The sequence below is a fragment of the Macrotis lagotis genome, chromosome 2, assembly GCF_037893015.1.
Source record: "Macrotis lagotis isolate mMagLag1 chromosome 2, bilby.v1.9.chrom.fasta, whole genome shotgun sequence".
In the NCBI taxonomy this organism is placed as follows: Eukaryota; Metazoa; Chordata; class Mammalia; order Peramelemorphia; family Peramelidae; genus Macrotis; species Macrotis lagotis.
Genome location: NC_133659.1, coordinates 260,000,345 through 260,144,523, shown reverse-complemented (window position 1 = coordinate 260,144,523; position 144,179 = coordinate 260,000,345). Strand labels below are relative to the sequence as shown.

Genomic DNA, 144,179 nt, shown 5'->3' with positions numbered 1-144,179 from the left:
TTGAGGCTCATTTTCAGACTTTTATCACCCAGTGGAGATTCTGGTGACTCTTTTTTTTTTTAGGGTTTTTTTTTTTTTGCCAGGCAAACAGGGTTTAAGTGGCTTGCCCAAGGCCACACAGCTAGGTCATTATTAAGTGTCAGGTACTCCTGACTCCAGGGCCAGTGCTTTAGCCACTATGCCACCTAGCCGCCCCTATTCTGGTGACTCTTGTCTATCATCCATATTTCCAGGCTCCAAGTCTTTCCTTCCTCATCTTCTGCCTCCATAAATATTGATATTCCCTTAAACACCCTAACCTCACAATTCCTCAGTTTATTCATTCCCATTAACCTAATCATTCTACTTCTACATTCAAAAATGATCATACCCTTAATCTTGGGTATCAAGAGTTTAATTTCTGTGTTCATTCATTCTGAAATGCACTTACCCGATTAGTCTGTTGTTCCAAATTTCCTCTGATGTCGATTCATAAGCCTATTCTTCATCCTCACTGTGAATTTCATCCCTCAGATTCCTCTACCCTTCAATTCTTTCCCAAGTCATGATCTCTAAACCGGCTTCTCTCTTACACTGGCTATTTGTAAAGATCAAACAGAAATATAATTAAAGGGGGCAGTTAGGTAGCTCAGTAGAGTACTGGCACTGGAGTCAGGAGGACCTGAGTTCAAATTCAATCCCAGACACAATAATTGTCTAGCTGTGTGACTTTGAGCAAGACACAACCCCATTGCCTTAAATAAATAAAAAAAATTAAATATAATTAAAGCATTTTCCCCTTTAATTGCTAATATAAATTCAGCAAAAAAAATCATGAAATATCACAACCTCTGAAAAATAAAAGTTGTGGATCATGCAAAAGGCAGTGCAGAGATATATGATGGAAAAAGATGTCATCAAAAAAAATTTATAAAGAGACAAGGAGATGGATTACTCTAACAGCTGAACAGCCTAAGGTACCCATAGCATGTTAAAAAAAAAAAAAAGCCAAGAGGAGGGCACATTAGATCCCATGAAAGATTTATGGGAAAATATGGAGAGGATCCAAACAGTTTGAAAGGACGTGGAAAGGTTACAATCTGCATGATGGAGGGAGTGCCCACATTGATAATAACATGGACAAAATTTGTCCCTTTACAACCTGGCCCCTTTGTATCTTCACAACCTTCTTATACATTGCTTCCCCTCATGAACACTATAGTGTGAAAGCCAAATTGCCCTTCTTTCTGTTCCTTACTGGTCAATAGCATTCCACTTCCATGGAACTGTCACCTATACTAGAAATAAACTCCTTCCTTACCTCCAGATCGTAAAATCCTTAGTTTCCTTCAAGACTCAGCTCAAACTCTACCTTTTACATCATAAGGTTTGAAATTACCTCACTCCATTTCAGGTCTGAGGAAAATACATTTCAATCAATCAATCAATCACTTTAACTAAATGTGAAAATCCATTGAAAATCACTGGATGAAGTGTTGTTTGTTTTGTTCTTGAAGAGGACCATGACTTAAGGGAGGTGCTGCCTTAACATGCGAGGGACTTGGCTGAAATGAATGAAGTATAATAATTCCAAAAAGGAAGTCTAATCCAATAGACTGGGAAAATAATCTTGCCTCAGGAACTGTATATAAATTATAGAGTTGAGAACACAGAAAAATTCCAGAAACTGGAACATGTGACTTTTCCCAGCACACCTCTGATGAGCAAAGGTAGGAGGAGAGCAGGATATCTAAACAGGGGGAAGTTCCAAGAAAAAGTGTTCTTTCAACAAAATTCCTCCCCAATTCTTTTCTACCCATGAAACAATCTCCTGTTTCATTACTCAAAAGTCTTCAATAAGCTGCTTTTTTGCCTCAAACACGAAGAAATCAGAGGTGAACTAGAGATAGATATAAATAAAATTTTATACAGCGCTTCCAACCTCTGCTCAAATGTTGAGAATTTTTCAAAATGGTCCTTGGAAGGGTTGTAACTAAATTCATAAATTTTCCTCTAAAACTGAGAACAAAGGGATCATTATATTGCTTCCTGGGCCTTGAAGGAGGTTAAGATTGTAAAAGTGTGTTACAGTATAAAGATGTTCTGTATCCCTCCCCCCCCATCCAATTATCTTGTATTTAATTTGTATATACCTATATTTTCAGGGAAGCATCAGAGGTGAGTGATGGTACTTATCCATATGTACTCCAGGAGCCATGAGGCTGTAACTGTAACTGAAAAGGCAGTCTTTTTCCTCCATCCATCCATCCATCCATCCATCCTAGAAACCCAGGAGAGGAAAGAAGTTTGGTGGAGGTAGGCAGTGATCCCAGAACATGCTGCAAGAAAACAAGAAAACCATCAACTTTAACAGTGTATGAAGGCAATAGATTGACCCTAAGACTAAGCATATCATTGATGTTACTGCTATTGCCATAACCCAGAAGTGAAATGTGAAATTCTCAGAACCACTGGAGAAAATATTGCAGCTATCCTCATTTGAAAGGAATTACAAATGGTAGTGATGCAGAGAATCATGAATGTAGAAAAATTATAATCAGAAACAAATTCTGTAATCTTTTAATGCTGTTAAGATCTGGGAATCTTGTTAAGGGTGTGAAAGGTTCTTTGCTATTGAGATATAAATTGACTCTTATTGTTTCATTGTTTAATGTAAAATTTGTAGCCTGTCTCCTCATTTTCAACACTCAGCCTTCAACCCTCTACTTGGTTTTGGCCATGTAAGGGGGAGGGATTTCCCCTTTTGCCCTCAATGTACAGATAAGGGACAAGGCTATAAAACCTGGGCTGGACCTCCATCCAGGGCAGTCTTCTCTCTCGGTCTCTGTCTCTGTCTACCAAACAACCTTGCCTAGCCTTTTGTTATTCACCCTATCCTAAAGTGGGAGGAAAAGTTTTTTTAATCAGTTTATTTTACTATATTTTATAGTAAAATCCTGAACAATTTTAAAATCTCAGAGTACATGAATGCATTCATCTTTCAGTGACCCTCGTTTCTCAGTTACCCCCCAAAAAAATTCCAGGGACTACAAGGGACTCCCCTTCTCCTTTCCATCTCCTGGGGAGGAGAGGGTATATGAATCGACAAACTCTTCAAGTTTATATTTTAAATTTCTGTTCACATTTTCTCTAAAATTGACATTAATATAAGATTAATCCAATACATTGATGGTCTAAGTGAATTTCATTTGCTCAGGACAGTTAACAGTGAAGTTATGGGTTAACTAACCACACAGAATGACAGAAAGAAACTAAGTTGCTAGAAGTTTATTTGATAGGCTCTTGGAATAAAACCAAAGAAATGTTTTTAAAGTGTTATTTCAATTCCCCAAAGCAGGGGAAAGGATTAAACCACAAGACTCTAAATTGCCATGGATTCCCCTGTACACAAATGAATTAACAATTATAGAGGAAGAACCTTGGTAAACTGAAGAAGATTTGGAAGGGCCTTGGGCAATTTTCCTTTCCTATTAGTTTCCATTCAAATAACAAGTTTAAGAAATATCTCGAAGTCTTGCTTCACTTTGGCAGAAGGCTAGATTGAGAGGCATGACTGAAGGGAAAAGTTGTAGGGGGAGGGAGTGTGGTAAAGTGGCCCTATTTACAGGTCAGATAGAAGGTCAGATAGAAGGAGTTAGTTCTCCTTAATCTTACAGCTTCCAGTATGTTTCTACCTCATCCCAGTCCCCATATTCATAAGTAATGGTTTGTTTTGAGTTCTTTTTTCTATTTTTAACTTTTAATTTTTTTCTCTGCTGGATCATTTAAATGTTTTATTAATTCTTTCCACTTGCTTCTTTTAAATAAAATTCTCTGACAAGCATTGGAGATACCTGTCCTATGAACATTTTATTTTTGAACATTTTTACTGTTCATTTTCATTATCATTTCATTTTTCCTTTGATGCTTTGAAATAGAGTTTAATTTAGTTCCTAGGTTTGGCTGTTATTGGGAAAAGTCTGTTATATTTCATAATTTTGACATGCAATTCTGTTCCTCTTGTATATTCTTTTTTTGTGATATTTTATATTCTATTTCACTAAAGTTTTTAGCTTGATTTTTTGAACCCTATTTCTGTTGTTTTGTTTTTATTCTTTTTGTACCTTCTTGTTTTTCTGAATGTTATATATACAATATGTCTATTTTTTAATGATCCTAAACTGCAACATTTAGTGTTATGCAGTTGCATGTCAACTTAGAAATAGAATGCTATTAATGTCATTTCTGCTTATTTATATATTTGTTCTCTTATTTGCTGCATCTCAATTGACAGATAATATGGACTGGTGAATAGAGTATCAATCCTACCTGAGACATTTACTAGACTCATCTGTAAAATGAGGAGATTGGATTAAATGGCTTCTAAGGTCTTTTTCAGGTGTAAATCTATTCTTAGATGAATTCCACAGAACACTGCTTTCTAGCATCACTTGAGGCAGAAGACTGTATGGCCAATTAACTTTCATATTGTCATTATAGAGCAATATTTTTTTAAAATATGAATGTTAGATGTGAGTTATCCTGTTTTTAATCCCTGATCAGCCTGATAACTTTCTTTGAGAAGATCATAGAAGTACCTGAAGAGAGCCTGATTAAAATGCTAGGTAAATTATATAGTTTCAAACAAACCTTTTGTCCTATGCTTAGAGGACTTGGAAAAATCTTGTACCAATAGGCTGATCAAGTCACTAGAAAACAATGACCCTTGTCAACACACCTTAAGAAAAAGCAAAACTTGTTATCTCATACATCACACATTTAAAGATAGAGTTGGCCAAATGGGAAGGATATACATAAGATAACTGAAGAAAATAAAAATTTTAAAAATAAGAATTGGGCAGGTAGAAACTAATAACCATCAAGAATCGATCAAACAAAATCAAGAGAAAAAATTGAAGAAAAATAAAATAATAGGGAAAATGACCAACATGGAAAATAGATACAGGAAAAATAATTTGAGAATAATTGGTCTAAAAGCTATGTTGTTAAAAAAAAAAAAGAGCCTAGATAATATATCTCAGGAGCTTATAAAGGAAAACTAACCTGCGCTAGTATCTTAGAGCAAAAGGGTAAAATAGTCCTTGAAAGAATCTGCCAAAAACCTCCTGAAAGATTCCAAAATAAAAACCCCCAGGAATATTCTAATCAAATTTCAGAATTTTCACAAAGGAAAAAAATATGGCAAATAGCCAAAAAGAAACAATTCAATACCAAGGAGCCACAGTTAGGCTTATGTAAGACTTAGCAACTTAAATATTAAGCGATCAGAGAGCTTGGAATATGATATTTCAGAGGGCAAAGGAGCTTAGATTACAGCCAAGATTCAACTACCCAGCAAAATTCAGTATATTCTTCCAGGGGAAATGATAGAAATTCAATGAAATAGGGGACTTTCAAATTTATTTGTTAAAAAAGTCAGAACTGAACAGAAAATTTGATGATCAAATACAAGTAAAAAAGGTAAATGAAAAAAAATTAGTCAATAAGACTAAACTGTTTACACCCCCACATAGAAAGACAATACTTGTAACTTTTGATGATTGTATTTCTATTAGGACAGTTAAAAAGGACACTCTAATACTTAGAATATGTGGGTATGAATTGATTATGTTGCGATGACACATAACTCTTGAGAATTGTATTTTAGGACAATTGAAAGGACAGAAGGTATGGATATAAGTTGTTTATAATGTGATAATTTTTTTTAAATTAAGACATTAAAAAAAGAATTATATATGGGAGAAGGAGAGGCAGAAGAGGAAAATCATATCACATTAAGAGGCACAAAGGACCTTTTATAGTAGAAAGAAGGAAGGGTATGAGCGCTGATTGAATCTTATTACAGATGTATCTCAAAGAGGGAATAACACACACTCCCAAATGAGTTTAGAAATTTATCTTACCCTACAGGGAAATAGAAGGGGAAAGAGGAAGGAGAAAGGAGAAAGTATTAGAGGGCATAATAGAGGGCAGATTGAAGGAGGTGGTGGCCAAAAGCAAAATACTGCTGAAGGGGAAATAGGATGAAAGGAGAGGAAAAAATATAAATGGAAAAAAATGGGATGGAGGGAAATAGAGAGTAAATCATATTGGTAAATGTGAATAGGATGATAAAGCATAAGTGGATAGCAGAGAAAACCAGTGTTCTACAATAGGTTGTTTAAGAAACACACTTAAAAAAGAGAGATACACAAAGAGTAAAAGTAAAAAGCTGGAGCACAATATATTTTGCTTCATCTGAAGTTAAAAAAAATTCAAGTGCAACAATTGTGATTTCAGACAAAGCAAAAACAAAAATAGATCTAACTAAAAGAGAAAAGGAAAGAAACTACATCTTGCTAAAAGATAGCATAGATAATGAAGTGATATTGATAAATATATATATGTATATGTATACACACACACAAAATGATATAGTATTCAAATTCTTTTTTAACTGAAATTTTATTTTATTTTCCCAATTACATGCAGTGCTTGTTTTTCAACATTTATGCACTTGCAAATTTACGAATTTCGTATTTTTCTACCATTCTTTCTTCTCTTCCTCCTCCCCATGATAGCAAGAAGTCTGGTAAAAGTTATACTTGTATATTCATGTTTAACATATATATTTACATATTAGCATATTGTGGAAGAGGAATTAGAACTAAGGGGAAAGAAAAAATCATGAGAAAGGAAGAAAAACATGAAATAAAGCTTTTAAGAAGTGAACATAGGGGCAGCTAGGGGGTGCAGTGGATAGAGCACCGGCCCTGGAGTCAGGAGTACCTGGGTTCAAATCTGCCCTCAGACACTTAATAATTACCTAGCTGTGTGGCCTTGAGCAAGCCCTTAACCCCATTGCCTTGCAAAACTAAAACATAAAAAAAAAAGTGAACATAGGATGCATTCACATTCTGTTTTCTTCCTTCTGAAGGTGGATGACATTGTCCTTGATTTTTGAGATGCTGAAAGGAACTGCCTCCATCATAGTTGATCATCTCACAATGTTGTTGCTAATGTGTACAATGTTCTCTTGGTTCTACTCGTTTTGCTCAGCATCATTTCATGTAATTCTTTCCATTCTTCTCTAAAGTCCAACCATTTATGATTTCTTATAGAAAACTAATACTCCATAACATCCATATACCATAACTTGTTCAGTCATTCCCCAAATGATGGGCATCCCCTCAATTTCCAATTCTTTGCCACTACAAAAAAAGAGCTGCTACTAATATTTTTGAACATGTGAGACTTTTCCTTTTTTTTTCTGATTCCTTTTGATATAGATCTTGCATTGTTATTGCTGGGTCAAAGGTATAATCATTTTATTGCTCTGTGGGCATAGTTCCAGATTGCTTTCCAGAATGACTGAAGGAGTCAGATTCTTAGAGAAAAAGCAAAGTGACTTACAGGAAGAAATAGGCAGTAAAATTATACTAACAGGGATCCTCAACTTTCTTCTCTTAGAATTAGACAAATCTAACCAAAAAATAAACATGAAAGAAGTTAAGAAGGTTAATAGAATCTTAAAAAGTTAAATATGATAGATCTCTGGAGAAAAACCATACAAATAGAAAGGAATGTACCTTTTTCCTCAGTGGTATAAAGCACCTACCCCCAAAAATGGCCATATTTTTAGGTCAATTAGGGCATAAAATCCTCAAATCAAATGTAGAAAGGCAGAAATATTAAATGCATCTTTCTCTGATCATGATTTAGTAAAAATTACATCTAACAATTGGTTATGGAAAGACAGACTAAAAATTCATTAGAAACCAAATAACCTAATCCTAAAGCATGAGAGTGTCAGACAACATTATGGAAACAATAATTTCATTCAAGAGAATGACAATAATGAGTCAATATACCAAAACTTATGGGATACAGCCAAAGCAGTCCTTAGGGGAAATTTCACATCTCTAAATACATATATGAATAAAATAGAAAAAGGAGAGTTGGGCATGCAACTAAAAAAAAATGCTAAAAAAGAATTAAATAATTAAATTAAAAATCCTGAAAATCGGGCACCTAGGTGGTGCAGTGACCAGAGCACCAACCCTATAGTCAGGAGGACCTGAGTTCAAATGCTGTCTCAGGCATTTAATAATTACCTAGCTATGTGACCTTAGGCAAATCACTTAACCCAGATTTTTAACACCAGATTTGAGACTATATTACAGATGATAATCATAAAAACAATCTGGGATGGTTAAAAGGTAGAGTGATAGAATGGGAAATGTACATTATACAAAGTAACAGCAATGTTGCAGGATGATCAGTTGTGAATGACCTAATTTTTCTTAGCAATAGTGTGGCCCAAGAGAACTCTGAAGGGTTTAAGATGAAAAGTTCTATCTAGGGGGCAGCTAGGTGGCATAGCGGCTAGAGCACCACACTGGCCCTGGAGTCAGGAGGACTTGAGTTCAAATGCAGCTTCAGATGTTTAATAATGGTCTAGCTGTGTGATCTTAGGCAAGTCACTTAACCCAATTGCCTTAAATAAATAAAAAATAAAATAAGTTCTATCTATCCCAAAGACAGATGGTGTCTGAATCCAGACTGAAACATACTTTTTTTCTTACTTTATTTTTTCTTGAGGTTTCTCTTTTTTTTTATGGGGAGGGGGGTATGTTTACTTTTACAACATGACTATTGTAGTAATATTTTTCATGGCTACACATTTTTAAGCTACCCCAAATAACTTGCTTTCTCAATGAGAGGGTGAGAGGAAGGGAGAGAATTTGGAACTCAAGGTTTTGGAAGTAAATGTTGAAACTTGTTTTTGCATATAGCTTGGGTGGGGGGGATTTAAAAATTAAAAAAAAAGGTGAGTGGTAGATCAGAGGAATAAATTAGATACACAATAAACAGTGGTAAATGACCATAGTATTCATGTGTTTGATAAACCCAATGATATGAACTTTGGGGGCAAAAACTCACTATTTGACAAAAATTGCTGAGTAAACTAGAAAGCAGTTTGTCAGAAACTAGGCACAGACCAACATTTCACACTCAATACTAATATAAGGTCAAAATGGGGGCATGATTTAGGCTTAAAGAGTGATATATAAGTAAATTAGGGAAGTGGGAATAATGTACTGTGGATAAGAGAATAATTTATGATCACATAAGAGACAGAAAGTATCATGGGAAGTAAAATGAATAATTTTTATTAAAATAAAAAGGGTATGCAAAAGCCACACAGTCAAAACTAGAAGGAAAATAGGAAACTAGGGAAAAAATCTGACAGCAAGTTTCTCTGATAAAAGCATCATTTCTTAAATATATAGGGAACCGAGTCAAATTTATAAAAATAAAAACCATTCCCACTTGATAAAGGGTGAAAAAATAACAACAGGATATTTTCAGAAGAAGAAATCAAGGCTATCAATATGCACTTGAATAGGCAACAGCCTATTTCTTCCTGTAAGTCCCTTTACTTTTTCTCTAAGAATCTTAGGGGCAGCTTAGTGGCGCAGTAGATAAGAACACTGGCCCAGGAGTCAGGAGGATCTGAGTTCCAATATGACCTGATACTTAATAATTACCTAGCTGTTTAATCTTGGGCAAATCACTTAACCCCATTGCCTTGCAAAAGCTTTAAAAAAACCCTAAAAAAATGTTCTAAGTCACTATTGATTAGAGAAATGCAAATTTAAACTCTGAGGAACCTCATGCCTATCAGATTGGCTAACATGACAGAAAAGGAAAATAGATGCTGAAAATGGAAAAATTGGAACACTAATGCACCATTGGTGAAGTTGTGAACTGATTCAACCATTCTAGAGAACAATTTAGAACTGTGCCTGAGTAGCTCTTTGACTTAGACTGTTACTATGTCTATTTCTCAAAGATTTCAAAGAGGAAGGAAAAGGATCCTAGCAGCTATTTTTTATAGTGGCTGGGAATTGGAAATTGAAGACATGCTCATCAATTGGGGAATGTTTGAACATGTTGTGTTATGTGATTGTAATGAAGTTATTTTGTGCTATAAAAAAATGAAAAGGGGGATTGGTTTAGAAAACATTATATATATATATATATATGTGTATATATATATATATATATATATATATATATATATATATGGATTAATGCAAAGTGAAATGAGCAGAACCAGGAGAACATTGTGTAAGAAATAATTCATTTAAATTCCTATTCTTTTCCAATCAGTATTAATCAGTTTGATATTCTATATAAATCATGTTGGGATAGATAATTATAGTGTGCCTTTAATTTTAATGTAGTGTTCACTACTTTTTTACCAAGTTATGAAGTTCACTTGTACAACCACAAGAATGCTGACAAAAATATTTCCATCCTGTTTTGCTCAGATTCCATGTCCAAACCTAGCATGGGTGGGATGCCTTGATGCTTTGGAAACTTCCCTAATCAACTTTGCCCAAAGCACTATAAAACTATTCATGCCCTTTGACCTAGCAGAATCACTGCTAGGTCTGTATCCCAAAGAGATTGCAAGAAAAAAAAGGAAGGGTACATATACATATAAAAATATTTGTAGCAGCTCTTTTCTGGTGATAAGGAATTGAAAATTAAAGGTATACCCATCAATTTAGGAATAGCTGAACAAATTGTGTTATATGATTGTGATAAAATACTATTTTGTTTTGGAAAATGATCAGCAGGATGCTCTCAAGAGAGACCTGGAAGAACTGACATAAGCTGATTTAAAGTGAAATATGCTGTGTAAAAAGTAATAACAGCAATATTGTAAGAAGATTAGTTGTAAATGACTAGTTCTCTGAAGTACAATGACCCAAGACACCTCAGAAGAAATTATGATGAAAAATGTTCATCCCCAAAGAAAGTAATGATGGTGCCTGAATACAGATTGAAGCATACTTTTTTACTTTCTTTTTCTTTTTTTTGAAGTGTTATATGTTTTTTTCACAACATGACTATTTTAGAAATGTTTTGCATGATTATACATGTATAGCCTATATCAGATTACTTGCTTCAGTGAGGGGGGAGGGGGTGAGGAGGGAGAAGGGAGAAGAATTTGAAACTCAAAAATTGTTTTTAACATGGAACTGGGGAAAAACAAAATACTAAACAAATATAAATAAAATTTTAAAAGAAAAAAAAAAGAAAACCCTCCAATTTGTTTTTGTACTTCCCTACTTCTTTTCTTTCACTTAGTTGGTGGAGCTGCCCTATACTTCATCCAATCTGTGGCCTTGATAACAAACTAACTTTGCTTATTTTAGCTCATGCGTCAGTGGAATTCACTGTATTTTGTATAGCCATTTTGGAATGTCTGGGTAACAGATATGTTATGAAATTCTGAAAAAAAAAGTACTGGAAGAATGGAATAGTTCATATTATGAGAAAGATCTGAGGTCTACCTTATTAGAGGAGACCATGGATCCTTTAATAAAGTGCCATTGGCTCAGAGCTCTGCCTCAATCTCTTTCAACAATTTTAATCCTCACAACTGTACATAGATGCTCTAATCAATACAATGATCCAAGAAAATTCCATCTCTAGAGAAAGAACTAATGAACTCTGAGTGCAGATTGAAAACATACTATATATTCACTTTATTTTTCTTGCCTTTTTTTGCAGCATAACTAACATAGAAATGTTTTTCATGACTTCACATGTATAATTGGTATTTTGTTTACCTTTTGATTAGGTGAGGAGGGTTGGAGAGACAAAGAATTTGAAATTCAAAATTTTTTTAAATGAATGTTACAAATAAGTAAATAATTTTTAAGAGATAAAATTGCAGTTAACACATGATTGATGAGTATGGATTTCATTTGCTCTAGTTAAGAGGAGGAATATGTTTGGCTATTTGGAGAGAAATAAGAAAATTCTCTTTCCAATTTATTTAGGAATGTCCTGCTAGGGTCTCTAAAAGAATCAGGGACTTAACTAATAAATATTGTTTTAATTTCCAAAGCAGGGAAAAGATGAAGTCACATGAATCTAGTCTGACATAGATTCCCCGGGGTACAAGTGAGTTAATTTTGTTAGGAAGGAGTGAATTTGATAAGGATTTTTCTTCAAAGCTCATATGAGGAAGTAGACTTGGGCAACTTTCCTTTCCTATTATTGTTCCATTCACAGAGCAGGCTCAAGGAAATTCCTCCTAGTTCTCTTCCTCACCACTCCTTCACCCCACCCCCAAATGAGGTTGGTGACTAGTACAAAAGTTGGGTAATAGTAGCTCCATACACAAAGGAGTCAACTTCAGATAAAGAGCTAGTTCTCCTTTTCAGTCACACAACTATCCACTGTTACATACGCTTATGTTGCCTTCCCTAGTTAGACTGAAGTTCTTTGAAGAACTACTTTATTTTTGTCTTTTGTATCATCAACACCTAGCACAATGCCTGCCATATAGTAGGTGTGTGATAAATACTTGCTGATTGATAGACTGTGGTTGAGGTTTTCCTAATAGGGGGAAATATTTGGGAAATATTTCCTCAGGACATACCATCTTTCCCAGGGATCTATGCAGTCCTTCAGACTCCGTGCTACCCTAAAGTTAAGGATCCTCTGACATGTAATTTTACCTCTGGGGTTATTAAAGTATCAAATTGCTTTTCCCCAGTTCACATACCTCCTTTCATTAGTGAAGGACAATGTCTACTGTATTAATCTGCTTTTTATGCTTCTACTGCCAACTCATTGAATACTAACTACTCAGGAAAGTCACAGTGACTTTCATAGTGATACATGCCTATCATCCCTGTTGCTGGGATGGGGGTGGGAGGTAGCTTTGGTAAATGAATTGCTTGAATTCTGAGTTGTAGGAGGGCTAAAACCAACTAGATGTCTAAATTAAGTCTGGAACAAATATGATGATGCCCCTGCAACAAGGTCACCAGGCTGCCCAGGGGAGGAATCGTCCTAAGTAAAAAAAAAAAAAAAAAAAAAAAAAAAAAAAAAAGAACAGTGTTAAAGCTTCTGTGCTGATTAGTATTGGGATTGAGCTCATTAGTGGCACTGTTAAAATTTCTACCTTGGGTGAGATAGAGAAAAGAGGGAGGGAAGGGGGGGGAAGGAAGGAAGGAGGGAAGGGAAGGAGGAAGGAAGGAAGGAAGGAAGGAAGGAAGGAAGGAAGGAAGAGAAGGGGGAGGGAGGAAGGAAGCCAGAGAGAGTAAAAAGTATGCCCACCCAGATACCAAAAATGCTGCCAGAGAAACTGGGGTGGGGAGATACAGCTGTGGTTAGGGGTGACAAAATCACCAACTCTGATAAAGGGAGGTAAAAAAAAAGCTTAGACATTAATTTACAGGTAGCATAAAAGTTTATAAACTACTACAAAGTTCACAGGTTCCTACAAAAGCCTTCAAATTACTACATAAGTTCATAAGTTGGGTCCTGTGAAGAAGCAGTAGACTGAGTTTCTTAAAGGAAATAGTAGTTTCTTAAGAAAGTAACAAAATTTAGTGAATAGCAAAGGGGATAGATACAAGATAGGAAAGGAGAAGTCAAATTAAAAGAAAAAAGGGAAAAGAAAAAAGCTTAGATCAACATATATCCAGTCACATGGAGCTGGGGCCATATTGTTTTAGCAGCATGGGCTGGAGCACGTGGTTCCAGCACAGAGAAAGGAAGAGAAGAGATGAAGCAGCCTAGCAGGGAGTCAAGGAAAAAAAGGATTCCCACATGTATGGATCTTTGCTTGAATGTATATCCATGGTGGGTGGGACAAAAATGGTGCTTGAAGAGTGGTTTAGCACCTGACTCCAGGCATTCTCCCAGGTACATGCCACAGAGGTAATTCCCACAGAATGTCTAAGACAGGTTTCACTGTGTATGAGAAGCATCCCTGCCTCAAAGGATGGCCAAAAAGTCCAAGGAGGCTTAGGAAATGGAGAGAGCAAAGAAGCAAAACAAAATGAAGAATACCCAGTGATGGGATTCAACTGGTTCACACTGGTTTCATAGAACCAATACCTAATTTTACAATGAGTTCAATGATCAGGTTGTTAAAAATAGTACTTTTATCAGGGTTCTCTCTAAGTTGGGTGTCTGAGCAGCCATGCAATGGGAAAATCACAAATTTACATTTTTTTATTCTTTTTAAATGTTCATCTGTGCAACAGCATTTTCTAAGCACCTGCAGTAACATTCATTCGATCCATAAGTGAAAAAAAATTGACAGAACTATGCTTGCAATATTTATTTATTCATTTTTTAAAACCTATTATACCTTTGATGAAATAACTACATTTTAATTCCCTCATTTTTGTTACTTCAGTAAATAAACATATAATGTAAAGAGAAGTGCCAAACAACCAGGGGGTGACAAACTTTCATTTGTTTCTGCTTTGTGTTATGCCCAAAATTCCTCTGAGATATTGAGTGAGCTAGTGTTCCCTGAATGGTGAAACCAATAGGAAGCTGGGACAAAATGAATCAATAGAAATATAATTTCAAGGGTTATCTTATCACCCATTTCAGAAGCCATGGAAGTAGAAGAAAAAAGTGTTAGAGGTAGAATGAGTTTTGGTTCTACATATGTTCCATTTTGGCTGAGGTCACATGGCTGCTTTTGCTCCATAAGAATACATTTGCTTACTGTGAGTAATATGATATAATCTAGTTTTGTTTTTATTATTTATTTTTTATTATTTAAAATGGTCATTAGGACAGAGAATCAATTGTTTATTTGAATCCTATCATTGAGAACCCCCCCCACACACACAGTATGGCAAAGTCTCAAAAAGATTATATTTTCTCTGCCCAGAGTTCTCCTACTTCAGAAGGAAGGAAGGAAGAAAGAAGAAAAGAATGTTACCTTTTGACTCCAGTACCATTTCCTCTTTCTAGCTCAAAAATTCCTCCCTGGCCACTACTTCTTTGTATATGTTAGTTTTCCCTATTAGAACAGAAGTTCTCTGAGAGCAAGGATTCTTTGGTATGCTTTTACTTAAGTTCCTATTGCTTGACTGGTACATAATTCTTTTTTTTGCAAGGCAATGGGGTTAAGTGACTTGCCCAAGGTCACACAGCTAGGTAATTATTAAGTGCCTGAGCATGGATTTGAACTCAGGTCCTCCTGATTCCAGGGCCGATGCTCTATCCACTGTGCCACCTAGCTGTCCCCTACAAATTCTTTTTTTTTTTTTTAGGTTTTTGTAAGGCAAATGGGGTTAAGTGGCTTGCCCAAGGCCACACAGCTAGGTAATTATTAAGTGTTTAAGAGCAGATTTGAACCCAGGTACTCCTGACTCCAGGGTCGGTGCTTTATCCACTACGCCACCCAGCCGCCCCCCCCCCCATAAATTCTTAATAAATGTTTCATTCATTTCTTTATAACAGAGTCTTCTACAAGTTTGCTATCCAACATCAACCAGGCCTTAACCATTACACAGCAATGCTTTCATTTATCTCTGAGTCCTTAGGGCAGCTAGGTGGTGCAATGGGTAGAGCACCGACCCTGGCAAATCTAGCCTCAGACACTTATTAACTAGATTTGTGACCTTGGGCAAGTCACTTAACCCCATTGCCTAAAAATAAAACATACTCCTCCCAGCAGTTGTTTCAAATTTTTTCTCCCCAAGTCCCCAACTCAGTACTCAATTTTCTTTCTCAGAAGACAGCAACTTCTTTTTCACTAACAGCCAACTGGACATGGCTGCCAGTACAGGTATAGACAAACAAATCTGTAATGATCCTGATTATCAACCTATACCAACTACTGTTTCTGGAATGAGTTGAGAGATCAAGTAGGGACTGGTGAACTGGGCCTATTAGTCTAGTCACCAGGCTAAGTTATTGATGATACAATTACATGACTCTAAGGGATGATACTAAAGATTGCTCATGTGAAATATACCTTATATGTAATTGTATATTTACTGTCATAAATGTTAATTACATTTTTTTATTTAGCCGTCATTCTTTAGACTGTGTTCTGCTTATGCTAGTCATCTTTTTTTTTTTTTTTTTTTTTTTTTAGGTTTTTGTAAGGCAAACAGGGTTAAGTGGCTTGCCTAAAGCCACACAGCTAGGTAATTCTTAAGTGTCTGAGACCAGATTTGAACCCAGGTATTCCTGACTCCAGGGCCAGTGCTTTATCCACTACGCCACCTAGCTGCCCTTAGTTATCTCTAATCATTGTTTTACTTATATGGTACTGCTTATAGTTGTTTTTTTTATATAGGCCTATTGATAGTGTTGTTGATGCTAGCTAGCTTCTTATTCTTAGCCATACTTGTTGCTTTTGATTGATTTCTGTGTACTACAAATATTCATGCACTTTTGAAATATCTTGATTTACTTAGGCATGTTGTCACTGTAATAACCTCTCAAATGATAATCTGTATAGTGTCATATGTATTGCATAGACTGTTAATGTGTGTGCTTAAATTTTAGTTTCAAAAGAAATGAAAGACGATCTGTGACTCTCTATTGATGGAGATAAATGGCTTCAAGTGAAGCAGGTCAGGAACTGATGAAAGTTAGAGTAAAGCAAATTCCAGGTTCTCCTAGCCTTTTGGACTCTACAGTTGCTTCAGGCACTTTTTTTTTTTTAATCTTTAAAAGTTTGTTTATTCAAAATAGCAATTTGGTATTTAATGAAATTAATCATCTTCATTAATTTGATTGACTATGTTCTGAATTTAGACATAATCACTCTTTGGTATCATAGATGGTTGTATATTTTTCACGTTAGCATAATCAACTACTAATTATCCAGATGTTAATTATGATTTGCCTTTTGATTTCATCTTGGTCATTTTTACTGTTTATTTCTTCACAAAGAGAAAGTTAGGGCAGAATGAATTTATTGAATAACCTGGAAATAACAGTATACAAAAGAATGGGAAGAATGTCTAAATTACTGTTGAATGAACTTTTTTTTGTATTATATGTCGATTTTCTTTACAACTTTTCATTAAAATGAAGAAAAAATTCCAAGATAACAAATAGGAAAGGAATAAAACAAAAGTGACTAACAACATTAGAATATCTGTTAATCATATGGTGGTAAACCAAACAATTCTGGCTTAAAGTCCCCTAGTGTTTTCAGCACCATGGTTGCCTTTCTTGTAAGCTCTGGGTCTAATTGTTCATCTGGAACCATAACCACCTGCATCCCAGCTGCAATCGCTCCTTCAACTCCATTCGAAGCATCTTCAAATACAAGGCACTTTTCTGCTGGAGGAGAAGGGGAAAATCTCTTTGCACAAGTTAGAAACAAATCAGGATGTGGTTTGCCATTCTCCACCTCAGGGTCATCACCCAGAACAATATGATGAAACAAACTCAAGAATTCTTTGTGTCTCATTGTTTTCAATTCAAAAGAAGATCCAGAAGAGCTAGTAACGATTGCAAAAGGTATGTTGTGTCTATGTAGATGGTTGATGAGCTTCTCAACACCTGGCATAAGTGCAGCTGAAGGAAATATTTCTTCTTACTTCTTTCTGCTTTTTTCTTAGTTCCTCTTTGGTTATTGGAAGATCTAAGACTTCTACAATAACCTTTGCTGCATCCAATGCTTTTTTACCCATAACCATGGCTTCCACATCCCATGTATGTTTCTTTCCAAAGCAGTCACAGATTTCCTGAAAAATCACCGTATAGAGTCGTTCAGTATCCAGGAGGAGGCCGTCCATGTCAAAGAGCAGGTGGGTGACCAGCCTCGGCGGAGCTGCAGGAGCCGGCAAAGCCATGGTGCCTGGGGCCCGGGGCCCGAGCGAGGCCTGGTCTCCACTTTTGGTTTTCAGCTATTGCTAAGGCCTGTCAATTTTATCTTTGCAGTATCTCTTGAATATATTCACTTTTCTCTGATACTGCCACCACTAAGGATCCTTATCTTCTCTCACCTGGACTACTATAATAGGCTGCTGTCTCTACTCATTCTAGTCTATCCTCCACTCAACCACCAGTGATTTTCTTAAAGCACAGGTCTAACTATGCCACCTCCCACCCCTTTTCAATGAATTCCAGTGTCTCCCTATCACTTTCAGAATCAAATATAAAATCCTAATTGGTGTTCAAAGCCTTTATAACATAGCCTCCTCCATCCCACACTTTTTTTTTATACCGTGATTCACCCAATGTACATTTTTCTCTTTGCTATTCTTCAAGCAAGAAACCTGCAACTCTCAATGTATTTTCACTGACTATTCCCTATGCTTGGAATGATCTCCCTTATTTCTGCTGCCTAACTTTCCTGACTTTTTTCAAATTCCAGATAAAATTTCACCTTTTAGATATGATTTCTCTCTCATCACATTCAACTGAGATCAATGTATGGAAACAATGTAAAGACTAACAGAATGCCTTCTGTGGGGGATGGGGGAGGGAAGCAAGAACAGGGGGAAAATTGTAAAACTCAAAATCCTTCTAAAAAAATTTCACCTTCTACAGCTTTTATTCCTCAATTTCTCTTAATTTTGGTACCTTCCCTCTGTTGCTTCCTTTTCATCCTTTATATAGCTTGTTTGAACAGTTGTTTGCATATTGTCTCTTGGGAGGTTAAGGATAGGGACAAGCCTTTGCCCTTATATCCCCAGTGTTGTCTGACACACAGTAGGGACTTAAATGTTTATTGACATCGATTCTTTATTATGTGCAAGACATTATATTTAGTTCTGGGGAAAAAGGGACAAAAATGAACCAATTTCTGCTCTCAAGAAATTTACAATCTGGTCAAGGAGATAAGGACATTTATAGATGTTGAAGATACAAGATAAAGTTGATGGGAAAAGCCTAATTTAAGGGAGATCGTGTAGGTGGTACTTGAGCTAAGCTTTGAAGGAAACATGGGATTCTAAAAAAGCAGAGGTGAGAAAGGAATGCATTCCAGGAGTAGGGGACAGTCAATATGAATATATGAAGATGGGAGATACAAGAATTGGATGAGAAGTATGAAAAGAAACAATTGGATAGGTAGGTTAGAATAAAGCTGTGAAAAATGTTAAATACCAGGTTATAGTTGATTCTAAGGGTAACAGGAAGCCATTAGTTGAGTAGGGTAGTGACAGGGTCAGAAATGCACTTTGGAGAAAATAATTTTGACAGTTGAGTGGAGAATGGATGCTATTGCAAGGTGAGCAGAGTAACATAGGCCTGGACTAGGGCTGTGGTTGTGGAAGTAGAGACAGTTGTGTGAGATGCTGTGGAGGTAGAAATGACAAGATTTGGCAACTGCTTGAATATGTGAAGTGTAAGGAAGGGTGACAAGGACAGAGGTTATAAAACTGGAAAGATGATGGCACTCTTAGGGAAGGGAGTAAGGGAAATTTGGAAGAGGGATGGGTTTGGGGAAAAACGAATTGTTTTGGACATTTGGACATGAATTTGAGATAGTTATGGAATATCTAGTTTTAAATATTAAATAGACAATTGTAATAAGAAACTGAAGGTAAGGAGAAAGACTAGGCATTGATAATTGATATGGGAATCATCAGTATATATTTGAAACCAATGAGATTAACAAGAGAGTAAAGGACCAAAGAGAGTCTAATGGGGCACCAAATGTTAAAGGAATGATACAAACCAACAAAAATTTCTTGACAAGAGGTATGAAGCAACAACTGTGAGGAATGGTATGGTGAATTAAATGGGGAGGAGGAAAATGATTTTCTTATCAGGAGGGTCTTGTTGAGATATCAAATTTGATGAAACAATGTTTGGTTTCATGATTTTCTCTAGCTTCACAAAGATGTTGGAAAAAATTGAAGGGTATAGTAAGGCATAAATTACAATACAATAAGTAAAGCATTAGAGAATATAATAAAATACTGCAGAAATTTGAGTTATAGTTCACTTTTTTGATATATAAAAATAAGTTCACTTTTGTATATTTTCCAACATTTGGCATATTATCAGATAAGCATTTTTTCTTTAATTCTATTTTAAATTTTGCATTTGGAGGCAATTGAGGTTAATTGACTTGCCCAGAATCACACAGCTGTTGTTTGAGGTCCACTTAACTTCAGGACTGGTTCTTTATCCACTGTACCACCTTGCTACCCTAAATCTATTTTAAAATATACATTAAATTTTAAAATACAATGTATTATAAGACAGCATGGTTTAGTGGATTAGGGAACTCTCCTCTGAATCAGGGACCTGGGTCCTAATCCTACTTCTGACTAGAGTGAACATGGGCAAGTCACTTAAAAGTTTTAGTCAGACTACACAGAAAGTTGGTAGAGGGAATTTCTTTATTTTACAAGTTCCCTAAAGACCACAGGTCCAATCCCTATGTCTAATATATTATTTAGTGTAGTTCCAGGCAATTTTGGTTACCGTGTTTAATGTTAGAAGGGTCATTAAAGGATTCAAGCATTTTAAATTTTCTTTGGAGTTATAGTACCTTTCAGTCTGAGGAATTTTTTTAAAAGGATATTACTTCCAATTATAAACTAGAAAATTTTTCCTCTTACCCTAACCCCCTTCATAATTCACCACACAATTATCCATCAGGGTCAAGGATTCCCTCCCACCTTTTTTCTCATCTTTTATAGATTATATAGAAGTTTAAATTTTCCATGATTAATGTTAATAGACTGTAATCTCCTTGAAGAGCTGCCTATTTTTCTATCACCCCTAGAACCTGCCTAGATGTAAATACATATTTGTTGCAATGAATATTTAATGCTTTGGATTTTCAAAAGGAATTTACCCAATAATATTGTGTTTCTCTTCATACCATTCAAAGAAAAAAATGGCAAACATTGAGTCCGATTATACAGGTCATCATGTAAAAGGAAAAATATCTGTCTAGCTTTTTGTTTTGTTTTTTTGCAAGGAAAATGGAGTTAAGTAGCTTGCCCAAGGCCACACAGTTAGGTAATTATTAAGTGTCTGAGCCCGGATTTGAACCCAGGTACTCCAGACTCCAGGGCTGGTGCTTTAACCACTGAGCCACCTAGCTGCCCCCTATCTAGCTTTTAATATTAAGAAAGTGTTATTTGTACTTGTCTGAAGTTTTCTGAGGACTCATGCTGCAACTTGATGTAAATTCACTAAGAGCAATGTCAGTTCATCACCCAACTCCCAGCTTCCAGTCTTTCAGAATGAGTGGGATTTCCCTTTGTCCAATTTTTCCTGACTCTTCTCTGACCAAGAAGTGGTTAAGACTACAAAAGTCCGGGCTAAACTCTCCTCTAGACAACTCATTAGTCTAATCTTGGGCCTGTTCTTTCCTCTCTCTCTCTCTTTTCCCTCAAGCACTCTGGTCTAGACCTGTTATTCACCCTGTGAATAATAGCTTATTATCTCTGCAGGAAAAAGTTCTAATCTGTGAACTTTACAGGCTTGTGAAATAAAATTCCTGAGCTTTTCTAGCTTCAGGGCGTCTGAGTTTTTCATTTCAAAGACTCTCCCACATCAATCAATACTAATCACAAAATCTTAGGTGTACTTTATAAGGTACATTTCTGTAGAAATTACACTTTCAAGAACCTAAGACTTCACCAGTGTGGATACTCCCTCCAACTACATCTTAGCATCTGGCTTTATTAGTTGCCATGGACAAAAAAAAATTTAATGACCTAATGACCAACTTTCTTGTGATAAGTTTACTTGCTAGGTCTGAATCTAAGCCTTTCCATTTTGGCTGGTAGGAATTAGAACTGCTTTGTATTCCTTTGGCAGTCAAGAATCCAAAGTCATATCATACCATGCTAAAGTTTAAGAGTAGGGGGCGGCTATGTGGTGCAGTGGACAGAGTACCGGCCCTGGAGTCAGGAGTACCTGAGTTCAAATTTGGCCTCAGACACTTAATAATTACCTAGCTGTGTGGCCTTGGGCAAGCCACTTAATCCCATTGCCTTGCAAAAAATAAAAAAATAAAAAATAATACCAAGTGTAAAAGTACAATTTACTGGAAAATCTTACACAAGAATAAATATTCAACATATATAAAAATATAGGGCAGCTAGGATATGCAGTGGATAGAGCGCTGGGCCTGCAATCAAGAAGACTCATCTTCCTGAGTTTAAATGTGACCTCAGACACTAGCTGTGTGATCCTGAGCAAGTCACTTAACCCTGCCTGCCTGAATTTCCTCATCTGTAAAATGAGCTGAAGGAAGTGGCAAACTACTCTAGTATCTTTTCCAAGAAAATCTCAAATGAGGCCATTAAGTGTTGGACACAACTGAAACAACAACCAAACAAAAACATAAAATATGGAACTGAAATAAAGAGGAAAGTCATGTTGAGATTGTGATCTTTATCAATTAAAGACACACAAACAGCACAATCCAATTACTCTTTACCTTTAGCATTTATTGATGTGGTGGATAAATACAAATAGAGAAACATACTTGACAGCAAGTTATCAAACTGATAGCCAGACTATAAAATGTATACAAATGAAAAAAACTTTTTTTTTTTTTTTTTTTTTACAAAGAGCCCTTACGGTAATATTAGGTCATTCTTGTCCTATCATTCACATACCAGCAAAAGGGATACATGGGATAACATCCTAACTGATGCACCCCTAGGTGGGGCAAATGCAGCAGAGTATGCATATGCTATAGAAAGGGCTCTTGGGAATTATACAAAGAAAACACATAAAAGTCTTACCACAAAGTAGTACCTGAGTGACAAAGATCAGTAAAGTATTGGGGGTGGAGGCTGCTATTTTATTTTTTGGTGTTCTTTGGTCTGATATAGGGGTGTACAGTCAGGATGAATCTAGGAAGAAATGGTTTCAAATTCAAAAACTTAGTGTTAGGCTGTTGCATTCTTTAGTCTGGAACATGAAATGAGTGATCGTTTCTCCCCAAACAATTCTCACATACTCCAATCACTAACCAGTCAGTTTTATAGTTTTCCACCAAAAAGTACCCAAATATCTGGAGAAGCACATATTTGCCCTGGCATCAATTAATCAATATAGCTGTCACATGCTGTCAAGCATCCCTCTCCATGCTCAACATGGCAATATAAAACCTGAGTCTGTCATTTCTGACATTTCAGTCAACTATGGTTAACTCACTCACATAGGGGAAGGGACACTGGTTTTTTAGTAAACATTATTCTCTTATCTTTCCCTCTTTTCCCTACCCTCCCCAATTCCAAGTTTATATTAAATAGTTAAGAAACATATTAAAATGGAGGGACTCTTTCACTTTTAAAAAACCACCCTAACTCTCATTCCAAGCCTAGTTCTATACATTATGAAGAATTACAGTACAAAGCTTGTTTGAAATTCAGATTCACAAAGGATAAAATAAAAATCAATGGTGTGGTGCAACACGAATATTTTCTTAACATCAGGACCATACATTTGAAAACTTGGTGTTAAAAGCAGTTACATGACATTTCAGGAGGTATCAAAGTAACTGACAACTCAGTAGAACATTCCACTGTGGGTGTCTCTCACCACTGACAAATTGCATAGACCATAAATTCCCCCATGCCCTGAAAAAATGTGTCCCACCCTAATAAGTCTCTCTTTCCTACCATAAATAGCAAAAGTGCCAGCAAAAAGAAAGATGCATCAGTTTCTGAGAGAAAATATACTGTTGCATTTAAATCTAGTTATACAGTGATAGGAATGCCCCTTCTAATTCCATGCCCTGAAAGGTTGTTAAAGGGGTCAAGAATTTGTAATTTAAGCTAGTTAGAAAACTTAAGACACCATAAGAGATGTTTATCATGATTTTTATTTCAATATCTGCAGTCTTCAACAGAAGCTTCTACCCTTTTTCATTACTGATCAGATTTCAGCACTGGTTAAGCAGGAATATGAAAACTCAAAATGAGGTACTAAAAACTAAAACTCAGAATCCATTAAAAACAAGACTAGCTTGCCTGATAGAAAAGGAAAAGTTACATATATAATTGAAGACTGGCAGGAGTTCTCAAAAGAAAACATATTGGTGCCTAAGTGGAAAGAGTAAAATAAATCTCCAAAGTATCTTCTACACCCAAAGACCATTAAAAGCTTTTTCCCTAGGATGTTAGTCCATAAAGTAGCTTTAAGATGAATATTTCCTTGTAGCTGCTATTAGAGCAGTTCTGAGATCCGATGGAAGCAATTCTTCTCACATACTGAGGTGGAGTGCATTGAATCACTTTGAGAGTCAGAAAATTTAGTTTACCCATGGCTTCAGATCTCACTCACTGATCCTTATGATCTTTAAAAATCTCAGACAAATAAAACAAAATAAAAACATCCAAGTAAATTTTAATCTACAACTCCTCAGTCCATCATACTCTGTGAATGAAGGGACAGAGGAGGAGTTAAGGCAATGCATGGGGTGTGGTTCATGTGAGATGAACTTGGACTATTGCATAGATCTGCAAGCAAGTGCTGCAGGCAGCTCTCACTGAAGTTAGGACCCAGTAGGCATTAATACTCATAAAACTAGAGACAGCTCTAGATTGGCCTGTATGAACAGTGAGCTATTAGTATACAGCCAAGATAATACAGTTTAAGGCAGAAGGAAGGATATTATCTGTGGCCTTCCCTAGATGTTTCAGTTTAGTTCTCATCAAGGAAGTCACAATAGTATTACCATGGTGTAGTGCTAGGGGACTGGTGTGGACAGTGCCTCTAGCATGGCACTGAGCAGGGAAGTCTGAGGGAAAAACAAGGAAAAGGGACTAGAGGTCCTAGCACAAACATTCACTTGCTAAATTAATTCAGTGATGAACACCACCTACCAAAGTTGCAGATGTTGGCTAGATGGTAAATGTCCTTTTGGGAAGTTTAAGAAGGGGAGCATTCTCCCCAACTCCCACCCCCACCCCCACCCCCAAACCCTTAAAAACAAAGTCAAAAGAGAACAAAAATAAACTTCTAAATAAACAAAGTTTAAACAAATAATGGTCAAAAAAACACCTCATAAGCAACACAATCTGAATTCCAGAGATAGTATACAGTTGTGTATCTGTATATAAAACTAATAAGCTTAATTAAATTGTTGATTTAACAGAAAACACAACAAAACCAAAAAGCCACCAAGTGTCAGTCAAGTTGAGAAGCACTACCAGTTATAGGTCCTCAGAGTTCCTCATTTTACACAATGTAGAGCAAGAAAAATTTAAACAGGAATAGAGAAACAGTCCAAGAAATCCCAATTGCATTCAACACTTCAAATTGCCCATGACCTGTCACTAGGCCCAGGACTAGGCCAATAGCCTTCTCCCTACCACCCCCACCCCCCCTCCCCAACCTTTCTCCCTTTCAAGTCAATGCTGTTTTTCATCACCACAGCAAGACTCACAACCCTTCCCCAATTATATTTATATATATATGTATATATATATATATAATATATAATATAAAAAACTTAACGGATAACTTATTTTTAAATTACTTTTAAAAAGATTTTATGACGTTTAAATACTTCCTCTCTTTTGATATATTAAAACCCCAATAGTTCCACAAGGTTTTTTTTTTTTGTTTGAAAGAAAAGTTATACTTTTTAGTCCTGACAGGAAAATATGGGGGGTTGGGAAGGGGAAAATAACCACCAACAACCAATCACCCAGTTAGGAGACACAGGAGCAAAGACATAGGAAGTGTTTTCAATCCTTCACAGCTTTAAGGAATTCTCACTTCTCTAATACCAGTAAAAATGATAATAAAATAGTTATTTCTGAGGCAGTAGATATAACAACATCCTACCCTCTAGACCCTCCCTTTGTCACCCAAGGAGGGTGACAAAAATTTCATATAAGGAAAGTAATTTTCTTAGTCCAGACTCAGTAGTAGAAAAAAAGGGCTTTCCTCTCTCTTTTTTTTTTTACTTAGGAAGGGGTGGGAGTGGCGGGGGTGGTTCTGATGGTAGAGGAGGTGGTCGGGGTTTGTCTAAGTTGCCTGCTCTGGAAGGGACCCCACTAGCTCGTGGATTCAGGTATTCACCATAAGAGTGAACAAATTCATAAGCAGAAGGCTGTGTGGGTTGCATGCCTTGGGCGCTGAGCAGCGAGTGGAGCATGTTGACTGTGTCTTGGTAGTCTATGGTCTGGGCTGGGTTGTGTCCATTGGCTCCAGTGGAACCTTTGTCCGATTTCACATGAGGGGCTCGGGAGAAGGGGAGGCTACTTGTTTCTGAGCTATGCCCAGGCAACTGTGCCATGGCAGGAAGAGAGGGGAAGGAGAAAGTCACAGAGGAAGGTTTAGAGGTCTTGCCAATCTTGGCAGGGTGCTCATACATTACTCCAGACTCCTCGGGAAGGGGTCTTTTACGGGTTGCGCTAGAAGAGGATGAGGAGCTGGACAAGTTATAGGCTTTGTGGGTCAAAAGGCTAGACTGGCTGCTGTGTTTGGAGTCACCCAGCCGCTTGTTCCCAGCACCAACTGGGAGCTGGGAGTGGGAGTGTTTGTGTGAGTGATGATTGTGGTGATGGTGGTGGTGATTAGAAGCATGGACCTTGTGCTTCTCCTTGTGCTCCCGGGCCTTTGCCCCGAACTCCTCCACAGAGCTGTGTTTATCAGCTGCAGTGTGAACTTTAATGCGCATTTTTATCTCCTCTGGTTTTGCAGAAAGGGCTTTATCTCCTCCACCTACCATGGGGATTCTCATCTTGAGGGCTGCTTTGTCTGCCTTGTCCAGACTAAGTCGGTCTGAGTTTTCAGAACTTTCCATGGGAATTTTCAGAATGACTGAGGAATGGCTCTCCTGCTGAGCCAGGAGATTCTGGGCAGCATATGCATACTGTGATTTTACATTGGCCTCCATGTTCTCTAACTGTCGCTTTTGAGCAGCCAGCTCCTCAGCATGCTTAGCTCGATACTCCTTCAGAGACACCTTGGCAGCAGGTGCACTTTTACTGCTCTGCTTCTGAGAAACAAATGCAGCTGGGTCCTGTTGCAAAGAATGATCAGCTCCCATAAGTGTTAGATGCTCATTAGTCCGATGACCCTGAGTAGACTCCAGCTTGAGAGAGTGCTGGGAAGGTAGCCAGTGGTCAGCCTGCAACATCTCCATGCTGCTTAAATCACTGGGGGACTTCTCCTTGGCTGGGAGAGAAGGCACGGTGCTCGTGGGGTTAGAAGTTGACATGCTCATTAAGCCTGCAATGTTCATATCTGAAGAGCTCCTGGAGATCATGCTGAGGATTGCCTGTTCTGAAAGGGAGTCATCTTCTCCTGGGTCACCTGATTTAGATTTCTTGGCAGCTTGGCAAGCCTGAAATTAAGCAAATGATAATTACATATCCACTCCATACAAATCCATTATATGAGATTAAGGTGATTTTATGAGTTGTGGGTTCAAGTCAGACATATACTAGTTGTAGGAACCTAGGCAAAGTCACTTCTTCCATGGACCCTAAACAAGACTAATTTTCTAAGACTAAATTTGTAACTATAATCAATAAAGCAATTTGCTAGGGCCTTGCAATCCTTAACTACCTTCACTTTGTTCTGTATGTATTTATATATATGTACAGGTTATCTTCTTCAACAGGATGCAAGCTCCCCAGGTGAAAAGGACTGCTTCATTTTTTTTTTTTTTAGATTTTTGCAAGGCAAATGGGATTAAGTGGCTTGCCCAAGGCCACACAGCTAGGTAATTATTAAGTGTCTAAGACCGGATTTGAACCCAGGTACTCCTGACTCCAGAGCCGGTACTTTATCCACTGTGCCACCTAGCCACCCTGGATGGCTTCATTTTTAAAGTTTGTAACCTTAGCTGGCAGCACAAGTGCCTGGAACAACAAAGGTAATAAATGTTGCTGGGATTTCTCACAGGTAACAAACTGCATTGGTAGAGGGAATTTTTCACTCGAAGTTCCCTTTCCAAGGAGAAAGTGCTACATCTGGTCAAACAAAAGTGATTAATAATCTTAAGTGTCTAAGATCTAAGGACTCTGCTGCATACTCAGAAGATGTGACAAGGACATATGCAGAAGATTGAAACAAGTAAATCCATTTCCTATACTATCAACACTAAAATGTCTAAAAAGAGGAAAAGAGGACTCAGAAATTTGAATTCTAAATGCCTAACTGAAGTTCTCAGTTTTCTCATCTAAAAAATAGGAACTCAGCTGACAAAAAGACTAAAAAAAATATTCATAACCTCTAATTTAGAGATCCCACTATTAGGAATCAATGATAAAGGAAATGAAAATCTTATGTTAAACTTCCTACTTGACACCGAACTATAAAGATCTTTCTATCCAAATATAAGGCTCTGAAAAACCTTTCAACTAAAGTTGGAATCCACAAGAAGAAAATTCATGTTTAAAAAAAGGCATAACATAGTTTTATAGAGCACCTTTTGTAGTATCAAAGAATTGGAAACAAAGTAAATTCTCAGTTACTGATGAATGGTTAAACAAGGTGAGGAAAATGAAAGTAATGGACTATTACAATGAAAATAAATTGTACAGAAGTATGGGAAGACTTACAAAATGATGAAAATTGTATAAGGAGAATGAGGAAAACAATATACACAGGGATTTCAATAATATAAAGAACAAAAACAAAACATGAAACTGAGCACTGGGAAAATTAAAATGACTTGCCTTAAAAAGAATGAAAGCTACCCTCTGTGGTATTTTTATGAGGGTGGAAGGGACTATTGTGTGAAATTGCATATAATGTCATATTTTGTTGACACAAAATAACATAAAAGAGAATAATTGGAATTTCAATGAAAATTAAAAAACAACAAATTTAACTCAATTCAATATAAACAGCTGTCTATAAAGAGGATACCAGCAAGATATGTAAAGGGAGCAGGAGGAAATTCAAATATTAAAAAGTACATTTAAGATAAAGCCTAGTAAGTAAATATTTCTGTCCTGTTTTACTTAACACACTTTCCCCCAAATATTTGGGATGACCTAGCTATGGAATTTTTTAAGACAGAAGAATCAAGGAGATGACTGCAAGATCCCTTTTAAATCTGGGCTACTGAAAGGCAAAGCTAATGAAATTTTCAAAGATAATGAAATTAAATTTGTGTCAGTTTGAGAAATGAAGAAATTTGAAGTCAAACTTCCTACTTGAATAAGAAATAAAAAATAAACATAATCCCCCCCCCAAAGAAAAAGAAACCTCAAGAAAAATAAAGTGTGTGTGTGTGTGGGGGGGGGCGGGGCGGAATGTGCTTCAGTCTGTATTTAAGACCATCAGCTCTTTCTTTGGGGTGGATAGCATTCTTTATCATAAGTCCATCTGATAAATTGCTTTAATATTTTTTCCCCACAGTTGCTATTGCTAACTGTATTTCCCTCCTTTCCATTTTCAACCCCCCATCCCCATGTTCTATTCTCTTTCTCCTTTCACTCTGTCTCTCCTCAAAAAAACTAAAATTAAATGCTTTTTGGGGTAAGGCAATGGGATTAAAGTGACTTGCCCAAGGTCACACAACTAAGTATTAAATGTGAGGCCACATTTAAACTCAAGACTCTTCTGACACCAGGGTTGGTGCTCTATCCACTGCACCACCTAACTGCCCTTAACATCTTCTTTCAAAAGTACACAAGGAAAACAGCTAGGTGGCCCAGTGGATGGAGTATCAACCCCTGGTAGTTGGGAGGACCTGAGTTCAAATCTGACCTCGAACACTTGGTAATTGCCTAGCTGTGTGATCTTGGGCAAGTCACTTAAACCCATTGCCTTGCAAAAAAAAAAGTACACAAGGGTTCTAACAGAAAATAATCTTAGTGACTTAATATTTTCAGCACCTAATCATCATTTTGGCAATCATTATGGCACCTACTACAGGAATCTGCACACAATTAACATTCAAATCATGAATGACTACCCTACATCTCCTCCCATTACCCACTGAACCTGGCCAGAGTACAATTTATGTAGCTAGTCACAGTTATTGCCTAATTATAAAAAAAGGGAGGAATTCCAAGCTGAGAATATTCAATTTTCTATGACCTAATGCAGTCAAGAAAAAATAACTGGCTTTGGTTCATTAGGCTTATAACAACACTTACCCTCCAATTCCGAATGCGCTTGAGCCTGTTAGGAGTTTTCTCAAGGATCTGTAGGAATTCATGAGTCAGTTCTGAAAATTCAACCAAAAACATATGAAAAACAGTTAACTGAAACAAGGTGATTACAATTTTTTTTGGTAAACTCTATCTGAGTAAAAGGAATGATTAATTGTAAAAGAACAGTAAATTTGTTCTAAAATTCATGTTAGAATCCTCTCTCTCTCTCTCTCTCTCTCTCTCTCTCTCTCTCACACACACACACAAACACACAGAGAGGTACAAGTTAGGGGAAGAGAAGAAAGAGCCACAGTTCAGTTTTGTAATTTCACTGGTATGAAAACTCCATCAATGGAAGATCATCAATCCAAATGCAACTTATAGTCTAGAAAGTTACCTGAGTCACTAAGCAACTAAGGAATTTGGCCATGGTCACCCAGCTGCTATGTGTCAAGTTTATCTGTCCTCAAAGTAAGGACTCTATCCAGTGTACCGCAAGTGAGGCTTCTAAAATGATATTAATACCCATTTCTGATTATGTTATAGGACTTTTGAAATTATCAAACAAAAATTAGGTAAGACATAAAAAGGCTCTATAAACATAAATGCCAGCTACAACCAACTTCATCACCATCAGCAATAGGAAGAAAGGAACCTAGAATAAAATTTGTGGTCACTGAGTCTCAAAAGTTTGATAAGGACTAGAAACACCAAGGTATGTGAGTATATATTTCTTGGATAAGTCTCAATAACAGAACCAAGTGAAAATTAATTTTAAGGGTCCTTTTCCAAAAACTTACCATCAAGAAGTTCCAGGGTTACGGTGACATCCACATACTCCCACCAGTGTTTTCCATCACTGGAGACTGGGATCTCCCAGTTGGACCATTTACAGGCCAGGTGAATGCAGACACAAGCCACCACAGGAGGTGTGTACTGTAGGCTAAATGTGGTCAAGTGCAGGCTGATACCAATCGGAGGGAGAGAAACAGAAAGCCATGAGCTCTCAAGCCTGAACCCAAAATTTTCTGCTAAATAAACATTGGGAAAAAAAAAACAAGTAAAAATGCTCAGATTCAATAATCTTGTCACCAATTCACCTACATGCAAGATTTGAAGTCCCCCCCCTTTTTTTGCTCAAACTACATGAACCAAATAATACCTTTCTATAATTTCACAGTAGACTAAAGTCATAACATAATAAAGAGCAGTTGGCTGGATTCCTCGGAAGCATCCAGTTGTCAAAATGAGTTTTACTTAAGATGAAAATAAGTTTAGACCTTTGGGAAGGTAAATAAGACACTCCTTTTGGTTGACTTGAGCTTGTACTATATATAATAAAGTGGGTAGTCTCTTGATCAAATAGAACAGAGAGAAAAATATTTGTCAGCAAATTATCCTAAGGAACTAATAATAATGTAATAATTAACTACTTGAAATGACATGGTATCCTTAAGTTCTCATGTTCTGTGGCCTTTATCAAAATTATGAAACCTTCCATGCCAGAGCATGGCAAAAGGAAAAGGGAGTCATAAACTTTTGGCCTTTTGAAGTCAGTCAATGGGTTGGAGAAAAATGGAGACAAAAGATATTATATATGAAAATTCTAATGTCTTGAAAACAGAGGGAAAAAAATTTGAGAAACTCTGTACAAGTTGGACTGAAAACTGTTTATACAGAGAAATGGTTCTCAGTGAATCTAGACTTTATAAAGAATTCTTAGAACTATGCTTGTGGGTTTGGAGAGCCCTTATCAAAGATGGGAGGAGGGGAGCTACACTGCAGTATTTAAGTTCTGTAAAACAGAAATCACTAGGGAAATGGAAAGTGTTTTGGAAATACATATTGGTCAGCTTTCCATATCACATATTTTTTGATAAAAGTTATTCTATGACAAGATAAATATTCTTGGATCCAGGCTTCCCAAGTCTCAGAACCTGATTTTTTGTTCCATTTCTGTCCCCAGAAGGCTACTATCTCCAACCCAAAGAAAACCCATTCCCACAATATAAGAAAACAAATGAAAAATAAAAACCTGTTGGTTGCCATGAAGTAAGAGGTTTGTGCCAAGTCTTTGCTTGCTGGAAAAAAAAAAAAGAGATTGGGAAAACAGCATGTTAGTTGAAAATGTGACCCTATTTAGGATCTAGTGGAAAATGATTTATACAAGAACTGTCACAAATTTTTATTATTAGCTCATTTTACATAGTCTTCATGCTAGATAGTTTAACTAAATAGAAATCTGGACTTTTTAAAATTCAGGGAAAAATGAATCTAGGAAAAATTAAAACCAAAATGAAATATGAAAAGGGGGCTCACTATCTGCAAAACTAGCTTTTACAGAAAGCAGATACTGTTTCAGAAAGGGGAGGGTGTTAATTCAGAAAAATCAGTGAATGCATAAGGGAAATCAACTTCTAAAATATACAATCATTATTTTAATAGAGATTCAAAAACAAAATTCAACAATTTATTTGCTTTCTTCAATATAAAAAACTCAATTCTTCCTAAAGGGGAAAAAACTGGGTTAAAACCCAGATTTTGGAGTTTTCCTAGTAATTTGATTTTTTTCAATAACAGGAGCAATAAAATTTAACTAATCATTTTCTTTAAAAATATAATTAGAGAGTGAATACATGACAGATTTATAAAAGATTCAGAGAAAGACTACTAATGATCTGAAATGAGACTGTAAGGTAATAATTAAACCTGGAAGAAGAGAAAGAAGGAACATTTAGAAATTTTATACCAGACTATTGTGCACTCTCTGGAGGATGGTGATGAGAAGTAAGAACAAGCAGAGAGAAAATAGGCTTACCTAGGGTATAGCAGAGTATAAAGAAAGAAGTTTCAAAGGCAAAAAGGGTTATTATAGACATCAAATTAATATCACAAAGTGGTGAAGCTAAGAGTCCAAAGGAGATGATCAGTTTTCAGAAAAAAATGAAAATAAGAATAATTTAGGGAAAATGCTACAAATAACTGAAGAGAAATTAAATTAAAACAATATGAGGTTTCACAACTCACAATCAGAAATTTTACTTTAATTCCTGATAAATGAATGTTTCAGTAATGTGAATATAAATGTCATTCAAAAATACTACTATTTACTGCAATATAAATCAAGTTACAATCCTTAATCTTGGGATTCCTTACCTCGAACAAGTTGCGTGCACTTTACCACATGCGTGTGTGGGTGATCAATTGTTATTTCAAAGCCTGAAAAAAAAATGCAGAAGAAAGAAGATTAGTCAACAAGCAAAAGTTACTTAATATATTTTGCACCCCTTGCATCTGAGCAAGTAAAATGCCTCCTCTTCCCCTCCCCAAAATAGTTGTTCAGGGGAACAAGAGGTCCGCAGATAGAGAGAAACTCTTCTCTATTGTTGAATTATCTCCAGGGCTGATTTAATGCCTAAGTTATAAAACTGAAAGGCCATTGCTGTCTCTAGTTCTCCAAGTAATTAAGTACTTCTTCACTGTTGAAACACCACTGAAAACAAAATAATTTTTAGTCATAAACATAAGAACCTAGTTTAAGGGCCTGGGCAGCAGATGGGAGGAGGGAGAGGAAAAGGGGAAAATCCCTGATATAGTCTTTCTCAGGAAAAAAAATAACAATGTCAAGATTATTCCCTTTTCATTTCTTCATTTAAAATTTAAAATAAAGCATATTTATCTTCTGAAGATAAAACTTTAATCCAAAGAATAATTTTTGTTTTGCTCTACTATTTTGCCTTTTCTTTTATCTACTATAAATGGTATACTTACCATTTTTGCCTACACTCAAACAGAATTTAATAGAGGAAGTGTTTTTAAAATTATGGGTTTTTTGGGGGGGGCACTGGGGATCAGGGGTTAAGAGACTTGCCCAAGGTCACTCACTAATAAGTATCAATTGTCTGAGGCTGGATTTGAACTCATGTCCTCTGGCTTCAGGACTGCTGCTCTATCCACTGCACCACCTAGCTGTTCCAAAAATTGTTTTTTAAAAACTTAATTTTCAAGTTTTGTAATTATCACTAATAAAGGAAAAGTTGTATTCATAGAAACTATTCCTATGGGATCAGATTCCATGGGATGAGAACTACTGATTATGTTGGTCTTTGGAAGTCATAATCAACCATAACCTAGGTCCCTAAACAATCAGTACACAACAATCAGTATATTATACAGCTTTATATCAGCTCTGTCTTAAAAGGAAGTACTTAGATTTAAAACTAGATTGAATCTTAAGAGGTCAGAGTATCCAACCCCTTATTTTACAGGAAACGGACTGAAAGTGGCTCTGACTTGAAAAACTACTGAGCAGATGAGACAGGATTTGAATTAAAAAATCTTCCTAATTCCTAGCCCAGAGTTCCAGCCATTGTGCTACTTAGCTCATTTTACCTTTGGATAAAGCTAGAGCTAACTATTCAAACAATTAAACTTAAAAAAAAAGAAAAAATTCATACTATTTCAATAAAAATGGCATCCTTTGATAGTCCCTGTATTTTATTTTATGTATTTAAGAACATTCTAAGAAGGGGGCCATAGGTTTACAGAAGACTAACAAAGGGGCTAATGAAACAAACAAAAGGTTAAGAAATTCATATCTAGTCCTATGGCAATAACATGTCTTGTGACATTATTAGAAATATAATCTCTTTAAATGTGATTTTAATTGTTTAAAGGTAAAATTTCAATATACCTATTTTATCAGATTAATGACTAAAAAAAATTAGATTCCTAGAAAAACTCTACAATCAACTTTTCAACAACACATCTTTGTATGGTAAGATAAACCACACAGCAAATTTGCCTCATGAGAAAGAACAGGAAAAAAAACTTGATAAAAAATAGTAAATTTCTAATTCAAAGGCCTACTAAATTAGCCTTTAAGAGTCACAACACTGACGATAAACAAATATCAGTGCTATTCCAAATGCAATACCTATAAGGGAGTCTCTTGGCCTCCCATTCTGCTGTCCAGGCTGGTCACAAGACCCAGAAGAAGGGTTTTTACAATGTAAAGACAAACATCAATATTCAGAGCCCAATGGCCAAATAGAACACAAAACCTGTGGGAGAAAAGCAAACAGGTTTTGTAGACCTGGATTCATTTTTATGCTGCCATTTATCAAAAGACTAAAAATGCATATTAAACCTGAAAATCATATGAAATGCAAATATGAACCACAAAGCCTGTAAGGAATCCGTTGTTTGAGGTCTTGTTTTTTTCAGGGGCCAGGTGTATTTATCCTTCATCTGTGAAGCAGGACATAGGTTAGGTTAGGCCCTCAGCTCTGCAAACTCTTCACAGTCTGGGTGAAGCCCACAGGTGGCAGCCCGTCCGCTTTTAAAACTTACCCAGGGTCTGCAGTATTATGCTCTCTAGAATGACCAGGTCTTGGACTTGTTGCAGGTAAGCCTGGGGTTGAGAGGACAGGCAGGTTACTCACGAGGAGGCACTCTATAAAGCCTGAAGAATTATAACAATCTCTCTTGGGATAACCAGGAAAAACAGGGAGTAGAATCTTTATCCCATACAAGACCCTTAGAGGGAATTATCAAAAATTCCCCTAAAATGAGAGGGCCAAATGCTAAAATATATTATTTTGTTAAAAGATGACTACTATAAAAGTCTTATGAGGTCCAATTCGTTTTCCAGAATAGAATCTAATAATATTTTGGCATAAAAGACATTACCAAACATTAACAAATTTGCCTCAAGTCTTCTGCTGCTGGATAAAGCTTTCTCTTTTAGAGAGGGTAAGGAAAAGTGTTGTGAGGAATGAGCAATATGTTAATTAATCCTCAGAAGAATTCCATATAGCAAATGACATGGTCTAAGAGAAAGTACACCACGTTGAGAGCCAAAAGACCTGGTCTATAGACTCAACTTTACAAATTACTGTAAAATCTTAGGCAACTTTTTTTGTGTCATTTTTCCTTACAAAAAAATGAAAACATCTGCCCCTGTCCACCTACCCTTTGTGAGATTCATATGAAATAAAGATGTGAAAGTATTTGAGGGAAAGGGGGATTTTCTCCTGCTTGCTAATGACAATCCAGAAGCCTTAGACTATAAGAATATTCACAACTTCCAACTAAAGCTGTTCTGATGTAGAAACTAAAAGGAGAGGGCAAAGGAATGCAAGACAAAATCCATGACTCAAAAAAAACACTTAGGGAGATGATGCATAAACCTACCTTTCTCCACATGGTAAAGAACCTATTTTAGGTGTCTTTATCCCACACATGCCTCCCTCTGACTACTAAAGTCAGTAAAGATGTGCTCTGATTGGGGAAACCCATTGCAAGAAATTCTAAATGTTTTAAGATTCATTTAGAGATTCCTTTTAACAGCCAGTGCCCATTGTACACTTGAGAATTCAATTTACACATTTGCTATTAGAAAAATAAAGCAAGGCACAATTAAAAAACAATCTCTTACCTCACTTCTTGTGTCAGGAAGTGCATCCAGAGGATGGAGGCAGGCATGCGCTACCTTGATTACATGTTCTAGTTTTCGTGGTTGTTCCTCTACTTTAGCTGCCAGGAAAAGGGCTGCTGGAGCAACACTCTTAATGGGGGTGGAAAAGAGAGATTTGATGTTTATTTCTAACACCAAGTCCACTGGGAAAAAAAACCAAACATGTTTTGTGCTATAATCTTATATGTCTCTTTTGTAATTATTCCTACTGGCTGCATGAGACGTTACTTTTAGTTAAGCACTCACAGGCAACCTGTAGAGAAAAACGTTAGTATTTTATGTTAAAAGTTGTCCTTCATATGTACCTCATCCTTAGTCTACTTAGCCATTATCTTAAAACTCTAGGCCAAACATAAAATGTAAAGGTAAAACACAAAAAAGCCTTATGGCAATTCATACCAAACATTGAAACCAAAGTAACATCAATTAAACTATATATTAAAGACAATATTATCCAAGTTTTTTCCTCTCTGTATAGGTTACATACACAGACACCCCATATATATACACACACACACACACACACACACACAATAAAGGATCTTTTTTTCATCTAAAGAGTAATTCTAAGCACTTCAATGATCAATATCAATAGTTTGGGTTTATATTTACATATTTGGATTTCTACTGGATTTTTATTAATTCTATAGCACTATGTGAAAAAGCTATATAGCAATTGGCAAAATAAGAGATCTTATTTCTATTTTACAAATTGGCAATTCAGTAATTTTTCTCTAGCATAGCATATTTTAACGAAGCTGAAAAATCTTTTCATGTAGCCTAGATTTATTGAAACAATTTAAGTCATGAAACTTTTTATATGTGCCACTATTCTCTTTGTTCATCACCAACTTTAGGTGGCCTTGGGTACTGCATTAATCTCATTCATAAGAAGAATGAAGATTTTGAGTTGATGAAAAAAATGGGGGGGTGGGGAGATAAGAAAACTCCTTTCAAAAACAACAGACATTTATGACTTACACTGAACAAATAAATAATCTTCTACTATTATCAATCTTCTATTATCCATGATAATAAAGATATCATGGAACTATAAGGTATGTTCCTGTATAAACTGTAAGAATTAAATATTACATTTACTAAGAAGTTCACTATTCATAAGGGCATTAAGATTTCTTTAAAGTTAAAATTGGGGGGCAGCTAGGTGGCACTGGCCCTGGAGACAGGAGGACCTGAGTTCAAATCTGACCTCAGACACTGAATAATTACCTAGCTGTGTGACCTTCAGCAAGTCACTTAACCCCATTGCCTTGCAATAATAAAAAAAAAGCTAAAACCGACACATGAAGACTTTTTTTGAGTATCTAATCTCATAATTTTACTGTTTTATGACTAGGAGATGTGGCTAAACTGCAAGCTTACAAGAGGGAGAAATTAATTTAGGATTAATTTGTTATGGTTAAATCAATCCAAAAAAGAATACAAAAGGATATGAAACACAAAGGACTAACTTTGAATCTATAGCATTTGTAAAAAAATAATTAAAAAAACCAGGTCCCTATTTCATGCCATACCACAAAGATAATTTTTTAATGAGTTACACTCAGGATTAAAAACTTCCATTCAAGACCTGTAGTTTCAAACTTGTATCACATTATGAAATCCCATCAAATCATTTTTTTTGCATGTCACCCCATCCAACTTCTGCCTTGACACTGCCTAGACTTTTATCAATGTAATTTTCTCTGCCTCAAGTGTCCACTCTTCTTTATTAATTCCTCAGTTAACATTTCCAGAATCACTTCCTTCTGGCACTCTTCCTTCACTAAATTTCATTGTGCCATTTTGAAAAATTCAGTTCAATTGTGACAATGGTTCAATTCAATTGTATCCAAACACTGTGCTAAGTAGGCCTTGCAGATACAAAGATTAAACAAAATAATCCCATCCTTCAAGGAACATTTAAAGCATTTCACTATTTTACTGAGATACATTAAGTAAATAACTATAAGGCAGTCTGAAGACGTACAGAAAGAGAAGGTGGCTCAAAGAGGGTCCTTTTGAGAGACAGGAGAATGAAATGTCTGGTACAACAATATAGCTAATATGTTAAATTTGAGCAGGAACTGGAATGTATGAAAGTAACATGAAACAATATGAAAGACAGATTCAAACCAAATTGTGAAGGGCTTTAATTACTAAACTGAAATATTTGTATTTTATCCTAGATATCCATAAGGAGTTACTGAAGATTTTTTGAGCAGAACAATGATATGGTCTGAATGAGTGCAAGATGAAGGAGAGAGTTGTTAAGAAAAGGAGATAATCAGTTTCTAAGATCCTCTAAAGGAGATACCTTTGGATAGACTAAATGATGTTGGAACTTTCAGATGAAGGCAGTTGGCAATGTGGGTCACAGATCAGAGAGGGATTTATAGATCTGTAGCAACTCAGGGGAGCAAATGAGATTACTAAGAGAGCAAAGACAGAAAAGAGACCCCATGACAGTCTTAGAGCAGAGGTGTCAAATGCCCACACTGAACTGGATTAAAATGTAATCCAGAAATATTTAACAACAACAACAACAAAAAAAATACAACAAAGCTATGTGGCCAGAAGGATCTTCACTGACAATGAATGACTGCTTAGCCAAAGAGATTAAGGGGCAGTCAAATAAGGGGATAACCAGAAGCAAGCATTGTCACAAAAGTCAAGGGAGGATTAACAGTCAGGAGGAGGTTTTAACAGCATCAAAAGATGCAGAGAAATCAAATAGGATAAGAACAGCAAAGGCCAATATGACCAGAAAAGATAATGATCAATGTTGGAGGGGCTGTGGGAAATCTGGGACACTAATGCATTGTTGGTGGAGTTGTGAACTGATCCAACCTTTCTGAAGAGCAATTTGGAATTCTGCCCAAAGAGCAAGAAAAATGTGCATAACCTTTGATCCTGCAAAACCACTACTGGGTCTATATCCTGAAGAGATCATGAAAAGGGTTTGTAAAAGCCCCGCACATATATAAAAATAATCATAGCAATTTTGTTTGTGGTGGCAAAGAATTAGAAATCAAGGGGAAGTCCATCAATTGGGGAATACCTGAACACATTATGGTATATGTATGTGATGGAATACTATTGTTCTATTTAGAAATCAGGAGTGATGGGATTTCAGAAAAGCCTGGAAAGACTTGAATGAACTGATGCTGAGCAAGATGAGCAGAACCAGAAGAACACTGTACACACTATCAGCAATATGGAGTGATGATCAACCTTGATAGACTTGCTCATTCCATCAGTGCAATAAACAGGGACAATTTTAGGGGAACTGTGATGGAGAATATCATCTCTATCCAGAAAAAGAATATGGAGTTTAAACAAAGACCAACGATTATTATCTTCAATTTTTAAAAAGTCATCTTATCCCAAAGGGCATCAAAAATGTACATACCCTTTGATTCAACAATACCACTACTGGGTCTCATACCCTGAAGAGATGATGAAAAAGGGCAAAAACATCACTTGTACAAAAATATTCAAAGCAGCCCTGTTTGTGGTGGCAAAGAACTGGAAATCAAGCAAATGTCCTTCAAATGGGGAATGGCTTAGCAAACTGTGGTATATGTATGTCATGGAACACTTTTGTTCTACTAGAAACCAGGAGGGATGGGAATTCAGGGAAGCCTGTAACGATTTGTTTACTGATGCTGAGTGAGATGAGCAGAACCAGAAAAACATCATGCACCCTAACAGCAACAGATTTGCTCATTTAATCAGTGCAACAATCAGGGACAATTTGGAGCTCTCTGCAATGGAGAATACCATCTGTATCCAGAGAAAGAACTATGGAGTTTGAACAAAGACAAAGGACTATTACCTTTAATTTAGAAAAAAAAATAACTGATATCTTATTTTTCTGATCTTGCTCTTATACTTTATGCTTCTTCCTTAAGGATATGATTCTCTCATCACATTCAATTTGGATCAATGTATACCATGGAAACAATGTAAGGAATGGCAAATTGCCTTCTGTGGGGGGAAGGAAGTAAGATTAGGGGAAAAAATTATAAAACTCAAAATAAATAAAATCTTTAAAAAAAAAAGGCATCCTATGGGAACAGCTAGGTGGCAGAGGATAGTGCAATGGCACTGGAGTTAGGACCTGAGTCAAATCCGGTCTTAAATATGTAATAATTACCTGTGTGACCTTGGGCAAGTCACTTAACCCCACTGCCTTGCAACCTCCTGCCCCAAAGTCATCTTATATATTACATAATTTTGCTATCTCTAATATTTGCTTTCTTACTTAAGGATATGTTTTTTCTCTCAACACAATCAGTTCTGATATATGCATATCATGAAAACAAATATAAAGATTGTCAGACTAACTTCTGTTGGGGGGAGGGAGATAAAAGGGGGGAGAAATTGCAAAATATAAAATTTTATAAAATGATTCGTAGAAACCAGAATCAGAAAACAAATAAAATATTTATATTAAAGGCCAGTAGGAGGTAGTATTCATTTTTTCTTAAAATGAATATTTATTGTATATATATTTTTTCACTTTATTCTTCATACATTTGCTTTCAGAGCTGCAATAAAGCATTAGAAAAAATGCCAATGGTTCATTTGTCATCATTCATATAAAAAGCATTATTAATTGAATATTTAAATTGTACATGTCAATATATTAGGTAGCTTTCAATTTATATATTTGGGATAAATATGCTCCTGGGGCTTAATGAAATATATCTATATATTGCATATATAATACTAACAAGCAAGACTGAAAACACAGATGTTATATTTAATTTCACAATCCATTCCAAATTCACATACACACATTATTCATTCCAGTTAGAAAATATCATTTAAATGACTTTTTATTTTTTGTAAAGAGAATAATTTCAATCAAATGATGTGATTGCGAGGCTTATTCCAAAAGACTGCAAAGGAAAAAAATGAGCAAGTCAAAGCAGTGAGAAAACTATTATACCTCCTCTCACTTTAACGGAGTATTTTCCCTTTTACTTTATTGCGGGTGGGAGGAATGCAACCATTTAATATGAGCCTTTCTTATTACCTCAAGACTCATTGAAATCATCCACTATTCTTTTCTTCAGTCTCTGATAAAGGTGACTCTCTACATGATCCTAACCCTTCCAAATTAATATGGCAAAAAGCATCCTTAGTCAATTCTATTCCCCAACTCCTCACAAAATCTTCAACCTCTATCAATTGGTCCCTTCTTAATGCTGTCAAACATTCTAAATTTTCCACTAATCCTTAAAAATACAAAAAATTTTCACTAGACCCTACAACCCCTTAAACTTTCATACTCTATTTCTCTTTCTTTTCTCAAACTCTTTGAATTGCTTCCACTTTCCTCTTTAACCTCTGATAATTCAGTTTATAACTGGTCATTTAACTGAAACTGTTCCCTCTGAAGTAGCTCATGATTTCTTTAATGCCAGTCTTTTCTTAGTTCTCATCAACCTATCAGTTATATATGACACTTTATTCCTGAATACTTTTCTTTTTTTTGTAATTCTCTTCTAGTTTGCTGACATGTCTACAGCTTCTTCCCAAATTTCCTTTGCAGGCTCTTTATTCACAACATGCCCCTTCCCAAGGTTCTATCCTAGGTCCTCTATTATTCTTCATATACACAGTCTCTTACAAAGTAATCACACTGGTTCCAGTGGGTTTAATGATCACCTCTATACAGATCTAGAGGATTTTCCAAAAAGGTTAGTATAGTTAATTAATTTAAAAGACCTCTAAGATTTTGGAGACACAGTGTATACATCAAGTCCCAATTTCTTCCTTAAGAGTCCTGAATCACCAGTTCCTTACTAGGTATTTCAAACTGTATGTCCTGGAAACATTTTTAACTCCTAACTTATCTTTCCAAACTTCCCTATTTGTCTCAAAAGAACCGACATCACTTTAGTGTTTCAATTTTCTAATTCTGACGTTATCCTGAACTACTCATTTTCCCTCACCAAACACATCCAATCAGTTGTCAAATTTTGATGCTTCTACAATACATCCTTCACAAAACCTCTTGAATCCACCCTTCTCTCCACTCATCCACCTTAGTCCAAGGCACTTGTCATCTGTACACTAGAATAGTAGCAACTTACGGTTGTCTACCTGTCTCTTCTCACTTTAGTTCACCCATAACAGTTGCCAAAGAAATTTTCCTTAAAATTAGATAGATCTGACTAGGTGATCAACCAACTCCAGTGGTTTCCTACTGCTTTTAGAATATAAATCCCTTTGCTTAACTGTTTTAACCCTATACAACCTGGACTTACCCTCATTGGTCACTGATACTATAATCCATCTCCCAACTATATCTTTTTTTTTAAGGTTTTTTGCAAGGCAATGGGGTTAAGTGGTTTGCCCAGGGCCACACAGCTAGGTAATTGTCTGAGGCCAGATTTAAACTCAAGTACTCCTGACTCCAGAGCCGGTGCTCTATCCACTGAGCCACCTAGCTGCCCCCGCAACTGTATCTTTAATTCTGTTCTTAATAGTTAAAAGCATTCTTTCCAAAGCTCCAATTTCAGATAGTCCCTCTTCCTTTAAGATGCAAGCTGAGACATGAAAACATCAAGCTCTCCTAATGTTTGTTGTAACTACATTAATTACTTTGTATTTATAACTTCATACTTAATATCTATTTTTATATGGTCTGTCTCCCCCTTTATAGTGTGAAGAAAGTGTTTGACTCTTCTTGCCTGTATCCCTAGCACCTTAATACAGTGTCTAACATATAGAAGGGACTTAATACTTCATTGGGTGATAAGAAAACTGATGAGATACTCCAAGGAGTATCTTGAGAGAATAACAGACTAATGGAGACAGTCTCAAAGAAGAAAAGGATTGCTAAATGAAAGCAACAAAGAGAGGGTAGTTTATAAATGACAGAATAAGGGATACTCAGTTCTGGAGAGGGTGGCTGGGATGCAGTGTCTTCTGAAGGAAGCCAGGTTTCTCCTGAATGGAAGGAGATGGAAAGTATTTGAGAGAAAAAGATCTAAATTGCATGGAAATGATAGTGTCAAAAAAAAAAAGATTCCAGAAGGCAAAATGGAAAGGGAAAGCCTAAAGATAGCTTATTTCAAGAGGTGCACTAAAAAAATAACTGAAAAGTGAAATAGGATGAGTATAGTATGAACAATAGTGGAAAAGTAGAAGGGACACAGCAAAGTCACAGAACCAAACTATCTGGAAGAAAATGTTTGTGTTTAGATTTTATCACATAAACACAAAGTGATCACTGATGTGCTAGGGCAGATGACTTGACAAAGTTTTATTATGATGCAGGATTTGTGAATAATTAAAGATCAATCTAATAGGCAATAATACATAAGATGAACAGAGAGAGGAAGGTTAGAAAGAATAGATTAGTAACCAATCCATGCATCTTTTAAATTTAATATTTTTAATTTTGTTACACTTGACAAACCGTTTCCTCTTACTCCATCCCCACCCAACACTTGAGAAGGTCACCATTTAACAGATGTTTATACATGTAAAATCATACTATGCATGATTCTATTTATCAGTTCTTTCTCTGGAATAAGCATTTCTGTCAGTCTTTATAATTGACAGAGTATTTAAAATACTCAAAATAATTTAATCACAGCTCTTCAAATGATACTGCTGATATACTGTATACAATGTTCTTGAATCTACTCAATTCATTCTTCATTATTTCATTCAAGTACTTCCATGTTTCTCTAAGGTTAACCAGCTCATCATTTATTTCACAATAGTATTCCATCACAATCATACTTGCTTAGCCATTCTCCAAGTGAAGGGCATTCCTTCAAAATCCAGTTCTTTACCACCACAAAGATATATACTATAAATATTTCAGAACATAGAGATTTGTTTCCCTTTTCCTTTATCACCTTGAGAATTAGAAAAGTAGAATTATTGGGTCAAAGGGTATATATATATTTTATAACTTTGGGGGCATAATCCCAGATTGCTGTTCACAATGATTAGTTCAGTTTCAACATGTTCCAAATTTCCTACATCCTCTCCAACATTTGTCACTTTGTCCTTCTATCCTTTAAGCCAATCTGAAAGCTATTCAGTTTACAATTTCTTCATCAAAAAATTGTTCATAGTCTTTGACCATCAGTTGAGGAATGACTCTTTCAAAATTTGAATATAAAATCTTTTTTCTAAGAAACTGTCTTTGAAATTTTTTCTCATTTATCTTTTATTCTTCAAATATTGGTTAGGGTTGATTTATTTGTATAAACCCTTTTAAACTGAATGTAATCAAAATTATTCCTTCGCCTCTCACAGTATTTATAAATTCTCCTATCTATACATGAATAGGTAATATGTTCCATGTTCATCTAATATTTTTTTTATCTCCCTTTACATACAAGAACGATCCAATTTATACCAGACCGCTTGTCAGTTTTCCCAACCAAATTTTTTTTAAAAATTGTTTGCTTTTTTCTTTTTTAAAAATTTTATCTATTTAAGGCAATTGTCCAAGGTCACATAGCTAGGCAATTATTCAGTATTAAGTGTCAGAGCCTGCATTTGAACTCGGGTCCTCCTGACTCCAGGGCTATCCACTGTGCCACCTACCTGCTCCTCTTTTCCCAAAAATTTCTTACCAAATTTTGCTATTTATTCCAAAAAGTTTACATCTTTATATCTGTCAAATACAAGATTTCTACAAGAATTTTACTTCTGTGTATTGTATGTTTACTGTTCCACTGATACATCTTTTTATTTCTTAGCCAGTCCCAGATTGTTTTAATAATTAGTTTTTTTTAAAGAGTTTATTTAGAAAGTTTCAGTGTAAACAAATTGTACCACTTTGATTTTTTTAATATAAGATACTCATGATGCAAAGCTTCAGCCATTCATGAGGATTGTGCTTCTCTAGACAGTTTTTAAAACCATTTGTGAACCAACCACGTGTGTTAATAAAGATTTTCTTCAAGGCAGAGATGGGTAAGATGGTCTAGTTAATTCTCTGCTTTAAAGTTTCAGGGAAAAAACTGCATATACATATATATGTACAAATATATAATTATAATGGGTAAGACTTTTTGCCACTTGTTATTTTCCATTAATGAGCTATCTTGGGATGGAACAAGAAAAAGCAGGAAATGGGCAAGTTAGGATGAGGGGGAAGAATCTTTAGAAGGGGCCTGGAAACAAGGTGGCCACTCAATAAACAATTTCATGGTGAATAACACAAGAGAAACAACTTCAATGAATTTAGCTATGGAGCTTCTTATTTCCAAAAAGATTTATGCACATACCACCAATTCTTTGGTTCTGGTCACAAGGGGTGTGGGGATAATTACTGTCTTTTAATAGTTCTAAGATCTGGTACTGTCAAGCCTCTCCTTTACACCCCCCCCCCCGAATTCCATCTAGATCCTTTGTTCTTCCTAATGAAGTTTATTATGTTTAGGTCAATACATTTTTTTCCTCATCTATTTGTATGAAAAATGTTTTCTAACTATGGTCATGTAGTTCCTGGGTTTAACTTGGCAGGCACAGTCCCAGGTATTTCATACTGTTTACAATTATTTTAAATGGTATAACTTATTATCTCTGCAGGAATGTGTTGGTGATATATAGAAATGTTGATGATTTATGTGGGTTTATTTGCTATTCTACTTTCCTTAAATTAATATTTAGTTGAATCTTTAGGATTCAACAAATATGCCATTATTACCCATTCTGATTCTTCCAATTTCCTTTTTTTTATCTTACTGTTATTGCTAGCATTTCTTATACAATAAATGAAAATGACAGATCATGGATATCCTTATTTCACTTCTGATCTTACTGGGAAGGTTGCTAGCTTATCCCCATTACAAATAGATGTTTGCTAATGATGTTTATCATTTTGTTTTGCAAGGCTAACGGGGTTAAGTGGCTTGCCCAAGGCCACACAGCTAGGTAATTATTAAGTGTCTGAGACCGGATTTGAACCCAGGTACTCCTGACTCCAGGGCCAGTGCTTTATCCACTATGTCACCTAGCCACCCCGTGCTTATCATTTTAAGGAAAAACTCATTCCTATGCTTTCACAAGTGTTTTTAATAGGAAGGAGTACTATTGTTTTATCAAAATCTTATCTCTTAATATAATCATGACTTTTCTTATTTTTGCTACTGATATAATCAAATATGTTAAGTTTTCTTTATGTTAAATTATCCCTGCATTCTTAGTACAAAATTCCACTTAGTCACCATTGATGTTTATGAAATAGTATTTTATTAGGATTTTTGCATCTACATTAATGAAATCAGGCAGTTTCTACTATTCCTGGTTCAAATATCAGCACTGTATTTGTTTTCTAAAAAGTCTCATAGAATTCCTTATTTGCCTATTCAAATAATTTAATATTTGAATTGATCTTTAAATGTTTAGTAGAATTCACTTGTAAATCCAACCGGTTCTGATATTTTGTCCTTAGGAAGTTCATTTTTGTAGCATGTTCAACTTCTTTTTCTAAAAAAAATTTTTAGGTTTATTTGCACATTGTATTTCCTTCTATTAATCTAATTAGTTTATATTATTATTATATTATTCCATGGGGGGGGAAGAGTCAAAGTGGTGGTAGATAGAATCCAGGAAATTGTCTCAATTTTCTCCATTTACCCTTGAAAACAATGTTAAATCAAGTCTCTAACTGGATTCTGAAATGACAGAATTCATAAAAAGAGGAGTGAAACAATATTCCAGCTTAGAATAACTTTTAAGGATTCAGGAAAGAACTGTCTCACTTGGGGAATGCAGCCCTGTGCAGAAGTATCTGGGTAAACCAGTGGGAGGGAGGGCTTTAAGTCACAGCACAATTACCAATCGAAAACCCTCTTCTGGCCTAGCAGGCAGTGAAGCCTCTAGTCTCAGAGCAGAAGGCCAACTGCCAGGCTACAGAAACCTGGACTACCCCAGAGCAGTGAGTTAGCCACCATCACCTAAAGCTCCAGTGTAGAAAGCCAGTCATAGGTCTCTGATCCCCACTGAAAGAAACTTGGGACAGTGCATCCTATGCCCCAGAACTCAACTTTAAATGTCATAAAATAGGCTAAAAAATGAGTAAAACATAGAAAAGAGTCCTGACCATAGAAAGCTACTATGACAAGGAAGATCAAGATACAAGATTAAGAGCATAATAATGTCAAAATGCCTACATGCAAAGCCTCAAAAGGGAATATGAATTGGTCTCAAGCCCAAAAAAACCTTCTTGGAAGAACTCAGAGAATTTTAAAAATCAAGTAAGAGAGGTAGAAGAAAATTTTTTTTTGGGGGGGGGGGGGCAGGGGAATGAGAATTATGTAAGAAAGTCAGCAGCCTGGAAAAGGAAGGACAAAAATTCAATGAAGAAAACAATTCCTTAAAAAATACAACTGGCATGAGGAGTGATGACCAAATTTGATAGACTTGTGAAACAATCAGGAACAATTTTGGGCTATCTGCAATGGAGAATACCATCTGTATCCAGAGAAAGAATTGTGGAGTTCGAACAAAGACCAAAGACTATTACTTTCAAATTGGAAAAATGAATCCATTATCTTATTATATAATCTTGCTGTCTCTCATACTTTATTTTTCTTCCTGAAGGATATGAATTCTCTCTCATCACATTCAACTGAAATCAATGCATACTATGGAAACAATGTAAAGACTAATAGAATACCTCCAGTGGGGATTGGGGGGAGGAAAACAAGAATGGGGGAAAAACTGTAAAACTCAAAATAAATAAAATCTTTCTAAAAAAATACAGCTGGCCAAGTGGAAAAAAAAATTGACTGAAGAAAACAACTTAAAAAGTAGGATTGGGGGCGGCTAGGTGGTGCAGTGGATGGAGCACCGGCCCTGGAGTCAGGAGTACCTGAGTTCAAATCCGGCCTCAGACACTTAATAATTGCCTAGCTGTGTGGCCTTGGGCAAGCCACTTAATCCCATAGCCTACTGAAAACAAACAAACAAAAAGTAGGATTGGCCAAATGGAAAAGGAGCTACAAAAGCTAACTGAAGAATATAATTCTTTAAAAATCAGAATTAGAAATGTAGAAGCTAATGACTCTGCAACATCAAGAATTAGTCAAACAAAAATGCAAAGATTGAAAAAATAAAAGAAAATGTAAAATGCATCACTGGAAAAACTGCTCTGGAAAATAGATCTAGTAGAGAGAATTTAAAAATTACTACTTATCTGAAAGTCATGAAATTATCAAGAAAAACTCCTTGATAGCCTATAATCATTAAAAGAATCTATTGGGGTGGCTAGGTGGCACAGAGAATAAAGCACCGGCCCTGGAGTCACGAGTATCTGGGTTCAAATCCCGTCTCAGACACTTAATAATTACCTAGCTGTGTGGCCTTGGGAAAGCCACTTAACCCTGTTTGCCTTGCAAAAACCTAAAAAAAAAAAAGAAAAGAAAATCAAATGAGGGAGATAGAGGAAAAATTAGGAAAAGAAATGAGAGAGATGCAGGAAAAACATGAAAATGAAGTCAGCAGCTTAGTCAAGGAGATAAAAAAAAAATGCTGAAGAAAATAACATGCTAAAAACCAGCATAGGTCAAATGGATAAAACAGTTCAAAAAGTTATTGAGGAGGGGTGGAGCCAAGATGGCAACAAGAAGGGATCCAGTCTATGTCGCTCTCTGATAAAACTTTGAAACTAAGGACTCTAAACTTTCAAGAGACAGAACCCACAAAGGGACCCAGAGAGGCAGTTCTCCTACTTACGGTAACCTGGAAAAGAGCAGAAAGGTTCTGCTCCCCGGGGTCGGAGGGCCATCTTTCCATAAAAGAACTTCAGCCTCCCGGAGGCAGCCCCAGGGCACTGGGAGCCTCAGCTCACAGCAGCGAGGGAGTCTCCTGAGCTGCACCCCGGGGAGCACTGGGCACAAAGTGGGGGAACAGAGGGGGACCTCTGCCAGAGCGAGCACGTGGAGCCCAGCCCTCAGGGCACACAGGGAGCAGTTTGGTCTTTTGGCAGCCCAGATCTGGAAACAGAAGCAGGCGGAGCCAGTAAGCAGGAGCCCCCCAGGGCATGTGCCCATTGAGCTGAGGGAGGAGAGTGAAGAGAGAGACTGCAGAGCTCTGTCCTCTGCCCCTGGAACAGGACTCTGGGGCTCTGAACACATTCAGATCCGGATTGCAGTCTAGCCCCCCCCCCCCCCCCATAAAACAGCAGGGCCCCCGCCCACCTCAGTCCCGTGGCAGAGGGGGGCACATATGGTCATTCACAGGCCAGGAGGGAGGACAGAGCCTCACAAACTGAGACCCTTGTGGGAGTGTCCCAAAAGCTCAGGAAGCACCCCAAAACCAGGCTCAGGCTGGGAAAATAAGCAAGCAGAGAAACAAGAGGAAGACCACTGAGAAATACTTTGCTATGAGCCCAAGAAGGATCAAAATACTCAGGCTGAAGATGAGGAAGCACAAGCTCCTGTAAGACTCCAAGAAAAACAGAAATTGGGCTCAGACTATGACAGAGCTCAAAAAAGACTTTGAAAATCAAATAAGGGAGTTGGAAGAAAATCTGGGAAAAGAAAGGAGAGAGATGCAGGAAAAACATGAAAATGAAGTCAGCAGCCTAGTCAAGGAAACCCAAAAAAATGCTGAAGAAAATAGCATGCTAAAAACCAGCTTAGGTCAAATGGAGAAAACAGTCCAAAAAATTATTGAGAATGCTTTAAAAAGCAAAATTGGCAAGATGGAAAAAGAGATAAGAAAACTCTCTGAGGAGAACAAATCCTTCAGACAAAGAATAGAATTCAGGGAGATTGATGAATTTAACAGAAATCAGGAATCAATACTTCAAAACAAAAAAAATGAAAAATTAGAAGAAAATGTGAAATATCTCATTGAAAAAACAATTGATATGGAAAACAGACTTAAGAAAGATAATTTAAAAATTATTGGAATACCTGAAAGTCATGATGAGGAAAAGAGCCTTGACATCATTTTCAAAGAATTACTACAGGAAAATTGCCCTGATATCCTAGAAGCAGAGGGCAAAATAAAAATGGAGAGAATCCACCGATCCCCCAGAGAAAGAGATCCCAAAAAACCAACCCCTAGGAATATTATAGCCAAGTTCCAGAACTCCCAAGTAAAAGAGAAAATATTACAAGCAGCCAGAAGGACACAGTTCAAATATGGAGCTGCAGTCAGGATCACACAGGACTTAGCAGCAACTACACTGGAAGATCATAGGGCTTGGAATACAATATACTGGAAGGCAAAAGAGCTTAGAATGCAGCCAAGAATGAATTACCCAGCAAGGCTGAATGTCCTCTTCCAGGGAAAAAAATGGACTTTCAATGAACCAGGGGAATTTCAAATGTTCCTTTTGGAATGGCCAGAGCTGAACAGAAGGTTTGATCTTCAGACACAGGACTCAGGTGAAGCATGGAGATTGGAGGAGAGGGGGGAAATATGAGGGACTTAATGAGGCTGAACTGCATGTATTCTTGCATAGAAAAATGACACTGATAATACTCATATGAACCTTCTCAGTTAATAGAGCAGGTAGAGAGAGCTTTTATAGTTCAAGCACAGGAGAAAGCTGAATTCGAAGATAAAATATGGTGTAAAAATGGAGTCAATAGAAAAAAAAGGGAATGGAATGGGAGAAAGAAAAAAGAGGGGGGGGAATAGTCCAAGATATTTCACATAAGATTTTTTTTTTATTACAATGAGCTACTGCAATGATATGGAAGTGGGGAGGCAAGAGGGAATGAGGGAACCTTTGCTCTCATCAGAGATGGCTAGGAGAGGAAACAGCATATATACTCAATGGGGTGTAGACATCTCGAGTAAGGAGGAGCGGGAAGCAGGGGGAAGGGGTGGGGATGTGAATAAAGGAGAGGATGGACCATGGGGGGGGGGGAGAATGGTCAAATATAACACATTTTCTTTTTTACTTCTTGCAAGGGGCTGGGATTAGATGGCCTGTCCAGGACATAGGGCTGGGTGGATGTGTGGGCTTGGAGCCTCTTGGCTCCAGGGCCCGGGATCTGTCTGCTGTGCCACTCGGCTACCCTACAGCAGAGTCAGAGTGAAAGGAGAGAGAAAATATAGTACATGGTAGTGGAGAAGTATGAATGGAGGGAGTTTCAATCAGCAATGGCAACAGTGGAAAAATACGGAAGTAACTTTTGTGATGGATTTATCCTAAAGAACGTGATCCACCCGTGACAGAGTTGATGGTGTTGTAACACAGACTGAAGCACATTTTTTTTATTATTATTTTTTTTGGGGGGGTACAGGGCAAACGGAGCTGGGTGGCCACCCTGGGGCTGCATAGCAGGGTGATCGTTGGGTGTCCAAGGCTGAATTTTGACCTGGGTGCTCCTGGCTCAAGGGCCAGTGCTCTGTCCACCACCCAGCCGCCCCTATTACTATTTTAAGTCTTTTTCTTTTTTTGGTTTTTGCAGGGTAATGGGGTTGGGGTGGCTTGCATGTTACACAGCTGGGTGACTGCTGGATGCGTGGGGCTGGATTTGGGCACGGGTGCTCCTGACTCCAGGGCTGGTGCTCTGTCCACTGTGCCACACTGCGCCACCTGGCCATACCTATGATTATTATTAGTATTATTTAATTTTAATTTTTTCTCTCCCATTTATCGCTCAAGCGAGTCTATATTTTTTGGGGAGGGGGGTATTTTGTTCATTTTATTAATAAATATTTGAATATTTTATTAATGTATAAAAAACATTATTTGTACAAAATGAGAAGAAAAAAAGATTTAGTCAGTTCTGAGGAAGACTAAAATTCCCACAAGTACAATTTTGCTATTTCCACTTGTAATTCATTTAGCTTCTCCTTTAAAAATCTGGATGCCAAATATAGTTATTTGGGCAAATAGGTTATCCATAGATACTACTTCACTATCTATGCTATCTTTTATTAAAATGCAGTTTCCCTGTTCAATTCTTAAAATCTATGGTTTAATTTTGTTGAGGTCATGATTGCTACTCATATACACTTCTGTTTTAGGGATTCTATTCAAATTCAAAGTTATAACTTCTGGTTGTGTATTTCCTTCCATCCTATTTTTTCAGTTTATCTTTCTCTCCCTTTTCACCCTATCCCTCCTCAAAAATCTAATTTACTTTAATCACTGCCTCCTTAATCCCCATTCCTTCTAAGACTACTACTCTAATCCTACTTCTTGATACAGCCTTCCGAATTTCTCTTATTCTACCTCCTTTTGTCCTATTTTTTTTTAAGTTAAAAACTTTAAAACCTTCTAAATCTAAAGATTGGTCTTTAACCAATCTCTCCCCAACTCCTGCCTCCATGGTACTCCATTTTTACCTCTCCCTCCAAATTTTTTTAGACCATTCCCCATCATGCTCAACTCAACCCCCAAGCTTTCTATATAACCTGCATTTTCAACCCCAAGTAATGATTAAGAATTACAAATAAAATCTTCCCGTGTGAGATGGCAACAGCTTGACCTTCTAAATCCTTTATAATTACTCTTTAATGCTTTATCTTTTGTTTTTCCTGATTCTTGTAGGTCAAATTTTTCATTCGATTCTGGTCTTTTGCTCACAAATACATGAAAGTCTTTTAATTCATTAAATGTCTGGGGTTTTTCCCCATGCCAGATTACACTCAGTTTTGCTGGGTAAAGTATTCTTGGCAGCAAATCCAGGTCCTTTGCTCTTCAGAATATACTGTTCCATGTCCTTCAGTGCAAAATCTTGCTTTATCCTAACTGTAACTCCACAATGTTTATTTTTTACTCTAGTTGTCTGTAGTATTTTCTCCTTGACCTGGTAGCTTTGAAATTTGGCTACGATATTGTTCCTGAGTGTTCATCTTGGGATCTCTTTAAGGTGGTAAATAGTTAATTTTGCAAATTTTCTACTTTACCCTCTCATGCTAAAATTTTAGCACAATTTTATTTAATAATTTTTTCAAGTATATTGCCTAGACTTTTTTGATTACAACTTTCAGAGTTCAATAATTCTTATATTATCTATTCTTGATCTGTTCTCCAGTTCAGTTTTTCTAATGAGAAGTTTAACACTGTTTTTTCATTCTTTTGTTTTTGTTTTATTTTTTTGGCATCTTATGACAGCATTAGCTTCTGCTCGCCTAATCTAATTTTTAATTTTTCTTTAAGTTTTTGGATCTTTTTTCAACTAGTTGACTTATGATTTTTTTGATTTCCTTTTATTATTCCTATTTACTCTCTGCTAATTTTTCATCAATTTCTCTTATTTCAAAAGTCCTTTTTAAGCTCTTCTAAAAACTTCTGGGACTTATGTTTTAACTTTACTGTCTTCTTCTAAATTTTAAATTTGAACCCAGAGTTTATCACCAAATTAGCTCTCTTTCTCTTTTGCTTACTTGTATTTAAAAAAGAGCTTTATTTCTTGGCTGTTAGTTTTTGCATTAATTAGGAGTCAGATGTCTGAGGTTTTAGGTTCTTAGTGCTGTTGTTTTCTGTGTTTTGTCTAAAAGTTGGACCTCAGGCAGTCTCCTCCCCTGAGCAAAAACTAGATCCCTCAGCAACACTGTCACTGCAATTGCTCTAATTCCCTGATATTCCTCCAGGAGCTTCAAGGTTCAGTTTATCCCTCTGCTTTGGAATCAAAACCAGGGACTCCACAAATGTCCATAGGCAGCAAGACCTCCACCTTCCTCACTAACCTGTATTCCCTTTTCCCGCAGACACAGCCTGGGACCATGTCTAATCTGCACACTTGAAACCCTGGGCCTTCCAACATTACCATCCAACTCCCATCTGACTCCCACCCCCCCCACTATTGGTGAGTTTCTTTTTTTTTTGCAAGGCAATGGGGATTAAGTGGCTTGCCCAAGGCCACACAGCTAGGTAATTATTAAGTATCTGAGGTCGGATTTGAACTTAGGTACTCCTCACTCCAGGGCCAGTGCTCTATTCACTGTGCCACCTAGCTGCCCCTTTTGGTGAGTTTCTGAAGCTGAGGTTGAGACAGGATCCCAAGTTTTGTTGTTTGTTGATTCTGTGTTATCTGCCTAGAGGAAGCTATACTTTAATCAAGCCAGACCATCAATCCTAGGATTAGGTTTTTTCTAATGTCCTCATGAGTTGTCTTGGGTGATTAACTACTTTACCCAGACTTTTAAACATAATCACATAACTTTGAAGCTTTATTTTAAATTATTCTTATTCTACCACCTTCCCAAAATCCTCTGTTCATGACTTTTTTTTAAAAATAAAGGCTTGATTTAGGATGGTAGGAGTGGAAATGTGAGGGAAGATATGACTACAAGTCAATCCCCCCCCCCCTTCTCACCCCTTCAGGTAGTGGGGATTTGTAGGAAGTTTTAATTTTGAAACAATAACAAGGTGGAAATGTCCCAGAGGTACCGAATTGATATTATAGAGAAGGGACTTGGCTAGAATTCTAGAATTGAAGTTATCTGAATAATAGTGGTAACAAACCAATAAAAGACAACTTCTCTAAAAGGGAGTGTAAAAAAGAAAAAGGGAAAGGCCATAGGGAAAGCTCACTTGGAAAACAAAGCCAATATCACCAAAGGAAGAAAGAAATTCAATAAAGATGGTCACTAGTTATCAGATACCACAAAAGTTAAGCAAAAAGGAGGTCTTTATCTGCAAAGGCAGCTTCAATAAAATGGGGATAGGGAGGTAGGGGGAAAAAAATGAAATGGCTTATAAAAGGACTGGGAGCAATAGAGGCAGAAGCTATACACCATTCCCATTGGCAAGAGACAGTATCTATAGAGACTAGCAGGGCAAAAGAGGGGTTTTTTTCTTGTACTTTTTTTAATATAGAAAAACTGCTATGTTCTTCTCTCTGTAGAAGAGAAAATTTGAGGTTTACTTAAGGAACAAAAGAATTTCACAAATGCCTGTATAGTATTCATAAAAGTTTTGCTAGGAAACAAATTCCAGAAACATTTTCTCATTTGAGGGAAAGAAGTCCAAAAAAGTTCAAGTTTTCCCAATTAAAACAATAACAGAAGAGGACATTTAATTTTTTTTTTTTTAGTTTTTGCAAGGCAATGGGTTTAAGTAGCTTGCCCAAGGCCCGCTAGGTAATTATTAAGTGTCTGAGTCTGGATTTGAACCCAGGTACTTCCTGACTCCAGGGCCAGTGCTTTATCCACTGTGCCACCTAGTCACCCCCTGAGGACATTTAATCTAAAATCCTCATTTGATAAGAGGAGAAAACTGAGACTCAGGGTAGTTAAATGACTTGTCAAAACCAGGCCACAAAGGTGGTGAGAATCAAAGACAGGATGTCCAAGTCCTTGATTCCACTCTCTAAAGTGTCCCAAACTATCTCCCCTCCCTACTACTCCCTTTTACCTTGAAACACTCTGACACGTGAGGCCATATTTTTCAACTAGAAGAGAAAAGGTTCTTTTCCTCAAGCAGTGAGTATTGTCAGGACTGTGGCACAGGGATAAAGTTTAAGGCTATGTTCCTCAAAAATCTATTAATCTGTTGTAAACCCCTTCATCCAGCAGTACCAATATTAGTTTCAGATCATGAAGAACTCCATGAAAGAAAACAAGGCTTCACCTATTCACTTACATTGTGCATGTGTATGAAGCCTGTATGGTAGGTGCTATTATTATCCCCATTTTGCAAATGAGAAAACTGAGGTTTAGAGAAAGGTAAAGTGTCTTGCCCAAGGTTAAAGGGCCAGGAAGTGTTGAGGAAGGATTACTTCCAAGTTTAGGATTTTTACACCACCTAGATGTTCCCTATAGACAACCAATTGATTAACTTGCCTGAAATTTAACTAGAAAAAAAGCTAACACGACATCCCTAAATAAGTTCTTTCTTCCTTCCTTCATATTTTTGCTAGACAATGGGTTAAGAGTTACTTGCCCAAGGTCACACAGCTAGGTAATTATTAATGTCTGAGGCCAGATTTGAACTCAGGTCTTCCTCACTCCAGGGCCAGTGTTCTATCCACTGCACTGCCTAGAATTGCCCACTTTCTATAAATTCTTTGAAGTTATTTAAACTCATTTCAGTTTATTCACATTCTTAAGCAGCAGCCTTGGGGGTAATGCCTAGAGTCAGCCTTACAGTCAAGAAGACAATGGGACTATATCAAGGAAATCACTTTGAGTGTCTATTATCTCTCTATTACTTTCAAAGTTCCTCAAGTTTACTAACCATTGTGCAAAAAAAACAACATGGCTTAAATTTATCACTTGCAACTTTAATATGCCAGTAGGAGATTAATGTTTGTTGAATTGAAACCAAATTGGTTTCAATGTACTCCTCTTCCAAATCATCTCTAGGTTAAATAAAATCAGGTACAGACAATCCCAAACATAGGGCATTAGATACACTTCTCCATCAAAAGAGGTAATTGTAAAAAATTTAGCAAGTGTCTGGCACACAATAAGCACCACCTGTCTCTATTTGCAACCTCCATCTATCACTCTACCCTTTGTAAAGCTATACTTACATTTCGATGGAATTGTGTAAAAGACTGGACCATGTAGAATCGATGCATGTACACAATGGCAGTGTTGATGGTCAGTTGAGAGCTAACAGATTTAAGTTAAGTCTAAATGCAGCAGAAAGACGCAGACCAGAGTTCCCACAAAAATTCAACAATCTTCTACTTTCCTCAAAGACCAATAGAGCATAAAAGTAATTCCGTCAACATCAAAAATATAATCTATCCGTTTAATCATACGTCCTGGGGACATACGGAAAATTAAGTTAGAATTATACAATGTGACCCTGGGGGAAAAATTAAAATACCAAAGAAAAATTGTTCTAAAGACCCACAAAGGCACAGCATCAAATGTTGTGATATATTTACTGTATGCTGGGATATTAGAACCTTCCTGACTTCCATGCATTCTTAAGGTCACTTCTCTGATCCCCATTTTCTCTTTTCTAAAATGAAGGGTTTGAATTCAGCGATCTCTAAATTTCTTCTAAGTGATAAATCTAGGACCCTATGATTCAGGTCAATGAGATTTTTTCCTATTGTCTACTGCAAAATTGAAAGTATCACTTTTAATTTTCTATTCCAGTTAATTGTAGTTATATTATTATATTGAGGTTAGAAAGACTTTATACTTTTTCTATCATTCAAAAAGCCTAGCACAATTCTGTGAGATTACTAAGTACTCAAAAATCTATTCAATAAATAAATGTCAAATAGTAGACAAAGTTTTCTATTCTAACACTATAACTCTTGAAATAAGTAAAATTCTCAAAATGTGAGTAATCAAGAATCAGTAGCATGTCAGGACCTCCAAATCTTTACAGCAGCAACATTTATAATATCAAAATCCATGTTTTAAACCTGGGTAATATACTTTTATGTTAGTATTCAAATGTAATTTACTTTGAGTTTTGTTTTTTTGGGGGGAGGGGGTTTGGTTCCTAGCAAGTCATTAAAATATGTGTACATAGTACATGATGTGCATGTAAATAATAGGTGTCTCTTGGTTCTGTAGCAACAGGTAAGCCATTTACCCTCACAGTGCCCCCAGCAACAATAAGATATAGAAGTTACAACTCTTTAAATTACAGAAGAATTGTTGAGGGAGATTCCTCACTTAAGAGTTCCATGGGATTGAAATTCTGTGTACTTTTGATATATAAAAACATCCTTAGGAAATCTCCTGCACCACCAGAATTCAATCCCATCTTTGCTTGTTTATAACAATTTCAACCTAGCTAAACCTTTCAATCAAGCTAACTTTCCCAGTCATTCTATTATCCATTACAAAGAAATAAAATGCTTTTATTGACAATGTTTAGAAGTGGTCAAGTCAGCCAGAAAAGAGGCTCCCCTCTACTTTTCAATATCAATTCTATCAAGAAAAAAAATGACTCAGTACAGAATCTGACAACTAAAGTTTAGTACAAGATCACTTTTCCAGTAAGGAAGGGACCAACCACGAAGAGAATCCTTGCTTTTCCAATCTAAAAAAGTATTTATACTCTCATATATAAATTTGATGTTATTAACCCACCAAAATATAGGATTCAGATTTAGTGACTAGTATAGTTTTTCCCTGTTCTGAATAAAGATATGTACTTAAAACTTAAAGGAAACTTGACCAGGGTTCACCTAGTTAATAAGTGAGGCTGAATTTGAAACCAGTTCTTGACTGCTGGATCAAGCTCTCTATCTGCTGTTAAGGGAAGACAAAGATTTAATTTTTCCCCCCATCCAGACAGCCAGAAACCTAATACAGGTTAAGAGGCTTTAATGTAGATTATCCAGTCCAAATCGATCAGAATCAGTAAACTGAAAGAAAGTTAGCACAGTTAATATTGTTTTAAACCGCACTCAGGGTCCTTATATAAGTAACTGAATGAAGCTATAACATTAATAAAATAGTAAATAAAAGCTTTGAAATCAACAAACGTTTTCTATAATGTGCACCCAGAACTGAACTGAGTTCAAATAAGGTTTATCACCAACTGAGTTAATAGAGGGGTTCTGACCATTTCCAGTGGTGGAAGGAGTAGGCACAATGACAAAATTAGGGGTTAATTCAGGCCATCCCAGTGTTTTTACAGTCAGGTCACTAACCCAAAACACTTGGGTCATAAATTCTAGTCCACCACTCTTAAGCAATTCCTGTTGAACCATTCTACTTCACAACCGTCGGGTCCCCATTCTCCCTGCCTCACCCTTCGACTGGTCTTCACAAAAGGAGGAAGGCGGCTGAAGATCTGGAAACCTTTCTCCCAGCCCCCTTGGGGTAGAAGCGGACCGATTCTCCAAAGCCGAGGCTCGGCCGGTTCAAAAAAAATAAGCTGTTAGGACAAAGGGTAACAGGCAGAGCCGGAAAGAGACACTAGGTCTGGGAACTACACACGCTGGGCTGAGCAGAAGGTCGCCGGCCGGGGAGCGGGAAATGACTACGTTTCACCTCCCCCACGGAAACAGTGTCCTCTCCCCCCCCACGCTGGCATCCTGGGCCGACTGCGCGGTCCCCAAACCCCGAAAACAAAGCAACGCTAGGCCCCGCTCCCAGTCTCCATGTTTCTCCGTCTCTGACCCAACCGAGAGCCCGAGGCCCAGCGGAGCGAACCCGAGGCCTAGGCCGCGGCGCGGCGGGAAGGATACACGTTGAGACGCTGCCCCATGTCCTGCAGCAGATTGGCTGCTTGCTGCCGGCAGTACAGCTCCTTGTCCGGGTCGATGCCGGCGCGACGGGACGGGCTCTTCTCCAACTGTTCCCGGGTGAAGTACCAGCGCTTGGCCGAAGCTCCCTCCATAGTGCTTCACCCAGGCGGTGGCGGCTGCGGCGGCGGCGGCGGCGGCGGCAAGCACGTCCCGGCGTCAGCTGCGCAGCGACGTACATACGCTGCGAGACGGCGGAGCCCGCGATGACGCACATCCGATTCCGTGACCCGAAGGATCCCCCGCGAGGAGGCAGGGGCGGAGCGAGAGGAGGCTACTTCCGCAGAGCGTCCTACCTTGACCCCGGACCAGGGCGGCCACCTCGCGTGGATTGGCTGCCTGCATGGCAAAGGGGCGGGGAGGTGGCGTTTACTGGTCAGGAATCAGGAAATCCCGCCCCAAGTCCCGTCCTCCGCGGGAGAACGGATACGGGGAGGAGGGATGTTTGTGGCGCCCTCGGCCCTTGCTTGGGCAGGGGTGGGGGCGGAGGTTGGAGTCTTTTCTTCTTGGGAATGAGGCGGAAGTGCGGAGAGAGGGAGGGCTCAGGCAAGCTTTACCTTTGGCTTGGAGATTATTAATTATTTTTAGTGGTTCTCCACTACTGTTAACTGCGAGCCCGGGAGGATGACTCATTGGGCTCCCCGACCTTCCCGGGTGTTTTTCCATTAAGGTGCAAAAGGGACGTGGAACGTCGTCCTTTAGAAGAGGCGGGGCGGGGCACGGCCAGGGCCTCCTCTGGGATTGCAGAATTGAGATGAAGAAAGGGGCGATCCAACTCCTCTCAGCCCTTGGGACGGCCACTTGATGGAGTCAGGATTCGAACCCATAGGTGGGTCTCCGGGTCTCAGGCTCATCTTCCCCGGGCGGCCACACACACACACACATATATACATATATGTATATATTATATGTATGTAATATTTATATATATTATATGTGTATATATAAATACATATGTATGTATATGTGACAGGAGGAAAAGTGGCAGAGCTAATAGAGTCCATATATGTGTGTGTGTGTGTGTGTGTGTGTGTGTGTGTGTATGTATGACAGGAAGAAAAGTGGCAGAGCTAGTAGAATCCTGTTTTAAGATGTGAATTTTAGTAATGACGGTACACTGGTATTTGGGGTGAGGCGGATGCCCTCCTAACACAGCTGGGGTAAAGGGATGTGTAGTAGGGGGACAATAGTGAATACTGCTTTTTATAGATGCAGATTTATAATTAAAAATGCCTTCTTCCTAATCTGGAAATATTTATTTTCCAATGCCAAAAGGAATGTTTCACCATGATTTTGGAAGGGTGAAGTTTGCAGTTCACAAGCTTGACCAGAGGTTCCCGAAAAAAAAGCCTCTCCACAGTCTGTCACTTAAAATGATTTAAGAATAGAACCAAAAAATATTTAGGCACTTCATCGATTATCAAAAACAGGCAAGCAGAATGACTTCTTTGGAAAGGAAAAAATCAGGGGAGGTGTGCCAACCAGAATCAGAGCTGACTGCTAAATGTTCAGTGTGAGCATTTATACCTCAAGAAATCAGCAAAATCATAAATGGAGTCTGATTTATTGTTTTATTTACTGTCTAGACTTAATGGGGTGGCAAAAGTGCAGAATAAATGTGAAGGAGTGTCATTTCATTTTTTTCCCCCAGTCTGGTGATTAAATATTTATCTTTCCTCATATCCTATTCATTTGTCACAATTAGGAATACTGAATCAGAGACTTGGTCAAGAATACCTGGTGATTCATCTCCATTCTATTCAGAAAGTACCTTCATCCACTTCCAATCCTTAGTTGGAATGGTCATTGTCAATGTCCTTGAAGACTTAGGAAGCAAAAATTTTTGGAAGAGCATAGGATTTCTCTGGACCCTAGACAATTCAATGAGGAGAGAAGTCTAGTTCAATTTCGTCATTTTGTAGTTGAGACACAGCAGATTAAATAATTTGCCCAAGGCCACCAAGGTAGTATTAGAAGAAAGGTTTAAAAGAGGTGCTCTGACATGAGTCCGTCCTCCTTTTCATTTTACCATACTGCTTTATTGTCCTACAGAAATCAAGAAGAATGGGTTATATGCAAAATATTTAGTATTTAGATTAGGATGAGAGTCCTCAGCTTCTTCACCTTTGGATGTAAATTTTAAAATATTTAGACATTGGGACTAGATGGTTTTTAAGGTCCCTCTTTTTGAGTAGAGATGTCAAGTTGGATTCCCAACTGAGACCTGAATCATATTAAAATGTAATTTGCAATTATGTAACAAAATAATATAACAAAAATATAATAGAACATAGATAATGTTTTCTAAGACGATATGTCACCTGCAAGGATCTTATGTACAATTTAGTGACCTGGCTTCTATTTGAGTTTGGCACCATTTTTAAGAATATGGGGGGAGGGAGCCAAGATAGTGGTGTAAAGGCAGGAATTCCCAGTAACTCGTTCCCCAAAACACTCCAAAAGCCATCAAACTATGACTCTAGTCAAAATTTAGAGGGCCAGAACCCACAGAAAGACTGAGTGATATACTTTACCAGTCCAAGACAACTTAGAAGTTTCGGGGGAAAAGTGTTTCATCAGGACCAGGGATTGGAAAAAGCTGCAAGCTGCAGTGCAGTAGACAGCCAGGCCAGGAGCCTAGATCCCTGGGTCCATGGCAGAGGGGGTGGTTTCCAGACCTCTTGGCCCAGGGATCAATGGGAACAACTTGAGGGGGTGGTGAGAAACTCTGCTACACCAGAGTGCCTCAGAGCAGCCCTGCAGTGAGAACTAGCAGTGGGAATCAGGGAAGCCAGCCTGCACCTCCAGAGCAGAGCCCACAGTAAGGGGGTCAAGGAAGACTGCAGAGGTGTCTCTGCTCTCCCTGAGGCAGACTAAGCTGTTTGGCCACATCCAAAACCAGGTTACAGGTTGGACTCCCATACCACCACAGCTGAACAGAGACTCTCCTCACAGCTCCAAGGCAGAGGGGAGAGCCTGTGGTCATCCACATGCCAAAGCACAGGCAACAGAGCAGTCAGAGCCTCTCATAAGACTTTGGAGGAATTAAGGTTCACAAGGGTTGTCTCAAAATCCCTCCAAAGCCTTGGAAGTGCAGTAATCAGGCTGAGGAAATGAGCAAACAAAAGAAAAAGAACTGACCATAAAAAATTATTTTGGTCCCATGGAAGATTCAGAAGCTGACAAAATTGAAGCTTCTGTACCTAAAACCTCCAAGAGAAATAGAAAGTGGGCTCAGGCTATGGATGAGCTCAAAAAAAAACTTTGAAAAGCAATTAAGGGGGCAGCTAGGTGGCGTAGTATATAAAGCATTGGCCCTGGAGTCAGGAGTACCTGGGTTCAAATCCTGTCTCAGACATTTAATAATTACCTAGCTGTGTGGCCTTGGGCAAGCCACTTAACCCCATTTGCTTTGCTAAAACCTAAAAAAAAAAATTAAGGGAGGTACAGAAAAAATTGGAAGGAGAAATGAGAGCAATCTAGAAAAATCATGAAAACCAAATCAGCAGCTTGGTGAAAGAAATACAAAAAAAAAATACTGAAGAAAATATGTTAAAAACCAGTTTAGGCCAAATGGAAAAGGCAACACAAAAGGTAAATGAGAAGAATGCCTTAAAAACAGAATTAGCCAGTTGGAAAAGAAGATTAAAAAAAACTCTGAAGAAAATAATGAAATAAAATCCTTCAAATGCAGAATGGAACTAAAGGAAGCTGATGACTTTTTCAAGAAATCAAGAAGAAATAAAACTATTCAAAACAAACCCCCCAAAATAGAAGAAAATGTGAAATATCTCATTGGAAAAACAACCTACCTTAACAGATCTAGGAGAGATAATTTAAAAATTATTGGGCTACCTGAAACTCATGACCAGGAAAAGAGCCTAGACTTCATTTTTCAAGAAATAGTACAGCAAAATTGTCCTGAGATCCTAGAAGCAGAGAGTAAAATAGAAATTGAAGGAATTCACCAATCACCTGAAAGAGATCCTAAAAGAAAAATTTCCAGGAATATTACAGCCAAATTCCAAAACTCCCAAGTCAAGGAGAAAATACTAAAAGCTACCAAGACAATCAATTCAACTACTGTGGCTCAGGATTACACAGGATCTGGCGGCATCTACCTTAAGGGCTCATAGGGCTTGGAATATGATATTCCAGAAGGCAAAAGATCTTGATTTACAACTGAGAATCAACTACCCAGCAAAACTGAACATCTTTCAGGGGAAAAGATGGACTTTCAATGAAATGGGACTTTCAAACTTTCCTATTGAAACAACCAGAGCTGAGTAGAAAGTTTGATCTCTAAGTACAGGACTCAGGTAAACAAACTTAATGAAGTTGAAGTGTTTGTATTCCTGCATGGGAAGAAGATACTGATAACTCATTTGGACTTTCTCATGAGAGTAGTTAGAAGGAGCATATATAGACAAGGCACAGGAAGGAACTGAATATAATGGTATAATATAGTAAAAAGATGGAGTCAATGGGTGATAAAGTACTGGGAAAAAGAGAAAGGAGAGGAAGAAGGGGCTAAGACATTTCACATAAAAGTGTCAAGAAAAAGCTTTTACAATAGAGTGGAATGGGGGAAGGCAAGGGGAAATGAGTGAGCCTTTATTCTTATCAGAAATACCTCAGAGAGGAAATAACAAACACACTTAATAGGGTATGTAAATCTATCCTACCCTAGAGAAAAATGAGAAGAAATGGATGAGATAAGGGGAAATGGGGGGAGGGGATAAGGGGAGAGGGAAGATCATGGGAGAGGGTACATCACACTTTTGAATAGGGACAGGATAAATGGAGAGAGAATAGAATAAATGAGGGTGGGAAAGAATAGGATGGAGGGAAATACAGCTAGTAATTGCATCTGTGGGAAAAATATTGAAGCAACTTCTTTGGTGGAGTTATTATAAAGAAGGAACTCATCCCAGAGACAGCCATTGGAATCTTAACACAGACTGAGGTACATTTTTTTCTCTTTCACTATTCTTGAGGTTTCTCAGTTTTTTTGGGGGGGGGGTTATGTTTACTCTCACAACAAGGTTATTGTAATACTATAAAATAAATCAAAAAAGAATATATGCTCAGAAATTCCAGAGGAACATGAAAAGCTTAAATATAATAAGGAAATATTTCTTTGAAGTTAGTAAAAATTGGGGAAATAGTTGGCATAGTGATTCTATAAAGGAAAAGAACTGGAGTGATTTAGGCTGAATTTATAACAGCTCATTCATTTTCCTGCTCAGACACATCACTGTTATTACTCATAATAAAACCTACTTCTCTTGCCTCATTCAAGGCATTTTAAAGCTTTTCCCCCCCTACTATTCATTTTCATAGCTAAAATCTGCTGCCTTTCCCTGTCGCCACCTTGCAAAATGCTTAAGGTACTTAATTATGCATGAAGCCTTTCCATTCCCCTTAATGCTAGTGCCTTCACATAATGTTATGTCCAGTTTTTCTTCTTTATATCTGCTTATACATGGTTGCTTGCATGTTGTCTCAGTTTGCAAGTTGGAGGATAAGGAATTTTTTTTTTGCCTTTATTTGGCAGGAAACAGGTGCTTAATAAATGCTTATTAACTTAAGAGTAGTTATTTAGCAGCAAGTATTTGTTTCACCCTTCCCTCAAGGATCTTTTATTCTGTAAGAAAAACATGTACACATAAAATAGATACATAATATATATCAATAGTAGGTTATTTTTGGACAGAGACACCAACAACTGAGAGTATCAGAAAAGACTATGGAAGGGAGGTGGTATTTAAATTGAACTATGAATAGTCAGAGATTTCAGAAGGCAGAATGGAGAGTGCATTCCAATCATGGGAAACAACCTGTATGACATCACAGGGAATGGAAATTGAATATGAGGTCAAAGCAAGAGGCTTGCAGAATGAATGGAAAGGGCATTGTTTCCTGTGTCAAGCACTGTATGAGCATTAAGAATACTATTAAAAATCAAGATAATTTTGCTCTCAAGGAGCTCATTCAGTTATTGGATGAGATAACACATAATATAGGGATCAACTTTAAGGAAAGAGGAGAGGTTCAGAAGTCCTAAGGATACAACAGATGGCAAGTTACTGACAAGGCCTCCATCTTATTGGAAGGATTCCAACCAACCATGACCACTGTGCAGATTAGGCAACCTCAATGATTTTGGACCATCTTTGGAAGTAGACAGTGGGTTAAATGGAACCCTCCAGCCGTGGTAGAGATAGGGCTGGTGGTCAATGTTCAGCCAAGAAGAGGGACAGGAAAGGGAACATGGCTAAAGTACATAAGAGAAAGTAACATGTATAAGCTTAGAAAAATAGGCAAGTCTGAAAGTCTAAATTTCTTTTTTTTTTTTTAGGTTTTTGTAAGGCAATGGGGTTAAATGGCTTGCCCAAGGCCACACAGCTAGGTATTTATTAAATGTCTGAGGCCAGACTTGAACTCAGGTACTCCTGACTCCGGGGTCAGTGCTCTATCCACTGCGCCACCTAGCCACCCCTGAAAGTCTAAATTTCAAAGATTTTCCAATCATTAAGACAATGGAAAGCCACTGAAGCTTACTGAGCAGGGAAGTGACATGACCTGATTTATGCTTTAGGAATATTACATATTATCATGTATAGTGAATAGATGGGAAAAAAAGAGATTTGAGGAAAGGAAGAGATTGGGAGACTGAGAAATAGGTTATTGCATATGTGAGAAGTAGTGAAAACCTAAACTAGGGTTATAGCCATGTGAATGGAGAAGGGAATAACTCCAAGAAATGTTGAAATGGTAGAATCAACTAGACTTGACAACTAAATAGATAAGGGAGGGTGAGTGATGGAAATTGAGGAGCTGAAGATCAATCAGTCAACAAATTCTAGGCTAGTCTAAGAGGTAGGATATAGGTAATACTGGGAAAATGAAAAAATGGTGGTGCCCTTGTCAGAAATAGAGAAGTAAGGAAGAAGTTTGGGTTTTAGGTGGAAAAAATGGATTCTGATTTAGGCATGTTGAATTTGAGATGCATATTGGGCAGTCATTTAGAAATAACTAATAAGCAATTGCCATATATGGGACTGAAGCTCAAGAGAAACACATATCTAAGAATTCTTTGCTCAGAGATAATATTGAATGCAGGTAAACTGGTAAGATCACTGATAAGTGCATAGAAAGAGAAAATGAGGACCCAGAATAGAGACTTATAGTAACTCACTTGGGGCTCAAACATTAATAAAGCAATGGGGCAGCTAAGAGGAGAGCCAACACACAGCAATACTATGGGAACCCAGAGAGTAGAGAGTATATACTACATTGTCAGTAACAACAAAAGGTCCTGGATGAGGATTTAGAAGAAACCCTTTTATTTGGCATCTTTATATTTGTGTGTATATATGTATGTGTTCTCTTGGGAACGAAGCTGAGCAATGTAAGGATAACCTGCCCCCCACCTAAATAGCAGCAGGTAGGTAAAGTATCATTACCATCATTTTACCAATGATGAAAACTGAGGTCCAGGGAAGTCAAGACTTGTATAAGATACCTCAGCTGACAATTATCTTCAGGATTTTTGAGCCCAGATCTCCTAGCTGAGGATATCTGAATTTTCATATCTTATAGGGTTAAAGTGTCCCAAAGTAACACAATAGGGATCTTTGCCTAAGCCATGCCACACAGTTGGCCTTACAATCTGGTTGAATTTCTCTATTTTCCATTCTAGTCAAGTCATTTTATCTTTCCAACATGAGACTTGCTAATTCTGGTTTGTCTTTGCACATTACTACTCTATTCCTCCTCTTCTTTACACTGATGTCCATAACCTTTAAAATTCAACTCAAAACATTTTATAAGAAGTCTTCCTAGACTGACTGTACTCCCTTGCATTTACTGAACTTCATTTTGTACATGTTGACATATTAATTGGTATTTGCTCCCAAAATACATATGTATATTTGCCAAATTAGGATCATAAACTCCCAGAAGAAAATAGAATTTCTGATTCTTTTATATCTTTCTCAAAGTGTCAGTGTCAAGTTCTTCACTCAATGGATATTCAGATTCTTGTAATTATAGGGGAAGAATGGAATTTACTGAAGAGTTTTTGAGCAAGTCATTTTAAATTTGGAAGGAATAAGATGAGAATTCAGGACAAATAGCTATTATTAATAACTCCCAATAACAAGGCCTCAGTGGTATAAAAGTGATTCTACACAGTGTGAAATGGAAATTTTTCAAGGAGTGCATTTCAAGCTGGAAAGGCTTTGAGTTCACACCCAACACAGCATGTCCAACCAGTCGATGACCCATGAAACCGACAAAAAAAAACACAACAAAAAGGCCCTCAGTCCTCTTGACTTCTTTATATGTTCTGTCCATATAATCACAACTTAACTCAGGTCCTCTATCATCTTTTGTCTGAACCATTGCAAAAGACTCTCACTTAAGTCTCAAGTCTCTTCCCAGTCTAACTCATTCTCCATTCTGCTTTCAAGGTAATATTTTCTTTCTTTCCTTCCTTCCTTCCTTCCTTCCTTCCTTCCTTCCTTCTTTCTTTCTTTCTTTCTTTCTTTCTTTCTTTCTTTCTTGTAAGGCAATGGGGTTAAGTGGCTTGCCCAAGGCCACACAGCTAGGTAATTATTAAGTGTCTGAGGTCGGATTTGAACCCAGGTACTCCTGACTCCAATGCCTGTGCTCTATTCACTGCGCCACCTAGCTGCCCCCAAAGGTAATATTTTCAGAGTTTATTCCAACCATATCATCTCCTCTCTCCCACTTCTTCCTTCTCAGTGAGCTCCACTGGATCTCTGTTTACCTCTAGGATCTAATATAAACTTCATTTTTTGGCATTTAAAGCATCTCTTTGGGCCTCTTCCTACCTTTCTAAGTTTTCTTATGCTGCCCTGTTTGTTGTTCCTTCAAGGTGATGCTCCATCTCCTATCTCTGCCTTTACACTCAATGTCCCCTAAGTCTGATGAACCTCGGCCTCTTAGTTTTAAGACTAAGTTTGGGGGGGCGGCTAGGTGGCATAGTGGATAAAAGGACCGGCCTTGGAGTCAGGAGTACCTGAGTTCAAATCCGACCTCAGACACTTAATAATTACCTAGCTGTGTGGCCTTGGGCAAGCCACTTAACCCCATTTGCCTTGCAAAAAAAAAAAAAGTTCACAATCTAAGGAAAACTGAAGGAAAGAACTTATTGTGCAATTTTTAATTTTAGCCACCAAGAAGCAAGATATTACCATCCTAGGATCCTTTTCAGTTCCACCTCTCCCTGGCTATTCATGAGACCAGAACTGTCCTTCATCTTCCCAGGGCTTGGGACTTTATTTCATTTTTTGAGAATCAGTACACTTTTAAGAGTCCCATAACACTTTGTACTCATTTTGCAGACTTATTCTAGCCTACCTTTTATTACAATTAATTGTGAACTTAGAACCTCTCATAAGATATTAAAGATTCTTGGAAGGCATGGCCTGGGACTTTTTCAATTTTATAGAGTGCCTTGCATATATCTGGCATTTGGTTACTTGTATACTTCAAAGATCTGTAATGTCTTTTCTATGTGTGTTTTCACAGGAGTTTTCAACTCCTAATTGTGGTTCCTTATAATCTTCAGTAATTCTATAGTAAAAGAAAAAAATATGATTTTTTAGACATTCTGCTGATGAACTTTATTTGGTTGTCTTGTCCTCAGATATATTGTGCATCACTGGGACTTTCAGTTTAAAGTGTGTGAAGTACCTGACAAACACTAACTCATTGGATCCCTTCTAATAGATAGAATGGAATAAAAACTACCACTGAGGAACCCAAGGCTTAGAGAGATTAGTGATACATCCATAATCACACAGTTACTGAATATCAGGTACAAGATCTAAACCCAAGTTTTCCTGACCCTGGGATTAAAATTCTAAATATCATGCCATGTTGGGCGGCTAGGTGGCGTAGTGGATAAAGCACCGTACTTGGAGTCAGGAGTACCTGGGTTCAAATCCAGTCTCAGAGACTTAATAATTACCTAGTGGCCTTGGGCAAGCCACTTAACCCCATTTGCCTTGCAAAAACCTAAAAAAAAAAAACTCATGCCATGTTACCTCTCAAGATCATATCTCAGGGTGGCAGCTAGGTGACTCTGTGGATAAAGTACTGACCTTGAAGTCAGGACTACCAGAATTCAAATTGGACCTCAGACACTTAATAATTTTTTTTTTAGGTTTTTGCAAGGCAAACGGGGTTAAGTTGCTTCCCCAAGACCACACAGCTAGGTAATTATTAAGTGTCTGAGGCCGGATTTGAACCCAGGTACTCCTGACTTCAGGGCCGGTGCTTTATCCACTATGCCACCTAGCCACCCCTTAGACACTTAATAATTAACTAGCTGTGTGACCTGGGGCTAGTCACTTTTTTTTCTTTTGGTTTTTGCAAGGCAATGGGATTAAGTGACTTGCCCTAGGTCACACAGCCAGGTAATTATTGAGTGTCTGAAGCTTCATTTGAACTCGGGTCCTCCTGACTCCAGGGCTGGTGCTGTATCTACTATACCACCTAGCTGCCCCAGGGCTAGTCACTCTTAACCCTACTGCCTTAAATAAATTTTTTTACAAAAGATCATATCTCTGACATCACCTTTAGTTCCCTGTCACCTGTAAATTGAATGAATCTATGATATCCTCTTTGTATTCTCCAGACTACAATTTAATCATTTAAAGGAAGAGGGAAAGAACCAATATAAGTGACACATTGTGTTCAAAGACATTCTGGGGCTTCCAGTATGAATGGTTATGGACAAAGGGGAAAAGATATAGAGATTAAATTCCCCTCCTCTCCAAGCCAGTTTACTAAATTGTATCTTCAGTGACTTTTTTTTTTTTTTTAGGTTTTTGCAAGGCATATATGGGGCTAAGTGGCTTACCTAAGGCCACACAGCTAGGTAATTATGAAGTATCTGAGACCGGATTTGAACCCAGGTACTCCTGACTCCAGGGCCAGTGCTTTATCTACTGCACCACCTAGCTGCCCCTTCAGTGACTTTCAAATCCTCTCCTCTTTGGTCAGGATTGGTCATCACCCAGGTCATCACCATAGTAACTAAAAACAGAACCCAGAGTTTCAGACTTGCCAGTCTTCACATCTAGTAAGGGAAGAGTTGGGATGGCATTCTTTGGCTTAACCCAGTTGGGCTATCAGGATCCCTTTCTGAGCAAAAAGAAAGTCTGGGTGAAGAGAGAAGAAAAGGGAGAAGAGAGAGGTAAGAGGAAGGCAGACAAGGAGAGAAGAAATCAGGGAGGGGAAAAAGGTTGATGGCCACGGGGAAAAAAAATTATCATAGGTCTACAGGAGGTATATTATATTATATCAGGAGTTGGCTGACATCACTTGAAAATGACATTTGCCTTTAATTTTTCCGTACTGAACTAAGAATATGTTAACTAGTATGGTAAAACAGTAAAACACTAGTCTTGAATTGAATTCAGGTGGAGATTTTTTTTTCCCAAGGCAGCAGGGTTAAAGTGACTTCTTCAAGGTCACACAGCTAGGTAATTATTAAGTGTCTGAGTCCGGATTTGAAACTCAGGTACTCCTGACTCCAGGACTGGTGCTTTATCCACTGCGCCACCTAGCTGCTCCTCAAGTGGAGATTTTAACACTTTATTTGCCTCCCGAATTCTCTGAATTTTAGTTTCTTCAACTGCAAAAATGAGAATATTCTTGCAATAGTTATCTCATAGGGTTGTTGTGATAGCTTTTGTGGAACTCAAAGTCTTTAGAAATATAATCTATTATGAGTATAATAATCTCATTTGTAACTTCCATTCCTTAATAGGATAAGCAAATGAGATCCCTTGGTTAATCCTTCAATTTTAATTCCTTCCCCCAGAGACATTTGAGAAATGAAGTTATCCTGGGGTTCCTAGTCTGGAACATTGCTTAATCTTCATGTAAAATGAAATCTCTGGATGATGTCCAAGGGAACAAGAGAAGACTAAATTAACTGTGTCCTAGAAGTACCCAGAACTTGTCTAGAAGTATTGCTATGGGGTAGCTAGGTGGCGCAGTGGATAGAGCACTGGCCTGGAGTCAGGAATACCTGAGTTCAAGTCTGACCTCAGACACTTAATAATTATCTAGCTGTGTGGCCTTGGGCAAACCACTTAACCCTATTTCCCTTGCCAAAACCTATTTTAAAAAAGCAGAATTATTGCTATAGTGGCTAGTATAGTGGCTCAGGTTCCTTCCCAGACCATCTTATCTACTCTGCTATTAACCACTTATCCCAATTCAAAAATTGCAACTGAGATTTACAGGTTAGAACCAAGGTATTACTCCTGTTCCCAGAGTGGAGAGGGAGAATAAAGCAGTTTAAAGAGCATATCCCCCTCTTGTTCCTTCTTACTTCTTGAAGGAGGAGCTTCCAATCTTAAGGATGATGTCTTGATTTGCATGAGAATTGGATATGAGTGAGACAGAACTGTACCAGGTCCTCAGTCTCACTCTCTTCTCTAAAGTAATTGAAATGCAGTGGCAAGACAAAGGTCATGAAAGCTGGTGATGGTCCAGTGACCTTAGCCATTCTAAATTAAAGTCTTTCCCAGGTCTCAGTATGTCTGAGGCCAGGACATTCAATAACTGAGGGTTGGATAAGGGTTAAGGCAAAAGATGATTCAATTTACCAATATAAAAATATCAGTCTTGGCAGGAAACACACTCAGTTTCTGTCAAGAGCAGAAAACAATTCCCATTTTTACTCATTGTAAAATCATCAAAACCTAAACAATGAGCCACAGAGGCTTGAATTGGAGCTATTTTGGCCATTCAATGAAAGCCAGAATTATTTGGGTTTTAAATCCCAATTAGGTCCATTTAAAACAATAGGATTTTTTAAAGCCTGTCTTTTCAGACCTATTTTCAAGAACTCAAAAATGAAAACCATGCAGGACAGAAAGTAAATTATTCTAGCTTGAAAAAAATTTAGGAGTAGAAATAGTCTCTAACTAATGGTCAAATTGGCAAGACTGGGTCCTCAGAAGGCAGTGACTACTACTATTAGATAAGGCTCAGATAATGATGAAGACAGTTAATACAAAATGTTCTCCTAAGAACTTGTTTCACTCCTCACAAATATAGCTTCCATGAAGAAGTAAACTTAAACTTAGAACTTAGACTGTAATGAGATACACATTTAAGGAATATGTGTTACAAGGTTTAACTCACAACACATACTCTGGAAGGCCTTCTCTCTGTGTAGACTTTATGAAGATCCCTTGTAGTCAGTCCTTTTTTTTATCCTTCTTTCTTAAAGAGGACCAATGGCATCATGAGATGATAGTCCTCAATACACATACACACACACACACAAATACATGCATAAAACCCTTGGTCCCCTTGATTATTGAGGGTCATAAACCTAGAAGTCAACACTGGTTCTTGATATTTAAAATGTATTCCCTTTATACTACCCAAATCCTAGGAAAGGAGACTTAATTCCTTCATTTGACAATGTCTTTAAGAGGGGGTAATTCTCTTCCAGATGTTTCGCCCCTATCTAAAACCACATATATTCCCCAAGGACTAGACTCTTACTTTACTATTTGGAAGGAGCTGTAGGAAAGAAAGACACCTCTAGCATATGATGATTAGCCTTTGTCCAAAACAGCTTAAACCCTGTAAAGTCATAATGGGGTAAGATTTGAGAATCTTGTGGATTAGGATTTTCCCAGGATCAGAATGAGGACCAATGGATCTTAAAGATGAAAGAATCAAAGATGATGAGTAGAAGATTCAGAGAGAATTTGGATCAATGTACAAAATGGAAACAAAGTAAAGACTGACAGATTGCTTTCCATGGTGGGGGCTAGGGCGAGGGAAGTAAGATTGAGGGGAAAATTGTAAAACTCAAATAATATCTTTTTTTTTAGTTTTTTTTTGTTTTGTTTTGTTTTGCAAGGCAAATAGGGTTAAGTGGCCACACAGCTACATAATTATTAAGTGTCTGAGACCGGATTTGAACGCAGGTACTCCTGACTCCAAGGGCCAGTGCTTTATCCACGGTGCCACCTAGCTTCCCCAAATAATACCTTTAATAAAAAAAAAAAAAAAAGAAGATTCAGAGAGGGAAATTTCAATAAGATTGCCCCCAAATAGAGCAAGACATCCCTGAGTTTGTGATTTTTTTCTATGCTGGAAGTTCACGTACAAGCTGGATAATCACTTGCTGGAGATGCTGTAGATGGGACATAGAAGGGGATTAGGGGCAGCTAGGTGGCAAGTGGATAAAGCACCGGCCCTGGAGTCAGGGGTACCTGGGTTCAAATCCGGTCTCAGACACTTAATAATTACCTAGCTGTGTGGCCTTGGGCAAGCCACTTAACCCTGTTTGCCTTGCAAAAACCTAAAAAAAAAAAGGGGGGGAGAGGATTGAAATATCTAAAATCCTTTCTGATTCAGATTTGATTTTTAGAAAACAGAATTAAATTGAAAGTACAGACACCTGGGTTCTATTCCCAACTCTGCCAGAAATCAATTTAATAACTTGGGAAAGTTGCTTAGTTTCTATGGGCTTCATTTCAAAGAGATGGAGTTAGGGAATAGTATAGAATTAATAAGGCTCTTCTAGGTCATATATTCTTTGAATCACTCAGCTACTGAATGTCTTTCATCAAGTGAGTAACATGATTAACTGTGGATACCTTTTCTCATTGGCAGTAATTTTATGTGAATAATGATGTGGTGCGGCTAGGTGGCATAGTGGATAAAGCACTGGCCTTGGAGTCAGGAGTACCTGGGTTCAAATCCGGTCTCAGACACTTAATAATTATCTAGCTGTGTGGCCTTGGGCAAGCCACTTAACCCCATTTGCCTTGCAAAAACGTAAAAAAAAATAATGATATGAAGGATATAATGGAGGAAGGCAACCAACCAAAATTCTATTGTCAAAAATCCAGGTGGTTGAGGGCACCTAGGTGGCACAGTGGATAGAGCACCAGCCCTGGAATCAGGAAGACCTGAGTTCAAATTTGATCCCAGATAATTAATAATTACCTAGCTGTGGGACATTGGGAAAGTCATGTAACCCCATTGCCTTGCCCTCTTCTCCCCCAAAAAACAGATTGAAGTGGTTGGTAATAGTGGTAGATAATGCAGGAAGGGATCAAATGACAAAAATATTCTAGATGTAGAATGGCAAGCTTGTCAACTGAATGAAATTGGAGAGTGAAGATGAAGGAATTAAAGATGATACCAAAACTTTGAACCTAGGTGACAGAATATGGTACTATTATTAATAGAAACAGAGAGATCAGAAAGGGGAATCCGATTAGAGGAGAAAGATGATGAATTAGGTTTCTATCTACTGAGAGGACCTGAGGAACTCTGAAGCATCCTCTCTCTCTCCATTTACAGTTTTATTCATTGAACATTCTCTGCCCATTTCCACATGATTTTCCTTCAAACCTTTATGAACATGGGGCAATTCAAATGTCAATTCAATGTTTATTTAAAAGCATTGGACTAGTTGCTAAAAGATGTACAAAAGGAAGTTGAGGCCCTTGCCCTCAAGAAGTTTAATTTGAATGGAAAAATGTCTAATTCTAATCTTGAGTGAAAGAAAAATAATCAGATTACTTACATCCACCCAGGGCCCAATTTTTATACATCCATATGAGCATATGTGCTTTTCTGTATGTATATGTATACATATATAAATATACATTCATAAGCAAAATCTAGTTGAAAGGAACATCAAAGGCAACCTTGAAAGGAGAAAGAAATGACAAAATACCTGAGAAGTATTTAAGGGGGCACTGGGCTAGCCCCAACTACTTGTTTATGTGTATGTAGGGATGGGGCATTTTACTGGTCAGTTGTGACTGAGTCTCAGCAATCTAGCAGCAGCAACAGAATGGGGCCAACTCAAAAAGTTGAAGGGGGTAATAGGGAAAGAAAGCAGATTCATGATTAGGTCCTCACCACAAAAATGGATACCTAACCTCATTGGCATAGACATATTGTGTTGCTTAACATCTATTTACAGAATCTATATGATGAGCTGCCTTATAGCTGGATTCACATGAGCTATGAAGCCTAATCCATAAAGCAAAGAATAATCTCCAAAGAACAGAAATGTATAATAGAGGCTAAAAAAAAAGTGAGGAGAGGCGAAGAGAAGTACTTAGTTTCCATCAAGTAGTTCAAATCAACCAGCCTGGATGAATTACATTCAGGATGATAAAAGAACATGTAGATGTGATTGATGTGACAAATATGTAGATTGTCAATGATTTTTCAGATTTGGTGCAATTAAAAGAGAAATATAGCAAGATTGGAGGTGGGCAAACATTGTCTCAAATTTCAAAAAAGGGAATCAAACTAGGTAGTTCAAACCAGTGACAACAACCCAGAATCCACATGGATTTAAGAAATGCCCTATAAAGCACCGGCCTTGGAGTCAGGAGTACCAGGGTTCAAATCTGGTCTCAGACACTTAATAATTACCTAGCTGTGTGGCCTTGGGCAAGCCACTTAACCCCATTTGCCTTGCAAATACCTAAAAAAGAAAAAAAATAGTTTAAGAAATGCCCTGCCAAATCTTGGTTTTGACAGGGCTACTAAACAAGTAGATGGGAAAATGCTATTGGTAGAATGTTTGAATTTCAGTAAGTCATTAGAAAAGTCTCTAATAATGTCTTTATGGGGTAGGGCGGAGTCAAGATGACAGCATGAAGGCAGAATTTCCTGGGAACCCCTTCCCCCAAAAAACCTCCAAAAGCTGCCAAATTATGACTCCAGCCAAAATTTAGAGGGGCAGAACCCACAGAAAGACTGAGTGATACATTTTCCCAGTCCAAGACAACTTAGAAGTTACAAAGGAGAGGTCACCAGGACGGGGAAGTGGAATAAAACCCCAGCCGCAGCACAACCCAGCCCAGCCAGCCCAGGAATCATCCAGAACAACTTGAAGGAGTGGTGAGAGAACTGCTACACCAGAATGAGTGTGGAGTGAGGAGCACTGGCTGCAGAACCTGCAGCAAGAATCAGGAGAAACCAGCCTGCACCTCCAGAGCACACCCCACAGATGGTAAATGGGTCAAGGGAGACTGCAGAAATCTCTTTGCTCTCTCTGGGGCAGGACTCTGCTATTTGCCCACACTCAGATCCAAGTTGCAGTTTGACTTTTTATACTAAGATAGCAGGGATCCTCCTCATAGCTCCAAGGCAGAAGGGAACACCTGTGGCCATCTACATATCAAAGCACAGGCAAGAGAGCATAAGACCTTGGAGGAATAAAGGTCCCAATGGGGTGTCCTCAAAAACCCCCCAAAGACTTGGAGGTGCTGTAAATTAGTCTTCAGCTGAGGAAATGAGTAAACAACAGAAAAAGAAAAATCTGACCATAGAAAATTACTTTAGTCCCATGGAAGATCAAAACATACACTCAGATGATGACAAAATTGAAGCTTCTATATCGAAAACCTCCAAGAGAAATAGAAAATGGGTTCAGACTATGGATGAGCTCAAAAAAGACTTTGAAAAGCAATTAAGGGAGGTGGAGGAAAATTGGGAGTAGAAATGAGAGCGATGTAGAAAAATCATGAAAACCAAATCAGCAGCTTAGTGAAAGAAATAGAAAAAAATACTGAAGAAAATAATGTTAAAAAAACAAGTTAAATAATGTTAAAACCAGCCAAATAGAAAAAGCAAAACAAAAGGCAAATGAGAAGAATGCCTTAAAAAGCAGAATTGGGGGCAGCCAGGTGGCACCTGGAGTCAGGAGTACCTGAGTTCAAATCCAGCCTCAGACACTTAATAATTACCTAGCTGTGTGGCTTTGGGCAAGCTGCTTAGCCCCATTTGCCTTGCAAAAACCTAAACAAAAAAAAAAAAAAGCAGAATTGGACAACTGGAAAAGGAGATAAAAAAGCTCTCTGAAGAAAATAACTCCTTCAAATGCAGAATGGAACTAAAGGAAGCTGTGACTTTTCAAGAAATCAGGAAGAAATAAAACTCTTCCACAAAAGCCAAAAATTATTAGAAAATGTTAAATATCTCAATGGAAAAACAATGGACCTTGAAAATAGATCCAGAAGAAATAATTTAAAAATTATTGGGCTACTTGAAACTCATGACCAGGAAAAAAGCCTAGACTTCGTTTTTCAAGAAATAATACAGCAAAATTGCTCTGAGATTCTAGAAGCAGAGGGTAAAATAGAAATTGAAGGAATTCACCAATCACCTCCTGAAAGAGATCCCAAAAGAAAAACTTCCAGGAATATTATAGTCAAATTCCAAAACTCCCAAATCAAAGAGAGAATTCTAAAAGCTGCCAGAAACAAACAATTCAACTACCATGGCTCCACAGTAAGGATTACACAGGATCTGGCAGCATCTACATTAAGGGCTCACAGGGATTGTAATATGTTATTCCAGAAGGCAGATCTTGGATTACAACCAAGAATCAACTACCCAGTAAAACTGAACATCCTCTTTCAGGGGAAAAGATGAACTTTCAATGAAATGGGACTTTCAAACTTTCCTATTGAAACAACCATAACTGAACAAAAAGTTTGATCTTTAAGAACAGAACTTTGGTGAACCATAGAGGGGTGGATGAGAAGAACTAACTATGAGGAACTTAATGATGTTGAACTGTTTGTATTCCTGCATGGGAAGAAGATATTGGTAACTTGTATGAATTTCCTCATTTGTGAGAGCTGTTAGAAGGAGCATATATATCCAGGACATAGGAACAAGAGGAATATAATGGTATAATATAGTAAAAAGATGGGAGTTAAGGGAAGTACTAGGAGGAAGAGAAAGGAGATAAAGGAGCTAAGAAATTTCATGTAAGAGTCAAGAAAAAGCTTTTTCAATGGAGTGGAATGGGGGAAGGCAAGGGGTAATGAGTGAGCCTTCATTCTCATCAGAAATGGCTCAGAGAGGAAATAACATACACACTTAATAAGGTATAGAAATCTACCTTACTACCTTATTGAAGTAACTTCTCTGGTGGACTTATGATAAAGGCAACTTGCTCCAGAGACAGTCATTGGAATCTGAACACAGACTGACATACATATTTTTTCTCTCTCTCTCACCATTCTTGAGGTTTCTCATCATCTTGGGGGGGGGTTATGTTTACTCTTATAACAAAATTATTGTAATAATATAAATAAATCAAAATCATTCTTAATAATTCTTTTTTAAGTTTTTGCAAGGCAATGGGGTTAAGTGGCTTGCCCAAGGCCACACAGCTAGGTGTGTCTGAGGCTGGATTTGAACTCAGGTACTCCTGACTCCAGGGCCAGTGCTCTATCCACTGTGCCACCTAGCTACCCCTCTTAATAATTCTTTATGGATAAGATGGGGGAATGTGGACTATGTAACAATATAGCAAGGTAGTTTGAAACAAACTGGACAGCCCCAAAGACTAGTGATAAGTAAAAACCATGAATGACATCTCTAGTGAAATCCCACAAGGTTATGTCCTTGCCTCTGCTCACTTCAATGTCTTTTTATCAGTGACTTGTATTCAAGCATGGGTAGCATAGCTTATCCTATTTAACGTGAGGTTGGTCTATAGTTGTGCAGTAGATGACACAGTCAAAATCCAAGAGTTTGGTGGGTAGAATGGGAAACTGAAGTTAATGAGATAAAAAGTAATAGAGCTAAGCATAAAGTTCTGAAGTTGGGTTCAAAAACTGTACAAATGGGGTGGCTAGGTGGCACAGTGGAAAGAGCACTGGCCCTGGAGTCAGGAGTACCTGAGTTCAAATCCAACCTCAGATATTTAATTATTACCTAGCCGTGTGGCCTTCAAGCCACTTAACTCCATCTGCCTTGCAAAAAAAAACACCTAAAAAAAACTATACAAATTCAGGTTCCTAATGGGTGAGACATGTGTGATGTGAGACAATTTTGAACTTTTGATAAAAAAAAGTGTTATTCACCTCCTGAGAAAGAACTGATAGCAGTCTGAATGTAAATCAAGGCACTTTTTAAAACTTTATTTTTCTTGTTTGATTTTGTTTTTGATCTCTGTTTATTTCATAACAAGACTAATATGGAAATGTTTTACATGACTGCTATGTATTAGCCTATATCAAACTGTATGCCTTCTCAGTGAGGGGAAATGGGAGGGACGGAGAGAATTTGAAACTCAACATTAAAAAAAAGAATACTAAAAATTATTTTTGCATGTCATTGGAAAATAATTAAATATTTAAAAGTACAAAAAAGTAATTCACGTGAAGACCTAGTGTATTTTTGTGGACTTAAAAATTGATGCATTAATAGAAGTACAATATACAGAAAAGGTAATTTTCCTACCTCTAACTGGATCTAGAACACATCTAGAATACTTTTTAAGAGACATTGACAGTCCGCAATATATTCAAAAAATAATGATCAAAATAATAATACTGAAAATTACATATGAAGATGAGTATAAGCTAAAAAAACTAAAGATGTTTAAACAGGAAAAGAGATGACTAAGGTTGTCTTCAAATAGCTGAAGAACTTTGGAAAAGGGATTAGCATAATGGAGATTCCCAGTTTCACATGGGGTTAATTCTTTGTTTTTCTTTGTATGGGTTAACAATTTTTAATTGATGTTGGTCAAGTTCATGAAAATAAAAAGGGAATTTTAAAAATTATTTTTATTCATTCATTGATTTATTTAGCAAATCTAATCTGCTAAAATTTGTTCTGCTAGATCCTAGAGAGCAAAACTAGGAGGGCAGGTTTCAGTTCATTAATGACAAAATGTTTCTAATAATTAGAGCTGTTCAAAAATGGAATAGTCAGCCTTGGGGGTGAGGGGTTCCTCATCACTAGAAGTCTTTTTTTTTCTTTTTAACAAGGCAATGGGGTTAAGTGGCTTGCCCAAGGCCACACGGCTAAGTAATTATTAAGTGTCTGAGACCGGATTTGAACCCAGGTACTCCTGACTCCAGGGCCGGTGCTTTATCCACTGCACCACCTAGCCGCCCTAGAAGTCTTCTTAAAAGAGACTGGATGACTATTTGTTGAATGCTTTCGATTATTATATGATTTATATATATATATATATATATATATATTATATATACATATATAATATATATATATATATTATATAGGGGATTGGGGAAAGTATAATACACTTTTCCTCACGATTTTTCCTAAATTGCCACAAAACAAGCAATCATAAAAATTAATTTGGAGAAATTCTATACCAATGTGCCCAACATAACTAAGGAATGGGGTAAATGTCATACTTAGCAAGTCAATGGCAGAAGACATTAAGAATAGAGTATTGGGCGGCTAGGTGGATAAAGCACCGGCCCTGGAGTCAGGAGTACCTGGGTTCAAATCCGGTCTCAGACACTTAATAATTACCTAGCCGTGTGGCCTTGGGCAAGCCACTTAACCCCATTTGCCTTGCAAAAAAAAAACCTAAAAAAAAAAGAATAGAGCATTAACTTCTATGATTGAGTAGCAAACAAATGGATCACCTTGTATGACAAGTAAATTGTCTTTGGAGCAAGATATCCCTTTCACAAATCTCAAAAATGCTTTAGGCTTTTATATTATCATTACTGTTTCACATTTAAAAAATTAAGAATATGATTAAAATTCAGATCAAAAAGAATTCATATAATATATATTATTTGGATATATATATATATAAATAATTTGGGTAGAGGTTTGAGCAGCTTTAACTCTGAGGTCTCTTTTAACTGCTTGTGCTATGATCTAAAAGGCCTTCTGCTGTCATTACAGAGGAAAGGAGTTCAAAGGCGTCAGTTTCTACCAAGTTGCCCCCCATTATTCCAGTCGGAAATTACTGTGTTCACCAGAACAGCTATGAAAAGTACCACAAAGCCATCCAGAGGGTACAATTAAAGACATGTGAGTCCTATTGATCAAGGTACTCTAGTGGTAAATGGGATGTGTGACTGGGAAGAAATCAAGTCAGAGAAAGAGCAGGTTGAGGTTGATGAAGAGGGATCAAAAATTAAAAAAAGGGTTATCTGTAGAAACTAGTGGGGTATAATGTATAGACAGGGGTTCCTTTGTAGTTAGGAGGATCTGTTTGAATCGTGCTTCAAACACTTACTAGCTGTATGTGAAACTAGGCAAGTCACTTAATCTCTTTGCTTCAATTTCCATATCTATAAATAGAGATAATAGTGGCCCCTACCTCATAGTGTTCTTGTGAAGACCAAATTATAAATACATATACATATATATATACACACACACAAATGTGTATTGTACTTTGTAAACTTTTAAATAATATGTAAATGTTTCAAAGTCTATCAAACAGTAGATTTAACCTGCAGGAAAAAATGAATTTAATTTTTCTGCCAAGTATCAGATAATTTGATCACAGAATGGAGTTTTCACCCCACACATTTCTCTTAAACCTGGGAAGAAGCCATAGTCAGCCTAGGCTGGAATGAAATGGTTGTTGGGGTTATTCCTGACTTTTCTCTTAGACCTTCTCCATGCCTCCAAATCTAGTCCACAATCAACTCTTTGAGGCACCTCTGACGGATGCTCAGAATTTCAGTTTCTGGTTGCCACGTGAACGTGGGATGCGCCCACAAGATGTTGCTCCATGGATGAAGACTCCACGACACTGTATGATCAAAAGCTCTATAACCAGGTTTGGATAATGATCTGAGTCAAAGGGACCAACCGGGAAGTAGAGGTTTTCCTGCCCCTACTTGAAGTACTAAAGATAAGACTGAGCAGTTTTGGTTTTGGCTAGGAGCCCCTAAGAGGGCAGGGTAACTAAGGAAGCAAAGAAGGAAAATGCAGGGAAGGATGGGAGACAGGTGTGCACTGGGAAGGGAGATTCAATGAGCAGGAAACATCTGCAGTCATCAGATTTAACAACTAACCTAGAAAGATGGACTGGGGATGGGAAAAGGAAGGCTTGGGAAGGGAAGAAATAGTTCTACTTGTTCCCAGAACATTTCCTCTGAAGGACAAAACACATTAGTCTAGATCCAGCTGTGAACCTGCAGTCCAGTCTGTAACATGTGTGCATGTTCCCTTGCTGCCCGGAGGCAGGGAATCTCACACCTAGGACCACTGCTGTTCTGGGGATAGAGTCTTGGGAGCTAGCCTCACCCTCCTCCCTCCCTCCCTCCCCTCCCAACCCAATTCAGTTCAAAATGAACTGAATTCACTTCTCCCTGCTCTAGGTTTGTGGATCATATGAAACTCAATGACCGACTCTTCAGTTTATATTGATCTGGGGGAACTGAAGGCAAGTCTGGGACAGGATACTAAGGACTGGTACTCAGAATGGATATCTGGTGGGATAAAAAATAGCTGGGATTAAAAACAGTGTTCTGTGAGGGGGGAGAGATTGTTAGAGGTGGGAGGGGAGACCTAGAGAATTATTCACTAAGCACAAACTAAAATATGTTGGAATATAGTGTGTATATCAATGTTTGGCTAGGGGTGTGTATATGTTATAGAAGAAAAAAAAATCTATGGCCAAGGCTCATCCCAACAGCAGAGGCAAGAGCTTAGACCAGGGAATATATGGAGAGCAAATGTAAATGTGATGGGATAATGGGGGGGGGGTGGGGAGAACATATTTATGAGTACACACTTTCCTACTTGGTGCTGAGACATCTGGAGATGCCTAGAATTGCTCTTTGGAGGATATTTTAGTCCAATATGGGAAAATGAGAAAGGAGAAACTTCTCCAGATTTCTTGTAGGGTCAGGCAGCCCTCACCCAACACAAACAAGTATTTCCACCCCAATTCCAGTGTCTAGAGCAGCTTACAAAATCAGCAATTTTACAAAGTTTAATTTTATTGATATTTAAATATATTAAATATTTCATTGAAATACATGTTATATTATCCTCCCCACCCCTGCTCCCCACAGTGGTTAAATTACAAAACCAAAGCCTAAGATCCCCTACCTTCCTCCTCAAATCTCTTTTTGAAATAGAAAGTAGGAAGAGGGAGATGGCACAAAGGGAAAATGGGGACCACTGGCATTAGGGGTATAAGGAGCAGATAGCTCCCTCAATACCTGGGCAATAGATAGGGACAGCTAAGTGCCCCTCAAGGGCTCCCCCACTCTGCCCAGATTCCTGGGTAGGGAGACCACACAAACTCTCTTCTCCCACTCAGCCCTACTTGTTTTCTGATTATAGGAAACTTTCTGTCATTTTTTTGTACTACATCCATGGTTTTATAGGATCAATGAGGGAACTCCCTCTCCCAATGTAGTCAGCACCTGCTGCCTTGCAGCTCAAAGACCATAAACGAGTTGCCTAAAGGTCCTCTTGGTCATATGGGACTTGAATCCCAGTCTCTGACTCATTGGCTATCCACTATGCCACACTTCCTCTCTTCTCATGGCAGAAGTGAAATTTCCTATTTGGACCTGCCAAGTAGGCAAAATGTGGGTGGGGGGAAAGTACCTGGTGCTCAAGTCTAGATACAGACACCTGAATCTACCCACAGTAGGTAACAGAAAAGGAGGCAGGAATAGCACTAAAATGCACTCAAAGATAAAGCAAACTGGAAGAAAAGAGCTTGAGGACATTCTGTTGCTCCCCTTTTTCTGACTACCCAAGGGATCTTCACCCTTTACTCTGCAGCTACTATACAAAATGATCTCTAAGAGTTAACTCAAGCTGGTATATCTAGACTGAAAGTTCAGACAGAGAAACCAAGGCACCAACTAGCTCAGGCCAAAAGCAGAAAGGTTGGAGGAGAAGAGGGAAGCAGGAGGAAAAACACATGAACTGTAGTTTCTAACCTACTCTTCCTCCATCAGTCCTTCTAGACTTTGTGGCAAGGAAGGAAGGGGGACCAGGCAAATCTAGGATCAGAATCCAAAAGGTGAGAAAGGCAAGAGTTTAGTGTAATCCTCAAGGTCCCTTATATTAGTGTTTGGGTCACTATTCCTCCCTACTCTTGAAGGCATAAGGTTTCTAAAGACCCAAGTAGGGGCACATAAAATTCCTGAGCCTCTGCCCACCTTACTCAAAAGTCAGATTCAATTAGAAAAGGAACTTAAGGGAGCCAGTTCCTCTTCACCAGGGCAGGGAGATAATAATGGGGCACATGGAGCCTCCTTACAAATGGCACTTTGGGATTTGGCACAGTATAGAACCCTAACCTACAGTTTTCCCTTCCACTAGGGTTGAGCTTGCTGCTGTTGCTGCTGATGTGTTTAAGCACTACTCCCTACTTCCTTAGGTAGGAAGCTGCTTTACTATGAAGAAATCAGATACACAATAGAGAAAGAACCTAGAGTAGACGGCTGAAGAGCAGGGGAACACATGAGCATACAAACACACACACAAATGCCCCCCTCCTTCTAGCCCTAGCAACGTGCACACTTGGGGCTGGGGGCAGGAGCCAATGCATACCACACATGCTAAACCTTTTAAATTTGTCCCTATCTTAATTACCTATTTAGCTAAAAAAAAAAAAAAAAACTCTAGAGAAACACTGTGCCTCCACTTGGGTGGATCAACTAAGAACTGTGCAAGAGGGAATTAGATACCTGATACTTCCTTTCCTCACTGATGAGGCCCTGTGTGAGAAGAGAAGGCATAGGTAAAAATTTGTCCTCTGAACCACTCTTTGGCACTTCAGGATGTCTTACATAGATGCTCACCTCTGAGTGGTCATCTTTCCCTTTAAAATCTAGCTTGAGCTCATTTCATAATATCCTTATCTGCTGCTGCTCCCCAAGAAGTATGGGGAATATGGCTGAACTGGGACAGCAGGAATAACATTAACTGTAGCTCTTATAAGAGTAGTCTAGAAGAGGAGGGGAAAATTATTTCCTGGCAAGATGTAAAAAGTAGGTTTCAATTAGAGCTTTCCCTTTCTCTCCTTTCTTCCCCGGCCTTCACCTAATAAAGTCAGTTGAAATCAGCACAGGGACATCCCTCATTATGGGGATAGGCATGGATTTGGCATGAAGAGGACAGGCAAAAGGCTGTGTTCTCTTTAGGCTGTGCTCTCTTTACCATCTTGGTCTTTAAATGAGATGCTCTCAGAACAAGTGAAAAAGGAGAGCCAGATGCTCACTCAGGCTTAAGTTCACTATCCTAACAAATTCTGACACATTTTTTAAAGCAACAGTTTTTGAGCACTTAGAAAGGGAAACTTTAGTCCCTATAAGACAAGAGATTAATCAACAAATCATGTCAGATTAACCATTATGCATTTTCTGATAGGGTTACCAGTCCTATCAAAGTAATGCTACAGAAACAGTATGGCTAGATTTCAGCAAGGCGTCTGGGGAATAAAACACACTGGGATATTGTAGAAAAATGCAGGCTAGACAGTACAGTTGGATGTGTTTGGGACTAGTTGAATATAAAGAATTCACTCCCCCCAAAAAGATAATTAACAAATCATTGTCAACCTGAAGGCTGAAAGCCTTTATCTTTGGTCCTGTCTTGTTTAACATTTTTACCAAAGCCTTAGGCAAAAGTGTAGAAAGAACGTTTATCAAAGTAGATGACAGTGTTTGGAGGGATACCCAACTTGTTGGATAACAGAGCCAGGATCCAAAAATATCTCAACAGGCTCAGGCAAAAAAACAATGTCCTGAAAATAGTAGGAGGAAATTTAATACAAATAATGTAAAGCCAGCCCTACACTTATCAATATGTCAGCAGAGTAGAGCACGCTGAAGGCATTCAGTCTTAGGTTGTATTAATGCCAAAGGATCTAGACCAAGGGAAGTTCTACTTGACTGGACTCTACTCTGATTAGACCACACCTAGAGGACTGTGTTCAGTTCTGGGCACCCCATTTTAGAAAGGATATCAACAAACTGAAGTACATCTGAAGGAAGGCTACCAGGATTGCTGGAGGCCAGGAAACCTTGCCATAGGAGGTTCGGTTAAAGTCATTAGGGATATTTAGCCTGAAAAGAAAAAACTTAGAAGGAATACAACTGTCATCAAATATTTGAAATATTATCATGGGGAAAAGGAATTACATTTCTTTTGCTTATCTCTAAATGGCAGAACTACAAGCAATGTGTGGAACAAATTCTGGCTTTAAGGAAAAAAAGACTTTCTAACAATTAGAGCAATCCAACAGTGGAATGGACAGTTGTTGGGAGGCAGTGAGTTTCCCATTACTTAAAGACTTCCTAAAGAGGAAGAATAACCACTTGTCAAAGATGTTTTTAAAGGGGATTCCTTTTTAGATATGGACTGGATAGATGACCTGTGAGGTCCCTTCCAATTCTGAGTCCTATAACCACGAAAGTAAGTAGGGTACAGGGATGACTTAATAGCCACATCAACTCTCAAAAGGTGTGGAAGGTTCTTCCTTTCTATGACTTTCTTCTTCTCTTCCCTTGGCCCTTCTCAAGGCTGAAGAAGGGAGCAAGCAGTTCTAGTCCCAGGTAAGAAAATAAAGTCACTTGCAAAACTCTCTTAGCTCCCTCATTCACTAGCTTAAGGGCAGAACAGGCACAGCCTGAGCACCAATATGCTAGCTTTTTTCCCTTTTGTGGTTTGCAGAGTTTGGCGCTGTAGGGCATCTGTTCCATGGCTCCACCCAGTGGGAGTAGAGCCCACTTACTGCTCAGCTTCATCCCTTCAGCTGAGACTTGTGCTGGGTCCTGCTAACTGCTGGGGCCACCATTGAGGAAGTAGGTCGTCATCTCCCCCTTACCCTTCACCTTGACCACCCCTCGACACTCCAGTTGGTAGCCCTTTGCTGCTAGAACCTGGTACAGGTCAGTGGTCACCTGGTGGGGAGAGGAGAGCCCACTTAGCCTAAATTCCCCAAGCTATATCTGCAGATTACCAGGGTTTCTTTGGTTCTGTTGGTATATACCCCAACCCCTTCTCCCACCTCTTCCAAACCCTAGCTCCCAGATTCCCTCACCAACCATTTCCATCTTCTCACCTGGTAGCAAGCATAGATATTTAAAAGTCCCCTCTATCTTACTCCCTCCCTGTCTCTATGTTTATCTGCCTTACCTGGATTCGGTCAGGGATCCCTGTACTGTCCATGCGACTAGACACATTCACTGTATTCCCCCAGATATCATACTGTGGTTTTCGTGCACCAATGACACCAGCCACTACTGGACCAATGTTCAGCCCTAGATGGGAAGGGAACAGGAGTGTGGGTCTGGGGGTACATTCAGAGCCTAGGGACTGGAAATTCCTTATTCTCTAAGGCTGTATCTAAAGTAAGCTGAAGAGCTGAAAAATAACCTAAAAGGAACAGCTGTGCTAAGGCAAACAGTCCTGGTATTTGAATCCTAGTCCAGAGGTTCCCAGTCCCCAAGGGTGGTTTACAATAGAGGTTATTATGGCATTCTATGCAGGGGTTCCCCAATTCATCAAGCCTGTTCAGTGGGGCAGAATCTCTAATGACCTGATGGATTTGGCCAAAGACTTGAGGAAGCAGGTTGACTGTCTATGAGAACTTGGACCCTAAGAAGAATATCATCATGCTATAAAGTCCCCCTAACTCTCTCAAATTGCTCCCAGAGCTTTGGATGACTCATTGATTTGTCTATTTTTGTTTCCCCCACCCCTATGATCTTCTCACCAATTTTCATCTGGAAGTTATTAAAGGAGTGTTCATTGATGTGCTTCATCTGCTCCATGAGCCGCATGGCATAGTCAGCAAGTGCAGTGATATGGGAATGCCCCACCCGATCATATGTGGCTGCATTCAGTCCTGAGGCTGCCATATAGGTACTGCCAATTGTTTTAATCTTTTCCAGCTGCCTGAACTGGTCTTCACTTATGATCTAAAAGGAACAGGTTGGCATCTCTGTCAATTCTTTTCTAAGCATGAACCCTAAGCTCAGACACAATGGGCCATGGGGACAAACAGGAAACACCCCTAGGCATCCCTACCACATTCAATTAAACTCTAGCATTTGTTAGGCTTTACTTGTCTTCTTTACCTAGTCAATTCCTATCTTTCTGATGACAGTCTCTACCAAGTTCCCTCCTCCTGCCACAGTAGTCAACTCATCAAGGCGGGTTGGTGTTATGGACTGGGCCTCACAGGAACTGTCATGTTAGTATTGTTCTACTTGGTCTGATACACAGGAGGTGCTTGCTGACTGAGTTCTGTCACAGTTCAGGGTCTAGATTTCAGGTCTGAAATTTAACTTTACCTCTAGCTCATTTAAGGCTGAGAAATAATTCATGTGAACCAAATTCTGGCTATGGACCAGAGGGTCAAACTAGTTATTTTCAGTGGGAAACTTTTCCAATGACCCAAACACTTTATGCCTGTTATCCAGGGAATACCTTTTCCAGTTTCAAGTGTCTATGGAGCCTATTCAATACTGGAAGGCTATCTGGTGAAATTATATAGGAGAGAGCAGCCCTTAAAGAATAATTCTCATTAAGTTGTGGAAGTGTGATGCCTCATTCTTCTCCATTATAAAATTCTAATTGCCCCTCAAAATACAGCAGTTTTGGGAGGGTACCTTTTACAGTGAGAAATTCTATGAGGCCTTTGCACCTTTTTCTAGACTCCCCAGTGACTATCATCCTTCTATTTACCTGTTCCCTGGCATCTCCGTAGACTCTGATTGGTATGCTTTTTTATTTAGGTTTTTTTGCAAGGAAAATGGGGTTAAGTGGCTTGCCCAAGGCCACACAGCTAGGTAATTATTAAGTGTCTGAGACCGGATTTGAACCCAAGTACTGCTGACTCCAGGGCCGGTGCTTTATCCACTGCGTCACCTAGCTGCCCCGGCTTTTTTTTTTTTTAACTGGACCTCTGACTCCATTAGTGTGGGGACATATGGATGAGTAAACTCCCTCCATTAATGTGTGTCAGTTCAAACCTTAAAGGGCATTAGGCATCAGTCACATTAACCAGGTTATATGACTTGCTTGTGACTACAAAGATAGGAGGTATGTGACAGAGACCAGATCTGAATCTACATTTTCCTAACTTTAAAGTTAAACTTTCCATCTGCCGTGTCCAACTGCCTCTTTAATGTGTTACCATTCCTAAATCTACTGTTTATTTTACTTAGACATTTTAGGATATGTTTTCCTAACAACATGGAGATTGTACTTTTTTCAACCTAACTATAAGGAGGATTATTCTTGTGAAAGTAGCCTGTGAAGGAAGGCCATTCATGACATAGTAACCCTCAGAACAGAGGATAAGTGCTGTCCTGCCTTAAGTGTCTTATCTTCTACCTGATCTTTTACCTAAATCATTTCCTGCCTCTACTTGGGGAGTCTTTCTGTCCTTATAGTTCAGTCTGTATTTATCACTAACTCCAATAACTCTCCTTTTCTAATTTCATATCTCAAGTTCACTTCACTATGATCCCCACATTCCTCTATTCCATTGAACTATCCCACATTTATCCCCATTCAAGCCCAAGACTTCCTCAGGATTCCTTATCAATTATCTCCTTATTCCCCAGTGCCCAATTGCCATCCTTAGTGCCTGACACATCCCATTTCTCTCCCATGCCAATCTTGGTACCTATGTCATCTCCCTCCAAATGCTCCCATCAATTTCTCCCTCTATCCCAGCATTCCTATTCTCCTGGTCCTTACTTTGCTCAGAAACCCCTTAAACAAAGCCTCCCTTTCATAATCATCCCAGTCCCCATTCTCAATACTCCATGTTTCTTAATTCCAAGGGTCCCAAACCCCCTGAAGTTCCCCACACACACTGGTTAGGTACCTCATCAAAATCAGCTATGATCTCATTGAGCAGTCGTAGACATTCAACACCCTCATTGTTGGCTTCCAACTCTACATAGAACTCGGAGAAGTTTGCAATGGAGGCAAACATGACAGCCACACACTCACAAGACTGATAGTAAAGTTCATCATTGCGCCGTTCCCGGGCTAGGAAATGTGCAGCCACATCCTTGGGTAGGATGTTATGTAGTAACCGTCGGTTATAGGCCTGGAGTTTTTCCATATCTTCTTTCTCCCCTGTTGCCTGTGGACACCGAATCTATCACCTACTATGTTTGTGGGACACTGGACACAAGAAAGGGAATTGGCAAAATTGCCACAAGTGGACATGGGGGGAAGGCATAAGGGACTAGATAAATTGGGGGAAGTATGAATTAAGAGTCTGGGGAACAAAGACATAAGAAAGGGGCTATCCTAGAAATAAAGCAAAGGGACAAGTGAGGTGAAAACAGATGAGGGAATGGCAAATATAAATAAGAGTAGACTAGGGAAACAAATTTCCAACTGCTCTGTGGTGGTAGTTAGAGATAAAAAGACAGTGCACAACACCCAAAGAATAGGAGATAAGTTTCCATGTTAGCTGAGATGGCTGCCCTCAAGTCACCTGCCTTACCCCAAAACACCTACTTGATCGCCCCCCCCCAGTGCCCCTTCTGTCACCTGCAGTTTCCACAGAAAGTCCAGTCGAGCAGTTGATTCCACTTGTTGAGCATGCAAATAGAGTGCTAGTGCAAACACTAACAGGATGACAGGTGTCATATACTTCAGTGCTACCTTCTCATCTACAAGGCTGGAGAGAGGTACAGTGTGATAGGCTCACATGGTTGCACTGAGTATACATGAACCTCTCTTCACCTCCCCAATAGCTCTCACTTACCAATCTGGTCCATATAGGGTTCCATTGACAAGGGACCTGAGGAGTGGGGAAAAATAAGAACAAAGTCAGGAGTAGGCCTTTGTAGAAAGATGGAAGTTGAGACCCATCCCAAAGGGTGAGCTTCTTAGAAGAAGGGATTCATTTCTAGGTATAAATGCACTTAAAGAACACTAAGAGTTAAAAGTCCCTTGTTCTACTCCCACTTGTTCCACTAAGTAGCTTGTCCTGTTATAGTTAAAATAATCAATGTGAAGGCATTTTTTTAAAGGACAAAATTAAGCAAAGGCAAAGATGAGTAATAAAAAATTTCCAGTCTTAGGTCTCCTTCAAAAGAACAAGTATCAAAGTTTACAATAGTGGGGTGAGACAAAAGTCACAGGACACAGAATCTCAAATGAGGGGAGCTGGGAAGGGGATACCCAAAAAGGGACTGATTCAAGTCAGGAAAGACTCATGGGTGGAGACACACTCACCGTGCATGAGCACGAAGCAGCAGATCATAGTTGTCAAAGATGGCAGCTGGGGGACCCAGAAAAAGCAATGCCAAATATAGCAACCCCAGGACAAGTGTCAATACCAGTTTCCCAATGCTGCTTATGTGCAGGAAGACAGAGCCAGCCAGTAGACTCAGCAGCAGACTCCCATTGAAATACTGGCAGGAGGGAGGGAAACCACAAAAGCAACTTTACAATCCATATACACTTGAACCAAATTCTCCCAAACAGATCCCCAGATCTTTTCTCCCAAACAAGACTCCTTTCTTCTCACCCCCCCTTCATTTCAAGTTTCTCAACCTTTTATTCTGCACCTTCCCATTCTACAATAATTGATGCTTGGGTACCTCAGGAAAGCTGCAGGTGGGTGTAGTACCCTCACAGAGAGGGGCATCTGAGCCAAGTGAGTAGTTGAGTTGCTGCAGGTGACACACAGTGATGTCTGCAGGTGTTAGGTTCAGCATTCGAGCCACACAGATCCGTATTGGAGTATGGTTACAAGTAAACTGGGGGTAAAGGGGAAGGACATGGGATTATTGCCAAACTGAAGTCATAAAGAGTTTCAGGAAGACCAAGAAAAGAAATGGACATTCCCCAAGGGAAGGAATCATAAGGGATGGTCCTCTGGCTCTCTTGAATCAGAGTGCGAAGAAATAACTCAGGCCTCATCTAGAGAAGGTAGGTAGATGTCCATGGGCATTATGGGACAGGTGACAGGGGTCAGGGTGAGGTGGAGGAGAAAGAAGGGTGGAAAGTGTAATAGTTAGGGAAGGTACCATATTGGCGATGGCAGCGATGAAGACAAGTAAGACAGAAAAGATGCCAACTGCTGTGCTGTGGGCCCGTGAACGGACGATGCTACAGGAGAGACGCTGCAGGAACTCTGGAAATAGCTAGAAGAGAGGAAGAAGGTGGTCTCAGGTTTAAAAATATAGTTGGTTAAGGTAAGGCCTCCTTTTTCTCTCTACCCCACTTTTCCATCACAGCCCTGGCCTAACCCCTTCCTCCCTCTAACCCAAAAGCCCCTAACTCACAGTGCCACAGGAATAGACTGTACAGACTAGGACTGTGACTGTCAGCAGTAGGAAGATGCTGATATAGAGTCCCAGCATCAGTACTGAACTAAGGAAAGAGAAGGAAAGTGAGCTGAATCAGAGCAATTCATATTGTAACAATAACATGACAATTTTCAAAGACCTAAGAACCATGACCAATGAATGACTAACCATGATTCCAGAAGACCAATGAGGAAACATTATAACCTGCATCCTGACAGAGGATGAACTAAATAGGCAAATGAGGCACACATTTTTGGAAAAGACAATTATGGAAATCTGTTTTACTTAACTAGGCATATTCATTTTAAGAGTTTTGGATTTTTTTCATGGGGGAAGATGGGAAAGAAAATAATGCATGTTTAATTAAAAATATAAAATTTTTAATTTTATAAAAAGGGATGAGGATTATAAGATAAGACACATGAGTTTCAAATGTCCCTCTAGTCATTGCTACTCCCCTTATACTTATCAAATAATCAAAGACACAATTCCATTCTTTAAAAGTTCAAGAAGGGGAAGAGGTGATTCTGAAAGTTATGAAATGAGGAAATGTTCAGTACCGGGATTGGAGGAATATAACTCAGAAGTCAATAAAGGGTAAAGGGCATAGAGTGTTTCTTACTGTGGGACGACAAGGAGCTGGATGAAGCAGACAAAACAGAAGACCAGCAGTGTGCAGCCCACATAACCCCCAAAGCGGGCATCCATCTTCCGGGAATACTATGGAGGTTGAGCAGGACAGAAAACTGAGTTCAATCAAACAGTAGAACACCAGGGAAGTGTCTCCTGCATCACATCCCCATCTCCCTCTCACCAAACTCTAGTCCTGTTTCCTTTGATCTGGAAGTTAGGGGCAGCTAAGTGATGCAGAGGGGCGGCTGGGTGATGCAGAGAGGCAGCTAGGTAGTGCAGTGGATAGAGCACTGACCCTGGAGTCAGGAATACCTGAGTTCAAATCTGGCCTCAGACACTTAATTACCTAACTGTGTGGCCTTGGGCAAGTCTCTTAACGTCATTGCCTTGCAAAGGGAAAAAAAAATAAAAAAAAAACAATAAATTGATTTTGACCTGGCAGTTAAGTCTTTTAAATTAAATAATTTATTACCTAATTTGTTTGAATTAAATACAATACCAATCAAATCTGCATTTAGTACTATTAAACTCCCTGTGTATTATGTTCCTTTTGTTAATGTGTCTATATTTGTGTGTTTCTCTAGTTTTCTTTGTTTCGTGTTACTTCAAAGAAGTCTTATTTTTATTTTTTTTTAGGGTTTTTTTTTTGGCAAGGCAAATGAGGTTTGCCCAAGGCCACACAGCTAGGTAATTATTAAGTGTCTGAGGCCAGATTTGAACTCAGGTACTCCTGACTCCAGGGCCGGTGCTCTATCCACTACGCCACCTAGCCGCCCCTAAATTTTACAATGTTTCATGAAATTGCCTATTCAATCATTCCCTGAATGTCATACACATAGCTTTCTTCCAGTTCCTTGAATTTATAAATAAGGTTGGTATAAATTTAAACCAAAGAGAAAGCTTGTTCATTATTGATTACATTTTAGGATGTGTTTTACAAAATAAGATTACTGGGTTTAAAAGAGACAATTATTTTTGTAATTTTTGTTCTATGCTTCCAACTTGTCCATTGCCACAGAAATTTTGTTGATTGCTTTAACAAATTATTTTAAGCTCTGCAAATACAAGTACATCTTTATTCACTTTCTGTCCCTCAAATTAACTCAATATACTTGTGTATTTGTTTTTCAGGTGGTTTTTTTTCCTGCTATACTTTTAATCTACCTCTATTTCTAAAATCTAGTGATACTGACTTAAATCTATAATTAAAGAAAAGGAACAACTACTTATTTAAACTCCTTATTCATATACCAGACATTGTGGGACTTAAACTTAACTTAGGGATTCATGATTCTCATCTGACCTGTCTTTGAACATAGGATTTTCTTCCTGTTATTAAATCTTCACTTCTGTCAATACAATTTTTAGTTGTTTATTTATAAAGGTAAATTCAGGTAAGTTAATTTAAAGATACTTTACAGTTATGTTGCTTTTTGTTTCCTCTTAATGATCACAGCCCTGAAGAAGAGAAAAATGCAGCTCTCTCCTTACTTTAAAGGCTATACTAATATGTTGCTTAGTTTTGTTGAACTGTTTTTTCCACCATTACTTTCTTTATTCTTTCCTACAAGTACTGGCTTCTTGGGAGGAAAATTATGAACATGAAAGTGATATTAAACAGTTATCATTAAAATTATTTTAAGAGTCTTTTTAAAATAAGCTTTCTTGATCTTTATTGGGAGTATATAAAAATACAAAGATCTTTTATACATTTATTTTGTATCCTGAATCTTTGCTTATTTTAAATTCATTTTTTTGGTTGTTGAGACACCAATAAAATACTGTTTTGAGCTTGATAACATCTTATGTTAGCCCCTCTATTTATTCTGTAATTTTGATCACTAGCACTATGTTCAACATAATATAAGCCCTTGTATTTTATTTATTTATTTGTTTGTTTATTTATTTATTAGGTTTTTGCAAAGCAAACGGGGTTAAATAAATGGCTTGCCCAAGGCCACACAGCTAGGTAATTATTAAGTGTCTGAGACTGGATTTCAACCCAGGTACTCCTGACTCCAGGGTCGGTGCTTTATACACTATGCCACCTAGCCTCCCCTAAGCCCTTGTATTTTATAATTCATTTTTAGTGAGAATACTTATAGTCTGGCACTGAATATGTTGTTCCTGAATTTCAAGTAGATACTACAAATGCTAAAGAGAAATTCTTCCTTTCCTATTCTTTTTAGTGTTTATTTTTAAAAAAATCTTGAATAGATACATTTTTTCTAAAATTCCCCCCTTCCCCCCATTTATTGGTCATTACCTTAATAGACTTTATTTTCTCATTGATGTGGTATATTGATCATTTTCCTAATATCATTGTTTTCCTGATATAAATACTGATGAATGATTTTAAAATATGTTTCTGTATCATGTTTGCTAATATTTCATCACAAGTATATTCAGTCTGCCTCATCTATAAAATCAGAAGAAAAACATCAGCCTCAAAGGGTTGCTGTAACAAATAAGATATAAAGTACTTTGGAAATCTTAAAGCAGTATGTAAGTGAGAAATAGTCTTGTGATGAATGTTGCATTGAAATATACTCCAATGCTTCACCACGTCAATCAGGTGATTCTGGGTTCCTGAATTTTGTTTCTAAGCTGAAACAAGGATAACTAGGGATGAAATATTTATAGGCCTGTTGTCTGAGTATCAATCTTGCCAAGGATGAAGAGTTCATCACTCAAAAGCTGGTTCTTAAGAAAATTTTTTTCAGACAAAGCAACTACCAAAACTGTTGCATGGAGTGGAATTGAGATGTGCAGCTTACACAAATTCCTAAATAATACATATACATTAAAGATACAGGTCTTTCTGACTCCAGGTTCACTGCTTGATGCACCATGCCACTTAGCTGATCTTTGTGTTACACTCTGGGAAATGTTCCATGTTTCTTTGAATCTGGAATTTTACTTTTCTATAGCTTCTAGAATTAGACAAATTTAGCCTATTTTAATTTCTTGATCTCTGTTCTACATCTGATAAACCAATTCCTAATGCTGACACCTTGGACTTATTCTTTGATTTTATCTAACTTGGTTTATTTTTTCAGTCTCCAGGCATGCCCACTAAGCAGAAGATTCACCAAGTACTGTCCTGGGCCCTCTTCTATTTTCCCTCTATTCTATATTACTTGAAGATCTTCCAGATTTAAGTTTATCATCATGATGCAAATGGTTCTCATATATTTGTCTAGTCACAATTTCCTCTTGACCTTCAGTCTTGTATCATCCACTGCCTCTTGAATATCTTGAACTGGATGTCCTGTGAACGTCTTTTTTTTTTTTTTTTTTTAAGGTTTTTGCAAGGCAAATGGGGTTAAGTGGCTTGCCCAAGGCCACACAGCTAGGTAATTATTAAGTGTCTGAGACCGGATTTGAACCCAGGTACTCCTGACTCCAGGGCTGGTGCTTTATCTACTGCACCACCTAGCTGCCCCTCCTGTGAACATCTTAAACTCAGTAACTTATCTTTCCTCTTAGGCTCTCCTTTCTTCCTAATTTTCTTACTGATGTTAAAAGCACCACCATCTCCCAGTTATCAAGGCTTATAACCTAGGAATCTTGCTCAGCTCTTTACTCTTTCCCACCTTGCACCCTCAACAAATCATTTACCAAGTCCCAAAGATTCTACCCTGTTAGCAACGTTTTGTGTATGTCCCTTTCTCTCCTCTGACACTGTCAATAACCTGGTAAAGACTCAAAATCCCAAACTAGCCTACTGCAACAATCTTCTGATTGATTTCCTTATCTTAAGTCTCTCCCAGCAAAGTGGCAAAGTGGATAGAGCACTTGATTTGCAGTCAAGTCTGACCTCAGATGCTGACTAGTTGTGTGATTCTGGGGAAATCATTTAAACTCTATTCATTTCACTTTTCTCGACAAGAAAAATGGGGATAATCTACCCTCCTACCTCCCAGGGTTCCCTCATCTGTAAAATGAGCTGAAGAAGGAAATGGTAAACCCCACATGGGGTCATGAAGAATTGGACATGACTAAATACAAAAAATAGCCCCTCCTCCCAGGATGATTCTAAGATATTGGGTGCTTAGCATAATGCCTGTAGGCATTTAATAAATGCCCTTTTCTCTTCTTTCCTTCCTTCTCTCATTCCAGTCCACCCTTTACTCAACTGTCACCTTTTCTCACCCTTTCAATAAACTCCAGTGACTCCCTATTTCCTCTAGTATCAAACCTAAAATCTTCTGTTTGTTTTTTTGTAGCCAAAAAACCTTCCCTACCTTTGCAATTTTCTTATACTTTACTCCCATCCATCACCTGAGATCCAGTGCCTTTGGCCTCCTTGGTTAAGTCAATCCATCTCTTGACTCCATGCATTTCCACTGGATGGAATGCCTGGTATGCTCTCTCTTTTCTCATCTCTACCTACTAAGTTACTTGGCTTTCTTCAAGTCCCAACTAAAATCCTATTTTCTGCAAGAACTTTTTCCCAATGCCCCTTAAAATCAGTACTTCAGTCTATGATAATCTCCAATTTATTCTGTCTGCATCTCATTTGTACATATTTATTTGCATGTGATCTCCCCCCCCATTAGACTCTGAGCCCTTTGAGGATAGGCAGAGGTTTTTTTGCCTTTGCTTAGAACAGTGCCTTGATGACTTTGTGCTCCTTCCATGTAAGATTTTAATTTTATTTGGCTTTTCATTTTCTAAAAAATATTTTTTCAAGCTTTGATATTTTTGCTGAATTGTAATCTTATTTTAATTACTTAGTGCATTTATTTCTAACACTTCTAATAGTGAATCATCTTACATATCTGTATTAGTCCTCAATACAATAATATTATGAAATTTCATTATCCAGAATTTTTCTTTGACTTGTTCATTAACTGTCAGATTATGTCCACCCCCTTCCTATTTCTATGATTTCCCCCGCCCTTTTTATACAGTATCTGGAGAGGGAAATCATTCTGGAAGTCATTCTTTACCTAGATGAATTCCTCTCTTGCAGTGGAGTAGGTGGTAGTAGAGAACTCAAATGAACCTCTTAAGAGGAGAGAATTAACTTCAGTGGGTGCTATAAGATACTTTAAGTTAGCTATTGCTCCTACAGGATAATGCTGAGGGCACTCTGGAAACCCCACCCTATACCTGCTTTCTATCCCAATTTCAGGGATGACTCCTTTAATCCCTTTCTGCCCTAACTATAAGAGAAGGGAATTTGTGGTGACCAAAGCAATGAAGGTGGATAGCATCACTTCTCTCTGCTCTTGAGGAGGATGGGAAATGAAAAATATAACAAAAGTATAGCAGCAGCTACAAAAGCAACTCAGACTCTACTTTAGCTATCCTACAGTGGCCAAAAAAGCTAAAGAATCATTGATGTAGACATTACTTCTTATCACCTTATGTAGCATCTGGAGAACCCTCACTCATCTGTCCCTAATCTCGGAAACAAGTGGTTCACTATGTAGTTGCTGGGTCTCTCTTTATTGTTGTTGTTCTTTCAGTTGTGTTTTGTATCTTACTATGGATGCCAGTAGAGTTGGCTTATTCTACTGTGTTCCAGAAAGTTCCATAGTTAGCTTTTTCCCTAGGTCTACTCACAATTCTCTCCTACTCTTCAAGCTCATTCATTCAAAACCCTGATTCCCTGTGTCCAATTCCCTTACCTTCTTTTCAAGTTCTGGTGTCTGGAAGGTAAGAAGGAATCGACGCACATGGTCTTTGCGCAATTGATCAATACTTCGAGCATCAATGGCACGACCCAAGAATTCATCTACCTCATCCTCAGGGTTTAGGGCTTCCTGGGCACCACGGCTGCCAGATATAGGAAATGTATGTTACCAGGGAAATAGAAGAATCAGCATTAAAGCATGAGGTGTCTCTAAATCCCCAGCCATTTTGAGGGAAGTGGCCCCCAAGTACCCAAACCATATATTCTATGCAGTATACAACCCAAGCCCTCCAGTTCCAGGTCTTGTTCTTCACTTACTTGTCTTTACTTGAATCATCGATGCCCTGGGGAGAGGGGCAAAATGTGAGTGAAGAGGGCAAACTTGATTCCCTTCAAACTTTACCCTACTCTTGACTATTGCTCCCCTACTCCTCCCATTATGTGAGAGCTTTCCTACCACTTGCAGCTCATTCTCCAAAGATGACATCATCACTCCCCATTCCTTAAGCCCCACCCAGGCATCAGTCCTCTGGGAGACACAGGAACCTTTGGGCAGTCATCTGGATCCTGAGACTGAGGAAGGAAGGGGGTTGATACTGAATGTGGGATGAGATAGCTTAAGACCCTATATTCCTCACCATCTGGCGGAAAGCCTTGGAGTCCTTAGTTCGAGAAAAGGAACGATCTGGTACCCAGCGTGGCATCACCCCCTCGCTGGAGTTGGCTCGAGTCCGTTGCAGCTTGGCCAACATTGCTTTTTCCTCCTTCTGTAACAGGGGCAGGGTACACACAGAATCAGAGTAAAATAAATGGCCCCCTGAACCTCCCCTCCCTAATTACACCTTTCCTTCTCCATAGTGCCACCTCTAAATCCCTTGACTTTCTTCCCAAATATCCCTGCCCCCCTTTCCCAAGCCCCACCCAGGCCCTGACCCGTTTTTGACTGGCCCCCAGAATCAGGAAGGTCTCAATGTGCTGCTCTTTGAGATAGGCATTCCGCTCACCACCCCTGCCAGGTTCTACTTCATAGTCTCCATTTAGATATTGCAGAGTGGCCCTCGTAATATGGATCCGGCTTGGGGGGGGAAAGAGGAAGAGAGAAGGAATAGGAATGAGACTAGCTTCCGACATGCTCCCTAGCCTTGACTTTTCAAGTAGACCTAGCATTTCCAATCCCTTTGTAGAGGCTTCGGTCATAGCATGCTCCCCCTTCTTTCAGACCCAACCTTTCTATAAAGTCTCTCTCCCACGTCAGTACTTACCCTGCCCGGCCTCCAGCCTCCATGTGATTGGCCAAAGTAACATCATTGGACCAGACATCAAACTGCCATTTTCGAAGGCCTAGAACACCACAGTGTACTCGCCCACTATGGATACCCACACGCATATTCACATTCACACCTGTGACCTCCCGCACCAACCTGTAGATATGGTGGGAAACAACTTAGCTTCCTGGGGTTATGCCAGTATTATGTGAGCTCTCCAGACTTGACCTCCTGACAGTAGAAAGGGGTGGAAAAAACTACATTGTACCTTATCCCCCTCTACTTTTGATAGTCTTGTAAGGGGTTAGGTCAGGCCAGCAGAACAGCAGAAGGTGGGAGGATGCCACTTTCATTTGGTCATATGTAGTGGGGGACTTTGAGGAGCTCACATAGATATGTTTGAATAATATGTTCCTTTTGTCCATGCTTCATCCATGTTTGACAAGAATAGGTCCAGGATGCCCCATGGAACCATAATTGTAGGTAAGGCAGAGGAAATAAGGATAGGATAGTATGTATTCAAACTTATGCGATATGTCAGGGACTTCCCAACCCAACATCCCATATTCAGTTTAGGATCTAACAGTAGGTCATGATCTCTATAGGCATGCAAGGGGTAAAACTTAGGAAGAATTAGAGGTGAGAAAAAGATGTTCTTAGGACAGAGCATTCAGAATAGCAGTGCCCTAGGAGTAGGGGAGAGAAAGTTTAGAAGTGCTAATGACATAGGAAGAAGGTAAGGATGGGGGGATTTCTCACGAGATAGCCTCGATCATGTCCACACCCATCTCCACACAGCAGTGGGCGTGGTCAGCCCGGGCCTCTGGTAATCCAGAGACACAATAGTAACAGTCCCCCAAGATCTTGATCCGTAAGCAATGATTTTCCTGAGGTGGAGGGAATAGGGAGAGGTTGATGATGGGTTAGGACCACCAACTGCACTACCCAACCTGTCTAGACCACACCAAACTAAGTGCTCCCCTTCCATGACCCAAACTTGAGAATTACACAATAGTGAACCTATATATTTTCATGGTTAAGGTATAGCCCCCAGTACCCAAGTAGCACCCAAAAACCAGCCCATGCCCACAGGGTACTCTCACCGAAGCCAGTTTATCAAATCGGGCGAAGAGTTCATTAAGTGTCATGACCAGTTCCTGTGCAGTACACTGGGAGGCCAGGCTGGTGAAGCCCTCAATGTCAGCAAACAGGATGCTGGGAGATATGGCAGCAGGTGAATGAGGGGCTATTTCCCCTGGCAACTCACTCATCCCACTGCTCCTCTGATCCCACCAAACCCCTTAAAACTGACCCCAGCCATGGCCTCTCATCTTTGCCCATTCTTTGACCTTACCTGACATTATCATGCTTCTGGATATAGATCTTATGAAACATCATGTCCTCTTTCTTGGTATTTATGTCCTCTTTCATCTCCAAAGCAACATGTTGGGGCAAGACTGAGAGCAGCAGTCGCTCCTAGGTCAAGGAACCCCACTATCATTCTTCCCCCAAACACACACTGCTCCTTCTTACATTGATCTCCTTCCCCAGACCCTTCCTTCCCTAACCCCACCTAAATCACTCAATCTCCCACATCAATTATTTCCCTGATTCAGTACAATTTTTCCTAAACTTCAATTTTCAGTTCTCTTGATTCTAATACCCTGCCTTGTCCACCCTTTCTCTTTCTTATTCCCAAGTACTCCTGGGCTCTATGTCATACCCCAAAGTACATGGAGGGCAGAAAAAACTTGGATCAGGGGATCACCTGGCCCCCCATCCCTCAGCATTCTTCTCTCTTCCCAGTCTCTACCTGCTGCCGGTTCTCATGCTGAAGGTGTAGCCGGGCCTGGATGTAGCCTCGAGTTTCCTGAAAGGCTTGACGCTGGGACACTTCAGCTGGGTAGTGGGTGCATATGCCAATGATATTGGTACAAAGGAACAGGATCACGTTGGCACTGAGCTGAGGGGATCAGGGAAACTTAGATTCCCTTCTTCTCACAGATTCTGAAAAACCAGCCTCCCCTAGGAAGTTCTACCTCTTACCAACATGGGGGGGACCAGGTTCTCATGCCCAGAATGCCTAACCACCTCTTTTTCCTGGGCTGTTCTCCATTCATTCTACAGTTCTAGCTCTCTCTGCTACCAACCAACTTCAAAGTCCATGGACTGGACATCTGAGACCACCAACAGAATGCCCTAGGACCAGACCACCTTCTTAACTAATCCTCTTTAATTCTTTTTATTATTTTATACTTTATTCCCCTTCCAATTCCCAACTACCCCCAAACCCTTTAGAATCTCTAAAGCAGGGACAGACTTAAAACTCAACCTGACAAGGGAAAAGAAACAAAACATTAAACACATTCACAATAACGATGTGGGTTGAACAACTATGATGGACACAGCTCCTCTCAGCGGAGAGCTAGGACACCCTGGGAGACCTGTTATGGACAATGCCATCCTCATCCAAACAAAACTAACCACAAAATCTGAATGGTTACTATGTTCACTTTTTAAAAAATTTCTCTTGTTTTTCCTTCCTATTTCATGATTTTCTTTCTTTTCCCTTGGTCCTAATTCCTCATACACAAAATGACTAATATGTAAACATGTTAAATACAAATGTATATGTATGGCTTTTACTAGACTGTTTGCCACTGAGGGGAAGGGGGGGTGGGAAAGGAGGTTAGTTGAAAAATGTGTGACTTATAAATATGCAAGTAGATGAATACTGAAAAAACTTTCATAACATATAATTGGGAAAATAAAATAAAAAATAATAAATATAGATGGTTAAATAAAGGGGGAAAAAAATACTAGGCTAGACCAACAGAGTTCAGTGTACTGACAGAGACCTGACAGTAAAGACAGTAAAGTCTCTTACTTAGGTGAGGTCAAAAACACTAGTAGAAATCACCTTTTGTTAGTGTGGGGGTGAGAATAATATTGTACCTGGGTTGAAATGTTTAGCATAGGATTGGATAGAATTAGCTGGGGGGGGGAGAGGTCCAGACTCAGGAAGCAGGGGTTAACTTGCAACCTTCCACAATGGCCCCAGAATAAGCTATAGGGTAGGGGAAGCCTAGGTGGCACAGTAGATAGAGCACGGGCCCTGGAGTCAGGAGTACCTAAGTTCAAATACGGCCTCAGACACTTAATAATTACCTAGCTGTATGGCCTTCGGCAAGCTATTTAACCCCATTACCTTGCAAAAATCTAAAAAAACAAACTATAGGGCAGGACATATCATTCTGGAAGGCTGAAATCTAACTGTAACCAAGAACCCAGGAGTCCTACTCTTGGCCCTGCCTCTGTCATCATATATTAGACAACTGATTTGGCCTCTTGGAGACCTCAGTTTCCTTAAATGTAAAAAAGGGACTAAACTAAACCAAGGTCCCTATTAGCTCTAACATGATTCTTCTCTCAGCTAGTCTTCCCCTCCCTACTTCACACATGCCAAAGCTGGGATCAGGCCTTCCTCCCACAAGGGAAGGGAATGGGAGGATGGGGGATAGGGGGGTTACAATATCTCTCTTGGGGATTCTAAGAATAACCTTTGGTTGGGGAGAGGGGAAGGGGGGGAAGAGAGACAAACCAAGCAACTTCCCTTCCTGGCCCGGGGGAACCAGAGAGGAAAATGTGAGTCACAGTGAGGGGAGGGGGTAATGGGGGACTGAAATAACTCTGTGTGTATATCTGATTGTGAGAAAAACTGATATTGTGAGACTGTGTTAGCTGTCAGACTATAAGCGTGTGCATGTGTCAGTCTGAGAATGACTGTGTACACATTGAGAATGTCAGAGTGAGATCCTAGGCTGGGTTGCCACTGAGGGCCCCACCCCTAACAACTTATATTGCTCCTCCTCCTGCCACAGGCAGGGAAAAGACTGTTAAGCCCAAGGGATGTTGTTATTAATAATAGTAAATAGTTTTCACTGATAGTCTTCTTAAATCTCTAAAGTAGGTAAGACATTACCCCCATTTTGCAGATAAGGATACTGAGGCTCAGAGGTTTAGAACCTGAAGGGCAATACCAGAGCACTTCTCCTGACCAAGGGTCCATGGGTCTAATTGGAACCAAGAGCTTTTGAGCTCAGAGGAAGACTGAAGACAGCCCCAGGCCATAGAATTTGGCAGGGGTAAAGGGAGCGTCCCCCCACCCAACCCAAGAATGTGCCTGAGACCCACTGGGCGAGGCAGCAGCAGCGGTATGCCCAAGGAGAGGCAGGCAGCCCTGGCACAGCCTTGGCCTTTGTGGAGCTGTACCCCTTTCTGGGGCACCATGCCAGCTTCTGGGCACCATGCCATCATGGAGAAGATGCCCACACTAGGGGGTAGGGGAGTAGAGGAAAGGGGAAGCACCTTCTTTGAGTCCTTTCTCAGAAGGGTATCAGATCTGAAGGATCTAACTTGATCCCTTCCAGCAGAAAATTGAGGCTATCAAGGGGGTTGGTGGTCCTTGGTCCTCTAAGAGTTCCAAGTATGCCTAGAGGGCACATGTTCCAAAACAGACCAGTGATAAAGTTACTTCAAAAAGGTACATTCTGTTCTGGGTGGTACAGCTGGGTGAGCCAAAGGCAAGCAAGCCAAAATGCCCAGCTCCTTGTCTGGGAAGTCCAGATAACTAGTACTCTCTGAGAGAATCTTTAGCACCACAATACAGATCCCTCAGTGTCCATTTTGGTTCTGGGGATGCCAGGGAATGGTAGGAATAGCACTCTGGAAGAAAAACTATTAAAGAAAAGTTCTTTCCCTTTCTTATACCTGAGCACTGTATCTCAGATTATTCTCTCCTAATACAACTGTGGGATGAAAGAAAAGGCAGGAGGGAAAGATTTGGTCAGCTATTGTCTGAAAGGGTAAAAGCCTCTATAGCTCACCCTCCTTTGGGCCAAATCTCTCACTTTGCCTGCCTCTGCCCACCTCCTTGAATAAGAAGGAAAACATTGGGGGCAGCTAGGTGGCCTGGGAGTCAGGAGGACCTGAGTTCAAATATGACCTCAGACGCTTAATAATAACTGCCTAGCTGTGTGACCTTGGGCAAGTCACTAAACCTCATTACCTTAAATAAATAAAAAAATTTTAAAAAGAAGGCAAATATTGCCCCAAGTGAACTGCCATGTCACTGTGGGGTACCAAGTCCTGTTGAAGAAGCAGAGTCCTCACAGAATTAAGCAGAACAGAAATGGGAGATCAATTTCTCCCCAGATCAAGGCAGATGGGAAGGGAAGAAGAATGGAACTAGTATCTACTAGTTGCCTACTATGTGTGAGGTGTTATGCTAAGTGCTTTTCAACCTGGCTTATTAGCTGCTGGAATAACAATGATAAGCAGCCAATCTCCCAACACAGCCCAAGATTGGTTCTAGGAAAGGTTCCCCACCAGGGGATAAGAGCTGGATATTGCCCTAGGGAAGGAAGAGACTAGCCCAACTTTACTCCAGATAAGCAATCCCTTCACTCTATACCTAATACAATATTAGTCATGCTAGCATTACCAGTCAGCTACTCTGATATCAACCCAGGGCCAGCAATCACACTCTAACACTGTTCATTTAAACCTTTCATGTTAAAGGTTCCTCTTTATCCTGAAGATGAACACCTTAGGGTACCTTAGAGTCTAAAACATATTTCTGAGTCATTAGGGAAACAATGTTAGAGACAGGAGTCTCCCTCTCACTGTTTAGTGGGAACTCCAAACAGTGGTACCTTGCCTCCAGGTATCTTTAACAAGAACTAATCTCTAACATGGAGGCTTTTTCTCACTCCCCCAAAACAGCTTTCCCTTATATCACTTCCACCATATCTCTCCCTCAAATTCCTTACCAAATACCCAGTATCACTCCCTTTCCCTGATCTTTATCCTCCCCAGAATCTATCTCCCCTTCCAACCTACCTGCTTCCAAAGGAAGGTGTCACCTCGGTTGAGCTGCCAGGCGACAAGCAGGTGAAGAGCAGAGAGGCCCAGGCCACTCAGCACTGCTGCCCTCATTCGGACAGGTAACAGGGTATAGGTGATGTAAACAAAGAACACTGGGCACCACAGCCCAGCTGAGGCACTTTGAGGGGTAGCCACCAAAGCCATCCCCACCTGCACAGCAGCCAGAACGGCCAGCACCACATAGCTCACCACCCACATGGAATCCTGGTGAAAGCCAGGACGGTTACACACCACCATGAGGGCCACAAAGAGAGCAGCAGCCCCAGCCAGGAGTGCCACGTAGGCAGGGTGAGGGGGAGCAGGGGCCGCATGGAAGGCCAGAAGCACAGCTGTCAATAGCACCAGTACCCCCATCAGCAGGGTCAAACTGCTCTGGTTCATTTGGAAGAAATAGCGTTGGTATAGCCGTTCCAGCTTGGCAGATCGAAACTGCTTTGACTGAAATACCCTTGCCAGGTGCTGCCAACAAGAACTTGCACTCCCAGACAACCCACTGGGTCCTGCTGCCTCACTGTCCTCAAAGCCCAGGGCCACAGACCTCAGTCCTAGTTCTTTCCCTCCAACTTGGCCCCCCTTTCGAGAATAAGCATCATCCTGCCATGGACATCGTGGAGGTGCTGGAGGGGTGGGGCTTGGTGGCTCGGCATCCTGGAGGCAGCTCATGTAGTGGGCACCACAGAAGCCCCTGGCTCCTCGGTGTGGGCGCTTCTGTCCATTTCGTTCACCCCAAGCCATCTTCCGCTCATCTACCTTTGGCACCAGGACACCACTAAACCACGACATGCTGCAGAGAGGAAGGAGGTACAAAACTGAGATCATGCCCCAAATAGCTGACTGACATGATTTAAATGTGTACATACACATGAAGACTGGTGCTCCCCACTCCCAAAGAAGGAAGACAGAACATTTAACCCGACCCCAAATCAGCATCCCATAGACTACCAGCTCTGAATGGCTTAAAAGGGAGAATGAATGAACAATCAACAAGCAAAATGTAATAATATTCCCTTGCATTTGGAAAGGATCTTGGACTTTTCCAACATTCCACCTGATCTGTGGAAGATACTTTGTCAAACTAGCAAAGTCAGATGGCAAATAAGGAAATTGAGACCCAGAAAAACTAAGTGATTTGCCCAAGTACCTATAGCTAATGAATGAATGACCCCCAAGAGTTGAGTGACCCCTAAGTTTACTCTCCTGTAAAATTCCCAATCTGCCTTCAGCCCAAGTTCAGGTCCTGAATGGAACATCATTAACCATCAAATGTTTACTGACCTACTATGACTAGGGCACCCTCCATACTTCTCCAGAGTACCTACTTGGAGGGAGGAGGGGGTCATTTATACCAAAAATGTGATAAGTGATCCTCCCTGCAAGGTAGGAATGGGAGGAAGGTGGGGGAAGAAAACAGGCAAGCTGTAAAGTGGCACTCCAAGCTGGCACCTGAAGACAACTGGCCCTACCAGTTACGCGTGGTCGGACAATCAAACCTTTGTCTTCCCCTCCCCCCTAAACATGGAATTTCTCTTCCTAAGTTCTCTGTAGGGTAGTATGAGTCTTAACTATGGCCCAAACAGAGGAGTTTGGCTGAGGTGAATGGGTGGGTGGGGGGGGGAGAATACAAGGAAGACCTGGCCCCTTTAACTCCATCTGACTCCCAAATCCAAATCCATAAAAACCTAAAGAATCCAGTAAAATAACTTCCAAGGGATGGAGAAAAATTATAAGAGTCATATGCAGAACTGTACCATGTTTCTAGTTGGCGCAGCTCCCTGTGTCCTCAGTCAGACTGTTCCCACAGCTGCCTGGGGCCAGATCCCAGATCAAGACCATTTTCTACCCTTCTTTCCTGACATCCTGTTCCTGACTATGATCCCTACCCCCACCTCCCAGCTTTGTTTTCAGTCCCCTCAGTTCCCTATCCTCCAAGGACCTATTCCTAGCACCATTCCCAGGCCCTTCTTAGACATGTCTGAGAAAAGTAAACAAGGGTGCAAAATTCAGCAAAAAACAATATCCTTCAAGCATCTCTAGGTAGCAGAGTAATATGGGCAGGTACCACACAAACCTCTGAGTCGGGTGACCACCTGTTTAAGAGTGTAAGCTCAGGGTGGCTAGGTGGCACAGCGGATAGAGCACCGGCCCTGGAATCAGGAGTACCTGAGTTCAAATCCAGCCTCAGACACTTAATAATGACCTAGCCGAGTGGCCTTGGGCAAGCCACTAGGCCCCACTACCTTGCAAAAACAAACAAACAAAAAGTGTAAGCTGCAGGACTTTACAGAGCGATCCATCACTGACAGCCTTGATGCTTTCTACTTTCCTCACAGTCGGACTCCAGGTCCTCTCTGACCTCCCTCCTCTCAGGCAAGGAAAGCTTGAGAGCCTTCTGTGTCACCTACTTGCTGTCCCATTCCCATCTGCTTCCCTGGCTGGTGTCAAGGTTACTCCCACCCCCAACTCACCCATTCTGATTCCTGATCCTTCATTCCATATTCTTACACGGGCCTTGAGTTTTGCAGTAAAATAACTTCCAAGGGACGGAGAATAATTATTGGAGGGCAAAAATAATCAACTTCCAGAGAGGCACTAACCCGAGATGCGTTCGCCGCAACTCCAAACGAAAAAGGGTGGGTTCTCCTCCCTGGCCCAAAGAGAGATGAAGCCCCTTACAAACGCTCCCTCCGGGCGACGCTATTCAGGTGAGGCCCCCTCGGTGCCTGCCCCATCGAGGCCGCTGTCCTTGCTGCCCCAAGGGGCTAGGGCCATCTTTCCGAGATGGGGACCCCCAGGCTCGGCCCTCACCCCATTCCGACAGGGCCGTCCGAGCCCCGGCTCCGTCCCGGCCTGCTCGGCTCCTCTCCCCACTCGGGTCCGCGCCTGGGGGTGCCGCCAGGGTCACGGGCACAGCCCAGTGGGGGTGGGGCGGCGGGGCCCGGGCCCGCGCCGCCCCTCCCCCACTCTCGGCCCGCCCCGCCCCCTTCCGGGGAGGCAGGTAGAGGTCAGGGGCTGGGCCCGCCCGGGCCCTCGGGGCTCCCGCCGGTGCCTCCGCCCCTCGGGGGCCGCCGCGCCTCCCCACCTGGCCTCACCTGGCGGGCCGCTCCGGCCCCCGACGCCGGGCGGGGCCCCTCCCTGGCTGCCTGGCGGCGGGGCCGCGCGGCCCTGGTCCTCGCCAGTCCCGGGCTGTCCAGCGCAGCCGCCCTCTACCCCGGATCCAGAAGTCCCCTCCCCGCGGGTTCCCGGGCTCCCCGCCTTAAAGGCGCCAGCGCCTTTTGTCCGGGCAGCCGTCCCCCGGAGCGGGCCCGCGGGCCGCGGGCCGCGGGCCGCGGGCCGGGGGCGGCCGAGGAGCCCCCTCCCCGCCCCGCGCCGCGCCGCGCCGGGCCGGGGCCCGCCCGCAGCTTGAGCTCGGAGATCGGGGCCGGGCCCGGGCCTGGGCTGCGCCGGGACGGGCGGGAGGGAGCCCGGGCCCGCGCCGGCCGGCCTCCCCCCGGACCCTTCCTTCCCGGCCAGGCCCCCCGGGAGCCGAGGCTCCCCCGCCCAGGCGCTGCGGGCCGCGCTCCCGCGGGAGCCCCGCTCCAGAATTAATTAAGCTTTCATTCCAGAAGGCACCAGGTGCGTGCGGCCAGCCCCCCCCCCCCGACACACACGCGCGCACACACACACACACACACACACACACACACACACACACACACGCGCGCGCGCGCGCGCCGTCCCGCCTCCTTCCCTGCCCTCTGGGATGCCCGGTGCCCCAGGGGCCCAACAGCTGCGGAGCGGGAAAGGTGGCAGGCCCACGAGCCCCTCGCTCCCGACACCCTCCCTCCAGCAGGGCCGCCTGCCGCGGCCGCGCGGGGTACCTGGCACCTCGAGGGGGCATCGCCGGCTGAGCACCTGGGGAAACTTTGAAGCTTTTATGAATTTCACACATTTTTTTCCCCTTGCAGTTGCGTCAGCGTAAGTTACCTGGGAGGGGAGTCACGTGGTGGGTTTTTTTCCCCTTTAACCCTTTCAGAGTACCCCAGTCTGTGGGTGAGAACCCGGAGGCTAGCTGTGCTGATAGGGCCCTGGAGCCGACTGGCGGATAGGGAGGTGCGGGTGAGCAGGCTGGAACCGGGATCCGGGAGGGCCCCGGAACCCCACCTCTTAGAGCCAGCCTCGCACAGTCCGGGAGGGCCCCGGGACCCCACCTCTTAGAGCCAGCCTCGAACAGTCCGGGAGGGCCCCGGGACCCCACCTCTTAGAGCCAGCCTCGCACAGTCCCACGGCTTGGAAATCTGAAGGGGCCTGCCTTGCCTACAGCTTCCCACACCCAGAGCACCGGGCCCCTGGAGGACGGATGCAGTGGCTAAACACTAATTTTAGGATTCTTAGGGTTCTCAGAGCACTCCCTTCTTAATACATTTATCTCACCTGTCATCTCTCCTACGAAATCTTCCTAGGACATGCTCCGTTTTCTTGAAATCCAGTAGAATTTATACTCTGAAATGTGAATATTTAGTGCTTAGGACAGCAACTATATAATAACCCAATATATATACATAATATATATGTATACATATAGATACAATAGTAACCTAAACCATTCATTATATAAAAGTGGAAAGGACATTTGTCAAAGTCACTGTCTTGTGTATCATTTTGACCCTGATGTCACTGCGAACTAGGCCTAAATCCCAGAGATCAGAGAAGGTAGAAAAGGACCTATTTAAAAAAGTTTTAGCTGCTTGTTTCATAGTAGTAAGAAACTGGATGGAACAAATGAAAAATTTCCATACCAATGGAATGCTATTATGTCATAAGAAATGATGAAAGGAATGATTTCAGAAAAACTTGAAAAGATTTCAGTGGGTGAAATCAGCAAAATCAGGAGAATACTTTATATAAAAGCAACAACTAAGTAAAACAATTTGGCAAAACTTAAATCTGATGAACTCCAACTCCAGTTCCCATGTCCTGTTGGTGAAAGTTGCTACCCACCTCCTGACAGTGAGGTGATGGAATCAAAGTGCAGGATGAGCATACAGCTTAGTTCACAGCCCATGACTATATCTATTTGCTACAGGGGTTTTATCTTTCTTTTTATTTTTTAATTGTGGGAGGAGGTAGGGAGTCAGGGTTTAGAGAGACTTTCTCCTTAGAATCAGAAGAAAACAGAAGGAAGATCAAAAGGAATATATAAACAAGCAGGACAGTTTTTTTTTTAGATTTTTCAAGGCAATGGGGTTAAGTGGTTTGCCCAAGGCCACAGGGCTAGGTAATTATTAAGTGTCTGAGGCCGGATTTGAACTCTGGTACTCCTGACTCCAAGGCCAGTGCTCTATCCACTGCACCACCTAGCCACCCAAGCAGGACAGTTTTGAAAGTTATACATTAACTTTGCTTTACTGTTTAAGTAAATATAATAAGTATCTAAATAATCAGATTTATTTAATTAATAAGATATAATTAATAAAATAATCTAAATTAAAGTTATTTGTTATGTTAAAAATTTAAACTGCCTCACTACTGTAAGGATTTAATAAAATAATGTTCATGAAAAGTACACTTATAGCCCTACCTCCACCCAGGTGGGTTGAGAGATTCCCTGAGGATCAGCCCTATGTATGGATGGATATAGGACTTCTGACTGATGGAAAGATTTCCAGTAGGGTTCAAAAGAGATGAAGTGAAAGAGAAGGTTGTCTTTGGAATGACTATCAGTAGTCTCTGGAATAGTAAAAATCTGGAAAAGCCAATGCTCCAGCATGCCCCTAGATTCTCAAAACAGGCAACCTAGAAACTGTTAAGAACAGATTTCTCCAAAGACACATTTTTCTCCTTAGCTGAGCTAAGATTGTATCTGATTTCTAAGTCAGAGATCCCATTTACAGTATATATATATATATATATATATATATATATATATATATATTCTATTGTCTAACCTCACCTGCATAAATCCCATTTCTATTTCAATGTTTACTCACTACTTGGTGGAAGTAAGGTAAGCAAAGACTAAACTATTGCTTTCCCAGGTTGAGGAAGGACTACTTTCCACCCAGTGTGACCAGAGAAAATGATTTTTATTCTGTACCTGGAAAATAGTATAGTATCCTTATACTGCAAAAATCTGATATAAAATAAATAGATATACTTCTAGCCTTATACCCATTTTGGGAAAAGGAGAGTAAAGAAATGAGAACCCACTCATAGGGCCTTCCTTCCTCTATATAAAAGTGATCATTGCAGTTTTCCTTGGAACATTGTGGATTCCATTTCTAAATCTAATTAAAAATATTCCTGTAATGAGAGCTACATAGGTTCCTGTAGTTTGGACTTTTATGACACCCTAAAACCCATTACAGCATTAAAATTGATAAACTCCTATAATATATACTTATGTTAAATAGACCCTACCAATAAGGCAATTCTTAGAATCTACAAACTGGGTATTTCCTTCTAAGGCTATGATACAAGACTTAAGTTACTTATTTCTTAATTCTCATTCTGGTTATATAAGCAGGTTCCCTCCTTTTCCAGTTAATATATTTTCTGGATGATATTCCTTATACCATTTTTTTTAAGCAAAGTGATTTCTACTACAATTCACTAGCTCACTGCCCACATTGCCTCATGTGTATGGTGCCTTCCCAATATTGAAATTTGCTTTTTAGAAATGTGATATTAGTAACAATTTCATCCTTCAAGAGAGAAGGAATCAACAAGGAAGATATAGATGGTGTTGGAGGGAGAGGACCATTTCCTCACAGAACTTGTGATTTTAAAAAGGAGAGGAAATCTGGGCATAGTATGACATCTTCCTTAGATTTTAGAAAAGTGGATTTCAGAGTCCAGATGAAAATCAAGAAGAATCTCATGGGGACGGCTAGGTGGCACAGTGGATAGAGCACCGGCCCTAGCTGTGTGGCCTTGGGCAAGCCACTTACTCCATTGCCTAGCAAAAAAAAAAAAAAAAAAAGAATCTCATGGTTCAAGGGGAGTTAGCCCAAGAGGGATAGGAGGTACTCAAGAATGAAATTATAAAGGGAAACAATTCCAATGAAGTGGGATTTGTCTGAATTAGCCAATGTGAATGCATAGGAAATGCATCAGTGAATTTATATTTAAGTCCACAGGGGATGGAAACAAAGTCAGATAACAAAGGATAAATATAAAAATATAGGGGTTAAGCACACTCTAAGAGTAGGATTAAAAATTCTAAAACTCAGAGCAAACTTATATTGTCTAAGGAAGCTAAGGACAGAAAAGGAGGGGAGTATGGATATATTAAGAGAAAAAAAGTATCAGAGAAGGGATAGAGTCTTTGCTTGAATAGATGGGACAAAGGAAACTAATAATAAAGAAAAGGCACAGCTGCTCAAATATTATTTTGTTTGAGTATTAAGACACTAACAAGGATTTTATATCCAAGATAAATAAAGAGGGTACCATCTAGTTCTAAAATCTTGGGTTCTGAAAGAACTGGCATGTGTGATTACTGGGCTACTGTCAGCAATATTTGGAAGGTCAAGGATATTGGGAAAGGTACTCTGAGTTTGGAAGAGGGCAAATGTCCCAATTCTTCACCAAAAGAAAAAAATAATAGATTTTGCAAGCAATAGGCCAGAGCGTTTGACTTTGATTCCTGGGAATAGTTTAGAAAGCAAAATCTAGATTGAGAAATGGTGATTATAAAAAGTCATCATGGTTTCTTAAAGAATAGGTCATGCCAGGGTGGCTAGGTGGCATAGTGGATAAAGCACTAGCCTTGGAGTCAGGAGTACCTGGGTTCAAATCTGGTGTCAGACACTTAATAATTACCTAGCTGTGTGGCCTTGGGCAAGCCACTTAACCCCATTTGCCTTGCAAAAAGCCTAAAAAAAAAAAAAAAGAATAGGTCATGCCAGATTTAAATTCATTTCCTTCTATTTCTTTCTTTCTTTGGATAGGAATGCTGAATAAGTAGAGTATACTTCTATCCATAGCATAAGAAGACCATGGATTATAATTTACCTAGATTTTAGCAAAGGTTTTGATAAATTATCTCTTATTCTTTTTGTGAATAAGATGGAAAGTTGTAGCCTGAAAGATAAAGCAATCAAATGTATTCAGAACTTATAGGATGGTTGGACTTAAAAGATTAGCTCATTAATAGTTCAATGAAGTCTTTGTAAAAGGAGCTTTCTAGTGGAGTGCCCCAGGGATCTGTGCTTGTTTCTGTTCTGTTTTAACATTTTTCTTCAGTGACTTGAATAAAAATTTAAATGACATGTTCATCATATTTACAGATGACACAAAGCTTAAAGGGATAGCTAGCCCACTGAATAAAACAGTATGAATCCCCCCCGAAAAAAGATCTTATAGGCTAGCATATTAAGTTGAATCTAATAATATGAAATTCTGTAACAGAAACTGCAGTCTTACACTTAAGTACAAAAAACAGAAATCAGCTCTGCAAACACAAGATTAGGGAAGCATGGTTTAATAGTCATTCTGAAAAACAAAACAAAGCTGGGGATTTAGTGGACAACAAGCTCAATTTGAGTCACTGGTAAAATCTGGCAGTCCAAAAAACTAATGTAAACTTGGATTGCTTGGAGAGGGATGTAATCCTCAGGAACAGTTTGGTAATAGTTACAATATATTCTATCCAGGTTAGACTGCATATAGATTGCCATATTTCCCTATTTATAAGATTCACCCTTTTTCAAAAAATTTGGGGTCTAAAAACTGGGAGCATCTTATACAGTGGCTGTAGATTTTTTTTTTACTTGCATTTGCCACTTTTTCATGCTTGTCCTTGCGCTCATTGTTTTGCATTTGTTACTGATATATTCGGTTACATTTTGCCATGTTCTGCCCAGAAATGGCTCAGAAAAGATTTTCGTACAGTGCTGAATTCAAGTTCAAAATGATCCAGTTTGCAAAAGTGAATGTCAATCATATGCTACTGAACTAAGAAAACAGTCTGAGACTAGTTAGAGGAAGAAGAAACCCTACTGAAGACACCATGGTAGAAGAAGGCCAGGAGAAGTAAGTCAGCAAAATAGCCTGAGTTAGAGAAGTAAGTGAAGAGATGGATCGAAAAGCAAAGAACGATTGGAATTCCTGTGTCCACAAAGAAGGTTCAGCATAAGGCAAGAAAAATTGCAGATGGAAAAAAGTGACTGATTTCAAAGAAGGACACGATTGGTACTTCAGGTTCATGAAAAGGAATGGACTAAGCATACATCCAGGTACCAGACCTGCCCAGAGAGAGCTTGTGGTCACCCACAGACCAGAACACAGGTCAGTGAGAGGTTAGAGCCTCTCCTAAGATAGTGATTCCTCATCAAATACAGGAGGACGAGCTAACGGATGGGAATTTTGACAGTGATAAGGAGTTATATGAATTTTATGATAAATAAAACTGGAGTTCAATAACTTTATGTAATACATTTTTTTTCAACTTTTGGACCTGAAAATTAGGGTGCATCTTCTACATGGGGAAATAAGGTAATATGTGCAGTTCTGAGAATCCTAGTTTAAGAAGGCTATTGAGAAGCTGGAAAATCTCCAGAGAAGGATAAAGGATCATCATTGTCTTATGAGAATCTGTTGAAGGAATTAGGAATGTTTAGCCTGAAAAGAAGAATCAGGAGAGGTTATGATATCTATCTTCAAATACTTGAAAAGTTGACATTTGGAGAACAGATTAAATTAGTCTTGTTCTTTTGGTCCCATCTGGTAGAACTAGGACAGTGACTAGAAGTTGCAAAGATGTGAATTTAGGCTCCAGGTCAATAGAAACTTCTAAGAGCTTTTTAGAGAAGGCATTTTTAAAATTTTTTTTTTTAGGTTTTTGCAAGGCAAATGGAGTTAAGTGGCTTGCCCAAGGCCACACAGCAATTGATGGGCATCCCTTTGATTTCTAGATGAAAATGATGAATATCTATAAAATATCTATAAAAATCAAATTACCCAGATTAAAAGAAGAATAAATAGAATACTTAAACAATCCAGTCTTACAAAAAGAAATCAAACAAGCCATCAGTGAATTTCCTAAGAAAAAATTCTCAGGACCAGATAATTCACATACAAATTCTCCCAAATATTCATTTAATTGAAATTATCAAATAAATTGGCACTTAATTAGGCAAAACAGCTCCTACCATTTTCTTAATTTTCTATTCATGGATGAAAAAGAAACGCCTTTCATATTTGATACAAACAATTTGGTTTTCTTCTTTCCTTTTTTAAATCAAATTAACTAAAGGCTTAATCTCTAATTGTTTCATAAAATTAGCTTATAGTTTTATTTATTAGTTCAATAGTGCCTTTCAATTTATTACTCTCTCTTTTGATCTTCAGGATTTCCAATTTGGTGTGTAATTGGGGGTTTTTAATTTATTCTTTTACTATTTTTTTTAGGTGTGTGTCCAATTCATTGCTCTGTTCCCCCCCCCCCATTTTCTTGATGTAAGCATTTAGGGATATAGTTTTTCCCCCCAACTACCTCTTTGGCTACATTCCAAAATTTTTGGTAAGTTGTCTCATTGTTGTCATTTTCTTTAATGAAATTATTGATTGTTTCTATGATTTGTTCTTTGACATATTTTTTAGGATTAGATTATTTAATTTCTGATTAATTTTTAATCTCTCTTTTCATTGTCCATTCCTGAATGTAATTTCCATTACATTATGATCAAAAAAGGGAAGCATTTCCTATTTCTGCTTTTCTGCATTTGGTTGTGATATTTTTATGCCAGTTTTTGTGTAGGTGCCCTGTATTGATGATAAAAAGGGATATTCTTTCTATTCCCATTCAATTTTTTTTTTTTTAGGTTTTTGCAAGGCAAATGGGGTTAAGTGTCTTGCCCAAGGCCACACAGCTAGGTAATTATTAAGTGTCTGAGACTAGATTTGAACCCAGGTACCCCTGACTCCAGGGCCCGTACTTTATCCACTGCGTCACCTAGCTGTCCCTTCCCATTCAATTTTCACCAGAGATCTAATACGAGTAACTTTTCCAGAATCTTATTCGCCTCCTTAACTTCTTTCTTGTTTATTTTTTGGTTGGATTTATCTAGTTCTGAGAGGGAAAAACTGAGATCCATTACTAGTATAGTTTTATTATCTATTTCCATCTGTAACTCATTAAAGTTCTTCAAAAAAAAACATTTGTGGCATATATGTTTAGTATTGATATGACTTCATTTCCTTTGATACCTTTCAGCAAGATAAATTTCCTTCTTTATCTCTTTTAATTAGCTCTAATTTTGTTTTAGCTTTCCCCCAAATCATGATTGTTACCCTGCTTTCTTTGCTTCAATTGAAGCAGAATAAATTCGGCTTCATCCCCTTACCTTTACACTGTGTGTATCCCTCTGCTTCAAATGTGTTTCTTGTAAACAATATATTGTCAGAGGGCAGCTAAGTGATGCAATGGTTAGAGCACTGTCCCTGGAGTCAGGAGGACCTGAGTTCAAATCCAGACTCAGACACTTAATAATTACTTAGCTGTGTGACCTTGGGCAAGTTACTTAACCCCATTGCCTTTTAAAAACCTAAAAAACAAAACCAAAAACCAAAAACAACATATTGTAGGATTCTGCCTTTCAATCCATTCTGCTATCCACTTTAGTTTTATGGGTGAGTTCATCCCCTTCACATTTATGGTTATCATAACTATGTATTTCCCTCCATTCTATTTTTAACTTGTTTATCTCCCCACTCTCTCTTACCTCCCCACCACACACCTTTTCCCTCCTCACAAATATTTAACTTCTAATCACCACCTTCCACAATATACCCTCCCTTTACCTTCCTTCTCCTTTTTTTTCTTTTCTTTTTTACTTCCTTATAGGGCAAGATAGATTTCTATATTCAATTGAGTGTGTATGTTATTCTCTCTTTGAGTCAATTTGATGACAGTAGGGCTTAAGATTTGCCCAACACATCCCCTAGCCTTCTTCCCCTCTATTATAATAACTCTTTCATGCCACTTTAATGTGAGAAATTTACTTCATTCAGTCTTCCCTCTCCTTTTTCTTCCAATGCAATTTTCTTTCAAAAAAATCCACACTCTGTCTATATATATATATACTTCTAAATTGCTCTGATACTAGTAAAATTCTTTAAGGTTACAAATATTGTCTTGTCACATAGAAATATAAAATTTAACCTCATTGAATAGCTTATGTTTTCTCTTTCTTGTTTATTTTTTATGTTTTTGTTTCCCTTGAGTCTTGTATTTGGAAATCAAATTGTTTTTATTCAATTTGAAAGTTCTCTATTTCATTAAATATCCATTTTTCCCCCCATGAAAGATTATATTCAAATTTGTGCAGGGTAAGTGATTCTTGGTTATAATTCAAATCCTTTGCCTTCTGGCATATCATATTCCAAGACCTCCAGTTCTTTACTATGGAAATTGCCAGATTCCTTGTAATCCTGACTGTAGCATACCTTCTCTTTGATCTCTGAATTCTGAATTTGGCTTTCATGTTCCTGAAAGTTTTCATTTTGGAATCTCTTTTAGGCAGAATTTGATAGATTCTTTCAATTTCTATCTTGCCCTCTGATTCTAATATATCAATGCAGTTTTCTTTGATGATTTCTTGAAAGATCCAGTTACAGACCTATTTTCTAGGTCAGTTGTTTCTCCAATGAGAAATTTCACTCCTTCATGTTCTTTTTTTAAAAATTTTGTTTTATTGTATCTTAATGTCTTATGGAATCATTAGTTTCCACTTATTTTTTCTTAAAGATTTTATTTATTTTGAGTTTCACAATTTTTCCCCTAATCTTACTTCCCTCCCCCCACCCCCACAGAAGGCAATTTGTTAATCTTTACATTGTTTCCATGTTGTATATTGATCCAAATTGAATATGATGAGAGAGAAATCATATCCTTAAGGGAGAAATATAAAGTATAAGAGATAGCAAGATCAGGGGGCAGCTAGGTAGTGCAGTGAATAGAGCACTGGCCTTGGAGTCAGGAGTACCTGGGTTCAAATCCAACCTCAGACACTTAATAATTACCTAGCTGTGTGGCCTTGGGCAAGCCACTTAACCCCATTGCCTTGGAAAAAAAAAGATAGCAAGATCAGACAATAAGATAATCAGGTTTTTTTCCCCTAAATTAATGTTAATAGTCTTTGGTCTTTGTTCAAACTCCACAGTTCTTTCTCTGGATACAGATGGTTTAATTCTAATTTTTAAGGAATTATTTTCTTCAGTGAATTTTTGTTCTTCCTTTTTCATTTGATTAATTCCATTTTTTTCCCCTCTTGGCAAATTTTGTATATCTTTTCCCATTCTCTTGACTCTTTTTTCATGATTCTCTTGCATTATTCTCATTTCTTTTCCCAATTTTTCTTCTATTTCTCCAATTTGCTTTTTAAAACTCCTTTATAAGCTCTTCCAGAAATTCTCTTTGGACTGGAGAGCCATTTTGAACTGATTTTCTTTTTCTAAGTTTATGTCTTCCTATTACCATAATTATTTTTTACAGTCAAGCTCCTTTTTGTTTTTTGCTCTTTTTTTAGCCTTTTTATGCCTTGGCTTTTTTATGTGAGAATTGGGCTCTGGTCTTTCACTGTCCCAAGCTTTTTGTGCTGGCACTCAATCTTACCACTTGCTTTCACTGAGGGGAGGCTTTCCTTCTGGTTTGTACTGGGTGGGGGGGGGAGGGGTAAAGCCTCTCTGTTGGCCTCTCCTGGGTTTGGGGTTGCTGCAGGCCCCCAGTTCTGAGGCTGTTGCTCTTAGATCTCATTCCCCTTGTATCCCAGTGACACTGACCTTTCCTCCTATACTGGTAAGCTGCCTCCTGTCTTCTAGATCAATTCTGAAGCAGTTTTCTTGTTATTTGGAGGAGAATTTGGGAGGACTTCAGAGAATTCTTTCCTCACTTTGCCATTTTGGCACCTGAAGTGTCTCCACTGATTCATTTGATTAGGATCCCAACAGGGCTCTGGGGCAGTATAACTTGACTGACAACCTTAATGATTGAAATCAAGGTAACCTGAGGCAAAGAGTTTTGAACACAACAATTTATTGGCAAGCCTCACAATTGCCAATAAAAAAATGTGGGAGTCCTTAGCAAGCAAAAAGACCCTAAATGAGGGCAGACAGATTGTTTTTATACAAAAAAAGGAGCATCCAAAAGTTAGGAGGTAGTACTGGCCCTGAAATCAGGAGGACCTGAATTCAAATGTGGCCTCAGACACTTGATACTTACTGGTTGCAAGTCACTTAACCCCATTGCCTTGCCAAAAAACAACAACAACAACAGAAGTTAAGAGACAGCATAATAGATAAGGAAAACAAAACATTTGGCTGGAAGTTTGGAATGCAGGGCTAGCAACAATCCCTCTTTCCATTTTTTTAGTATGGAAAATCATTGGTGGTATTTACCTGCACATGTATTTAGTGTCACAGCAATAACAGATCAGACTTTCTTGATGTTTTGCAGAGATAATAGATTAGACTCCTTGCTCCCTTCAAAGATAACAGATTTTCTTGATACAAGAGTAGAATAGTGATAAGCAGAAAACTGAACTTCTAAACTTTATTGACTCAGAGAGAAAAGCTGAAACCTCTGAACTTAGAGACAAGGAAATGTGACTTGGGCAATATATAAAATGTCAGCAGTGGTAGAATCAATTACAAAAAATGGAGAAAATATCAATTAGATTTTCTCAGTACCTTAACACTAGACTGAACCAAGAAGAGCTAACTAGACCTTACTTACTGCTTAGAAGTGACAAGCCTCAAGGTCTTAGGGGAATCAAAGACAATAGGCTTCTAATGACCTTAAACCAAGGATTGCTGCCCTATTGTAGAGTACTAGAATACCATAATACTCAGCTAAGACAGAGTTCAGAAAACCTTCAGCTGCTCATTGAAAATGAAGCCCGGGGTGGCTAGGTGGCACAGTGGATAGAGCACAGGCCCTAGAGTCAGGAGTACCTGAGTTCAAATCCGACCTCAGACACTTAATAATTATCTAGCTTTGTGGCCTTGGGCAAGCCACTTAACCCCATTTGCCTTGCAAAATCCTAAGAAAGAAAGAAAGGAAAGAGAGAGGAAGAGAGAAAGAAAGAAAGAAAATCAAGCCCAGGGAGTCCATTGGGTTGACCTTTCTGGTGGAAACTTTGTGCTTTGTGAAATCCATTGTTGCAGAACAGCAGATTCAATCAGTCTAACAGAAGCATCAGAAACTGGTCCAGGCCAGCAACAGATGAGCCAGATGATGAACGATTATCATTACTGATTGACCTTCTTGACTCTGTCTGGAAAATAATTTAGCCATATAGCAGAGAAACCATGCCCAGTTGAGCACAGGAGCAGTTTCTCCATTCCTATCCCTATCCAATCCCTTCCCTTAAATGATTTTCATGAGGATATTCTGAAGAAAGATCATTAAAATCCTGAATTTCTGAAGTTGTATGTTGCACTGACCACATGTCTTCCCTACATATATACCGCACTGCCCTTACATTTTAAGTGTGGGTCCACTCTCCCTCCCTCTCCCTATTCTGGATGCATTTGTGGAAGTTTGCCTTAGGTTTTGGGAGAAATGTGTTATTGCATTTTTGCAATTGTTATTGCATTTTTTTAGTAAATGTCTACTGACTGTTAAGGGAAAGCACGCACTGGTTGGGGGTTGATGAGCTACATACAATTTTAGGAGTATAACCATACATAGGGTTATCCTAGAACACTGAGATTTATAGCAGTTGCCACTCCAAGGAGCCTAACTTACCATTGCAAATTTGGGTTGAATGTTTGAGTCTAGGGGTCAAAAGGTATTTAGAAGGGGCTTCCTGGAAATCTTAAAATCATGAACTGAAAAGACCTTGTTTTGTCCCCAAATAAGTGTGTTTGTAAAGCAGTTTCATCTACTGAAATAAAAGCTCCTTGAGCACAAGGGCTATAGCTTTTACCTATTTATATTCTATAGTATTTAGTGACATAATGAACATTTGGCAATACTGATTCTTATTATCTGAATCATAGAGATAGACAGGGCATTATAGTCTATTTAGTCTGACTTGGGCCTCTTTATGGGTGAAAAAAAAATGAAGCCCATAAGTGGAGTTATCAAAGGTCACATAGTTCATGACTATTGTTAGTCCTTTTCCTCAAAGAGAACCACATCAGGGGAGTGAAGCCATGACATGTAATTAAATTGAATTTAAGTGAGGAAAGGCAATGTAAAATCACTGGTCTCACTTTCTTCTCTGGAGCCAGCTGGGTCTAGTGGTCAGTGAAAAGTTTCCTAGAGTTTGATTTTACTAAATGACTTAGGATAACAGCACAGATTTATTGTTCACCCAGGCCTACAGTCAAACTTGCATGAAAGGTAGCTCAGTGAAACTAAACTTAAAAAGACTTGGGGGAACCATAGTTATACAATGGCACAATAAGATGGTGGGATCTTCAGTAGGTGGTATTTTCTTTCTTTTTTTCCTTTAAGATTTTATTTATTTTGAGTTTTACAATTTTTCCCCTAATCTCCGCCCCCCCCACAGTCTGTTAGTCTTTACAATGTTTCCATGGTAATCTAAGTTGAATGTGATGAGAGAGAAATCATATCCTTAAGGAAGAAAGATAGCAGAATTATATAGTAGGATAATGGGTTTCAATCTCCACAATTCTTTCTCTGGATACAGATGGTATTCTTCATCGCAGATACCCCCAAATTGTCCCTGGTTGTTGCACTGATGGGATAAGCAAGTCCATTGCTCATAGGGTGTGCAATGTTTTTCCGATTCTGCTCATCTTACTCAGCATCAGTTCATGCAAATCCTTCCAGGTTTCCCAGAATTCCCATCCCTCCTGGTTTCTAATAGAACAATAATGTTCCGTGACATATGTAATACCAGTTTCTTAAGCCGTTCCCCAATTGAAGGACATTTACTTAATTTCCAATTCTTTGCCATCACAAACAGGGCCGCTATGAATATTTTTCTACAAGTGATGTTTTTACCCTTTTTCATAATCTCTGCTAGATCAAAAGGTATGCACATTTTGCTGCCCTTTGGGAATTAATTTCAAATTTCTCTCCAAAAAGGTTGGATGAGTTCACAGCTCCACCAACAAATTAGTGTCTCAGATTTCCCACATCCCTTCCAACATTGATCATTATCCTTTCTGGTAGTAGGTGGTATTTTCAATCATTGTCCATCAAAGGAGTCGATAAAGGGCCTAAGGATCATTATTAATAATTTCATTAACTTCTGAAAGGGTCTCTCCTTCCTTTGAACCTTGGGGGTTTATCAGTTATTCTAAAAAGCCTTCACAAAGCACAGGGTAGATTTTATCTTGATGGGATCTAGGGAGACAAGAAGGCTAAGTTTTTTAGAGGAAAAGTTCCAACTTTACAATTTAAAAGGCTTTGTTTTTCTTAAAGATGAGCTTCCTTTTACAACCACTTCTGCTCTTAGAGGCATAGAAAAATAAGTCAAATAAACTTATTTTAAAGGGTAAAATTCATTATTTACACCAGATATGGATCAGAATGACTGGAGATGGCCTAGGATGCAGTGAGAAACCTTGACTCTTTTAAGTTAGGATCTTCCCCAGGTGTTTGTTTGAGGCAACATCCATTCAGTGTTTAAGGCTAGGTAAGAAAGAAAGCAAAGAATGGCTTTTTTAACCTAGTCAAACATCAGTCAGGAGGGCAAGACCCTCAGGATTTCTAGTCAAGACAAAAACAATTGCTATTTACATTCACTCTGAGATAATCAAGAGCCAAGCAATGAATGACCAAGTTGGGCTTGACCTGGGACATATTATTGGCCAATCAATATTGTCCTTTTACTCAAAGAGAACCACAACATCAGGGAAGTGATGCCATAGCAGGTGAGAACCAGGGTCATGCTTTCCTAGTACAGGAATCTTTCTATCATTCTCCAATATGATCCTAATTACACAGTTGTTTCTGGTCTAGATAAATATACCTATGATAACCTTTACTAGGATCCTTTGGAGAAAATTAATGACTATTTCATCAATTCTTCTAAAAACTTGGTTTGAATTATTTTGGCTGTGAACCAGGAAACAAAAGTAATAGGAGGGTTAATGTATCCTTACTGACCTAAATGTTTGAGAACTACTGTCCAAGATCAAGCACAAAAGAGGTAGAAATCCTCAAATGGGACATTTGAGTGAAACCTGATTGAATTCAGTTCTGCTCCTTTTTACAAAAGAAGGTATTTCTTAATAGATATCTCATTTAATTGAATAATACTTTAAAAACAACAGAGAAGATTGATATTTCAATAGTTCTATGATTTCATTAATGTCAGTACTCCCTTCAACAATGGAGATCAAAACCTATCTATACCAGTCCATCCTCTATGTGACTTATCTATGTTCTTCCATAAATCTACCCAAGAGGGTCCGCCCAACAAACTGGAAACCTTCCTCTAGATTTGTTGATGTTACACATATAGCAGTTTTAAATGGGGTAGTGCCCTCCTCCTACTACTGATTTATTACCCAGATAGGTATTCACCATATTCCAGCTCTAAGAAGGTGGAAGGGGCTTTCTGGAAATCTTAAAATCATGGACTGAAAAGACCTGGTTTTGTCCCCAAATAAGTGTGTTTGTAAAGCAGTTTCACCTACCGAAATATAAGCTCCTTGAGCACAGTGGGCTATGGCTTTTACCCTTGCATATTCTATGTATATTTTATGGTATTTAGTGACATAATCAACTTTCCCAGCTCTGAGAAGAGATTAGAAGAAATACAATTTAGGGCAGCTAAAGTGGTGTAGTGGACAGAGCACAGGTCCTGGAGATCAGGAGGACCTGAGTTCAAATCTGGCCTCAGACACTTAATAATAGCCTAATTACATGACCTTGGGCAAGTCACTCTTAACCCCATTGCCTTAAATAAAAAAAAAAAGAAATATAATTCTCTTTATCTTTTTTGGTTGTTATTAGTTCTGAGCCCTCTGTTAGAGCCAGTCCTTCTGGAAAAATACTATTTAATGGGGATGTTTCCCTCTTCATTCACTAAAAGCTTCACTTTGACCCAGAAGAAATTTTAGGGACAAAAAGATTTTTTAAGTATTGCTGTGAATATCAGAAGCTAAGGGAGAGGAAGAGTAACAGTGGGAAACCACTAAACCCCTAAGGGGGTTAGCAGCAACAGCATCAGCAACATCAATGACATAAGCCACCACGAGAAGCTGAGCAATAAGGAAAGGTATAGGAACATGAGAGGTTAACTGGGAAGAACAAACTGGCTAAGAAGAAACTGACTTTACTAGCAACTCAGCTGAGAAGTGAATGAGCTTTTAAAGGGTCAGGAAGATGAAATAATTAGGTATATATTTATGGGGGCAGTAATTCAGAGAGCAGAGATGAAACAGGGATATGTAAATATTTATTGACCTCAATAGCTTGGAAAATGGGATGGGGGAAGCAGTGTTAAAGTACATTGTTAGTTCAGAGCAAACAGATTAATTATAGAAGATATTTCTCTTAACTTCATACTGGGGATGGGGAAGTCTTTATATTTGTTTCATTTTTTTGGTTTCTGCAAGGCCATGGGGGGGTTAAGTGACTTGCCCAAGGTCACACAGCTAGGTAATTATTAAGTGTCTGAGGTCAAATTTAAACTCAGGTTGTCCTGACTCCAGGGCCAGTGCTCTATCCACTGCACCACCTAGCTGCCCCCTCTATATTTGTTTTAAATGCTTACTTTGTCTTTAAAAACAGTAATAACTTAATTGTAATTTGGTTTGTACTTATTGGGAATAAAATGGTAAAGTAGAGGAAATGTTAGGTGAATTATATTCTGTAATTATATTCTGTTACCTCTACACTGACTATGTGCCTTAAATTAACACTGCCCCATCCCGTTGTCCAAGCTACTGAGAGGAGGTCAATGAACATTTTAGTGAAGTACCTTTGCCCCTCCCTGGCATGAGAGAAGCCCCTATCAACAAAATAATGAATCCCTGCCCTAGCCTGAAAGAATGAAATCTTTGAGCTACTGCCCCCCATCTACATTCATGAACTACCTTAAATTTCTACCCCTTTAAATCTCATTCACTCAGATGAGTTGTTTGTCTGTCTTTGAGAGGTCAGCCCACTTTGGGGGCACATGATCTCCCAAATAACCTCTCATACCTCTCCTTTCATACCTTTACTATACTATCATGGCTCATCTTCCTTTGAGAAACTAGCCCACTCTTGGGGAGTGTCATCTCCAAATAACCTCTCACTCTTAAATCTCCTTCTATGCTACTTATTCCCCTACTGTTGTTAGTAATCCCCTATTCTCTCTCTCTCTCTCTTAGTTTCTGCTAGCCACTGCAATATCTAAATAAACTTTTCTTTGTTCCTAAATTCTTCCAGATCAGAGTCAGATCCTTTTTTTTTTTATTTTAATTATTTAAGGCAATGGGGTTAAGTGACTTGCCCAAGGTCATACAGCTAAGCAATTATTAAGTATCTGAGGCCAGATTTCAACTTAGGTCACCTTGACTCCAGGGCCAGTGCTCTATCCACTGTACCACCTAGTTACCCCAGAGTCAGATCTTTTAAGTGAATCTTTCAGTTTTGCTCAAACCTTTGAAACCTTTAGCAGGACACATTTTCTAGCAACAAGTTAAAAAAGGTTTTCTCAGAAAAATGATTCTTGGGGAGGAGTTTAGGGGGAAATAGTTCTATAAAAGGACTACCTTGGGTTACATAGTCCAGGGAACTTTCAGCTATATTGCTGTATTGCTGTATTGCTGTTTCAGCTGTATTGCTCCCATCCTGAGGCATACCTTGTGCCTATTAGTCTTGTTCTCAGACTTGTGACACATTTGTTTGTGGCAGTAGCCTTTACCTGTGCTCTCCCCATCTCAGTTCCATATGACTTCTTATAACTTCCCTTTCTCTAACTCCATGTGACTTTCTATGCTTCCTAATTCTCAAATTCCAAGTTGTTTGAATCTGTCTCCTGGACTGAATGAACTCTTAAAGGTCACCCGTAGGTGTGGCTCATCAGTTGTCATCCTATTAAGTTACTCCCTTTTTGATTTATTCAAGAGAGAATTTCATATCTCATAAAGAATTCACTTGGAATGGACATTTAATTATCTAGAATTAATTTAAGACTTTATTATCTGAAATCAATAAAAGATCCAACAAGTGCACATATTTATTTGTGTCTCCCTTTAAGGGTAATCAGGTCAAGGGCCCTGGAAGGCTGGCGTGGCTTGGAAGCTTGAGCTCCTACTTTAGGAAAATGCTTCTCTCACCTGCAAAGCATTTAAGGAATTTTAAGAATGTTTCCCTTTCCACTGAAAGTTTATCTGGTGGTCATTCCTCCTTTTCTTGGTCTAGGTTTTCTTAGCCTTGAAGGACTTATCTCTACTAGGGGCATGTGTGTATATACCCATTAATATATTTGGATGTATATATAATATCCAACATTGATATAGCCTTTCAAGGTTTGTAGAGCACTTTATAAATATCTCATTATATATGTACTTACATGTATATATTTCTACATATTTGTATCTATCTTGTCTGTCTGTCTATCTAACGTCCATAGGTGTAGCAATACCTGAGAGTCTGGGGATCTCCCTGGGGATAACTTTCGAAGGACAAAAGAGCATCTTGGGAATCCTACTACCCACCACTTCACCTTAGCTTGAGAGTAGAGGGAGAAAACAACATTTGGGATTTGGAATTGGAGATGGGTCAGGGTCTAAGAGCAAGTGTGGGTAGAGAAGAATCAGAGACTGTTCACTGGGATACAGAACCAATAAGATCCCCCAGGCCAATTTCAGACACCACAGCAGGCAAATGGGAATGTAGCTACCAGATTGGAGGAAGGGATAGTGAACTTTTCCCCATAAACTGCAATGTTAAGTGACTGAGATGCATATTTTCCTTCCTTTCTTCTCTCTTTCTTCAGTCTATTTAGGTGAAGCTAGGAATCTTCTCACTTCTGCTGATATTTTGTAAGATTGAGTCTCTTTTTTATAAATGAGGTTGCTCTCATTTGTTTCCATTTCCCATAAACTCAGCATTATCCTGGACTTATTAACACTCTCCATCTAGACAATCAGTTTCCATATCTTCTTCACATCTTTTGCATCTGATTCCCTTCTCTTCACTCATACAGCTACCAGCTCAGTTCAGGTCTTCCTCAATTCTTAGATTGTTGTGACAGCCTTCTTATTGCTCTCCCTGCCTCAAGTCTCTGACCACTCAAATTCATTTTATAAACTTGGCCCCAACCATTTTTTAGTATAATTGTTCATCACTCCCATTTCTGCACACTTCAATTCAGATAAATTGGCCTTTCTGCTTTTCATTTTTATCACACTTTCTCCCATCTGTATTCTTTTCTCTTTTTTTAATTCCACATGCCTGCAATGTACTTCCCCCTTACCTCCACCTTAGAGAATCCATCTGTGCAGCTCATGCCCTATCTTTTGCATGAAGCCTTTGCTAATCTCCCTTACCTTCCAGTGTTCTTCCCTTTCAAACTAACATATTTAATTTCTTTGTAAATATATACTCTGGATGCATCAGGACAATTGGTGATGGTCCTGGATAGAAGGCAATCAAGATTAAGAGACTTGCCCAAAATCATACAGTTAGTATAAGTGTCAAGTGTCTGAGGTCAAATTTGAACTCTAGTCCTTCTGACTCCAGCATCAGTGCTCTATTCACTGCACCAGGGTTTCATATTTGGATGACTCCAGTCATCCTGACCCATATCTGACCCCTGGTTCTTAGATGTTTCTGGAGATAAAAGTGAGGCTGGTGGCTTAGCATAGCACTCCCTCACTCAAATCCAATTATGGTGAATGTTGCAGTATCACCTCCCTGATTTCATGGTTTTCTTCCAGAACACAGACCGAACAACAAAAATATATTTATTAATTTGATATATATATATATATATATATATATATATATATGCCATATACATTTCTACATGTACTTAATGTTTCTCCATTAAAATATAAGTTCATTGTAAGGATTTTTTTCAGTCTTTGAATTTGTAACCTCTGTGCCTTATTGGTACCTGTTGTTTTTCAGTTACTTCAGTTGTGTGTTTCTTGGCAAAGATAATAAAGTATTTACCATTTCCTGCCCTGGTTCATTTTTATACTTTTTATTTTAGGGGGTTTTTTTTGCACAGCAATGGGGTTAAGTGATATGCCCAAGGTCACACAACTAGGTGATTATTGTCTGAGGTCGAATTTGAATTCAAGTCCTCTTGACTCCAAGGCTGGTGCTCTATTCACTGCACCACCTAGCTGCCTCCCCCCCATTTATTTTTAAAGATAAAGCAGACAGGGTTAAGTGACTTGAGCAGGGTCACACAGCTAGTAAGTGGCAGATTTGAACTCCAGAAGATGAGTTTCTGACTCCAGGCCTGTAGTTCTATGCACTATGGAGTCACTTAGCTGCCTACTTGGCAAGTAATAAGTACTTAATAAATACTGATTGAGTTATTGCCTTTTAGGAATATTGGTCAGTGCATAAGAGAATCAACCTGAGCAGTTTTGTATTTCATAATCTAAACTAGAATATTATAGATTATAAAAGTTAGGAGAGAAAGAAAGAGGGAGGGAGGGAGAGAAAGGAGAGAGAGAGAGAGAGAGAGAGAGAGAGGAGAAAGGAGGGGGAGAGAGAGAGATGGAGAGAGAATTGAGAGAAAAAAATTAGGAGAGCATAGACTTCCTTTATGTTCTTATTGTCTACTTATAGACTCACTTATTTATAGAAACTTGCATTTGCTTAGGGGTGCAATTTCAATGAGCCTTCATTGTATTTGTGCTTTCCAGAAAAAGCCAGGCTCTGTTCTTCCTCTCTTTGTGCCTCAGCATCACTGAAGTAAGGACAAGTCCTGTCCCTCTAAAGAAATACAAACCCCTTCTCAAATTTCTACTCAATATTAATCACACGGGATACGTGTAGTGAATTTGTGTTACTCTTCTAAAATCAGATGATTCATCTATATCACCCCTTCATCTGAGGGTTTTTAGGTTACTTTGAGTTTTTACTGTTATTGACTCAAACTTCCAGTAGTATTCTTCCCACATTTGGGTGGGTACACCCACAGTAGGTACCAGTTCTAGGTACCCTAGTTCTAATTAGGCATTTAACTCAAATTAGCTTTTGCAAAGAACATTTACTTCAAAGATACAGCAATAACAAAAACACCAGTGTATTCCCTGTGACACCTGAGTCTCTGGGGAGTTCAGTTACTCTGTAGTTCAGTTACTTCATAGCACTGATTCCACCAGGTTCATGTCCAGATGTCACATAACTATTGTATGACTCTTGTTCTCACCTAGTAGTGCTCTGGTTCTATAGGTCACTGTTTTGTCATTTCAGTCACGTCCCATTCTTTGTTAACTCCTTTTTGGGATTTTCTTGGCAAAGACTGGAGTGATTTGCCATTTACTTCTCCAGCTTGCTTAACAGATGAGTTGACTGAGGCAAACAGAGTTAAGTGACTTGCCCAGGCATCACACAGCTAATAAATATCTGAGGTTGGATTTGAATTCAGTAGCATGATGGAAATTGTTTTGCTAAGGTATTGGGAAAATGTTGGCATTTTTGTTACTGCTGTATCTTTGGTGTATATATCCCTTTGCTGACTCCAAACCTGCCTGCTCTATTCATCTTGCTACCTAGCTGCCCCACCTTAGGTCATACCTTAGGGTTATTTTTTAACTTTCCTGGCATAGATGCTCAACTGGCTTTCAAAAACAAAAACAAAAACAAAACAATTTCTCACTCCCTCCTGTGAGGAATGTAGGGTGTTTGGTTCCCTTAGTGGGGAGGCTAAGAAATTCATGACAAAGGACTGGGGTCTGTCTGTGGCTGTGCAGGTATGTAAGAGTAAGACAAAAGGGGAGACAAAGGAATTGATCCCAATCACAGAACTGGGAGAGGTCTCCCAATCTGATCAGATCTGAGATTAGCCCAGGCCTGCTCCATCTAGTTCTAATTTGACCTAGGGTCCCTGATCTCTGCATGTGTGCTTGTTTAATGAAGTCCATATATATTACTACTATACACTTCCCCCTATGCTCATCAGTATAATGACCAGGGTGGGGAAATCATATTAGAGAGTGGTATGAAGTGGGCATATTGATTCGACTGTAATCCTGAGGATTCAGACCAATGACTGGCTCAGACTTTCAAACTGCACATGAGACAGGACATTGTAACAATTAGGGAACTTTTCCTGCTAGGGGAAATGTCCCTTTTTTGCAGAAAAGTTAATTTTAAAAAAGCTATTTAATCACTCCAGACCAAGTTTATATAATTATGTGCCATTTATAACACAAGCAAACAAAAACCTAGATACTGGGACATTAGTCTCCAATCCTTTCACCTGGAATGGAAAAGAACAAATTTCAAGGAAGGCAAGAACTTATGACTGTATTTGCAGGCTGCATGGCCTTGGGGGGAAAAGATCCAAGGCCTTTCCCTTTAAAATATAATCTCTCAGTGAATACCATAAACAAAGCAGGCCAAGGGTGCTTTAGGGTTTGCTGAATACCTCTGCAATCAATCAAAAGACTTCTTCTTCACATGGTTAACCACTTTGAACCTGTTAGTCAAGAAGCATTTATTAGATGTTTAATATGTGCCAGAACTAGGACTAAGCACTGGCGATACAAAGAAAGATAAAAGACAAGTCACAGCTCTCAAGAATCACTCTGCTGAATGGGGAAGATAATATGCAAACATCTGTATAAACATGCTGTCTATAGGATAATTTGAAGATAATCAATAGAGAGAAAGCACTAGAATTAAGGGGATCTGGAAAGGCAAACTGTAGAAGGTTTGTTGTATACTTGTAGATTGCTGTATACTTGGTTCTCAAAGAGGACCAAAGACATCAGGTGGGTGATGACTTTACTTGTAAGCAACTTGCATTTAAACAAGGCAGTGCTGTGCAAAGACATCACCTCGATGTCTCCTCCAGAGTCATTCAGAATCCAGTGGCAAAATGACTGGAAATGGTTCTAGATGCAGTGGAAAACCTTGACCCTTTTAAGCTATGGTCTTTCCCAGGTCTCAGGTGATCTGAGACAACACTCATTCAGGGATAGGTAAGAACTTTGGCCAAAGATGACCTAGTTTGTGCTCTCAAATGAATCAATCTGAGAGGGGAAGACCCTAAGGGTTTCTGGACAGAACAGAACAGAAACAATTGCTATCTATGTTCACTCAGAACCATCAAAATCCAAACTATGAGTAAGTGAGGCTTGGGCTGGGACCAATCAGGGTGATTTGGGTTTAAAGGCATAGTTGAATAGCTCTATTTGAATTCTAATGGGCTTTATCAAAGTCTAGTTTTTCAGAGTTATATTTCAAGAAATTATAAATAAAACCTATTGATAGATTAAATAAGTAGGAAAGAAAAAATCTAGCTCCTAAATCCCAACTTATCTTGCAAAGTATATCAAAATTATATCAAAGTATATCAAAGTAATCAAAATTTATATTTCCTTGAACAGAGTATCCACATGTAAGGATTTGATTCTCAATGTGGACAGACAGAGGAGGAAGAGGAGGAGGAGGAAGAGAAGGATGAAAAAGAGCAGGAGGGAAGGGAGGAAGGAAGGAAGGAAATAGCAGCATTGCTCAATTGGACCTGGTCAACTGAGTCTCCAGTGAGGCAGCTACAACAGCTCACAGATTGTGGTTCATCCTTCTTTCTGGAAGAGGATCAATGACATCAGGAGATGATGTCTTAATTTAGAAGTGAATTGGACTTGAGTGAAGGAGGACCGTGCAAAATAGTCAGCCTCACTTCCTTGTAGAAAGTTTAGCTGGTCCTTGGAGGAAATCAGGGAGGCCAAGAGGTAGAGATGAGGGGGATATTCAGAGAGTCATTGAAAATGGCAGAAAGTTGGTAAAAATGCCCAGACTTGAGAGATAGGGTTTCTTGTTCAAAGAATAGAAAGGAGTCTGGTGTTACTAGATTAATGAATACTAGTAGGGGAGGAGGAAGTATAAGGCGTAAGAAGACCAGAAAGATGGAAGGAAGGTTACAAAAGACTTTGAATAACAGAATATTTTATATTTCATAGTGGAGGTTATGGGAACAGGGGAACTGGGATTTACTGAGTAGAAGGAGTGACATGGTCAGACCTGTACTTTAGAAAGATCACTTTGACAGCTGAGTGGAGGATTGACTGGACTGAGTGGAGAATTAAGACACTTGTGGCAGGCAGACCAACCAATAGGTTGTTGCAATAGTCCAAGTGTGAGGTTTTGGAAGTATACCAGGTGATGGCCATGTTAGAGGAGAGAAGATTTATTCAAGATACTACAAAGATAAAACTTACAGGCCTTAATGATAATAATAATAATAATAATAATAACAATAATAATAATAATAATTGAGAGTCACTTTAGTTGGTGAAGTAGTGAATCAGAGAGGGAGGTATAAAAGAATTACCTTGCAGCAGTGAGACCTAGGTGATGTTATGTACCATTAATGTGTAGTACAGTTTTGTGATTTTTTTCCCCCCTAGCTTTATTCAGCTGAAAGATATTAGAGAATGGGAGTGATTCACAACTAAAGTTTTTCATCTCAAGTTTAGCGATAAAAGGGCAAGAGAAGAGAACAGTGTAAAACTGAACTAGTCTCCCAAAGAGTCAAGAATGGGAAGGGAGGAGAGTATAGTTAATGCAGGGATGATGCTTTGGGAAAGGGGAATGGGAATATGCATTTTCAAGAATGCTAAGTGTCAAGCACTTTGCTAAGTGCTTTTAACAAATATTATCTCATTTGATTCTAACAACTTTGTGAGGTAGGTGCTATCATTACCTTCATTTTACAGTTGAGAAAACTGAAGAAAACAGAGGTTAAGTGACTTGTCCAGGGTCACACAGCTAGTGTGTGACAGAGGCTGATTTTAAATTTGAGTCTTCGGATTTCAGCTGCTGCCAGTTGCCTCTACAGAATCAATACTCAAGGAACAGAGGTCTCAGTGCTGATGAAAAACAGGATTTGGTATTTCAGGGCAGAAGAAGTGAAATGACAATAGATTGTGATCCATTAAGGTAATTTCTGAGTTTACAAAGCTTAAGGGACCATCTGAGTGTGGGTAGAAGAGTAGGTCATGGGAAACCAGCAAATGGTGGCATTGTGAGGTTTGGGAGTTTGAAGAAGCATCAGTATGTATGTTGAAGTCATCTATTGGGAAAGTAGGAGTTGAGGAGGGGAGAAAAATTGAAGCCAGTCACTGAGCTAATTGAGAAAAGGAGAGTCTTGTAGGTTGGTAGAGGATAGCTACCAGAATTTGACTGGGTGGTAGATAGGGACTGAGTGAACCTCAAAGAAGCCACTGAGTGATGGTGATATAGGGTGACCCTGGAAGTGGCTATGGGGAGCAAGGAAGGAAGGAAATGAACATTTAGAACTTTACAAATGTGCTAAATGCTTTCCAAATACTATCTTTTTTGATCTTCAAAACAGTTGTGGTGGAAGTAGGTGAAAGGAGTATTCAAATTCCACCCCCACCTTGAGTGGGGAGGAATGAATGAAAGTACTCCCAGTCCTAGAAAAGGAAACCAGGGAGGCTGTGCCATCATGAAGGAGTCAGATCTCAGATAGAACAAGAGGATGGGAAAAATTGGAAAGTGAAAAATTTAAGAAGAAAGCCGGTTTGTTGTCCATGGAGCAAACATTCTATCTGAGCAGCCTGAATATGTAGCAAAGCCCAGTGAAGAGCCATTCCAGCAACTAAGTGACCAGCTTGACCTAGTCCAAATGAGCAGAATGATAGCTATGGAGAAGCAAGAAGTTACAATCTGAGTAGCAGTGATTCAACCAAAACTAGCATCATTCTCCAGAGTTAACTTCATGTGATTTCCAGGAAGAAAGAAAAGACTCCTCAAGGCCAGGAAGTACCTTTTGCTGAACTTACCGTTGTGCTTTAAGGTTGATTCCCCCCCCCCCAAGGGTTCTTTTTGTATGCAAGGAGAGTGTGTTCTTCAAAATATTGGTGAAAATGATTTATAACATTACTATTGCTACAGCTTTTTCATCAATCCCTTTTTCAAAAACCAGCTGCAATGTATTAGTTAATGAGGAACATATTGGGAAGGGCTCTCTAGCTTTAGTACTAAAACCCCTTGCCCTCAAGAATTGCCCTTAGAACTCAGAAGTAAATAATAAATAATAGTAAATCAGTCATCTTCTGGGAACCCTAACCCATGACTACAAGTGTGAATTGGGGGAGTCCCCAGAAGAAGTATTACACAGGCAAAGAAAAACCATTCCTTATATGGTATGATTAATGTCAGCTTTGGGAAGTTTTGGTTTTTTTAGACTAGAATCAGGACACATTCCAGCTTCTATGTGGGCTGAGCTGAACCTGTTATCATTTGGAAGTTTCATAAGTAAGAAGGATGTACTAATACAGACTCCTAGTCAAGCACTAGTTTCTAATAAACAGAAGAATAAGCAGAGAAATAGAATTCTACATATTTGCTCCTGGGTCCTCTTTGAAATGGTCTCTTGAAGCAGTTAAAAGCCAAATCTGATGGGGTGGCTAGGTGGCACAGTGGATAAAGCACTGGCCTTGGAATCAGGAATACCTGGGTTCAAATCCAGTCTCAGACACTTAATAATTACCTAGCTGTGTGGCCTTGGGCAAGCCACTTAACGCAATTTGCCTTGCAAAAACCAAAAAAAAAAAAAAAAAAAGAGCCAAATCTGAGTAGGATGAGCTTCTAGTAGGTATTTATGCTTCACAGAACTGGGGTTGCCCCTGCTACCACTCTGGTTGGGCAGCCCATGCTTGGCCACACCCAAACACGCTGTGGTTCACCACCTCCTTACCCCCATAGAATGTCAGCTCCTTTTAAGGAAGAGAAAGTTTTACTTTTGTCTCTATATTCCTTGCTCCTCACCTAGATAACCACCTAATAAATGCTTGTCACTTGATTCATCTCTCTCTTATACAAATTATTTCCACTAACTTCAAAATTCTTTTCTTAATTATTTTTTAAGCCATAGTAAACTTTCAGGAATTACTGAGGTGCAGCTAACATGTACTTCATTCTTTCTTCTAAGTTTTTTTAATAATGCAAATAATTGCCTCCTAATTTAGATTTTTGTAATATCTATGTATTTCTTTTATAAATTAAGCATATACCTACACATAAAGCAAGGTTATTCTTATTCCCCTCCTATTGGTTTCTATCAAACTCTTTTCTTACTATCCTCTAACAAACATTCAACCTCTAAGTCTCATAGACTGTTACTTCTAAGTCACATGGCAACTGGTGCTGGACACAACTGCCACCACCAACCATCACTACACTCCCAAGAAGTTGGAAGGAATTACTTCAGTCAGTAATACTGTCATGGTGACTGACAGATTAAAATAAAAATTTTTAATATGTTTTTGTGCTTAGATACCATTGATGATCTGGTGAAACCTATGAGCTCCATCTTAATAAATTTTCTAACCACATAAAAGGATTACAAAGGAAATCAATTACATTCACAAAGAGTTGTCAAATTAATTTTTCCCCACCAGGTTCAGAGATCCCCTGAAAAAATTAAAAAATTAGATCCAGGAGCTAAGTTCAAGGGAACAGAATATCTCTTAACATATATTAGGTGCTATTCCAAGCCTCTCAACATTAGTATCGGGCCTGGGGTTCTAATCAATGCCTCCCTATGTTTTGCTTGGCCCCCTTCTGCATCTTTTACTAATCTCATATACACACACTTACCTTTCCTGTGCCTCTGTGAAGGAGGGCAAAGTGGGAGATAATGTCTAAGGATTTGTGATTTCTGCTTCCCACCCTAAATGGGTGTGATGGAAAAGAGATGGACTCCTAATCAATAGACCTGTATTAGAATTACATCTGGGACACTAACCACCTAGATGTCCATGACAAGTCTTTTTAAGCCTGAGTTTTCGCATTGCTAAAGTAAGGATAATCTGAATCATACTACTTTGCCCACAGGGTTGTAAAAAAAGCACTTTGTAAACTTTAAAGTGTTTGAGAATAATCAATAGGTTGGTAGCACAGTCTATCTTCTCACAACCTCCCCATTATATGGAATTTTAAGTTTTAATAGACTATAATAAATTTAATAAATAAATTTAAGTGCATTGTGACTGTTGCTATCTTGAAAAGTATAGACTTGGGGTTTTGCCTCTTCTGCTTCCTCAAAAGCCACAGGCACAGCTCCCACCATCTACTGATTAGACCCTTGTTTACTAACTAGGAGAGAAAGGGAAATTATGGAAAGAGAGAGAATGATTGCAGATGGGAGGTTAGAGCCAGAAGGAGGGAAAGAGTCTACAATCCCGATCAAGACCTACCAAAACCTATATTCCAAGGTTTAGAGGAAAAAAAAAATCTGAGTGAGCCAGGTATGCAACCAGCATCTTGAGACATGCCCACTCTGCTTGTTTTATGCACTTCTACCAGTCCTGCCTGGTAGTGTGACCCACAAGTTGCAAAGTTTTTAAGTTTTTTAAAGCAAATACTCTCTGCCTGCCTCAGGATATCGCTGAGCTTCATATGCCCTCTGGAGGCATATTGTAGCACTTCAGTCTTTTCCCGTAATATTTGCAAAGGAGCCTCCTATTCCCCTCAAAACCTTGCACATTGATCCGGGTACTAAGGAAAAGGAGGAGGGATTAATATGAGGTCAAGAGGGTATTAGAGGGAATTCAAGACAAAATATAAAAGACTCACATAAACACTTGAGTCTCTGAGACACTAAAATAGAAAGACACTTTGTAAAGCATTATATAAATGGGAGCTATTATTATGCCACCCAAACAATCCTACACACCACTGCCAGATTAATCTTCTCAAAGCACAATTTTCATAATGCCATTCCCTTTCTTAAAAGCCTCAAATGACTTCCCATCAGAGTCATAATTAAACCAGGGTGGGGCAACTGAGGCTTTGCTCTTAGAACCCCAATAGGGTGTCTAAATTTAGTGGAAGTCATCAACACTTAAAATCCTTCAGTAGATGAGAGCCTAGTTATCAAGAATAATGAACAAAAATAGAAGCACCCTAGGACAGTAAATCTTTATTCCTTACTTTCTCCTTTCCATCTTTCCTTCTGTGCAGCTAGAGCTTCTCTGTGTCCTAAAGTTGCTGTTTCCTGACTATAAGCCAGTGTACTTAGATTTCTCTCTTATCTTTTTTAAAAAAAAATTTTACAAGGTAACTGAGGTTAAGTGGCTTGCCTAGAATTACCCAGCTAGTAAGAGTCAAGTGTTGAATTTGAACTTGGGTCCTCCTAACTCCAGGATCCATACTCCATCCACTGTGCTACCTTGCTCTCCCTTACAATTGTATTTGTCTTTAAAAGTTGACTTGGGGGATTATTATACCCTAAGTATATTTTCTGAAGTTCATCTCAAGTGCCCAAACTGTTAGTTATGTATTATAGTATTTACCTGTTCCCCATTATCTATAGGATCAAATTTTAATCCCTTGATGCTGATTCTCAAGGCTTTCCACAACCTTTTCTTCTACTATTTCTTTTTTTGAACCCTCTACACCAGTCTCTCCGTTTCTCTGTCTGTCTATGTCTGTCTGTCCTGTCTGTCTCTGTCTCTGTCTCTGTCTCTGTCTCTCTCTCTGTCTCTCTCTCTCTCTCTCTCTCCTCATAGAGCATCTGCATTCTCATCTCTGTCTTTTTATATACTCAATTCCTCAAGCTTTGAATGCCCTGCCTACTCTTCTCAATCTGTCCTTAACTTCCCCATACTCTTTCCATGAACTCTTCAAGTCTATAATATGCAGTTAAACAAAATCCACAAACACTTATTAAGTGCTATGGATATAAAGACAAAGGCGAAATTATTACTGCCTTCAAGGAGCTTACATTCTTCCTTCTGTTATTTGTTGAATGAGATACTTCATTAAAAAATCATAAGAATATAATTTAAAAGGAACTTTAGGTATTATTCATTTCCCTTATTTTATAGGTGATGAAAATGAAGCCCAAAAAGGTAAGTAGTAGTAAATAATAAAGTCATGTTTTGAAAGTAGGCATTCTGACTTCAAAAACTTGACTCTTTCCATTATACCACAATTAAAACATTCACACACTGCCTTACATTGTTCTTTAACTTTTCACTTATGTATAGCTTTATCTCTCTTAATAAGACTGAAATCTCCTTGAAACAGGGGTCCTAGTTTCCAAATTCTCCAAAACACCTAGAACAGTATTGAATACAAAGTAGATACTTGATAAAGACTAAACAGATAGATAAATGAACATTCTTACTGTCCATTTAGAATTTCATTCATGCTTAACAATTTGGAAAACCCTTTGGTCAAGCAATACCACTATTAGGTCTGTATCTCAAGGATATAAGAAACAAAAGGAAAAGAATTGTACAAAAGTATTTTAGCAGCTCTTTTACTTGTGGCCAAGAATTGGAAATTGAGGGGATGTCTATCAGTTGAGGAATGACTGAACAAATTGTATATGATTGTGATGGAATATTATTATACTATAAGAAATGACAAGCAGGATACTCTCAGAAAAAACTTGGAAAGATTTACATGAACTGATGCAATGTGAAATGAGCAAGGAGAACATTGTACACAGTTAACAGCAATATTGTATGATGATCAACTGTAAATACCTTAACTATTCTCAACAATATAATGATGCAAGACAATTTTGAAGGTCTTATGATAAAAGGTCCTGTCCATCTCCAGGAAAAGAACTAGTGGATCCTGAATGGAGATGGAAGATAGATTTTTTAAATTTATTTTTCTTAGGTTTTTGATCTTTTCATTTTCAGCTTGTTTTTTGTCTGTGTTTTACATGACTCCGTAAGTATAATCTATGTCAAATTGCTTGCTTTCTCAATGAGGGGGAGAAGAGAGAAAGGGAAAGATCTGGAATTTAAAATTTGAAAAGTTAAAATCCTCTTTGCATATAATTGGGAGAAAATAAAATAATAAATAAAAAACTATCTGCTTAAGGGCAGGGTATGATAGGATCAAGTGCTTTCTCTAAAAAGCGGTGATCTGATTGGCCTCTATCTCCCTCATAATAATAACTTTTGTCCTTCAATCTCAAAGAAGACCATGACATCAGGGAGGTAATGCCATTGAAAGCACATGAAGTGTCACCAGCCTCACTTTCTCCTCCGGAGTCATCTGGGTCATGTGGTTAGATATGAAAATCAGGATGATTGGAGATGGGCTTGAATGTGAGGCAATCAAGGTTAAATGACTTGCCCAAGATCACACAGCTAGTAAGTATCTGAGGCTGGATTCGAACCCCTGTCCTCCTGACTACAAGGCCAGTGTTCTATCACTGTGCCATCTAGCTGCCCTTGAAGTAGCTCCCTGGACATCTAAGGGCAAAAAGAGGTCCCATTTATAAGGAATCGAAATTCCTTTAACTTGATAGATGTTTGAATATGACCTAGATGATCAAAAGGGGTTTTCATATAGATATGAGGGATGCCATATCTATAGAAGCTAATTCAAGCTGTAACCTTGCTAAGTTAAGGTTAAATAAAAGTCCCTTTGTTAACCATTCAAGGATTCCTGCATGTCTCATTTTGTCCTCAGTTGAAACTGAATTAATAGAGTATTGGCCTTAGACCCTTATAGTTGGAAATTGAGATGAGATGGTCTCATTGCTCACATAAACTGAGTTAAGGTCAGGGAAAGGCAAGGCAAATATAGAGGGGAGGGGTTGTTGAACTGACATTACTTCATAGCATCCATTAGTTGGGGCGAGGGTTGTGTATGAAGAATCTTCTCAAAAGGACAAGAAGCAGGCTCTCACTCAGACAAAGTAATTACCCCAGTGAGGTCTGGAAAAGGTTGTCCAGGAGGTTAAAAATGTGCCTTGCCCAGCATTACCCAGTTGCTTTTGATCTTCAGAAACTGGACTATCAACACAAAATGATTAGAGTGAACTAGCTCAGCACATTTATTGTCTAAAGAAAGGGACAATGTAATGAAAGCTGAGGGGAAGCTACTGCAGCTGGTGGCCATGATAGTGAAGGGACCTTCCTAATGGGGATGGGGACTACCAGGTCCAATCAGGAACCTACCATCAGTCTCCAACTCAGCGGTCCCAATTCTACTTCATTCTGCTGAGAGTATAACCATTAGACAGGAGAATGAGAATAGAGATGAGGAAAGGCTTGGCAACTCCCACTTGTGGTTAAAAAAAATGTCTCAGAATTATCTTATTTACAGTTCCTGGGAGAGGGGGATCCCCTCATCCAAGGGAAAGAGTGAAGTCTTTACCATCAAGGATATGAGTAGGTAAGAAGTCAAACAGAAATCAATAAACCACTGGAGCAATGGATGGAGAATTCTAATGGAGTCAGTGCTGAAAAGTTTACCCTAGCTGTGTACTGTAGGTTTGGGGAACTACCTTAAGGTTTACTGTTTTGGGGTTGCCTAAGTTTTTAGAATTTTCAGACAAGGGCTGTCTTTTGTCTCTTTCTTGGTGGCTAAGATGAGAATTATTTGTATTTGGACCTATAAAGATGAATTATGAAGTGAAGTTACAAAAGAAAATGGATTAGATTTATTAGATTTTTGGGTAGGGCAGGGCCACTCTGCCATACTCTATGAGAAGCCTGGGCCATGGTCTGGGGCCTGGAAAATATTGTAAGTATGGAAAATAAAAGGATATATACCCTTTGGGGGTCAGGACCAATGGAGGAATTTTGCCAAGGCCTCCCATTGCATACAGTTGTTTATGGGATAATGGCAGCACCCATCAGAAATATCATATGCTAAATAGCCAGGTTTAATACATTACATGAATAGTAAAGATAAGGGAGTGAATCTATCTCCAATATGGACATTGAGGTGATATTGTCATGTTGCACTAGCCCTAGGACTATATATGTTCATCTAACTAAGGATAAGGTCAACTCCTTGTCCAACAAGACTATTTATGACAATTGGAACACCCATCTAATCCAAGTATTCCTCAACTTGTCACCAACTGGTAAAATGCCATTCTCCCATTTTAGGAGAAGAGATTTTCCCCTGATAATATGAAACTGCATCTTTTCATGACCATTGTCAACACCTTACATCAGAAGAAGAATCTCTGTCCCTATACTGGAGATCTGTTCTGTGTCCCTGATATTAACTTGTATTGTTCCAATTCAGTAGCTCATAGGTCTAAAGGTACTACCTTGCATTAGAATATTTATTTTGATCTGCACAGATATGGTGTTGCTTACTTCATGTTAACTTTATCTAATCATTAGATTGTGGAGATATGAGATTTGGTTCTTCCAAATAGGGGAGAAAAGCCTAGGATTTCTAACTTTTGTCCTCTCTACATTTTTTTTTCATCTTTCTTCTTTAGAGTGACTCTTGCAAGGGGAAGGGGCATAGGTTTTTCTTTTCTTTTTATCTTAATTGTATTTTCTTTTTTTCTAATTACCTGGAAAGATAGCTTTCCAACATTTATTTTTGGAAAATTTTGAGTTCCTAATTTTTCTTCCTCTCTTCCTTGCCTCCCCCCTCCTGAGACAGCAAGCAATATGATATAGGTTATACATGCACAATCATTTTTTGATAAAGATTTTTATTTATTTTGAGTTTTACAATTTTTCCCCTAATCTTACTTCCCTCCCCCCACTCCCCACAGAAGGAAATTTACCAGTCTTTACATTGTTTCCACAGTATACACTGATCCAGATTGACTGTAATGAGAGAGAAATCATATCCTTAAGGAAGAAACATAAAGTATAAGAGATAGCAAGATCAGACAATAAGATATCAGGTTGTTTTTTTTTCTAAAATAAAGGTAATGGTCCTTGGTTTTTATTCAAACTCCACAGTTCCTTCTCTGGTTACAGATGGCATTCTCCATAGCATGGCATTCTCCATTCTCCTCAAATTGTCCCTGATTGTTGCATTGATAGAATGAGCAAGTCCATCAAGGTTGATCATCACCCCCATGTTGCTGTTAGGGTGCACAATATTTTTCTGGTTCTGCTCATCTCGATCAGCATCAGTTCTACATGCACAATCCTGTTAAACATTTCTGTATTAATCATGTTGGAATGAAGAATCATAAAAAAAAGGGGAAACCATGAGTAAAAACAGAAAACACAAAAATGGTGAAAATAGAATGCTTCGATTTGCATTCAGATTCTATAGTTCTTTCTCTGGATACAGATGGAATTTTCCATCACATCCCATCCAATTTTTTTTTCTTTTTATCTTAGTACTGTCCATGACAGGACAATTGTCTAGTAAAAGTCCTGAAAATGTTTAAATGGTGGAAGGTCATTTGGACAATGGTGTCAATTCAAACAGAAATGGGTTGCATACTGACTTGAAAAACTATGACTTATGTTGTATTGCATTTTTATTTATTTTGATAAGCTTTTCTTTATTATATTTTAATCTTGTTTATACCTGTACTTGGGAATTTTGCAGGCACAAAGGACAGTTGGTCTAGCATTTCATATCTCTTCTCCTAGATGAGACCCTTAAGACCTTGTCATAAGGGGTGGAAAATCTGATAGGACCAATATCTACCAGAGTTGCCATTCTATCTGCCTAATGAGGAATAATTTCCTCCAAAAGACAACAGACCTGATTGACTTTTCCCTCCTTTGAAGTTGCTCCCTGATTACCTAAGGGAATAAAAACAAAATCCTACCTGGAGAAATCAAGACCTCTCTAACTTAACAGTTATCTGAAAACCATTAAATTATTATACCCCGCCCTCCTGATAAGATGAGTTCCCATCTGGTGATGAAGGAAACCACAGTTATAAAAGCAAAGCATTATTTGTATCCTTGTTAAATATCCTTGTTATGTTAGAGCTAAGTAAACTTATCTTTGTTGATCATTCAGTGACTTCTGAGTCTCATATTGTCCTCAACTGAAACTGAACTAACAGAGTGTTGGTCTCAGGCCCATTCCTAATATAGAAACTTTTTTCCTAGCACAATACCTTATACATGGTGAGTGCTTAATAAAAATGCTTATTGAGTGCTTCACACCTAGGAGTGAAGTACCTGTACCTTGTAAGGTGTATCTTGCAAGGTAATCATCACAACTTTCCTTGGATTGGTCGTCGGTGCCATTTTCTATGGGCTAAAAAAAAATGATCCTACTGGAATTCAGAACAGAGCCAGGGTG

General features: G+C 38.9%; 3 protein-coding genes and 2 pseudogenes across 10 annotated transcripts; 2 read left to right on the top strand and 3 right to left on the bottom strand.

Moving 5' to 3' along the window:
- Positions 1-16,642: 16,642 nt before the first annotated feature.
- LOC141511646 (pseudouridine-5'-phosphatase pseudogene) lies at positions 16,643-17,821 on the bottom strand (annotated as a pseudogene).
- A 7,287-nt stretch (positions 17,822-25,108) lies between these two features.
- CCNT1 (cyclin T1) lies at positions 25,109-59,581 on the bottom strand. 3 transcript variants are annotated; one of them, XM_074226060.1, is made up of 9 exons: positions 59,397-59,581; positions 56,760-56,841; positions 36,280-36,408; positions 35,193-35,253; positions 32,997-33,059; positions 31,876-31,921; positions 30,641-30,804; positions 29,844-29,914; positions 25,109-27,073 (listed from the first exon to the last, which is right to left on the bottom strand). In XM_074226060.1, the coding sequence occupies exons 1-9, from the start codon at positions 59,546-59,548 to the stop codon at positions 25,685-25,687; spliced, it is 2,157 nt and encodes a 718-aa protein (XP_074082161.1). In that variant the 5' UTR covers positions 59,549-59,581; the 3' UTR covers positions 25,109-25,684. The 3 variants fall into 3 exon arrangements, with proteins under 3 accessions (XP_074082161.1, XP_074082162.1, XP_074082163.1); XM_074226062.1 differs by lacking the exons at positions 25,109-27,073; positions 29,844-29,914 and having other exon boundaries at positions 30,758-30,871; XM_074226061.1 differs by lacking the exons at positions 32,997-33,059; positions 35,193-35,253; positions 36,280-36,408; positions 56,760-56,841; positions 59,397-59,581 and having other exon boundaries at positions 30,641-30,871; positions 31,876-31,919.
- A 301-nt stretch (positions 59,582-59,882) lies between these two features.
- On the top strand, positions 59,883-82,993 carry SPMIP11 (sperm microtubule inner protein 11). 2 transcript variants are annotated; one of them, XM_074226059.1, is made up of 4 exons: positions 59,883-60,282; positions 81,195-81,323; positions 81,939-82,083; positions 82,628-82,993. In XM_074226059.1, exons 1-4 carry the CDS (start codon positions 60,258-60,260, stop codon positions 82,674-82,676), a joined length of 348 nt encoding a protein of 115 aa, XP_074082160.1. In that variant the 5' UTR covers positions 59,883-60,257; the 3' UTR covers positions 82,677-82,993. The 2 variants fall into 2 exon arrangements, with proteins under 2 accessions (XP_074082160.1, XP_074082159.1); XM_074226058.1 differs by having other exon boundaries at positions 59,883-70,686.
- Positions 82,994-83,233: 240 nt separating this feature from the next.
- On the bottom strand, positions 83,234-110,002 carry ADCY6 (adenylate cyclase 6). Of its 5 annotated transcripts, none has more exons than XM_074226053.1 (22): positions 109,915-110,001; positions 106,013-106,841; positions 101,925-102,074; positions 101,466-101,587; positions 101,215-101,326; positions 100,871-100,998; positions 100,109-100,267; positions 99,780-99,921; positions 99,485-99,613; positions 99,165-99,190; positions 98,842-98,989; positions 93,192-93,289; positions 92,546-92,633; positions 92,288-92,404; positions 91,859-92,017; positions 91,491-91,669; positions 91,018-91,053; positions 90,801-90,930; positions 90,121-90,384; positions 87,997-88,201; positions 87,417-87,541; positions 83,234-87,181 (listed from the first exon to the last, which is right to left on the bottom strand). In XM_074226053.1, the coding sequence occupies exons 1-22, from the start codon at positions 109,983-109,985 to the stop codon at positions 87,056-87,058; spliced, it is 3,543 nt and encodes a 1,180-aa protein (XP_074082154.1). In that variant the 5' UTR covers positions 109,986-110,001; the 3' UTR covers positions 83,234-87,055. The 5 variants fall into 5 exon arrangements, with proteins under 5 accessions (XP_074082154.1, XP_074082158.1, XP_074082156.1 ...); XM_074226057.1 differs by lacking the exon at positions 109,915-110,001 and adding an exon at positions 109,147-109,236; XM_074226055.1 differs by lacking the exon at positions 109,915-110,001 and adding an exon at positions 108,523-108,852.
- A 31,645-nt stretch (positions 110,003-141,647) lies between these two features.
- Positions 141,648-144,179, top strand: part of LOC141512196 (broad substrate specificity ATP-binding cassette transporter ABCG2 pseudogene) — a 4,757-nt pseudogene continuing 2,225 nt past the window's right edge.

Coding starts and splice junctions, on each gene's coding strand:
- CCNT1 (XM_074226060.1), bottom strand. CDS start 59,548: ATGGAGGGAGCTTCGGCCAAGCGCTGGTACTTCACCCGGGAACAGTTG. Junction 30,805..31,875: donor TACTTCATGGCAACCAACAG/GTTTTTATTTTT, acceptor GATTGGTATCAG/CCTGCACTTGACCACATTTA. Junction 29,915..30,640: donor AACCCTGGAACTTCTTGATG/GTAAGTTTTTGG, acceptor TTGAATTTTCAG/AACTGACTCATGAATTCCTA.
- SPMIP11 (XM_074226058.1), top strand. CDS start 70,590: ATGGCATTCTTTGGCTTAACCCAGTTGGGCTATCAGGATCCCTTTCTG. Junction 70,687..81,194: donor AGAAAAGGGAGAAGAGAGAG/GTAAGAGGAAGG, acceptor CTGTCATTACAG/AGGAAAGGAGTTCAAAGGCG. Junction 82,084..82,627: donor ATCAAAAGCTCTATAACCAG/GTTTGGATAATG, acceptor TCCCTGCTCTAG/GTTTGTGGATCATATGAAAC.
- ADCY6 (XM_074226053.1), bottom strand. CDS start 109,985: ATGTGTGAAATTCATAAAAGCTTCAAAGTTTCCCCAGGTGCTCAGCCG. Junction 101,327..101,465: donor CAGAAGCATGATAATGTCAG/GTAAGGTCAAAG, acceptor CATATCTCCCAG/CATCCTGTTTGCTGACATTG. Junction 87,182..87,416: donor GGATCCCTGACCGAATCCAG/GTAAGGCAGATA, acceptor TCTCCCCACCAG/GTGACCACTGACCTGTACCA.